General features: G+C 42.2%; 3 protein-coding genes across 4 annotated transcripts; 1 reads left to right on the plus strand and 2 right to left on the minus strand.

The window, feature by feature from the left end:
* Positions 1–789: 789 nt before the first annotated feature.
* LOC124149292 (cilia- and flagella-associated protein 74-like) lies at positions 790–63,421 on the minus strand. 2 transcript variants are annotated; one of them, XM_046520782.2, is made up of 44 exons: positions 63,334–63,421; positions 61,605–61,741; positions 61,000–61,134; positions 59,308–59,406; positions 58,750–58,854; positions 57,374–57,547; positions 56,582–56,692; positions 54,475–54,577; positions 53,740–53,897; positions 52,639–52,771; positions 52,365–52,478; positions 51,714–51,834; positions 49,957–50,081; positions 49,229–49,348; positions 47,463–47,581; positions 44,226–44,292; positions 42,544–42,633; positions 41,776–41,899; positions 41,592–41,641; positions 40,722–40,839; positions 39,397–39,546; positions 38,960–39,153; positions 37,562–37,683; positions 36,304–36,432; positions 35,954–36,041; positions 26,465–26,638; positions 25,705–25,838; positions 24,123–24,298; positions 23,184–23,284; positions 21,398–21,553; positions 20,066–20,223; positions 18,266–18,391; positions 17,251–17,416; positions 16,211–16,330; positions 15,044–15,199; positions 14,774–14,903; positions 13,293–13,358; positions 12,161–12,249; positions 10,784–10,916; positions 10,275–10,402; positions 5,579–5,590; positions 3,175–3,243; positions 2,919–2,984; positions 790–1,666 (listed from the first exon to the last, which is right to left on the minus strand). In XM_046520782.2, the coding sequence occupies exons 2-44, from the start codon at positions 61,739–61,741 to the stop codon at positions 1,568–1,570; spliced, it is 5,145 nt and encodes a 1,714-aa protein (XP_046376738.2). In that variant the 5' UTR covers positions 63,334–63,421; the 3' UTR covers positions 790–1,567. The 2 variants fall into 2 exon arrangements, with proteins under 2 accessions (XP_046376738.2, XP_048250092.1); XM_048394135.1 differs by lacking the exon at positions 5,579–5,590.
* A 2,530-nt stretch (positions 63,422–65,951) lies between these two features.
* On the plus strand, positions 65,952–72,395 carry LOC124149291. The gene is made up of 3 exons (XM_046520780.2): positions 65,952–66,017; positions 67,980–68,056; positions 70,459–72,395. Exons 2-3 carry the CDS (start codon positions 68,006–68,008, stop codon positions 71,527–71,529), a joined length of 1,122 nt encoding a protein of 373 aa, XP_046376736.2. The 5' UTR covers positions 65,952–66,017; positions 67,980–68,005; the 3' UTR covers positions 71,530–72,395.
* Positions 72,396–88,546: 16,151 nt separating this feature from the next.
* On the minus strand, positions 88,547–107,352 carry LOC124149267 (A disintegrin and metalloproteinase with thrombospondin motifs 9-like). Its single transcript, XM_046520729.2, has 5 exons — positions 106,766–107,352; positions 105,213–105,499; positions 103,761–103,931; positions 93,802–93,946; positions 88,547–89,044 (listed from the first exon to the last, which is right to left on the minus strand). The coding sequence occupies exons 1-5, from the start codon at positions 107,088–107,090 to the stop codon at positions 89,010–89,012; spliced, it is 963 nt and encodes a 320-aa protein (XP_046376685.1). The 5' UTR covers positions 107,091–107,352; the 3' UTR covers positions 88,547–89,009.
* Positions 107,353–140,357: the final 33,005 nt, after the last annotated feature.

Consider the following 140,357-nt stretch of genomic DNA (forward strand, 5'->3'; position numbering starts at 1 on the left):
TTTGTTGTTGTTGGTGCACTGAAATGAGTAAAAAAGATATAATAGGATAAGAAAAGACACCAACAAGTGGATGTTTGTAAACATTAATTGAAAAGCTGGTCTCTGCCAACTGTAGCTATGAACTGATCCAGATGATAGATCCCAACACCACAGAGAGCAAAATCAGGAATTGCTGGAAGCACTCGTTTGTTTAAGACAATTTACCTCCCTCCATTTGTTGGTCAAAAGAAATTTGATTTGTCCTTTTGTTTTGTCTTCATAAAGGTTTTCCAGTGGTAATTATGTTTGAATGTTTGTGTCTTTTTCTGAGGGCCATGAATGTTTTGTGAACATTGTAATGTGGCTTCATGTCAAGACATATTTTCCACGTTGGGATCATGTCTATAATTTAATGAAAAATGGAATGGGCAAAACATGTGAAATACTAATAAATAACCATGAAATATTGCCTTTGTTTTTGTTTTCAGTTAATATGAATAAAGATTAATTATTTTTTATAAGATAAAACATTACAACTTATACTTTGGACAACAGAATCACTTCCATGAGAGGCGATAGATAGTAAGACCTGAGGTCTCTTCTCAAGGGTTTACAATACCAAGAATTACCAAACAGGAGTGTTTTATCCAGCTTAGATCCCTACAAATAAATATGAAGTATGCCAGAATAAATTGAGAAATATGTCAAATATCACGTGGAAACAAATACTCCAGTTGTTGATCCTTTTGATGCGGAAGTATATAGCATGTCATTGCTTGCATCTCCAAATACAGAAAACACAAGATATTCTCATAATTATTTATTGCTTTGGAATGTCCATAAAATAACACCTGAAACATAGTCTAATATGTTGATTCACTTTAACAATAAGTAAATACAAACCATACATAGAAAAATATCACAGATATGACAATGTCAAAAGTTCACATTATTATTTCACAGTTTTGTAGTATTTTAAATATCAGTTCACTTGTGGACGGATGAACACAAATCATGTTTGAAAGAAGACGAGAGTTGATGGCATCCAGCAGTGAATCTGTCAACATATTTCTTTCTCTGCATTTTCAGTCTCAATGTTGTCACAGACATTCGCATATCTCAGGCCAAAAAAACAAGTTTCCAATTTCAGCACTCATGTTAAGCGGCTTTAGCCCATTCAAAAATAGGGTCGGAAGGTCAGAGTATTTTTAAGGTTTATTTATGTTTTTTCTTTGAAATACCTGCCTTCAAATGACAACTCAGTTACAATGCTTTGAACACTTTGAATCTGTTCAGTGAAGCATAACAAATTCAGACTTTTGGCATAAATTATTGACAATACTGGAATGGTGATAAATTGGTCCAACATGGGGAAAACAAATATCTGGAAACCGGAAACATTTGTTTTGACATATTTTCAAACAGCAATCGCTGTTTTCTGTAATAATTTGTCAATCACTTCCAAAGTCTCCCAAGCGGACTTCTCTGGTGTACAGGCACAGATCAAGACACTTCTGTTGATGACCAAATTCCTCAGAATGTTCATACATGTGCTCTCTGAGGACTTCAGTCAGTGCTATGGTGCTGGTCACTCTGTGATGACCATGGCCCTGACGATGACCTTGTACTGTTCGGTGACGTCCCCCTTCAGTGTGACGATCACTGAGCCTTCTGTGGGGACAGTGGGCTGGTGGCAGAAACATGGGTATCAACAAACCAAAGATGTGAACACATGATGTGAAAGATGGAGTCATGGAATAAGTGAGTGAGTGAGTGAGTATGGTTTTACGCCGGTTTTAGCAATATTCCAGCAATATCACAGCGGAGGACACCAGAAATGGGCTTCACATATTGTACCGATGTCGGTAATCGAACCCAGGTCTTCGGCGTGACTAGGTTACCCGACCGCCCCCATGGAATAGTGATCAGCTGGGAGGTCAATGACTTTGGAAATGAAGATTTTGTTATGTTCCCTGATATCGTAATTCAACTTACCGTATTGGACGTAATAAGCTCCCAGGGCGCTCTCAAAATTAGAAATAGGGGGCTCTTATTAGAATATTATTTTGGTGGAAAAAACAGAGTTGAAAGATAAATTTCGTGGTTTGTGCTAATGGCCTGACTGTTTATATACGACAAATATATTTTTCCAGAATTTAATTGCCCATAATTAGGGGGGTATATAACACACGAGTGCGTATTATACGCGAATAAATAAGTCTTGTGTACAGTGATCAATCGGAAGGGGTGCTAATTGGGATTGTTCACTTTCCAATATATAAGCAAATATCGCCGTAGGCGCTTATTAGAGCGGGGCGCTTATTACGTCGAATACGGTAAATCAGAAAATCAAGCTAATGGGAAACATATTTTTGTCAAAAACAAAGACACTTGCTGTTTTCTCAAAGTTGTTTTTGTGAGATTTAGTGTCACATTTAGCTATATAGTCATATCCCTCAAAATCATCCCAAGATTTTAGAAATACATTGATTAATACATCCTCGTCAATCAGTATATTATATACACAGGGGTGAGAATCTTCTGCGAATTTTAGTGACCACAAATTTGTTAAAATCTGATGGCTTCCCCATAAACACCCCAATTTATGGACCATGCTCCACTGCAAAAAAGTTTCAGCTGAAAAGGAAAATATCCAATCTTATCCATGTATACATTAATCCATGAGGATTTTGAGAAATTGTGACTGTTATTTTGATATTTGTTTAATTTTTTGTTGAACACCCCTCAACAATATTCCAGCTATAAGAGGTGGTGTAGTCCATCCTTTGACAAGAATAGGCTGCAGGGGACCTCATGTTGTTGTTTTTAACATTGATGAAGGATTGGTCACATCTCAAGACAAAAAAATAACAACTCTTCGTTCATTTTTAAACAATTATTGTGTCAAATAATCCAATCCTTCTGTCACTTCTACTCACGTCATATCCTGAAGGTGGTGTCCATGTGACAGTGATGGGCTTTCTGCTGCCAGCTTCTATCATTCCCTGTTACAACAAAACAATACACTTACACTATGAGAAACCGGTAATCAACCATGACATTTCCTCACAAAAGCTGTTGGAATAAAAGTTTACCATCAATCCAAACACAAGAGTATTAATATAGCATACTTTAGGGTAGGCTCCTTGGTAAAACAAGAAAATAAATTGATCTCAGCAATGATGTTTGACTGACCCTCTGAGGATCCATGTTGAATCCTTTAGCCTGCAACGACTGCAGGTTCTCGATCTGGAACTCCCCGTTCTGAAACACATACACACAAACAGTGATCAGCATTCTCTGCACTGAAAGCATTCAATATCCAGGGCTCGATTTAACTACAAAAAACTTGCACCAAACTATTATTGCCAAATACAACTTACTATTTATGTCTACACCAAGTGCATGTTAAAAAAAATTAAATTTGACTTACTTTTCAAGTGTCTGGTGCAACAAAGTTTTCATATTAACACGCACTTGGTGCAAGTAAATTCAAGTTTCTTAATTCGAACCCTGCTAGCAGCGATAGCTGGAATATGTTTTTATTACATACTTCAGTGTGAAAGACTGACAGAGCTATTGTCTTTCAAGAGTTACCTCCCCACAAATTATGTACCCTATATCATAAGTGTCTGACTTCCTATTGACTATGACTTTGTTTTTCTCTTCAAAGTATTTCGTTATTAACTGTAAATTTCTCATTTAATTTGTCAATCAAGACTGTTTGTTTTGCAAAGCGACATTTTTTCTTAACCAGAAAGTATTCTTTCGCTTCTAACAACGGTCTCGTAGATGTCAAGAATATTTTTTGTTGAAGTTGATTTTGTAAATGATCACATCCAAGGTGAAAGGTCCCTGTATGTAAGGTAGGGAGAATTTATGTTTCAAGGTTTTACATTTGCAATGAATAATTTAATTTTCTGGTAGACAACATTTCCATGCGGGGAAGAAGATATTTTCACGCCTATAAATGTTATATTTGGGATGACACTTTCTTCGTAAAGTACAAACTCTCGTAACTCATTGGGTGGATTCCCACTCAGGATTTGAACCCACTCTTTGCAGAGTAAGGCACCTTAATACCTGTACTCTTCTCATAAGTGTATTCCCTGTTTCTTAACAAAGTGTTTTTTTCAAGACATCATAGTTACTTCACAAACATTTATTATATTTTGGTGTTTCAAACATGTATGTACATTCTATAACAATTGTTATTATGTAAAAAGTGTTTCGACATTCACATACACAGTATTATTGAGCATACATTTCTGTTGTTTCATTAAGCTTCAGTATTCACTGCACTCAGATGTACGGACACAATAAAAAGCTTTGATTGCATGAAATATAAACACAACAGTTCTACCATCCTCAATCAGCCAGTATATCCCAATTCTTTTGTGATGATTACCCTCGACCATTCGCCACCAGAACTTGGTTTCGGAAGTGACAGCACAGAATTTCTCTCGCTTATCAATTTGTGTGCGTTATAAATGTTTAACACCATATCAGCAATTTTGCAGCTCTCACAGCAATTATTTTTTTGATAACCAATCAAATGCACATGCAAACTCTAAATGTCACTCTAATAAGAGTACTCTTGTCAGTGAACTTTTACTAGGCAAAGATGTTTTCTGGGTATTAAGGGAGAGTGAATCCTTATGTTAACAGACATTTCCAGTGACATGTCTTTGTAGCACATGGGTCTAGAGTATTTAGCACGCTATAATGACCTGTGAAGATCGGAGTAGAAAAGGTCTTCAGCAACCCATACTTGCTATAAAAGGCGACTATGCTTGTTGTAAGAGGCCACTAAAGGGATCGGGTGGTCAGGCTCGCTGACTTGGTTGATGCATGTCATCGATCCCAATTGCGTGGATCGATGCTCATGGATCGATGTTCATGATATCAATCACTGGATTGTATAGTCTAGACTCGATTATTTACATTTAACATTACACCAACCAACCATCACGCTATAATTGAGATATAATAACCTGGCTAATTGAGGATGCAGTTATTCTTGAAGACTGGACTCTGTGACAAGAGGCAGTACAAAACCAAACATTGACTAGCGTGAGACAATATGGTAGTGTTGTGTGGCTGAGTGTAGGTATGGCAACCATATCTCTGTGCTGCTCCCAATAAACAAACTGGATATGGACCTGTGGCTACCGTATCAAAATCGCATAGTGATACAGCAGCTAGACTGTACGTGTCTGTGATTTCATTTGGTCCAACTGCTAAAGTCCTGCAATACTCTATGAAGAATTCTGTCACTTACAAATACCAGGATCCGCTGATTATGGGTTTGAATCCCTGGTCACCTATATCACAATCCTTGATCCATCAGCACAATACAAATGGCTTTCACAAAAGTGAGAGATTACCACCAACATCACTTTGGGCCTTCTCAAATGTTAAACTGAAATGTTGCGACAATTTAGTTTACCGGGTACAATTAAACTTGCAACTGAAATATGAAAATGCATTTTGTTTTGTTAGGGATAGCATATTACTATGTGGTCATGCATGCAAGTGTGCTAGTTAAATGTGCTTTTTAGTGGGTTGTGTGCATGTCATGCAGAGTTATGTCCCCTACCTTCTTTCCTTCCTGGATGCCGAAGATGGTGAAGAAATAACACAATACATTGGGACGAGCGCACGCCATGCAATCAGATGTTGGTTGAAGCGTTAGGTAGGGGGAGACAATCATGGTTGACACACATTAATATGAGGCAAAATATTCATCACATTACAGGGGTTAAAAAGTTTTATAAGTCACCGACTCGTGAAAGCAATTGCACTTGCTCTTGTTAATATATACTGCACTTTTAAACTGTCACGAACAGAACTACCATATGTGCAATCAGTTTGCCGACAGTAATGGATGTCAGCATTACATAACTTTTCAATGACTCACCAAATTTTGGTATAGTTTATATATAAACCATTTTAACTTTTCTTGTAAGGTTGTCAAGACTCAGTGACTCATATATTTTAATCCCTGTATAATCAAGTGCAACAACATCATTAATCATGCATCATGGTGATCAGATAGACAGATATAGTACACTGAAAGATCTCTTTGTTGTGAAATACTGTTATTTACTACATTAAATTAACTGTTCCTCTTATTCATTTTCCTTTACCGTAGTCAACGCAATTAGCGCCCCACTCTAATAAGCGCCCACGACGATATTTGCTGATATATTGGCTAGTGAACAATCATAATTAGCACCCCTTCCATTTGATCAATGTACACAAAGACTTATTTATTGGCATATAAACGACACTCGTGTGTTATATGCACATTTAAGTACGGCAATTAAATTCTGGAAAAATATATCTGTTGTATATAAACATTTCAGGCTGTCAGCCTTAACCACGAAATTTACAATCTTTTAACTGTTTTTTTTCCACCAAAATTATATTCCAATAAGAGCCCCCTATTTCTAAGTTTGAGAGCGCCCTGGGCACTTATTACGTCGAATACGGTAACTGTCAGAAAATGAGAAAAATAAACATGATACACCATCAGTCCCTTCATATTTTACTGTATTCTTTTGTGACGTGTTTACCATTCACATGGGGTGTCATTGTATGTCGTGATATCGATAAATCCTTAATGTCAATACTGGATGGAAACAAATTTAATTGAACAGCTTAGTTTATATTTTATTGATTAATTGGCATAATTGCATGTGTAAATAGGTAATTTCCATCTATACATATTTAGAGTTATGAAGTTTATAATTAATTAATATATTGTGATACTTTTGAGTCGATATATAGACACTAAAATTTCATATCAATGACACCTCTTGTGTTCACCCCTTTTTCCAAAATCTGCCTCTGTGGTTGGACAATTATTTCTCAGTCAGGTCTCAACAGTGCTGTTCTATTGGTCAAGAACCTTGACCCTCTGTGTGACCATATCTGTCTATAAGTTGATTACAAACTGTGACAATATCATATGCATCATAAATATATTTGTATTAGGCATTATCATTTGGTTATGCGGGTATTTTTTCATAGATCTGTTCAGTTAGTAAACTGAAGAATTCAAGAAATGGATCATGAATATCAAAGAAAATTCAATAAAAAGAAAGGAGTTTTAAATGATGGAAATAAACGCTCACAAGAGACAGGTGACCTTTGGCTTTTCAAGTCTCATATCAACGAATATGAACTAAATATTGTAAATAAATAGTTATAAAATACTGAAGGTAACTTTCTAGGCATGTACTATTCCTACAACACCATACTGTAATCTTCAATAAAAAGTTTAACTGTAAATCTTATAATTAAATCCGAAATCAAAAGAAACATACACTAAAAGAGTCTATTCTATGATTCAAAATATATATCATGAGCATGTGTTGCTATCAAATAGGGATGATACCAGGAGCTCACAAAAAGTTTGCAAAAGTATTTTCTTTAAAATTTTTAGGTTTTTTTTCAGAAATCCAAAGAAATGCATTGAGTTATTTTGCCTATTAACATTTTGACAGATGATAAATAGTTACAACATTTTAAACTTGTGATGACAGAGAATAGTATCAGTTACCAGTGGCGGATCCCGAGGAGGGGTTCCTGGTGTGGCCACCCCCTGTTTTTACATCTGATGACATTTAAATGCTCATTTCCTACCATGGTAACATGTTGATTTGGTTGTTGAAGTAAACTTATTACAAAACGGCCCAAGTGGACCCCCCTCACCCCCCGCACTTTTGTTTAAAAACCCTGGATAGCCCCTGGATAGTACCTTGACACCCCAACACAAACTAATACCTGTAATGTACTTGGATCATCACAACAGACAGTTAGAGATGATCAACTTTCTATGATCCAACACACATGCCCTTGGTTAAGTCAATAATGCAGTATTAACCATAACCCTACCTCATGAAGTGTAAAGATATGCCGTGTGTTAGACATTAGAAAAGACATGCATCTTTCTTCCACACTTGCCAACTCTGCATGGTGACAACTGTATGTTTTACCACACGTTGCATGTTGACTCTGTTCTGTTTGTTTACAATAGGATGGAGCACAGGGGGTCAGAGGTTGAAGGTGCTGCGACCACTGTGCAGAGTTACCTCCCTTAGTAACTGCTGATCATAGGTTCAAATGACAGATTTGGCTGGATAATGATCCAAGATCTGTCAGCATAATACTCACATTTCTGGGATTTTTTGACAACTATTTTGCTAAGGCAGATCAAATAAAAATTGACAATGACTTTGTGAAGGTCTGTATTGTTTTGGTTGGGTTGGGGATGAAGCTGTTTGGGTCTTCAGGGACCGGTCATTTATGATAGGGATGGGTCCGAGGGAGTCAAGTGATATAAAAATATGACACTCTCTAGGGGAGGGTCTTAAAAAATAATACACATATTTCAGTAAGCTCATAAACAAATGGACATTATATCATAAAATATAAAGTGCATTTGCATTTTGTCTTTCAGGGAGAGTCATGAAAAAATTAACAAGGACATGGGGAGAGTCATCCAAAAATATGACCACCGCTTTTGCATTCCAGAAACCTGAAATATTGGGTTTGAACCCTGTTTGTCAACATCATTCCCACTCTTGTAGCTTTCACAAAAGTGGTAAACATCTGAGAGCTGCATCACTTCAGGCTTTCGTCAAGCATTAACTGACATGCCATGATATAACCAGAATATTGTTCAAAGTGGTGTTGACTCCAACTCCCTCACTCACTACAACAAGGCCTGGCTGTCAGGTGTTTGTGAGATTTTTTAAGCATTTCAGCTGTTGGCAAGCATGCAAGATGTTAAAGTTATTAGTCTACAAGGTTGTTAATAACTCAGCATACCAATGATGGAATGATTACATTGAAACATCATTAACTTGATGCTAACAGTGGTCATACAGGATCAAATGATGACAGCTCAAGGCATCTTCCCGAGACAAGGGAGTTAACTGACTATAAAAGTCCATTTCCATCCTTGCCGAACTAGACTAGAATTATGGAGTTATATATTTTGGCTGGACTAACAAATCTATGCATAGTCCAATCAACGTAACAAAATTGACATCCGATCATAAACTGCCATGCAGATATCGGTCGACTGCCAGATTTGCAAAGCATATGTACTGCCAACTCGACGTCAACTGATATTTTCCAAATCTTTTCATGTTTGTAATCAAGGTGCTCACATGATTTGATGCCCTTTGCAAAGTAAGACACGTTTTGTTACAATATATATCTTGATTATCTATCAGATCAGCATGACTGGGCAATGCCAATATCGCTGAAGCAAATACAAGTAAAATGAGAAGAGGAATCTGATTGGTCAAAGAAGGGACATAACTCGTAATAGCCACTGGTGGCGCTACGATTGAGCCCAGAAATTACAGCCTAGTTTGGCAAGGGTGGAAACTGGACAGTCAATTAACTCCCTTGCCTCAAGAAGATGAGGCATACATCACGTTACAAATTCAGATGAAGACAGTTCAAGGGATACGTCACACTACAATTTCAAGTTATGCGGTTTCACTGTATGTTCCTTCATTCCTCAAACCATGCAGTGTAGTTCATTGTGAGGCATACATGTCTTCAAATAGGACATGAACATGACATGTCACAGACACAGTGCACACCCGATCGGACAAAAATCAGGTACAAAAACATGTACACTTACTTTTACAATTTAGATACATATATCACAAGGGATACAAATTAAACCTATTAGGCAATTAAAACTAATTATTACATTTCCACCCTATCCATCTCAGCTTGTTTTAATTTCTTTTTTTCAAAATGTGCTTGCTGCCTTATTTTTATGAAATACTGCGATGAAAATGTTATAGTATTCAATTTTTTTGGCCTGAAAATAAATGGTTTGGGTGTCTGAAAAATGTTTTCAACATTTATTAATTAAATGGCTTTGGATGATAAATCTCATCTGCAAACTTTGTTGAGAAAACACATAGAATAGTCATGGGCAGAAGTACTTCTGAAAGTGTTATTCACTTAAGAGGCATCAAGATACATTGCAAGGAATCACTGACAACAAGCAATAGGCTACAGAGAGCCAGGGATGATTCTCAGAATAGACCAGGATCAACAGACGCCAGGGCAACAGCTAGTCTACTGGAGGAAAAGGGAATCATGTTCACAGCAACGGTTTTGTGCAATCACTACATTATCAGCTCAAGGACACTGAATGTTACAACTCTGAATGGTAGAACCTGAGTTTAAGAATTGGTCCAGGAAAAGTCAAAACATAAGCCAGAGCCCGGAGCCCGGAGCCCAGAGCCCGATCTTACCTTTTTCTGACTGACTGCCATAGTTCTGACACAGCCAACATAGATGTCCCTCGTTGCTGTCATGAACTCGTCGTCCTTGGCAACGCTAGATAATGTGATGAGCAGGGGTTTGATGGATGGCTTCAGTTCTGGAAGACATCAAGTGTGTGGGATTATCAGCATACCACCATATTGATTGGAAACAATACAGGATTAAACATTGCAGTATTCTTCATAATCTTGTACGTAACATTGGCTTTAAATGTCGTTGCCTTCTTTAGTAACTTGGCACATGAAAGCTGCTGGTTCAAATTGTTAAAAAAACATTGCATAATGTATGAGTGTGTTAGGTAGTGTAGACTATTCAAGTCTGAAAAGGAAACGGTTTTGTGCATTGTGGACTCTTAGAACTTAGATCTTAGAACAGATCGGATACTCCTAACTTAAAGTTGTTCATCAAGTGCTATGGTCAGCAGACTATGCTGTTTTGTTTTCTTCACTCAATTTATTGTGTGACCTGACTGCATTACCCTCTCCATCCTCCTCTGTGGGAAGCGGAACAAAAGACAGAGACTCGACATCTGGAGACAGATCCTCTCCGCCCTCCAGGTACATGATATGATCTTTGGCTACACCAAGTAACCGGAAAAAGTGACTCTCCTCCTGAAATGAAAATAAAGTAGAACACGGATATAACGACCACAGATAGAACGAACAAACAGACACAACAAACTGTTACAAAATCCCCAATTTATCTCCTATATATTATCATATAAACTTTACATACATAACAAACAAACAGCAAACTGACATACATAGCGAACTGATATTTGATCCCCAACAAGCCCAAATACCACTAATTAGTGATGTGTATAGTGAACTGACAAATCTCACTCAGTATCAATTGTCACTGACAACAGGCAATACGCAATCAGTGGCGAATCAACACAATCGCGGGAATCAACACAATCAGCGGTGACGATTCAACTTGTTGAACTTGCTTAACGTTAATCTTGCCCGTACATGTAATTGGACTAACCTTGACGGTAAAACAAACATTAAACCTTTGCAGTTTCATGAATGACACAAAAACCAGATGTTTCACACCACTCAGCAATATTTCCAGCTACATGATGACATCTTTAAATAATCAAGTCTACCAGACAATCCAGTGATTGGTATTGGAGAATGGATTCTGACCTTTAGCCTTACACAACACTGACACTGAATGTCAAGACAACCATTGGCTTCAGTATTACAACTTTATGAAGCAATGGTTTTAATTCCAAACTCAATAAAATTATATTTTTGTAATGTTGACAACTGACTCAATACTAACAACTACAGTTAATCTCTCCCTCTTACTGTGGCATATGTCTCCCTCATGCTCAGGTCAGGTGAGGTGAGGTGAGGTGAAATTGTGTTTAAAGTCGCGTCCAAGATTATTGCACTTATATAGCACCGTGCATGCCTGTGTGTGTGTGTGTGTGTGTGTGGCTGGTTGTACTAGTCCGGACTGATGCCGATTTATAGTGCTAGCTCACTGAGATACCATGCCGCAGTTTTAACATGAATACCCTACTCAGACACAGTATACTGACTCCGAGCCGACCAGTCCTTGTTTTAGCCCCTTAATGCTGAGCGCCAGACAGGGCAACAACAAGTACCATCTTTTAACGTCTTTTGGTATGACGCGGCCGGGGATCAAATCCCTGACCTTCCACTCTCCTGGTGGACGCTCTACCACTAGACCACGGAGGCGGTGTCATGCTCAGGAATTACATAATAATGTCACTTAAATCCACATTTCTCATAAGTCGATATCCAGCGGGACATGTTTTGTGTGTTTTGTGTTGCTATAATCCAACAAAGGATGGTATCTTTCCTCATCTTCATCTCTGACTTACTTGATTGAAGAGTTCTATTCGGACCCCATCAGAGTAGTGGTCACTGGCATGGTCAGGAGCAAAGGTGACCAGGATTTCTTTGGAAGCACCTGTCATAACGTTCAATGACAGATGCAGCTGTATACTATTTCTCACAACATATCATTGTATTAGTGAAAAACAGTTTCTTCAAATAAAGCAGTACTCGTGATCAGTCTCATTAAAATCAGACCTTAGTTCTCGCTACTGCCAAACAAAGATCTGAAGACATCCCATTAGGGGTCACGTCAGAATGACCTTTCATCCGACCAATCAGAGCGACGCTTACCAGATTATGAAAGTGACAGCCCGAATGTGATTTCTAATCATGTAACCTCCAACACTTTAACACGGGGTATTCCGATAGTTACTGGTTTAATGACTGAATCCATACAATCTAGAATGTTCCAGAATACAGAATGTTTTTCTGTTCAGGTTTCAAATTTGTAATCGAGAATTTGTCAAATGTGTTTCGAAGCGTAGTCGCCAATTTGAAATTAGTTCCATAAAGCACAAGAAAGCTGCCTTCTGATTGGTCATTCCATTGGTCGGTCAAAGTTCGCGCAAGGTTGGTCTGACGTGACCCGTAATGGGATGTCCTCAGATCTTTGTTTAGTGGTAGCAAGAACTAAGACCTGATTTTAATGAGATTGGACTAGTGACAGATATTGTGATACTATTTCATTAGTATTTCCAGTCATGGTATACTGATGTATGCGCACCTCCACTTATAACTGTATGTATCATCTGAACTCCGCTAACAATACCCTCAAGGTGGAGGAGGGAGCTTGGTTTTACACAGGCCTTAGCAATATTCCAACAATATCACAGCAGGGAACACCAAAATTACACAAGAATATGAAGTTCTGATTAAAAATAATATTTGTTTGACTATCAAACATCCATATCAAAAACATAAATCAACACAAAATACATGGGATTGGACATTTGGACGAGAAACTTCATTTTTATTCTTTTGCAATCAAGACTGCTGAGCAATCCTACCACTGTGACAATCTGTATCTTAAACGTCTGCAGAAAGCTTCAGAGGTTTGTCAGAATTAGGCTGCCATGACAATGAGGAGTACTTATTGTCAGCTCTGATTGTACCTACCAGCTTCTATTGTGCCTTCTGATGGAACTAGGTCAAACACATTTTGCCCGTTATTGTTCTGAGTTCCTGCAAAAAGGAAGAAAACAGAATGATGCAAATTTTGATTAATCCCAATTCTCATCACCTCAAAAAGGAACTTATTACAAGACTGCTGGTCGCTGTATTAACAAAAACACATTCAAGTTACGCAACACATGATGCATTGCTCCTGATAATAATCACAAGCATATACCTTCATCATTGGCAAGGGAGTGATGCTGATGTCACTCAATGAGGTCAACATGTTATTTGTTTACAAAAGTCAAATATCCTCTCTATATATATCCTCATCTTTGGCATAGGAATGATAACGATGACGTTGATGAGTGAATGGGTGAGTATGGTTTTACGCCACTTTTAGCAATATTCCAGCAATATCACGGCGGGGGACACCAGAAATGGGCTCAACACATTGTACCAATGTTGGGATTCGAACCCGGGTCTTCAGCGGGAAGAGCGAACGCTTAAACCACTGGGCTACCCGACCGCCCATGATGTTGATGATTGTTATGATTGATACAGTGAGTAATTGAAGGGCACCAAGAAACGTGTTTGTTGTTTAACACAACACTCCACCTGTGTGACAACGGACCAGATAATCCAGTAATTGATGCTACGAGTAAGGATCGATGTCATCGGGATATGGTGACGTGCCATCCATCAAGGCACTGAGCCTGATCAACCAATCCATGAAGTCGCCTGTTATGGCCAGCAAGGCTTCTGGGACCTGTTCTAACCCTGTCCCCATGGGTTACATTGCATATACCCATCAAACCCTGGTATATTATGAATAACAAGGAAACATGCTTGTGTCTCTATTGCTCTATCTGCAAATTGCTCCAGTGTTGTAAAGACTCACTCACTCACTCAACCTGAGTGGTTAAGGTGTTCGCTTGGATTCGACTCCTCACATAGAATATTACTTGTGTGAAGACCTGTGAAGATCCAGAGTGGAATAGGTCTTCAGCAACCCATGCTTGCTGTAAAAGGTGACTATGCTTGTTGTACGAGGCGACTAACAGGATCGGGTGGTCAGGCTCGCTGACGTGGTTGATGCATGTCATCGTATCCCAATTGCTTTTATCAAAATTATCATGTTTCCTTTTCTGACAACTGATTGGCTTACCCTTTTCGCGAACCCCTTGTCATCACTAATCTTCAGTGTTCCATTAATATGATTATCGGTAAAGAGAAAAGGTCCCCAGCAACCTATGCATGTTGTACGAGGCGACTAATGGGATCGGGTGGTCAGGCTCGCTGACTTGGTTGATGCACGTCATCGTATCCCAATTGTGTGGATCGATGCTCATGATATTATTCACTGGATTGTCTGGTCCAGACTCGATTATTTACAGACCGGTGTCATATAGCTGGAATATTGCCGAGTGTGGCGTTAAACAACAAACCAACCAAACAACCACTCCCTGACTCATGCGACTTACCGACAAATACTTTTCTGGATTTGTCCCTCTCCACAAAGCCTGGCACCACCTGACTCTTGGCATGGCGGAGGAGGGAGAGGCTGTCCATCTTAATCACATAGTCTATGGACAAGGAAGATGTGTTATGGATCTGAAAAGAGGAGCATAAAATAGGTCAGGTGAAATGGGGTTGACATGTCACGATCAAGATGATTGCACTGACATGCATGCATGTTTGTGTGAGGTGACGTGTACTCTCCAGTACAGGGAAAGTACCCCAGAAGTACTCACCTTGAAAGGCCTCTCCACATACTCCCCAGATAGCACAGAGCCCATGTCAAACAGCCCCGAGTCAATGGACAGGTTGACGATGGGGCTGACACCTCGTCCAGACAGTGTCAGGAACATGATAGCTGTAGGGCTGTGAATCTCCAAAACCTCATGGAACTTGAAAGAAAAAACACCTCAAATACAAAACAGTGCAACGCCTACATGATATTATTTGTGTTTAATATTAATAGTAATGTGTTCACCTCGAGACAAAAAAATCAAAACACATTGTCTGTAAGACTTAATGTGTACCCTCTTTACAGCTGTATTTTCTGAAAAAATGTGTGCATTGAACATTAGAGAATACAAGTCACATTTACCAACAATTGCTCATCTTGATGTACTTATATACTACTTTCTGAAGAGAACTCATGAAACTTGAAATAAAGACAATGTTTTTTTTTTACTTTTTAAGCAAAACAGTGTTCATTCCTGCATAAATATCAAGTAAAATATAGAAAATACACTTACAGCTTGTCATGACCCGAACATGATGATAGCTGAGATGAGGTTTAACTCCACATGATGTTTGTTTGTTTGTTTTTTGTTTAACGACGCACTCAGCAATATTCCAGCTATATGACGGCGGTCTGTAAAATAATCGACTCTGGACCAAACAATCGAGTGGTTAACATCATGAGCATTGATCCACGCAATTGGGATCAATGACATGTATCAACCAAGTCAGCAAGCCTGACCACCCGAATCCTGTTAGTCGCCTTTTACGACAAGCATAGTTGCCTTTTACGGCAAGAATGGGTTGCTGAAGACCTATTCTATTCCAAAATCTTCACGGGTCTAACTCCACATGAAAGATTATGACACTTATATAGCATCTTGCATGTACGTGTGTGTGTGGCTTCCTGTACTACTCAGTTTTACTGTGCTAGCCCACGGAGACATCATGCCACAGTATAACATGGTTACAGACAAAGTATACAGAAGTCGAGCCAACCAGTCCTTGTTTTAGTACCTTAATGCTTAGCGCCAGGCAAGGTAACAACAAGTATCATCTCTATACTTCTTTTGGTATGTCGTGTCTGGAGCTCAAAGCACTGTCCTTCTGCTCTACCATTTCCACTACGGAGACGGTCATATAATGACATGAATAACCAAAAGCATACTGACCACTCTGCCCGCTGTTGGTGTAAAGGATATGACGGCTGTGTGAGTGCCCCCTGGTGGCAGCATCCGGAGGGCATTCAGGTTCTGGAATGGTCCTGTCGTGTCCAGTAGTGATGCTTTAAGCTGGGCGTTGTTAAGGAGCATGTGATCAATATCATCAGTCTACCATGATCTCATCTTCCTGAGGCAAGGGAGTTAACTGACAATAGAAGTCCAGTTTCCACCCTTGCTGAACTAGGCTGGGATTCCGGAGTTACATTTTGGCTGGACTAATGAGTCTATGTATAGTCCAATCAAAATTGGGTAAACAAACTTGACATCCGGTTCGTAAACTACATGGATTTCGAACGAGCAGATTTTCGTCAACTGCAGGATTTGCAAAGCCTGTCTACCGTCATATGGACGTCAACAGATATTTTCCAAATATTTTCATGTTTTTTATCAAGGTGTTCAAATGATTTGATGCACTTTGGGAGGTAAGACCCATTTTATTACAAAAGAGGTCTTGACTATCGATCAGATCCTCTTGACTGGGCACTGCCATCTTGTTTTGAAGCAAAGGCAAGCGATATGAGAGGTGGAATTTGATTGGTCAATAGGAGGGACATAGAAGTGACATAACTCAGAATAGACTTTATACGAAACCAAGTTTGATACCTGAATTTGCTGAAGGGATATGATGTCATTTCTTACTGCGCATAATACTCAAAAAATGTTTTTCAAAAGACTGAATACTCATATAATATATACACAAGGATGCACGCTCCGTGTGTTTGGAAAGTGTATAACATAAAACACATTATGAAAATCGCATTTTGAAATCATCCAATATACTGAGCATTAAAAAATATTGTGATATGTATCGTGGAAAGAGTGAACCTTAATATACCAATATACAGGCAATACTGTGCACCCTAAGTATACAGCGTGTCATTATACCTTGAAGGTGTGGACTGCTGCTCATATCAAACACTGGTTTGTCATAGAAGTGGAATATTGCTTAGTGCAAACAACACACAAACAACACATGACAGTAAGGATACTTCCAGGTTTCTGTCTGAAATGTTCTGTATTGTCACAGACTTGGTCGTATGTTGACCGATAGACACTTCACCGAAGTCCAGAGTGGTCTTGCCATTGTCAGAGATGACCACGATGGGAGGTTTGACCACTGGGCAGTGCACATCCAGGTACAGTGTGTTGTGGATGCTGAATCAGAGGATGGAAAAACAGATTAAACTAACAGCTTGCTTGTTCAAGGTATCTAAAGCACTATGTGTCACAGCTTTGTCCACTTGAATCCTCAAAAGTCTTAAATAAGACTTGCCTCTGGTCAAAAATGGATGTGTATTTTGTTGTTTACTAAGAAGACTAAACTGTATGATGTACTTACTCTCATGAAATTCGCAGCATGTAAAAATCAAGTAATCTAATACCCTGGCCTTAGCCCTTCCACCTCATAGCTATCCTGTTTACAGTCAGTGCCCCTGACAGTCCATCAGACAGACCATACTCCATCACTCACTTCGCTTATACTGACTGGGCACCAGATTTGATTGTTTACAGGTAAAGTCTGGAAGGTAATTTAAGGTACCGACATTTACTACAATATCTGAAAAACTATCGGACCTACTCCAGTCAAAGTTGGTATGAGATTATTAAACAGTCATACATAACTGGATATTACATTTAAAGACAATCGGTGCATGAATAAAAAATCTGTCTCTTTAGCTATCACTATATTTCATCAACAACCAGACCTGTTCGTCACGGGTGGAACGAGCATTCATTGAAACAGCCATCTGCATAATGCTACCCCTGCATCACAGGGCCATATGACACAGTTGAACCAATCAACTCAACTCAAAAGGTTGCACGGGAATCACGCACGCACGAATATGGTGTTAGCGTTGGGCGACTCAACGTGCGTGATTCCCGTGCACCCTTTCGAGTTGAGTTGATTGGTTCAACTGCACCAGAGTATACTATAGGTTTTGACCCATGTATGTTCATGTTGAGACACAGCCTGAGCCCTCACAGCTCTGGAGTATACTCTACCTGTAGGGCAACTCTCCAGGGTTGGCGCATGTCCCCGAGGCCACATAGCAGGGCACAGTGTAAGTCTTGAAGCCTCCCCTGTATTGCCTCAGTAGAGATCCTATAGCAGCAGCATAGGCCGGGGAGCTGGACAACAACATAAACACACACAACACTTAGAGAAAAGCCTTAATATCATCACACAACTTTATTATTCTCAGGTTGCTGTTGGAAACTGGATAAAATCAAATGTTCTCCAACACCAAACAGTATCACGACCAGCTTAAAAACACACCTGTTTCAAACATCCTACTGTCATTAGAACTAATATTTATCTAGTCAAGTTCTATGAACATACTGTCCGTGTGGATCTGACGTTATATAAGTGGGGATTCCAGGTTAGGTAGGTCCAAAACAACCCTGTTTCCGGAGGGGACAAAATAGATCTGGTGGGCAGACTCGGTGACTTGGAAAGTTAGTGATGTCGGTCAGCAGCATATTTTTCTGTTTTCCGAATCTAATTTTGTTTGTCAAAACACAGCAACAGAATTACTTTGCTCAGTAGGTTTAGGAATCGGTGGGGATTCAAAGTTTGAATAATTCCCCAGCAACCTATGCTGTTCATAAAAGGCTATTAGGGGTGCCTGCTCTTAGAGATGTATATCAGGGAGTGCTATTAGGGGTGTATATCAAGAGTTCCTGCTATTAGGGGTGCATATCAAGAGTTCCTGCTATTAGGGGTACATATCAAGAGTTCCTGCTATTAGGGGTATATATCAAGAGTTCCTGCTATTAGGGGTATATATCAAGAGCTCCTGCTATTAGGGGTGTAAATCAAGAGTTCCTGCTATTAGGGGTGCATATCAAGAGTTCCTGCTATTAGGGGTATATATCAAGAGTTCCTGCAATTAGGGGTATATATCAAGAGCTCCTGCTATTAGGGGTGTAAATCAAGAGTTCCTGCTATTAGGGGTGAATATCAAGAGTTCCTGCTATTAGGGGTGTATATCAAGAGTTCCTGCTATTAGGGGTATATATCAAGAGTTCCTGCTATTAGGGGTGTATATCAAGAGTTCCTGCTATTAGGGGTGTATATCAAGAGCTCCTGCTATTAGGGGTGTATATCAAGAGCTCCTGCTATTAGGGGTATATATCAAGAGTTCCTGCTATTAGGGGTGTATATCAAGAGCTCCTGCTATTAGGGGTGTATATCAAAAGTTCCTGCTATTAGGGGTATATATCAAGAGTTCCTGCTATTAGGGGTGTATATCAAGATTTTCTTTTGTATCATTTCAGGCTGTCAGCATAAACTACGAAATTTACAATTTGTCAACTCTGTTTTTGTTCTCACCAAAATTATATCTAATAAGAGCCCTCTATTTTCAATTTTGAGAGCGCCCTGGGCGCTTAATACGTCGAATAAGGTATTCAACATGCTCTCATGCTTAAAACACCAAGCATTTCCTTGATTCCGAAGATTGCATGGGAGGCTGGGTGTCTTTCAAGGTGGCTTCATTTGACATATTTAACTGGGCTGATTTGTCTTTTCAAGACTAAGTTTGTGTGGGTGTAAGCGTTGTGAAAACAGTTTGCAAACAAGTTTATGAAGTTTGACAAACTGAGCAAGAAATTGAATTGGTCTCTTTTCTCATCAATGTTATGGCCAACATTTAAGTTTTGGCAACTCTCTTTTTGACTTGTGAATGGTTGTCGAACATACATTGGTTGATCACAACCAATAAAAAATGCTGGATCTAATTCCTGTCTGCTACAAAAAGACATGTGTCAATTAAATCGATAACTTGGCAGACAACAACTCACTCTGTGCTGATAGCATCTGGCTCCGGTGGGATCACAGTACCAGGCTTGGCAACAGATGACCCTGCCCCATGTGTTTGGGGAGATGGGCCCTTGCCCTTCCCCGCAGGCTTAGGGGAGGCCTTCCCCTTGGCTGGCTTCTTGGCCACAGCAGCTGCCTTCTGAAGAGGAAACACAAAGCCTAAGTAACTTACATGCAATAATTCCTTTTGAAAAATTGCATCTACAAGCTTTTGGGTGAGATGTTTCTCTTTCGTGACCTTGAGACACAACTATGTCTTCCTGCATAGTCAAGTCTTGTTAATCCGACACTTGTTAATCCGACAAACGGCTTTATCCGACATGAATGATGGGAACCAATTAAATCAGTGCTATTTAGACCCGTTAATCTGACAGTCTCACACTCCGACTCTGACACATCTAATTTGCAACGAATTACCAAAATTTCTCATTAATAAGTCTCGTTAATCTGACACAGTGATCAGCGTACTCCGTGGTCATCTGCCCGCGAGTACACAGCCAATTTTTGATGTGAGAAGAGTCAGCTGGTAGCTGCATATTACAACGGCTGCAGAGATAAACTTGCTTAATAATAAACAATTAATTAACAATTAGTGTTTGTATCGTTATCTATCATGTAGTTGTCCGATTTTCAATCACAAACGTTGATACTACTTAATTTTGTTTATCCGACATACTCGTTAATCCGACATAATCATATGCAACCAATCATGTCGGATTAATGGGACTCATCTTCAAGAGGCAAGAGTGTTAACTGACTTTACAAGTCCAGTTTCCACCCTTGCCGAACTAGGCTGGAATTCCTGGGCTCGATCGTAGCGCCACCAGTGCCAAATACGAGTTATGTCCATTCTATGCCTCTCCCATATGTACCAATCCGATTCCACCTCTCGTATCACATGCATTTGTTTCAAACAAAATGGTGGCACCCAGTCAAGACGATCTGATCGACCATCAAGATCTATTTTGTCATAAAACGGTTCTTACTTCGCGAAGTGCATCAAATCACGTGAGCACCTTGATTAAAAACATGAAAAGATTTGGAAAATATCTGTTGACACACGAGTTGGCGATGCACATGCTTTGCAAATCCTGCAATCGACCGAACTCTGCATGACAGTTTACGAACCGGATTTCGATTTCGGTGCGCGATTTTGATTGGACTATGCATAGACTCGTTAGTCCAGCCAAAATGTAACTCCATAATCCCAGCCTAGTTCGGCAAGGGTGGAAACTGGACTTTTATAGTCAGTTAACTCTCTTGCCTCGGGAAGATGAACGGGACTAGACTGTATCTGAAGGCCCCCATGTTACCTGAGCCTGCTCCTGCTGTTCCTTCTCCTTCTTCAAGGCCTCACGGTACTCCCTGTCTGCCTGGGCCTCCATGATCCGAGTGGCCATCCGCACCGCCTCCTTACGTATGTCACACTCCTTCAGCTTGGGGGAGAATCGCAAATGGATGCGACATTTCTGGGGAGACAATCACAAACACAATGACAAGAGATCTGACAAAGCAGAGGCAGATCTAACAGTGCAAAGTCATGAACAACACACTAGGTGTCTGATGAAGAGGGAGTGTGCATACTTGACCCCAATCTGGATCCATCAGTGCATAATTGAAGCTAACCTAATTCTTTTACTGGATCACTGAAAGGCCCCATGTGTTTTTATTTGCAACACTTATTGAGAAATTCAATTGGCATTTTCAGTGAGTGAGTGAGTGAGTGAGTGAGTATATTTTTACGCCGCTTTTAGCAATATTACAGCAATATCACGGCAGGGGACACCAGAAATGGGCTTCACACATTGTACCCATGTTTGGAATCGAACCCGGGTTTTCGGCGTGACGAGCAAACCACTAATCACATGCCAACAATCATTTATTTGGTGACAATTTCTATACATGTGTCAGTGTCAGTGGAAATAGCAGTGTCAGGGAAAGTATCACGTAGCCATGTAGGATTTGTTTATTTGTAAGTTGTTTAGTTCATCACTCAGCAGTATTCCAGCTATATATTGGTAACCTGTTCATAAATGAGTCTGGACCAGACAAACCAGTGATTGATGCTGTGAGCAGTATACCATGTTGTCAGGCTACAAGGTCACTGATCCTGACCAATTGATCCATGGGACAAGCAAAGGTTTCTGGGAACCTTTTCTAAACCTCAGGGGGCAGAGGTGACTCAGTCATCTAAGGCGCCACAATTCGCTGTGCAGAGTTGAAACCCTTAAGCATGGCAGATTGTGGGTTCAAATCCCAATTTACCCTGATTATGTTTCAAGGTTTGTCAAAACCATTCCTATGTCCGTGGGTTTCACCAAAGTAGTAAACGTCCAAGACCTGCATAATTTCGGACATTCCTCCTACATTAAGCTGAGATGCTGTGATATATCTAATCTGGATTACAGTTCAAAACCTAACTCAGGGCCCAGGGCAGCTTGTGGTACAATGTTTGTTTGTTTGTTTGATTTGTTTCTTTGTTATTTAACGCCACACTCAACAATATTCCAGCTATATGACGGTGGTCTGTAAATACATCTAGTTTGGACTAGACAATCCAGTGATTGACACCATGAGCATTGATCCACGCAACTGGGATACAATGACATGCATCAACCAAGTCAGCGAGCCTGACCACCCGATTCCATTAGTCGCCTCTTACAACAAGCAGTCGCCTATAACGACAAGCATGGGTTGCTGAAGACCTATTCTACCCCGGCTCTTCAAGTGTCTGTGGTACAATGTATTAGTATGAGACTCTCTGGAACATGATCAATCACTAATTGTGCCATCTGTTTCAAAGGCAACATATGGGTTGTATATTGCTGAACATTCTGAAACATCCAACCTGCTAATGCAGTGGCAGATTCAAGGGGTGGCCACCTCCTTTTTTAATGTTACCTTCTATGATAACATTAAATTTAAATAACGGTTTACATATCGAGTTTGTTATTTGTTAGATGGACTGATTGAAACCCCCCCCCCCACAACTGAAGGCCAAAGTAGGACCCCCCTCTCCCTTTCCACCCCAGAAATTTATATGGACTGTGCAGAATTAAGAAAAAGATTTCCTGAAATATGACACAAAAATTAACAGACCTTTCCTGGCTCAATGGTGCCGACAGTAGGAGAGACGGTCAGTGGGCAGTCCTCCGGAAGGACAAACTCGAAGGATGTCGGCCCAACAGGAGCAATCTCACCTGCAACATAACATTATTTCGTCTTAGACGTTTACCACTTTGGTAAATTTTACCAGCAGAGTACTGACTAATCAAAATGAATCATGCAAATCTGGAATTCAAACCCATGTTTACAGGTTTCTGAGGGATGCAAATCTGCACTGCATATTGCAACAATAAGGTGCCGACCCGGTGTCCCTCTCAAAATAGTGAGTATGGTTTCAAGGCGGCTTTGGTGCGACAAGTGAACGCTTTAACCACTTGGCTACACCACTACCCCCTCTCCAAGAAGAAGAAATTATTGTTAATTTTACTATCTTATCACTTTGTCACACTTTGTAAATTGATGAATGCTTCCATTACTGTTATTATGAAATATATATTGCCGTCTATAAAACGACCCCACATATAAGACGACCCCTTGTACAAGCCTTCAAAATCGATGCTAATTTATATACCCTGTCTTGATTGCTGTAAATGATGTTGAGTTGTGCGATCTTCCAATCACTTCACATACGACCTTGCCGAAATGAATGAAACAATATTGAATGCAATTTTGAATAAATATTATAAAATATGGTACAAAGATATACAATGATTATTTTTAGAACCAGACAGTGTAATTACATGATTAATTTGCGTACTTCAGTACAGATTTGTTGACATAGTATTTCTGATATCACGTGCTAACAGTAATATCTTTGTGTTGGGGGTTAAAAAAACATCAAAGCTCTTCAACCCTGTGTTTAAGACGACCCCCCTTGAAAGCCCCCTAATTCAAGGTACGAAAAACTCGCCGTATACACAGCGATATACGGTATGTCCAGGTTGTTCCCAAATGTAGCATCCTGAAACTGACCTTTGCCAATCCTTGGAACAGGATGAGTGAACTCATTGCTGCTGGTGTGAGAGTTGACGACATGGAGCGAGGCAGTGGAGACGTCGTACAGCGATGTAGCAGCGAAGTGGATGACTTGGTGGGACAACTCCAGGGGGGGGTGGACGCCGACCCCCTTACACTGAATCTTGAACATCCTGCCATAAAGTGAGTCAGTGTTGTTTTACGGCACAGTATCACCGATTTGATATTTTTGTCAAAGTTTTTTTTGTTAATAAACAAATAATTGGTATGTGAAGTTATTATTGTTGATTTATTTATTTATCAGAATTTACTTCTGTAACTGTTGTTGTTGTAATGGAGGTGTAAACAAAAAAAATTGTGTGTGTGTGTGTGTGTGTGTGTGTGTGTGTGTGTGTGTGTGTGTGTGTGTGTGTGTGTGTGTGTGTGTGTGTGTGTGTGTGTGTGTGTGTGTGCTTCTACTAGTCTGCACTGATGCCGATTTATAGAGCTAGTCCGCTGAGATACCATGCCTAACAAGTACCATCTTTTAACGTCTTTTGGTATAACATGGCTGGGGATCAAACCCCGGACCTTCCACTCTCCAGGCAGAAGCTCTAACACTAGACCACGGAGATGGTCTTATTGTCAAGGCTCATAAATGCTTGGTATGAGTAAGCTTTCAGTATCCTGAATAGGAAGATAATCCAGGATTCCCTTTTACAAATAGAGTAAAGACACACTATAATGAGTGAGTGAGTATGGATTTATGCCGCATTTAGCGATATTCCAGCAATATCACGGTGCGGGACACCAGAAACGGGCTTCACACATTGTACCCATGTCGGGAATCGAACTCGGGTCTTCGGCGTGACGAGCGAACGCTTTAACCAGTAGGCTCTTCGACCGTCCCCGCGCTTTAATGATGTTGTAGATATTATATGCATGCCCTGTTGACAGGCTCAAGAACCAATGCTTCATTCATTTTTATTATGCGGTCAAAGTTCCTTCTATGGAGGTGTCCTTATGTAGAAATGGTATCATATCTGAGAAAACTATGTGATTCTAATGAAAATGGCCTTAAATATATATCTCGCTTCACTTGAACTTGCTTCAAACAAAATGGCGGCGCCCAAGGCAGGACGATCTGGTTGATAATCAAGATCTGTATTGTGATAAAACGGGTCTTACATCATGAATTGCATCAAATCACATGACCCCTTGATTAAAAACATGAAAAGATTTGGAAAACATCTGTTCACAACGAGTTGGCAGTGCACATGCTTTGCAAATCCTGCAATTGACCGAAATCTGCGAACAGTTTACGAACCGGATTTCAATTTCATTGAAATGACGTCCAGTCAAAACTCCATTATACCAGCCTAGTTTGGCAAGGGTGGAAACTGGACTTTTACAGTCAGTTAACACCCTTGTCTCAGGAAGATGGAGTAAAACCAACTGTCTTTACACTGTTAACTGTAGATTCAATAACACTAACCTAAATTTGAACCCAAACACATCAATTTCGTCTTGTATCATTTGATATTTTCATAGTCCACAATCAAAACTATGTTCCTATTAACCAACTGTAAAAACATCTCACCTGTTGATAAGAGATTTACAGCAGAGGTCAAACTTGTAGTCCCTGGCTTTGGGAGGGCTGAAGATGACGTGTAGTTCAATAGTCTCGAGTGGCAGCAGAGTCCCGAAGCCATCGTTGGGCTGGATCTCCACGTACTGAAGTCACAACATGATCAGATTAAAAACCAATACACCTCAGTACACCTTATACAATGTCCAACTATAGTTTCATGACACATCATCCTACTATTGCACTTGTTCAATGTACCCGTGAAGATCTGGGTTATGATAGGTCTTCAGCAACCCATGCTTGTCGTAAGAGGCGATTAACGGGATCAAGTGGTCAGGCTCGCTGACATGGTTGATGCATGTCATCATATCCCAATTGCGTGGATCAATGCTCATGATGTCGATCACTGGATTTTCTGGTCCAGACTCAATTATTTACAGACCGCGGTCATATAGCTGGAATATTGCTGAGTCCCACGTTAAACAACAAACAAACAAAATAAGGCATCAATATGTATGAGCAACGTCTGACGCCATCAAGGTACAAAGACACGAAATTAACCAAGTACCTGAGTCTGACCCCAATACATTTTGTCGCCTTGTACGACAAGCATAGGTTGATGAGGAGCTATTCTAAACCCAAATCCCCATGGTTTGCTTTGGTTTGGTTTGTTGTTTAATGCCGCACTCAGCAAATATTCAAGCTATATGACGGCGGTCTGTGAATACCATGGGGTTGTAATTATGCAATATGCTCTCTACGATCATCTTACATCTGGATGCCCAACAAAGCCAAATGGCTGGGGTAGGATGGACTTGTTGGTCAGTTGGATGGACGTCTTGACTGACTCGTAGATGGTGCAGCAGCCGAAGTCAATGTTGGTGATATCAAACTCCATGTCTGAGTTAGTGACTACTGCTGTCACGGTGAAGGGCACAGGCTGTGTCTGCAACATAAACATGCATGGGTCAAAAACTGCCCCTGCAATGCCACCACCACACGGCCATCATATCCTTCACACCACCAGGGGGCACTCACACAGCCATCATATCGTTCACACCACCAGGGAGCACTCACACAGCCGTCATATCCTTCACACCACCAGGGGGCACTCACACAGCCGTCATATCCTTCACACCACCAGGGAGCACTCACACAGCCATCATATCCTTCACACCACCAGGGAGCACTCACACAGCCATCATATCCTTCACACCACCAGGGGGCACTCACACAGCCATCATATCGTTCACACCACCAGGGAGCACTCACACAGCCGTCATATCGTTCACGCCACCAGGGGGCACTCACACAGCCTCCATATCCTTCACACCACCAGGGGGCACTCACACACCCTCCATATCCTTCACACCACCAGGGGGCACTCACACAGCCTTCATATCCCTCACACCACCAGGGGGCACTCACACAGCTGTCATATCGTTCACGCCACCAGGGAGCACTCACACAGCCGTCATATCGTTCACGCCACCAGGGAGCACTCACATAGCCGTCATATCCTTCACACCACCAGGGGGCACTCACACAGCCGTCATATCGTTCACACCACCAGGGGGCACTCACACAGCCGTCATATCCTTCACACCACCAGGGGGCACTCACACAGCCGTCATATCCTTCACACAACCAGGGGGCACTCACACAGATGTCATATCCTTCACACCAACAGCAGGCACTCACACAGCCGTCAAATCCTTCACACCACCAGGGGGCACTCACACAGCCGTCATATCCTTCACACCACCAGGGGGCACTCACACAGCCGTCATATCCTTCACACCAACAGCAGGCACTCACACAGCCGTCATATCCTTCACACCACCAGGGGGCACTCACACAGCCGTCATATCCTTCACACCACCAGGGGGCAGTTACACAGCCGTCATATCCTTCACACCACCAGGGGGCATTAACAGCCGTCATATCCTTCACACAACCAGGGGGCACTCACACAGATGTCATATCGTTCACATCACCAGGGGGCACTCACACAGCCGTCATATCCTTCAAACCAACAGCAGGCACTCACACAAATGTCATATCCTTCACACCACCAGGGGGCACTCACACAGCTGTCATATCCTTCACACCAACAGCAGGCACTCACACAGATGTCATATCCTTCACACCACCAGGGGGCACTTACACAGCCATCATATCCTTCACACCACCAGGGGGCACTCACACAGCCATCATATCCTTCACACAACCAGGGGGCACTCACACAGATGTCATATCTTTCACACCAACAGCAGGCACTCACACAGCCGTCATATCCTGCACACCACCAGGGGGCAGTCACACAGCCGTCATATCCTTCACACCACCAGGGGGCACTCACACAGCCATCATATCCTTCACACCACCAGGGGGCACTCACACAGCCGTCATATCCTTCACACAACCAGGGGGCACTCACACAGATGTCATATCCTTCACACCACCAGGGGGCACTCACACAGCCGTCATATCCTTCAAACCAACAGCAGGCACTCACACAGATGTCATATCCTTCACACCAACAGCAGGCACTCACACAGCCATCATATCCTTCACACCACCAGGGGGCAGTCACACAGCCGTCATATCCTTCACACCACCAGGGGGCACTCACACAGCCATCATATCCTTCACACCACCAGGGGGCACTCACACAACCGTCATATCCTTCACACAACCAGGGGGCACTCACACAGATGTCATATCCTTCACACCACCAGGGGGCACTCACACAGCCGTCATATCCTTCAAACCAACAGCAGGCACTCACACAGCCGTCATATCCTTCACACCACCAGGGGGCACTCACACAGAAGTCATATCCTTCACACCACCAGGGGGCACTTACACAGCCGTCATATCCTTCACACCAACAGCAGGCACTCACACAGCCGTCATATCCTTCACACCACCAGGGGGCACTTACACAGCCGTCATATCCTTCACACGACCGGGGGCACTCACACAGCCGTCATATCCTTCACACCAACAGCAGGCACTCACACAGAAGTCATATCCTTCACACCACCAGGGGGCACTTACACAGCCGTCATATCCTTCACACCAACAGCAGGCACTCACACAGCCGTCATATCCTATACACCACCAGGGGGCACTCACACAGCCATCATATCCTTCACACCACCAGGGGGCACTCACACAGCCGTCATATCCTTCACACAACCAGGGGGCACTCACACAGATGTCATATCGTTCACACCACCAGGGGGCACTCACACAGCCGTCATATCCTTCACACAACCAGGGGGCACTCACACAGCCGTCATATCCTTCACACAACCAGGGGGCACTCACACAGATGTCATATCCTTCACACCAACAGCAGGCACTCACACAGCCGTCATATCGTTCACACCACCAGGGGGCACTCACACAGCCGTCATATCGTTCACACCACCAGGGGGCACTCACACAGCCATCATATCCTTCACACCAACAGCAGGCACTCACACAGCCGTCATATCCTTCACACCACCAGGGGGCACTCACACAGCCGTCATATCCTTCACACCACCAGGGGGCACTCACACAGCCGTCATATCCTTCAAACCAACAGCAGGCACTCACACAAATGTCATATCCTTCACACCACCAGGGGGCACTCACACAGCCGTCATATCCTTCACACCAACAGCAGGCACTCACACAGATGTCATATCCTTCACACCACCAGGGGGCACTTACACAGCCATCATATCCTTCACACCACCAGGGGGCACTCACACAGCCATCATATCCTTCACACAACCAGGGGGCACTCACACAGATGTCATATCCTTCACACCAACAGCAGGCACTCACACAGCCGTCATATCCTGCACACCACCAGGGGGCAGTCACACAGCCGTCATATCCTTCACACAACCAGGGGGCACTCACACAGATGTCATATCCTTCACACCACCAGGGGGCACTCACACAGCCGTCATATCCTTCAAACCAACAGCAGGCACTCACACAGATGTCATATCCTTCACACCAACAGCAGGCACTCACACAGCCGTCATATCCTTCACACCACCAGGGGGCAGTCACACAGCCGTCATATCCTTCACACCACCAGGGGGCACTCACACAGCCATCATATCCTTCACACCACCAGGGGGCACTCACACAGCCGTCATATCCTTCACACAACCAGGGGGCACTCACACAGATGTCATATCCTTCACACCACCAGGGGGCACTCACACAGCCATCATATCCTTCAAACCAACAGCAGGCACTCACACAGCCGTCATATCCTTCACACCACCAGGGGGCACTCACACAGAAGTCATATCCTTCACACCACCAGGGGGCACTTACACAGCCGTCATATCCTTCACACCAACAGCAGGCACTCACACAGCCGTCATATCCTTCACACCACCAGGGGGCACTTACACAGCCGTCATATCCTTCACACGACCGGGGGCACTCACACAGCCGTCATATCCTTCACACCAACAGCAGGCACTCACACAGAAGTCATATCCTTCACACCACCAGGGGGCACTTACACAGCCGTCATATCCTTCACACCAACAGCAGGCACTCACACAGCCGTCATATCCTATACACCACTAGGGGGCACTCACACAGCCATCATATCCTTCACACCACCAGGGGGCACTCACACAGCCGTCATATCCTTCACACAACCAGGGGGCACTCACACAGCCGTCATATCCTTCACACAACCAGGGGGCACTCACACAGATGTCATATCCTTCACACCACCAGGGGGCACTCACACAGCCGTCATATCCTTCAAACCAACAGCAGGCACTCACACAGATGTCATATCCTTCACACCAACAGCAGGCACTCACACAGCCGTCATATCCTTCACACCACCAGGGGGCAGTCACACAGCCGTCATATCCTTCACACCACCAGGGGGCACTCACACAGCCATCATATCCTTCACACCACCAGGGGGCACTCACACAGCCGTCATATCCTTCACACAACCAGGGGGCACTCACACAGATGTCATATCCTTCACACCACCAGGGGGCACTCACACAGCCATCATATCCTTCAAACCAACAGCAGGCACTCACACAGCCGTCATATCCTTCACACCACCAGGGGGCACTCACACAGAAGTCATATCCTTCACACCACCAGGGGGCACTTACACAGCCGTCATATCCTTCACACCAACAGCAGGCACTCACACAGCCGTCATATCCTTCACACCACCAGGGGGCACTTACACAGCCGTCATATCCTTCACACGACCGGGGGCACTCACACAGCCGTCATATCCTTCACACCAACAGCAGGCACTCACACAGAAGTCATATCCTTCACACCACCAGGGGGCACTTACACAGCCGTCATATCCTTCACACCAACAGCAGGCACTCACACAGCCGTCATATCCTATACACCACTAGGGGGCACTCACACAGCCATCATATCCTTCACACCACCAGGGGGCACTCACACAGCCGTTATATCCTTCACACAACCAGGGGGCACTCACACAGATGTCATATCGTTCACACCACCAGGGGGCACTCACACAGCCGTCATATCCTTCACACAACCAGGGGGCACTCACACAGCCGTCATATCCTTCACACAACCAGGGGGCACTCACACAGATGTCATATCCTTCACACCAACAGCAGGCACTCACACAGCCGTCATATCGTTCACACCACCAGGGGGCACTCACACAGCCGTCATATCGTTCACACCACCAGGGGGCACTCACACAGCCATCATATCCTTCACACCAACAGCAGGCACTCACACAGCCGTCATATCCTTCACACCACCAGGGGGCACTCACACAGCCGTCATATCGTTCACACCACCAGGGGGCACTCACACAGCCATCATATCCTTCACACCAACAGCAGGCACTCACACAGCCGTCATATCCTTCACACCACCAGGGGGCACTCACACAGCCGTCATATCCTTCACACCACCAGGGGGCACTCACACAGCCGTCATATCCTTCACACAACCAGGGGGCACTCACACAGATGTCATATCCTTCACACCACCAGGGGGCACTCACACTGCCGTCATATCCTTCAAACCAACAGTAGGCACTCACACAGCCGTCATATCCTTCACACCACCAGGGGGCACTCACACAGAAGTCATATCCTTCACACCACCAGGGGGCACTTACACAGCAGTCATATCCTTCACACCAACAGCAGGCACTCACACAGCCGTTATATCCTTCACACCACCAGGGGGCACTTACACAGCCGTCATATCCTTCACACGACCGGGGGCACTCACACAGCCGTCATATCCTTCACACCAACAGCAGGCACTCACACAGAAGTCATATCCTTCACACCACCAGGGGGCACTTACACAGCCGTCATATCCTTCACACCAACAGCAGGCACTCACACAGCCGTCATATCCTTCACACCACCAGGGGGCACTCACACAGCCATCATATCCTTCACACCACCAGGGGGCACTCACACAGCCGTCATATCCTTCACACCACCAGGGGGCACTCACACAGCCGTCATATCCTTCACACAACCAGGGGGCACTCACACAGATGTCATATCCTTCACACCACCAGGGGGCACTCACACTGCCGTCATATCCTTCAAACCAACAGTAGGCACTCACACAGCCGTCATATCCTTCACACCACCAGGGGGCACTCACACAGCCGTCATATCCTTCACACAACCAGGGGGCACTCACACAGATGTCATATCCTTCACACCACCAGGGGGCACTCACACTGCCGTCATATCCTTCAAACCAACAGTAGGCACTCACACAGCCGTCATATCCTTCACACCACCAGGGGGCACTCACACAGAAGTCATATCCTTCACACCACCAGGGGGCACTTACACAGCAGTCATATCCTTCACACCAACAGCAGGCACTCACACAGCCGTTATATCCTTCACACCACCAGGGGGCACTTACACAGCAGTCATATCCTTCACACCACCAGGGGGCACTTACACAGCCGTCATATCCTTCACACCAACAGCAGGCACTCACACAGCCGTCATATCCTTCACACCACCAGGGGGCACTTACACAGCCGTCATATCCTTCACACGACCGGGGGCACTCACACAGCCGTCATATCCTTCACACCAACAGCAGGCACTCACACAGAAGTCATATCCTTCACACCACCAGGGGGCACTTACACAGCCGTCATATCCTTCACACCAACAGCAGGCACTCACACAGCCGTCATATCCTATACACCACTAGGGGGCACTCACACAGCCATCATATCCTTCACACCACCAGGGGGCACTCACACAGCCGTTATATCCTTCACACAACCAGGGGGCACTCACACAGATGTCATATCGTTCACACCACCAGGGGGCACTCACACAGCCGTCATATCCTTCACACAACCAGGGGGCACTCACACAGCCGTCATATCCTTCACACAACCAGGGGGCACTCACACAGATGTCATATCCTTCACACCAACAGCAGGCACTCACACAGCCGTCATATCGTTCACACCACCAGGGGGCACTCACACAGCCGTCATATCGTTCACACCACCAGGGGGCACTCACACAGCCATCATATCCTTCACACCAACAGCAGGCACTCACACAGCCGTCATATCCTTCACACCACCAGGGGGCACTCACACAGCCGTCATATCGTTCACACCACCAGGGGGCACTCACACAGCCATCATATCCTTCACACCAACAGCAGGCACTCACACAGCCGTCATATCCTTCACACCACCAGGGGGCACTCACACAGCCGTCATATCCTTCACACCACCAGGGGGCACTCACACAGCCGTCATATCCTTCACACAACCAGGGGGCACTCACACAGATGTCATATCCTTCACACCACCAGGGGGCACTCACACTGCCGTCATATCCTTCAAACCAACAGTAGGCACTCACACAGCCGTCATATCCTTCACACCACCAGGGGGCACTCACACAGAAGTCATATCCTTCACACCACCAGGGGGCACTTACACAGCAGTCATATCCTTCACACCAACAGCAGGCACTCACACAGCCGTTATATCCTTCACACCACCAGGGGGCACTTACACAGCCGTCATATCCTTCACACGACCGGGGGCACTCACACAGCCGTCATATCCTTCACACCAACAGCAGGCACTCACACAGAAGTCATATCCTTCACACCACCAGGGGGCACTTACACAGCCGTCATATCCTTCACACCAACAGCAGGCACTCACACAGCCGTCATATCCTTCACACCACCAGGGGGCACTCACACAGCCATCATATCCTTCACACCACCAGGGGGCACTCACACAGCCGTCATATCCTTCACACCACCAGGGGGCACTCACACAGCCGTCATATCCTTCACACAACCAGGGGGCACTCACACAGATGTCATATCCTTCACACCACCAGGGGGCACTCACACTGCCGTCATATCCTTCAAACCAACAGTAGGCACTCACACAGCCGTCATATCCTTCACACCACCAGGGGGCACTCACACAGCCGTCATATCCTTCACACAACCAGGGGGCACTCACACAGATGTCATATCCTTCACACCACCAGGGGGCACTCACACTGCCGTCATATCCTTCAAACCAACAGTAGGCACTCACACAGCCGTCATATCCTTCACACCACCAGGGGGCACTCACACAGAAGTCATATCCTTCACACCACCAGGGGGCACTTACACAGCAGTCATATCCTTCACACCAACAGCAGGCACTCACACAGCCGTTATATCCTTCACACCACCAGGGGGCACTTACACAGCCGTCATATCCTTCACACCAACAGCAGGCACTCACACAGCCGTTATATCCTTCACACCACCAGGGGGCACTTACACAGCCGTCATATCCTTCACACCACCAGGGGGCACTCACACAGCCGTCATATCCTTCACACCAACAGCAGGCACTCACACAGAAGTCATATCCTTCACACCACCAGGGGGCACTTACACAGCCGTCATATCCTTCACACCAACAGCAGGCACTCACACAGCCATCATATCCTTCACACCACCAGGGAGCACTCACACAGCCGTCATATCGTTCACGCCACCAGGGGGCACTCACACAGCCTCCATATCCTTCACACAACCAGGGGGCACTCACACAGATGTCATATCGTTCACACCACCAGGGGGCACTCACACAGCCGTCATATCCTTCACACAACCAGGGGGCACTCACACAGCCATCATATCCTTCACACAACCAGGCGGCACTCACACAGATGTCATATCGTTCACACCACCAGGGGGCACTCACACAGCCGTCATATCCTTCAAACCAACAGCAGGCACTCACACAGCCGTCATATCCTTCACACCAACAGCAGGCACTCACACAGCCGTCATATCCTTCACACAACCAGGGGGCACTCACACAGATGTCATATCGTTCACACCACCAGGGGGCACTCACACAGCCGTCATATCCTTCACACAACCAGGGGGCACTCACACAGCCGTCATATCCTTCACACAACCAGGCGGCACTCACACAGATGTCATATCGTTCACACCACCAGGGGGCACTCACACAGCCGTCATATCCTTCAAACCCACAGCAGGCACTCACACAGCCGTCATATCCTTCACACCAACAGCAGGCACTCACACAGCCGTCATATCCTTCACACCACCAGGGGGCACTTACACAGCCGTCATATCCTTCACACCACCAGGGGGCACTCACACAGCCGTCAAATCCTTCACACCAACAGCAGGCACTCACACAGCCGTCATATCCTTCACATCTGTCCGGAAAGAGAAAGGTGGGGGCTTCGATTCGGGGACAAGTCATACAAAAAGATGTAAAAAGATGGAACTTGATGTTTCCCCGGTGGTGTCTCAGTGGGCCAGCACCATAAAACCAGCATTAGTCCAGATGAGGACAAGAAGCCACAAATATGCATGCATGCACAAGAGTGAGTGTGTACTAAATTTAAATACTACGATGATGTAAACTGTAAAAAATCCATAGAAGACAAAAACAAATCTGATCTCGAACCTTGAGGACATTACTAAACTGTTTTCTAAGCATCACCTCACAGCAGTAATGAAATTTCTGTGAGTTTCATAAATGAGAGTATTGCAAAGTTTGAAAGAAAATGTCCCACACGGTTATAACCAATGCAATGACATATAATATAACCTTTTTATTTTAAATCCCCTGTGTATACGTTGAATATATTACAACAATGAATACAAAATACAAGTTGTCACGAACCTGATCCGCCACCCGTATGAGCAGGGGAGCTTCCAACACTCCGGTCTCCTTGTCAAAGTACTTCCCTGCTTCCTCAAACAGGCTCTTTCTGGCCACGAAGAAACAGTAAATTATAATATTATTACAGTATATTGTTTTCAAAAACTGTTCATGGCATCTGTGTATATTCACTGACAACAGATTCATGTGATTCACACGAAGCATGAATATTTGGTACACATTGAAAAATACACATTATTTCCAGATTTCAAATCTTTGGCTACACAGTTGCAATAATTCTGATACAAAGTTTAATCTTAATTCCATTGAAGCATCAGGGCACCCAGTGACATCAGTCCTACAGTGATTACCTGGGCAGGAACTTGAGCTGAGCAGAGAACTGGGACTGTGCCTGGATATATCCAGTTTTAGGCAGCAGCTCCAGGTGGTTACGCAACTCCTTACACACCTCAAACCTCAGCCGCAGGGCCGTGGTCGCTCTAAAACAAAGATCACCTTATTATTAGACTCGGGGTAGAATAGGTTTTCAGCAACCCATGCTTGTCGTAAAAGGCGACTATGCTTGTTGTAAGAGGCGACTAATGGGTGGTCAGGCTCACTGACTTGGTTGATGCATGTCACCGATCCCAATTGCGTGGCTCGATGCTCATGATATCAATCACTGGATTGTCTGGTCCAGACTTGATTGTTTACAGACCGACGTCATTTCGCTGGAATATTGCTGAGTGCGGCGTTAAACAACAAACCAACCAACCAACCTAGAGACATATTTTGCTTTGGAACACAATCTACATATAACACCTTTACAATCCAAACTGAAGAAAATCGGGGAATGATGTATAATCAAACAACAAATGTTAATTAAATTTCAGCGTGTTTGAACATCGTACTTGTAGACTTGTAATTAACTCCCATTTTCCGGGTACAGATTGCCTTGGTGGTGCCAGGATTTTGAAAAGGTCGGGTGCACACTGTACACAACCCAAGTCATGAACAGGACTCATGTTTGTGGGACTGACACAGGTTCTACACGAGGAGCCTGACAAAAAGGGGAGACAATTGTTGGTGGGGTAGCCAAGTGGGTAAAGCAATGGCTCATCACACAGAAGACCAAGGTCATTCTAGAAATAAAGCTAAATGTGACATACCGTATTCAACATTATAAGCTCCCAGGGGGCTCTCAAAATTAGTAATAGGGGGCTCTTTAGAATACTATTTTGGTGAAAAAAAAACAGTTGAAAGATTGTAAATTTTGTGGTTTATGCTGACAGCCTGAAATGTTTATACGACAGATAATTTTTTAATTGCCCTTAACTAAGGGTGCATATAACACATGAGTGCGTATTATACATGAATAAATAAGTCTTGTGCACATTGATCAATTGGAAGGGGTGCTAATTAGGACTGTTCACCAGCCACAATATTAGCAATTATCGCCTAGGGCGCTTATAAGAGAGGGGCGCTTATTACGTCGACTACGGTACCCACATTTAATCCCAGTAACCATCAAATAGTAACAGGGGAGACTGTATGTAGATTTCTCCAACCCATTATGATGAACTGGAGTCTCCATCATGTTACAGGAAGACAGCAGGAAGCCACACCCACCTGTTGTTTACGATAACAGTGTCCTGGAAGAGTCGGTCCAGCATGCAGATCCTCAGGTCCACGGTCTGTCTCTCCACCCACACAGGGACGTCCATTGCCGTCCCCAACGCACTGACAGAAAGCTGCAACATTATCACCATTTTCAGATGTCCATTAATCCATTTGTCATTATTCCTCAAAATATGTCTTAATTAAGAAATAAATGATGAGTTGGAATTGTTTATCGTACCATAAAACAATGCAGAGAAACTAAACCATGAAGGTCGCAGCCCCTAGTGGTTTATTCTCCCTGCAGCATTTTATTGTACGATAAACAACGACCACGATTCATTTATCTCTCATATGAGATATCAACATTATGTTCAGCCTCTTTAAGGATGTTGACAAAATAGGCCTTTATCCAAAGAATTATCATCTAAGAAGGCTTTTCAAGGGTCTGGTTATGTGATCGGCCTATTTCCTTGGCATATCATTTATGAAGTCTTCTCAACGGTCGAACTTGCAGGTCAACCTATAACTGATGTTAACCCCTATTTAAATAATGATGACTCCCTCATTAGAATCCGACCTCAGCAATGTCAGACAAGTCGATTTTATGCACAGGATGGTATTTCCCGCATATTCTCACAATCCTCATGTCGATAACCTGTACCTTTTCTCCCAATATCGACTGACAAATCTCTCCCTGTTGGATGCAATAGTTCAGCCATCATGTTTATATGCGTTGCCCTGCTACCTCTATGGAGAACAACTCACAAGACACTCCCCTCTCAAAAATAACGTCGTCATCAAGTTGCAAGCACACGGTCAAATCTCCAGAAATGACATCATGATAGAACAATGTCTTTTCATGAAATAAACCACACTTCGTTCTTCATTGTTCTTTGCGATATATTACGCAGCTATCTTATATATGACAAGAAACGAAGGTCTTTCAGCTCTAGATTTCTTCAATCATGGCTATATATATCTAATATAATACATAATGGTACAGCGGGGTGAGTCAGTGTGTTTATGCTTATTCAGCGATATGTAACCTGCTAATAACTTTTGTGCATGTGATCCTCATTTCAGTCAACACCTTTGAGTGAATGTTGTCAAATGACGCAGTCAGCAATAATCCAGCTATGTCACAGCAACCCTGGAAATAATCATGTCTGTACCCCACAAACCAGTGACTGAAAGCATGAGCAACAATCTAAACCATCAGCCAAATGCAAGTCACCAACCTGACCATGTGATCGATATGAGTCGCTTCTTGCAACAAGCATAGGTTACTGGGGACCAATTCTTTATGAATGTTTTTTTATGACATCATGGGGTACTGGGCATCAATTCTGCCCCAGAATTCTCTGGGGTTTCTATTACAAGTCCTACAGAGGCAGCAGCACCACCTACCACATCAGACAGGGGGTCTGAGAAAGTAACGAGGAACTCGGTGTCCACTTTCCCTGGTATTGTTGGTTGCCAGATGATCTCAAGTTTGATTGAAGAGAAAGGACCAATCTCCCCTGTGACCACCTGACCGACTCGCATTCCATCCAGTGTCCCATAATCGTCCATTTCACTGATTGCAAAGTCAGGGGAGGCAACTACAAAAAGTTGAATTTTTTAATATAGGATTTTCTAATGAAGGTGTCATTTTAGAACAAAATATATTTGAAACACAATCTCATCTTTCATTTAGAACAGAAATATTTCGCTTGAGCTTATTAAGAAAAAATGACAACCATAATAAAATCATGATCAGTCTTCGGAGTTGGTATTTCAATCTGCATGTTCCAGGGTTCTGTGTGAAACAATTGATGCAAGGGAGATAACTCTCAACTATCTACCTTCTCCATCCAGCTCCCCTGGCTTCAGCTCACTGCCTGGCAGAACATCTCCTCTCCCACCAGAACCCTCTGGCAGAACAGCTCCGTCGGGTAATGCCTGACTATATGAAGGAGTCAACTCAGGGCTTTGTTCTGGGATCTTCTCCAAATCTGAGACAAAACAGAAACTTCAAGTACTGTAAATCGTGAAATTAATGCGTCTCCAAAAGAATGCAACCGCTGGCCCCTCGCCAAAAATGCAACACAATATGAATGCGACACCCCCATCCTCTCAAGCATCAGTGGATTTATACAAGTATCTAAAGAAAACGTCCTCTGTCAGGTTTACAGGAGAATCCTCACCTTAATCCAACCTTACATTAATCCAATCACAAACCAAATAGCACCTCTTATTAGTGCTGAGTAGAGTACTTCCCCTAAAACAATACATGCGGCTGGCTCGTGTCGGACTTTGACGCAGTCGTAAAGAACAAAGACACAGTGTTGCATGGGTGACGTCTGTCTGGACTTGCAGGTGTGATCAGTGATGACATGAGTGAGTAGAACGCTTGTCTTCACCCATGCAGTAACAATTCACAGGATGTAATTATTGTTTGAATGACATTGTTTATATACTTGTTACAAGTGCTGCTCAATAAACAGTGATGTGGAATACATAGTTGTTTGTTTTCAGCGTATGTCTAAGTTGGTATTTCTGCTACCCAAAATGTTGGTTGGTTGGTTGGTTTATTGTTTAACGCCGCACTCAGCAATATTCCAGCTATATGACGGTGGTCTGTAAATAATCGAGTCACGACCAGACAATCCAGTGATTAATATCATGAGCATCAATCCATGCAATCGGGATCGATGACATGCATCAACCAAGTCAGCGAGTCTGACCACCCGACCCCGTTAGTCGTCTTTTACGACAAGCATAGTCACCATTTACGGCAAGCATGGGTTGCTGAAGACATATCTTATTGTTGATAAGACCACTTGCATTTTTCGCATTTAATTCATACTCGCGTTGATTTCATGATTTACAGTATACCCTGATCTAGAAGGGAGGTGCAAGAGTGCTTACCCACTGTTTTGAAGTATCCTACTCATGTTCACATATAAGAAACAACTAACTAAATTGTTTGGTGACATAAAATTAATGGACTAATTTGGGGCAAGCAAGCTCAAATTATTTCTCAAATTTTGTGCCTGCATTTTTGTATGTAAACTCCACTCCCCCTTTATCAAGAAGCTGTATATGTGTTTGTGTAAATCTGTAAAGTGTTGATACAGGGTGTAGCACAAAAATGACTTGAATTCGCTTTTCTTAATGGAATCCTCACCATCCATAGACATCTTTTTTCTGCTCTCTTGCCCTCTGTCTGTGAGACTGATGGACTTTGCCTTGTCTGTGAATTCCACCGAGTCTGGGCTCACAGCTCTCAGTGTGTCCGCAGTTGTCTGGAAGGATATGAGGGCTTTTCTATGGAACATCATTTATGAAGGCTCTTCAAGGATCAGATTTGGGGATCAGCCTATATCCGAGACAAATCATTTATGCAGTCTTCTCTATTTGTGGGTCAACCTATAACCGATTTTGACTTATACATTGACGTAGCTGTGCCAGGCTGCATTATTCGACACAATGACATTTGAGTCAAATCCTCGATTTATTTCCTTTTGGGGGGGGCAAAAATAATCACAGGCACCTCTGTTAGTTAATCTCCAAACAACTCTCTATCTATAGCTGCTGACAGTATTTGTTTAATTTTACACATAACTATTTTATGAATAGTGTAGCATGGCATCGATGTCAATTATTCTCAATGTATTGCTTTTGGGCCAAGGCCCATGGATAATTAAGAGTTGGATCAATTGTTGCATCCCCATATTTTAACATACTGAAATGCTTTCACATTTTGTATTTTTGAGTGAGTGAGTTGTGTTTAATTCTGCTTTAAACAGTATTTAAGTATTATCACAGCATGTCAGCTTCATGTGGGAGGAACGCAAGTCTTAGATGTTTAACCCTCTGGTGATAACCTGGGTGATATAAGCACAGGTGCTGACAAACTGAGAAACATAAACAGGATTCCAACTAACGATCAAAGAATTATGGCATGCCTAAGTGATTCATCTCTGCACAGCAATATATCTTTGACAACTGGGCCACCCATACACTGTGTGTTGTACAATAAACATCATTGCCTTACCAGCCTTCCTAGTGAAGTCTCAGCTGTTGTGCAGGTTCTCTGCTTCATCCCTGCAACACACATTCAACACTGTAGCCATGGTTACACAATGGAAACTTCATCAGCAACATAATTTTTTGTTTCATAAGTTAACCCTCATACAGTGCTTTGATTTGAAGAAAATTTAGCATTTTGTCCAGCTAACCTGTGACCTTGAAGAACTCAAACTTGGTTCCAAGCGCTCCCTTGTTGCTGAGAGTCACAGTGCGTTTGAGTGTCTCTCCAATCACGGTGGTACCGAACTCCACGATCTTGGAGTCAACGTGGAGCTGGAACAAATAAACTTCCGTCACTAGATCTTGGTTTTAGTGTCACCTTGTGTATGCACACTTAAAATAACAACTGAATACAATTTCTCTAATCATCCAGAATCTGTATCAGCTCCCGCCACAATGTTTTTTCCCAACATTCAGAAACCAGGAACATAGACAAAAATGGTTCCGTACAAATGAGCTTGAAAAAGTAGGATCATATCTATCTGTAGCTATTCTACCACAGAATGTCAACATCAGCTGACTGACCGACTGACTGACTGAGTATGGTTTTACACCGCTTTTAGCAATATCCCAGCAATATCACGGCGGGGGACACCAGAAATGGGCCTCACACAGTGTACCCATGTCGGGAATTGAACCCGGGTCTTCGGTGTGACGAGAGAACGCTTTAACCACTAGGCTACCAGTCATATTACAGCAGGTGATGAACCTGTGGTTAATAGTGTGAGCATCGATTTGAGAGTCTTTTCTGGTGGTCATACTATCCTCCATTTTTGGCACTTGGTACACATTCTAGTTACCTGTCACAGCATGTCCTGGAGTCCACATGTCCATGTGAGCTAATAATCGGGGTATCGGTATTTGATTCATTCATTCCTTGATCTGGTGATGGAATACAACTACTGGTTCTAACTTACATCACATTTCTTGGTTGTACATCGCAGCGGGATTGCAAAAGGCCCCGTCTGGGACAGGAAGCTGACCTCACCAATCAGGTCCTCGTTGATCTGTGGATTAATTGGTTCAAAGAAAATAAACAGAATTTGTTCCAGTCAGGTGATAATGTATTATTATATGTTCATTGGATTCTGAAAATGTATGCACAAAATTATGGACAATATTTATATAGTTGTACACTGGTTGAAAATGGCTACACCACAAAAACAACTTCAGTAATCCACTGGAATCTCAGATATCTTTGTCACTTCTATTGTATTAGTGACTGGTTACATGGTTTTATGGTGCTCTCAGCAATAATTCTTCAACATCATGACAGGGGACATAAAGAATCCATCTCACACAGTGAACCCAAGTGTGTACGTCTGTTGATGCGTAACACCTCACTTAGAAATACCCCAGTTATATGTTGGCAGCCGGTAAATAATTGAATCTGGACCAGACAATCCAGTGATTGATATTATGAACAACAATCCACGTCATCTGGGCAGGTAGACATGCCCTAAACCAATCCACTACGTCGCCTCTTACGACCAGCTAGGGTACAAGGGACCAATTCTAGCCTGGAAACGCACTTTGGCATAATGACTTTGGCATAATAATAATAATAACAGGCCATTTATATTGCTCATATTTCCACATCACTAATGGACATGCTCAAAGTGTGATTATTACCCTGGTCACTGGATCAGTATGCACCCAAGAATCATTCTCAGCTCCCTAGGGAGTATACAACCCAAGCTGTCTGTTAGGCGCTAGAAGGTTAACAACCATATTGCCACCTCATCCTACCGGGTACCCATTCACTGCTGGGTGAGCAAGACCTTTAACCACTATGCTACCCCACCATACATTTAATGGGATAGCACCACATGTCATTGATATGTATGTAGGGTGCAGACTTTTACCATGTTCTTTGTGTTCTTACTAGAATACATGCAATTCAGACAATAAGAGGATACATTATGACACTTTTAATCATGCCCATATTATCAAATCTTTTACCTCAAAAGGATCTGACAAACTCTCCAAATGAAGTCACGTCAGATGAACCCTGAGCGAACTTTGGCTAATCAATTGTAACATTTCCAATGAGATTTGGCTTAACTATTTTCTTTATTTTGTTAACATGTTATGTTGGTGAGCTCAGAAAAAAGATGGGGTGTTACTCTTTTAATTATTGTTCTCCATTCAGAACTGACCATTAAATTCATTTTCGAATTGTAGAAATCGTATGTCCTGCTCCATATGCTTTCACACTTGTGAAATTTTTGGGGGGGGTACAGGTGGCTTAGTCATCCAAGGCGCATAGAAATGTACGCCACCTGACCAAAGTAGTGACCAGTACACTTGATAGAAGTGCGTAACTCTCATGCTTCATGAAACTTGTACATTTCCGCATGACAGGCTTAAACAACAAACACTTGGCTGCACAAACCATACAGTCAAAAATTGTGCAATCTGCTTCAAATGTGAATGGAGGAGTTTGTGAGATCTGTTGCGAATATTTCATGGAACCTGGGTATTTGCCTGTTTATATGCCAATAAGGTACTGGCACTCATCCTCTATGTCTGACATAATGAGATACATTATTAACCAAGGGTTTCCATTTCAGGATCTTATTATAATATATTAACTTACCATAGGCTTGAATGTGACCATCATCTCACAGGTCAAACCAGCTGACATCTGGCCAGGGGGATCAAAGCTGAAAGAAGAATCAGGGGAGGTAACTTTGCAGCTGTTCCCATTTACATTACGAGGGAGTGTGTGAACGTTATATGCTGCAGGCAGAATTAATCCAACTGTATCGCATCGGGGTACACATCGGGGTACACATCGGGGTACACATTAGGGTACACATCAGGGTATACATCGGGGTACACTTCCGGGTACACATCGGGGTGTCAGGGTACACATCAGGGTACACATCGGGGTACACATCGGGGTACACATCTGGGTATACATCGGGGTACACGTCAGGGTACACATCGGGGTGTCTGGGTACACATCAGGGTACACATCGGGGTACACATCTGGGTATACATTGGGGTACACTTCAGGGTACACATCAGGGTACACATTGGGGTACACTTCAGGGTACACATCAGGGTATATACATGAGGGTACACATGAGGGTACACTTCAGGGTACACATCGGGGTACACATCAGGGTACACTTCAGGGTACACATCGGGGTACACATCGGGGTACACATCGGGGTACATATCGGGGTACACCAGGGGTCCGGAAAATTTAAAATCCCAGTCGGACATTTGCATTTAGGCCACGCCCCCTTCAAATAGCGTATTTTAGTACGACTTTTCACACACATTACAAGTTTACGTATTCATAATATGATGAATTATGAATTGTTTCAATTTAAATTGTTTAATTCACCGGACAATTAATAACAAATAATACCATATTAGATTTACATGGAAAACATACGTTTGTTTCTGTTATAATAACGACCTGTTAACGTAGTGAACGGTCTAATTAATATTCATGAGTTATATTCATGAGTCTGCTCAAGTGTACGTTGTAACATTTGGATCGAGACTATTATCCCATAGTTGGTTATCACGTGACCTCATGGGAAAAGGTTTTTTTTAAACTAAAGGTTTTTTTAAAAACAAGACAGATAATTTAATCACAAATACTAAAATATCGTTGATAGCAATAGTTATTTGAATACTTTTTTCATCTGTACTTAATTATTGACCATAAAAAAATTGGATATCGATCGACCGAGAAAGCAAAATGGCGCTCAATCAAGATTCAATATACGACTAGCTACTGAAAACAATATCCACGACTTACAAAATGATCGTCAAGACTTTGAGGGTTTGACAGATCCGCTCGATTGATCTGCATCGGTCAACTGGCTGTCGTCACGCTTTCGCTTCTTGTCTGAGGTTACGTATCGTAGCATTGTGAGGATAATGAGGTACATCAATGATGCAAGGTATTAATGTACAGTTGTAAACACCTTTCACTCAAATTAACAAGATGTTCTCAGTAAATAATCCTCGATTAATCAGTGTCAACTCAGTTTATTGCCTATTACAGTGATTGACCGATTGGACTATCATGTAGGTACGATGTATTTTCAGCAATCAAAACAAACAAAGCTTGTCAGTGTAGTTAATCTTCATTGTGTTGCAACTGCAGACAGAAACTGCTCAGTCCTAACTGTTTATCATGTCCGGTCAAAATTTAAGAATGTCCGGACAATACTTTTTAAAATGTCCGGTAAGCAATATTTTAAAACGGACATTTGAGATTCCCAGTCGGACATGTCCGGCGCATATGACGGTTTCCGGACCCGTGGGGTACACATCAGGGTACACATCGGGTTACACATCAGGGTATACACATCGGGGTACACATCAGGGTACACATCAGGGTACACATCAGGGTACACTTCAGGGTACACATCGGGTTACTCATCAGGGTACACTTCAGGGTATATACATCGGGGTACACATCGGGGTACACATCGGGGTACACTTCAGGCTACACTTCAGGGTATATACATTGGGGTACACTTCAGGGTATATACTTCAGGGTATATACATTGGGGTACACATCAGGGTACACATCAGGGTACACTTCAGGGTACACATCAGGTTACACATCAGGGTACACTTCAGGGTATATACATCGGGGTACACATCGGGGTACACTTCAGGCTACACTTCAGGGTATATACATTGGGGTACACATCAGGGTATACACATCAGGGTACACATCGGGGTACACAACAGGGTACACATCGGGGTACACCTCAGGGTACACATAAGGGTATGCTTCAGGGTACACATCAGGGTACACATAAGGGTACACTTCAGGATACACATCAGGGTATACACATCAGGGTACACATAAGGGTACACTTCAGGATACACATCAGGGTACACATCAGGGTACACATCGGGGTACACATCAGGGTATACACATCAGGGTACACATCGGGGTACACCTCAGGGTACACATAAGGGTACACTTCAGGGTACACATCAGGGTACACTTCAGGATACACATCGAGGTACACTTCAGGGTACACTTCGGGGTACACATCGGGGTACACTTCAGGCTACACTTCAGGGTATATACATTGGGGTACACATCAGGGTACACATAAGGGTACACTTCAGGGTACACATCAGGGTACACATAAGGGTACACTTCAGGACACACATCGAGGTACACTTCAGGGTACACTTCGGGGTACACATCGGGGTACACTTCAGGCTACACTTCAGGGTATATACATCGGGGTACACATCAGGGTACACATCGGGGTACACCTCAGGGTACACATCAGGGTAGACATCATGGGAACACATCAGGTACATTTACACAAATGTCAGCCACATCTCCCATTGTGACCACCCTATCTTCATCATAGTTGGATGAGACCTGCTCTCTGCAGGGTAACTACAGCGTGGAAAAGATACCAAACACGCTGACAGTGACTCAGACTACCTTTTCATCTTAGCCATGGGATAAGTTCTCAAATTTGAAGCTCTGTCATAATGTTCAATAAAAAAATGATGTTTGTAATTTTTCCCCCCCCCAAACTCTTGATTGGTCTTTATAAAAGCATGCATAAATAATTTGTCTGGATCAGTCCCTGACATGTATTGAACACAATGTTAACAGGTATCCAATCTGTCGATTACTGGAATTTCTGTAAATGACAGGATAAATAGTGTTCAAATTTAATGGGGGTCAATGATCCTTGCATTGATGGTTTCTGGTACAGTATCTTAATCTGGGGGCCCCCTTAATCTTTTCCTTCCTTCCTTCCTTCCTTCATTCATTCATTCCAGTTCTTCAACTGGACACCAGGTGGTGTTCTGTGTGACTCACTCAATATGGATGAAGTCCTTGAGCCTCTCTGTGATACCCACAAACTTGCAATAGTTGACTGTGTACGAGACATTGGTCAGCGTCACCTTCTTCTTGTAGCAGTGGCCGACATTGAAGTCCTAGGAGAAACAACTTGTCATGAGACACAGCAACAAAGTTAGGACTCAAATCAAACAGTAACAAAGAGTTCCCAGAGTCTTTGGCATACACAGAAATTGAATTTTAGTATCTAAACTCCCATTTGAGTTGTTCATCACATAAACATGATAAAGCCAGTTATAAATGTACACACAAGTCAGCTGGACAAACACACATGGAATGATGAGAATATGAACAATATGAACTGTATGATTCACAAAATAAACTTAGAGATTCAGAAATGAAAATTGTATTAACAACTTTCAATGAACTGGACGGGGGTAAACTTCCTAACTCACAACTGTGTTTTGTCTTGCTTATTGTGAAATTCAGTGAGTTCATTAATGTTTTAAAGTATACTTGTTCATGATCAGACACTTTATTTCCAAATGGCACACATATACAGTAAGTTAAATACATTGATATTCCTCGATAATATGGGTGATCAACTTCATTATTACCTTTTTTAAAAGAAAAAAAGAAAAAAAAGCTTTTGTAAAAGAAGTTGATCAACCACAGAATCTTGTCATCAGTAACAGATATGGTACTTCTGAATGCCACTCAAAGGTCACATGAGTAGTTACTGCAGGTACAGAGAGATGTCAATGACAGGGACACAAATGTGGAACATGAACATTAATACAGTGGCATGAAGTTTCATAAAAAATAACTCAAAATTCTATCTGAATGAAAAAGTCTTTTTTTTTAGAAATGCCATCAAAGAACTTTGGGACACAGGAAATAAGGATGGAAATTCTGCTTGTGAATGTCTGAAGGACTGTTTAAATAATGCCGCAGAAAACATGAACAATCAACCTTTCTTTACAAACCACCAAAGATATCAAAATTCTATTCTGTTTGCTATTGATTCTTTTTTATTTACATAACGGTTAGTAGATTGGAAAAAAACCCAACATATTTACATGACAAAAATAAAGTTACTTACAATATATTAGTTATTTATAAAGTACATGTCATTTAATGTGAAGGTAAGGTTGTGTTTGGTGTACCAAAAACATGGTGCCATATTTGCCTCAAGAGCATGAATGTTGGCGGATTCTCGGAGATATGAGTGAGCAATGCAATCTCATTAAAATCAGATCTGAGTTCTCGGTTCCGCTAAACAAAGATCTGAGAACACCCCATTATGGGTCACATCAGACCGACCTCTTGCGAACTTTGACCGACCAATGGAATGACTGGCAAGAAGTCGACATTAGCCAATCAGAAGGCAGCCTTCTCGTGCTTTCAATTTTCAAATTGGCGACTACGCTTAGAAACATATTTTGACAAATTCTCAATTAAAAATTTGGAAACCTGAACAAAAGAACATTCTGAAATGGCTAATAGATGGTCTAGATTGTATGGATTCAGTCGCTAAGCCCGTAACTAACATTACCAATACCCATGTTAAAGTTTTAGAGGTTGCATGATTAGAAATCACAATCCGACTGTCACTTTCATGATCTGGTAAGTGACGCCCTGATTGGTCAGATGAAAGGTCGTTTTGACATGACCCCTAGTGGGATGTCCTCAGATCTTTGTTGAGCGGTAGCGAGAACTAAGATCTGATTTTAATGAGATTGGTGAGCAATGAGGCCTACAAGAAGGGGAGACAACTGGCTTACCTTGAAGTGAATGATGTCCGGTTTGCTGTAGAAGGGACATCCTGTGAACTCCTTCCCTGCAGCCACTTGTTTAACAATGATTCCCTCACGGTGTTTGTCCAAAACCTTCGCCAGGATTTCCTGGTTTAACATGACAAGTTATCTCTGTTAAACATGACCTTCTAACACCACATAATGCATCCTTGGTAGAAACTAACATTATTAGTCCACTAGTTCTTATAATGATGACATACAGCAAAACTCTTACAAATGGCAAATTTCTACTGGTCCTTATGGATCATAACTACTGGGCAGTTTGGAAAGGACAACAGGACTATTGCCAATTTCTAACGATGATGATGATGATGATGATGATGATGATGATGATGATGATGATTACGATAGTTAAAGAACAAACATATTTTTGGAAGTCTAACATCTTTCAACAGTTCAGAGTATACCGTACGTGAATGAGTGAGTCCAATAGATTTAATGCTGCTTTGAGTTGTATTTCCATCTTGTTATGGCCTGCCATCTTAATGTGGGAGAAGAGATCAAAGTATCATAGGTCATAAGACTTTCTCACTTTTGCTAAACTCCTGAGCAAGGATTAACACGCAGACCATCATACTCAGGACTACTCCTGAATTCAAACCCACTGACCAGAAGATCTGGACATGCTTGGGGTTGAACTCTACACAGAGAATTGTGGCAGCTCACACCACTGGGCCATGTGTGCCTGTCCTCACCTGGTCCATCTTGCTGGCTCCAGGCAGCTTGACAAGGCCGTCCATATCTTTTGGCACCTTGTACGGCTTGTGCTGGTCCCACAACCCTTCAAACTCTGGCTTGGCCAAGTTAACATGCTGCTCATCTGGAATCACAAAGCAAACATGACATTAGGAAAGTGGCTTCCACAAAAAATTTATCTGAGCGAATAGGCTCTTCTGCAATTTTTACTAGAATATGAAACAACCTGTGTTTGAAACCAAGTAAAACAATACCCGTGGCCTTGAGGTCTCTTCTTATAGTATTTCAATCTTGGGTCTTCCTGTCCACAAGTATTCAGGGTATTATGTCTCTTTTCAATTATCATGATTATGATAAATACCCTGGACCTAGCCACCATCACAGCTTGAGCTTGATTTGTATGGCACTATGCTAAGTTAAGCCTTCCAATCAAATTACTCAGCTAAGCTGCCTGTCAATAACCAAATCCGGACCAGACAAACACTGAGACAATGACTGAGAGCACGACAGTATGAACAACAATCTACACCATCAGGGCACACAAACAACCAAGCCAATGATCCTGATGTATCTTCAACAACCATCGGGACGTCACAATCTGATACTGATTCTCCTCGTCTCTTCACTGTCAAGCATGGACTCCCCACAGGGAGACAGTACAGAAGACAACACAGCATAGACTCCCCACAGGGACACAGTACAGAAGACAACACAGCATAGACTCCCCACAGGGAGACAGTACAGAAGGCAACACAGCATGGACTCCCCACAGGGAGACAGTACAGAAGACAGCACAGCATAGACTCCCCACAGGGAGACAGTACAGAAGGCAGCACAGCATAGACTCCCCACAGGGAGACAGTACAGAAGACAACACAGCATAGACTCCCCACAGGGAGACAGTACAGAAGGCAACACACCATGGACTCCCCACAGGGAGACAGTACAGAAGACAGCACAGCATAGACTCCCCACAGGGAGACAGTACAGAAGACAGCACAGCATAGACTCCCCACAGGGACACAGTACAGAAGACATCACAGCATAGACTCCCCACAGGGACACAGTACAGAAGACAACACAGCATGGACTCCCCACAGGGACACAGTACAGAAGACAACACAGCATAGACTCCCCACAGGGAGACAGTACAGAAGACAGCACAGCATAGACTCCCCACAGGGAGACAGTACAGAAGGCAACACAGCATGGACTCCCCACAGAGAGACAGTACAGAATGCAGCACAGCATAGACTCCCCACAGGGAGACAGTACAGAAGGCAACACAGCATAGACTCCCCACAGGGACACAGTACAGAAGACAACACAGCATGGACTCCCCACAGGGAGACAGTACAGAAGACAGCACAGCATAGACTCCCCACAGGGAGACAGTACAGAAGACAGCACAGCATAGACTCCCCACAGGGAGACAGTACAGAAGACAGCACACAGAGAGACAGTACAGAAGACAACACAGCATAGACTCCCCACAGGGAGACAGTACAGAAGACAGCACAGCATAGACTCCCCACAGGGAGACAGTACAGAAGACAGCACAGCATAGACTCCCCACAGGGAGACAGTACAGAAGACAGCACAGCATAGACTCCCCACAGGGAGACAGTACAGAAGACAACACAGCATAGACTCCCCACAGGGAGACAGTACAGAAGGCAACACAGCATAGACTCCCCACAGGGAGACAGTACAGAAGACAGCACAGCATAGACTCCCCACAGGCAGCACATCTTACCTTCACTGTCTCCGGCATTGGAGTCACTAGAGTCGAGCAGTTTATGGGTAGTGTCCATCTCCCGGAACTGGTCCTGTCTCTCATCCTCATCCTCTGTGTCATCCTTCACCCCATCCTGCTTCTGATCACAAAGTTTTTAAAACAATTCAGAAAAAATTCAACAATAACAGAGAATTGAAATGAGAAGTAGCAGGAAAACCATAACATAGATTATTGTAATGAGTTTATTTTTTGTTATTTTTTTCCAATACTGACAAGTCAGTTCAACAGGCCAGTGGTTGTTATGATGTGTTTATTTCCCACAGAGGACAACCCCTCACAGGGAATTCCTGCCCCACTGGAGTGAGAGAGTAGAAGTCAGCAGTATACAGCCATATTATGACGAGAATAAGTTGCCCAACTGGAAGAAACATAGCTGCTGTCTATTCATGAATTCATCTTCTCAAGCAATGTCCATCTATTTGAATACAAACATTTTTATCTAACCAGCCTGAAATCTTTTCAGTTTAAAACAAGGGTTGAAAAGCATATTTGACTTTCATGCTTAATTTCAATCATGACTGTCACACAGCTACTTCAACACTGACTTATGCTTGTCAGAGCACAAAGATCGTCTTATGGTAAAGGACCTGGACTGAGATAGCGTCCCACCTCTGGTTGTAGATCAGGAGATCGACTGAATGTTTCCTCTGACGTGAGACCCTCAGACATCTTGGTATATTCCTCAAACACTTTCAAAGTCTTCTTCTTATGGGGGGCAACCATCTTCAAAAATAAAACAATGAGGCAATTTCAGAGGAAAGTTACATAAGAGGTGCAACAACCCCCTTTTCAAAAAAGCTGTTAATCCCAGAGTGTTAATCAGACAAAAATACCAGGCTACAAGTTCAAATATTCAACGTTGTATGCACACCTTGCTACATACCTTTGCCTTTTGTCTCTTCTGGTCCTCCCACAACAGGGGCTGTTGTTTCTTCCTCCGGCGCATCCTCTCTTCCTCCAACAAAACCCGCCCCAGGATTTCACTCTTGTTTTGGACCTGCTGCTCCTCAAACTGACTGTAAATAGATGTTCGTCATGGTTGCTTGTTCGTAAGTGACATCATGGCTCATATCTCTGAGCACAGAATTTGACTGGACAGCTATTTTGAGCATTTTAGCATTGCGTTATTTGAATTGGTCTCAAAACAAAGTTATAGTGGCGAATGGATTCTGGGAATTTATCACACTAAAATTGAGGTATAATACCCTGAATAATGAAGCATGGGTGCTTTTAGAACAATAAAAATATACAACAAATTCAAAGTCCTCTTAAAGTTTAGTCCCCATAACAAGAAAATTAAGATGACAATATTCGATTAAATAAATATTTGATGAACATGATATTTTCCCAATGCGAAAACTCTGAGTGGGAAACTATTTTCATTGTGTGAAGGTTAACACGAAACTCAGGATCACCACATCTGTTTTCAGAGTGATTGAACACTACTTTACCAATTACCAATTGAAATTACCCTACTGTTTTGTATCATTTTTTTTAACATTTTCCCTTTCTAAGTCAAGATTACTGTTAATTTTTTTTTCAAAAGTACACTAATACAAACATTATGAATGTATGTTACTATTTGTGTCTTTCTTCATGCAAATTAATACTCTTTTGATACGAAAAAGGGGGAAAAAATGTAAAAACAGGCCAAACTGAATTTCTACACAGAGTTATGGGAATTGAATTGCCGCGCGGGGAAGAGGCCACCCTAACTGTTTACGCTGCAGTTAGTACACAACAGACAACCAGTGACTGATAGCATGAGCAACAACATATGCAACTGAGTATGATGACCCACAAATCAGTTAGATTACCCACTGCAACAACCCCAACCTCCTTTTAACTGACTCTTAAATAAAGCTAAGGACTTTTCTGAATTGAATTCCCAATAAAGTGTAACATTATCCAAAAGATAAGTACCCATGTTAAATGACATCATTTTCAAGATACATAAGCGTATTGTTAAAGGTATAATGCTCACAGTTTTTGCTTCTCAAAACTATTTAGACGTTTCTTTATGAGCAGAGCCTCATCTGGATTTCCTCCATCTTGCGATATCCTCCGTCTCTCCTCTTGCTCCATGAATGTCTCCTCTCTCTCGCGCGCCTTGTCACGAGCTCGAAGTGCTCGCAGGTTTTCCTACAATACAAGTGAGAAGAAACGTAGTACACTTTCCAAGAAGACTTGCTGTGCAATGAAATGATTTAAACAACGATCAAGTATGTTCAGACACATGATATAAAAACTTAACAGGAATTTCGCCAGTAATATGGACTCAAAACTGCACTTGACCTTGACCTTGACCTACATCCATCATCAATTAATAAAGGACAGTTTGTCTTGATTCGACATACGCCGGTTCAGAGATACATGTAACAGAACTTGATGTTCACGTGACTCCACCATGTGACCCTGACCTCCACATGCTCAAATCACGATTGTTAATATCGCATTGATATATATGATTAGAATAAACCAAAATGGATACTTATATTACAGCTATGTTAATTGTCTTCAGCAGATAATCTAATGATTTTAGTTTTCATGTGAAGTTCACACATATTTGGCTTCCCTATTGAATGAGAGGCCAATCAGATGACCACAATACTGATCTGATATTCATACATTTTATGGGACACTGTATTCTAGACTTACAAACTATAAAGGTTCATACTCAAACATACTTAATACACAAACAGTCAATTCTTTTAGTTACCCTGTTGGCTGCAATATCATTCTTGAGTTTCACCAACATCTCTATTTTCTTCTGCATGTCGGACTGGTAGCGGTTCTCTACCTCCTTTTCTCGGGTGCGCAGTCTGCAGAAATTCAAACATATTTGGAAACCCAAAATGTGAATTCGGCTAAATTATCCTTATATTTAGTGCAAGTGTTATCATTTATGTTTCAAGGTCTCAGTAATAGTGTTTGCAGTGTTCTTTACTTCCTCGATTATCCAGCGTATTAAATCTCCATTCGATTATGATAGATACCCCGTACATCCATTTGACACATAAAGATTCATTTTGAGCCCAGTTTGAATGACACGATGCCAAAAGTTCCCATCCAATCCAACCACACTGTTCTTTCTGTACTCTACTCTACTTTTGCATACCGTCTTATATGCAGCTAGAGTGTCTTGTGGCATAAGGAATTCCCTCCCCCTTGTGTAAGGACTCAGGAACATCGTTTCTTCCGAAAAGTTTATTTATAACTGTGTTCCGATTTAATTAAATATAGCGAGGGCATGCTTGGATGAGGTCCCAATTTTAAAATGTCAAGCTCATGAGCAAGAGAAATTCTTTGCTGAATTTGTGATTGGAGAGATGGAGCTGGTGACATCACTTCCAAAACAAAGGTGTGGTGTTGAATAGATCCAGGGTACATTCTGACATAGCAAAATGATACACTGGATAATCGAAGTGTAAGCCTGACAGTCAAGGGTAACATACATATCCAGATCTATTTGAACTTGGTAGTGACACAGCTGGATCCATTTAGGAGATCAATTCCCAAAACTGATAGAGTCGTCCTCAAGAGTGGTGTTATCATTACATGTGTTTTCACATCACTTTGTCAGGGTTAGAAATTAACACTAGCCCACCGGCCCGGGGCTAGTACAAATTCCTGCAGGCTAGTACACATTTCAGAATTTCCCCATTTAAACAATTTAAATTTAAATTTAAACAAGTGCATTTATCTTTACCCGGGCTTGTAAAGGTCTTGAGTTTAGTTCTAACCCCGACTTTGTTTCCCCCTCTCTTCTTACATGATCACAAAAACAAATATGTTCTTATCAATTTGGGGCGGTCGGGTAGCCTAGTGGTTAAAGCATTCGCTCATCACGCCGAAGACCCGGGTTCGATTCCCGACATGGGTACAATGTGTGAAGCCCATTTCTGGTGTCCCCCGCCGTGATATTGCTGGAATATTGCTAAAAGCGGCGTAAAACCATACTCACTCACTCACTCACTCTTATCAATTTCGAATTATTGTTATTTTCAAGAGTGACCCAATGGTTTTGAAACAAAAAGTATTAAGTAACAATCACTTAACCCTTAAATAAACTGTACCAGTTCCTACTTCCAATATGAAATCGGTATTTTGGTAATGAACAGAAAACCTCTGGAATCAGAATCTCAAATTTCAGTTTTTTTCAACAATATTACAAATAAAATAATTTTGTTGGTACACTGTTGTTTGTGTGCTTGCAATCTCATTGAAATCAGATCTCAGTTCTCTCTGCCGCAAAACAAAGATCTGAGGACATCCCATTACGGGTCACGTCAGACCGACCTTTCGCGAACTCTGACCGACCAATGGAGTTACTGACAAGAAGTCGACATTAGCCAATCAGAAGACAGTTTTGTGATGCTTTACGGCATTAACTGCAAATTGGCGACTACGCTTCAAAACATATCTTGACAAATTCTCGCTCAAAAATTTAAAAACCTGAACAAAAGAGCATTCTCGAACGGCTAACATATGGTCTAGATTGTATAGATTCAGTTGTTAAGCCAGTAACTATCGTTTGGAATACCCCGTTTTAAAGTTTTCGAGGCTACATGATTAGAAATCACATTCCAACTGTCACTTTCATGATCTGGTAAGCGACGCTCTGATTGGTCAGATGAAAGGTCGTTCTGACGTGACCCCTAATGGGATGTCCTCAGATCTTTGTTTTGCGGTAGCGAGAACTAAGATCTGATTTTTATGAGATTGGTGTGCTTGAGTCAGGTTATGCGATTCATGATGTACTTTCAAAATGATGACACAGAGATCACTCCAGGGTTCGCTACAAACATATCCATAAGTTGTCTCACTTGTCAAGTGTGATGTTGAGGTACTTATTGGCCCTTTCCTGGCTTCTCTTAGCTTCCTCCATGGCATGTCGGTGTCGATCTTCTCGTGCCCGGATAGCCTCTCTCTGGTCTCTGGCAATATGGAGAACATGAAGTGGTAATCTCAGATCACTGTGTTATCAGACTGTCACAATTCAAATGTCTCACATGCAAGGATGGCATCTGAACCTGTCTATGTTTCAATGACACAAAGGTATTACTTCATTCATTGGTGACCATATGGGATTTTCTTTAAAACAAAGGGATCAGGGGTTGGGTTGAACCCAAAACAAAAAACCAATGCTTATTTACAGTCAGCAGTCTTATAGCTGTAATACTGCTGAGTGCAGAGGTAATCAACAGCTTTTTTTTAAGTGTGGATAATAAAAAATGTTTTATATTTGCTTGTATTGTATTGTATTGTATTGTATTGTATTGTATTGTATTGTATTGTATTCACATTTCATAAAATTGCAACAGTTAAAAGTGTTAGTAAAATCAGTATAAGATAGCTACGCAATAAATCACAAAGAACAATGAAGAGCAATGTGTAGGACACTGCAGAACACAAGGCTGACATGAACAGACATACAACACAGGACTAAATATAATGAAACTAAGATCTAAGTTGGCACAGGACACTACAGAACACAGGGCTGACGTGAACACAGACATACAACACAGGACTAAATATAATGAAACTAAGATCTCAGTTGGCACAGGACACTACAGAACACAAGGCTGACGTGAACAGACATACACCACAGGGCTCACCTCTCCCGTCTACGTTGTGCGTGTCCAGCCTGATCTGCGTACTTCTGTTCCTTCTTCAACCTCACCATCGCCTGTGTTGTCTTGTCAGCTGCCAGCTGCTCCTCTCTCTCTAACAGGTCAGCCTCGATGAGGATATACTTGCCATGTTCAACCTCCGTTTTTGCAAGCTCATATCTATCAGTGACAATTGAAAAACATTAAGCAGCAGTTCAAATAGTCAACATAGAATATAAAAAAACAATTAATTCTAGGGCTGGCTATCGATATAGATTAAAGGGATTGATAATTTCTAACTCTACTTTATTCCTTAGGTTTGACATAAATCCCTGTCCACCAAAAACCCTTAATTCCTTGAGCTGCACGGTAAGATGCACCGTGAGCTGCACAGTAAAATGCACTGTGAGCTGCACAGTAAGATGCACTGTGAGCTGCACAGTGAGATGCACCGTGAGCTGTACAGTAAGATGCACTGTGAGCTGCACAGTAAGATGCACCTCAAGCTACACAGTAAGATGCACCATGAGCTACACAGTAAGATGCATCTCGAGCTGCACAGTAAGATGAAATATGAGCTGCACAGTAAGATGCACCTCAAGCTGCACAGTAAGATGCACTATGAGCTGCACAGTAAGATGCACCGTGAGCTGCACAGTAAGATACACTATGAGCTGCACAGTAAGTTGCACAGTAAGATGCACCTCAAGCTGCACAGTAAGATGCACTATGAGCTGCACAGTAAGATGCACTATCAGCTGCACAGTAAGATACACTATCAGCTGCACAGTAAGATGCACTATCAGCTGCACAGTAAGATGCCCTATCAGCTGCACAGTAAGATGCACCCTGAGCTGCACAGTAAGATACACTATGAGCTGCACAGTAAGTTGCACCGTGAGCTGCACAGTAAGATACACTATGAGCTGCACAGTAAGATGCACCGTGAGCTGCACAGTAAGATGCACCGTGAGCTGCACAACTGAGCCAGCCATGCCATCCCAATGCATGAGAATAACCCGCACCAGAACAAAATATTTTGCAGGAATAAACAACATATTTACAAACAAATTACCCAATATTAAGAAAAATAAATTGAATTGTTTTAATTATTGACTTGGAAATATCACAGCGGCCATATTCAATCCATGAAAAATTACCTTAATACTGAGTGAGTATGGTTTTACACTGCTTTAGCAATATTACAGCAATATCGCAGCGGGGGACACCAAAAATGGCCTTCACACACAAACATCTCAGACCTTAATACTGAAACGTGTGACCATGGAAACAAAATATATCAAGAAAGTGAATGTTTCACCAGGAACAACTGAAAGGAAAATCAAAGACACGATTCTTCCCATAGCAGCTAATACACTTACTCTGCTTCCTCGAGTCGCTCAGCAATCACCTTCTCCAAGTCCCCCTCAGCCTGGATCTCCCTGCACACTCTCTCATGTGCCGACCGTAGTCTGTACAGCGCAGCTCTGTCAACCAACATGGAGGTCAGTAATAGGGCCAATTTGTCTTCTGATTGGATGGATATACAATGTATCAGGTAGGATATCATTCATTTAAATAAAGCAAAAAAATACATTTGAAAACTGACTGTAAAGGTACTTAACGCAATTACACAAAAGATGAACATTTTGAATTACTTACCGGTAAATGTAGAACTTGTCAGATGTAAACACAGAAGTGAAAAACTGAACAAAAATGGGTTTCTGATGTCAGCATTTCCAAAAAATGTTTTTATTCCCTCCTCCGACTTCTGACTGACCAAAAGAATGTGTGATCCAACAAATTAAAATACAATGACCTAACATGTTATTACCTAAAATGCTTGTTTTTCTGATTATCATAAACAAACTTACATTCATGAATGAGACATTAAAATCTTACTTAAGTAACTTAAGTCCATAAGGATATCCATAACTTACGTGTTGTTATCAGTTTCATTTTGTTCTATCTCCATGAACAGCCTGTCTCTCTCTGAAGTCAGCTCCTGTATATGACCCTGACACTTCTTCTGTTCCTCCCTGGACATGAGAGTGAGATAAATGGGAGAGTGAGTGAGTGAGTTTGGTTTAACGCCGCTTTTAACAGTTTTCCAGTCATATCACGGTGTGTCAGCTTAATGTGGGAGGAAAGCCCGAAGTGATGCAGATCTCAAACGTTTACCACTTCGGTGAAACCCACGAGCATGGGTATGGTGCTGACAAACCTAGAAACATAATTGGCGAGAACCGGGATTTGAACCCACAATCATAGGTTTCTGGCGTGCCCAAGGGACGCAACTCTGCACAGCGAATCGCGGCGCTTTAGACGACTGGGCCACCTATGCCCCCGATAAATGGAAGAAAATGAGAGAGAGGACAATAGAATGAGAAAATGAGAGCATGAAAAGCATGAGAGAGAGAGAGAGAGAGAGAGAGAGAGAGAGAGAGAGAGAGAGAGAGGGAAATGAGATGATGCAGTTCTTTTGTATTTTGATTTGACTTACAGATATGGTGTATAGACTAACAAATCAGTGGGAGCCAAGTTTTTTTAAAAAAGGGAGTGTTCCACTCAGGCCATCTGTATCTTCAGGGGTGGGTGAATGGAAGTCCATCCAAAAGCCTACCCCCAAAGTCACAGACGCTTTATGTAAGCCATTATTAATTTTACTTTTACAACCAAATCAAGATGTTATCATTGAAGACAAAGTCAGTGTTGGAAATTGGCACTAGTCCTGTGGCCTTTAAGGGGTCTGCTATATGTTATCATTATAAGGACAAGTGGTCTAAAAATGTTAGTTTCTATCAATCCTTACAAAATGTCATCAGATGTAAAAAAAGAGGGTTGTCCGCCCCCTGAACACCCCCCACCCCGGATCCGCCACTGCAAATAAGGACAATCAATCTGTCACAAAGTGTAAATGACTCAATGATGAATTCATAGTTACTTGTCCCTACTGCATATATCGAGATCAGTCAAGGATCATCTTCCCGAGGCAAGAGAGTTAACTGACTATAAAAGTCCAGTTTCCACCCTTGCCAAACTAGGCTGGGATTATGGAGTTTTGGCTGGACTAACGAGTCTATACATAGTCCAATCAAAATCGCGGGCCGAAATCGAAATCCGGTTCGTAAACTGTCATGCATAGTTTGGTCGATTGCAGGATTTGCAAAGCATGTGCATCGCCAACTCGTTGTCAACAGATATTTTCCAAATCTTTTCATGTTTTTAATCAAGGCGCTCACGTGATTTGATGTACTTCGCGAAGTAAGAACCATTTTATGACAAAATAGATCTTGATGGTCGATCAGATCGTCTTGACTGGGCGCCACCATTTTGTTTGAAGCAAATGCATGTGATACGAGAGGTGGAATCTGATTGGTCCATATGGGAGAGGCATAGAATGGACATAACTCGTAATAGCCACTGGTGGCGCTTGTTCGGCAAGGGTGGAAACCTGACTTTAATTGTCAGTTAACGCTCTTGCCTCGGGAAGATGGTCAAAGATGTGACATACAGGGTTGATAATGACAAATGTTTGTTTCAAGTAATGCAAAACCAGCAGATCCTCTCAAATCTAAGGCACACAACTTTGCACAGAGACAATCAGTGTCATGAATATGAAGCTGACTGACCTTGTTTTCTCGGCTGTGTACTGGTGAGCCTCCACCTTCTCCACCATCTGGTTGATGTGGCTCCTCAGGTGGATCATTCGAATCTGCTCCTGGTATGTCACCTTCTCCCCGGCCGTCGCAGGGTACTGGTGCTCGCTGAAATATTGTCATGAGACAATGTGGGTTTTTTTGTTTCAGATTGAAAAACTTGAACCTTAAAATAATCAAACTGAAATAATTCATTCTCTTATTTGCCTGTCATTGTGATGAGATTTCTTTTTTTGTAAATTTCAATTTGCAGATCAATCGCCTGGAGACTAAAAAAGCATGTCAAATAAAATTGAAATAATTCAAAATTGTTTCTTTATTATGCACTGCAATAAAACTTTACACAACAATATGATCAAAGATGAAGTAACAATATGTACTGTGTAGTCTCTTGCTTCTCGAAACACCTCCTCCAGAGATTTAAGAATCCTCTGAAGTATGTACTTTTGCTGTAATCAGCCAATCGCACAGGATACTGACACCGTCTGTTTGCAAATCGGTCTTTAGCTGGGTCACAAACATCCTGCAACTAATTGTCTATTTTCATTTTGCACGGAATGACAAACATTTAAACTTACTCAATGACAGTGTCAACATCCAAGTCATCATCATCATCAAGGTCAAGGTCCCCTTCATAATCCAGGATTCCATCCTCATCCTCCAGGATCCCCATCACATCAGGGCCTTCTATGTTCGCTGATGCTGACAGGTCCATCTACAATTATAAAATTATTGTCATGACAGTGTGTGCTGGAATCTGATTGGTTGAAGAATGTTGTTAAAAGGATTAGGTCTCAGATATATTTCCCTGTGTAAGAATACTTTCCTTTTTGTTTGAACAATATCAATTTAGATATTTTTTCCTGCTAAGGAAAGAGCCATTTCATTTTCGAAAGGGGGAGACAGGATTTTTGTTTGAGATCAGCTTTTTTTAATGTTATGGTGCTGAATTGTTTTTTTCCAAAATAAACAGGTGCTCATTTACTATTTTTGAAAATTGAGTAAATAACTAAAAATAACAAACAATATTCTTTGAACTCTTGTCTGCAAGAAACATATTTAAAACAAATTGGGAAAAGAGCACCCAAGCCCCACATCCACCCACCCCTAAATAATAAATGGTAGCTTCCTGGGTTGAATTATTATGTCAACATCACTTTCGCATTTTAAAGGTCAATTAACTTCTAGGTACAAGTTCCAAATGAAATATCCATGCATTGAATACTGAAGAGAGAATCAGAAAACATATAATGTTTATCACTTAATCACATCAGGGCTCCAGTTATTTTTTTACCCATTGAGTATTTACTTACATGTAATCAATCTTATTGGGTATTAATAAATTTGTTTGGGCATTAAAAGTATTTTTATTGTAGCACACATTGTTATCATGTAACTGGATGATTTTTGAAAAACAAAAAAATTGTACAAATAATCAAGGATAGTATTTCTTAGGTAGATGAATTCAAAAGTGATTGTATTCAACCATTTAACCATAATGTGAAAGATCTGTCTTTAAAAACATATTAATAAATGAAACAACACATTCATAGGTGCACCAACACTGTGCCTCCTGACATGTTTTATGGACAATCTTTCTTTTGTTGTTGAGTAGCACATATTCCAATATTGCTGTATAACATGGTATAAGTGATTGAGTGAGTATGGTTTTACGCCGCTTTTAGCAATATTCCAGCAATATCACGGCGGGGGACACCAGAAATGGGCTTCACACATTGTACCCATGTCGAGAATCGAACCCGGGTCTTCGGCATGACGAGCGAACGCTTTAACCACCAGGCTACCCGACCGCCCCTTAACATGGTATAAAGCATGATCATGATGATAACTTATTACAACATGATGTTACTTATTATGCAATGAAATTATCAAGTCACACCTCAGTACATGTACTATAACATGTACTTTCAAGCTGTCGCCTGTCTTACTATTATTAAAAATGGTAATGTTATGATGGAAATTGAATTCTTCCCAACAATCTGAAAAACTAAACAAAGATTTAAGCATTGATTTTCATTTCTTTTGCGAATTTATAGAAGAATAACAGTCACAAATTGTACAAAATCAGGTAAACATGTTCAGCTGTTATATTTTAAGATTGTCACAAGAGTGAAAACGTTGAAAATATCTGACTGACAGACCAAGGGCAGTGCTTGAATATCTGCAGAAAGAAAGAGCGATGTACAACCGATGGGAAGAGGTGACAACGACTATGGTTTACTCATTTTGTCAAAGAATCTTATGCTCAAAGAACAACTGACAATTAGAAAAACAATGAGATCTTACTTCAAATATTAAGAATGCAAAATCACAATGTATCCAATCCTTCAAGTCCAAACACAAGTTTCGTCCGCCATTGATGTTGTAGCAACGAAATCTCGAAATTACTCGCGAGATTTACTTCACGAAGCGGATTACGGATCCGTCCTATAATTAGATCTAACAATATCATTTTAACAGTCAAGCATAAAATGTGAATGGTAATGTTCACTGTTTACTATGTATATTTTATCGCGACACAACACAGTGCATTTTTTACCCACAAATGAGAAAAGTAGCAGTCAAAAACGACAGAATCGAAAAATGACAACTGACATTTTCCGGAAACGGCTTCCAGTATATTCATGCAGACGTTTGTGTAGACGCCTCATTTAAATTGGTCTCCAACTATATGACGGCGTTCTGTAGATGGGCTATAACAAATGAGCCGTAACCAGAAATGTACACATTTATATTTTTTGTAATTTGAAGAAACAGAACTGTGTCATATGTTCATATCCGCGCAACCCCCTCTCCTTTTATAGTTGTATGTTTTAGCGACCCCCTCTATTTCGCTTTGTCATGTTTTCATAACACCGGCCCTGAATCTCACCGGCAAAATAAATAGCATGAGCATTGATCAGGCGCCAGGGTACGATTGAACACATTGTGACAAGTGTAAGCCTCCTTTTACCGTACTTCCTCGATTAAACGCCTGGCAGGTTTTTTATGCACGGAATTCTCCCTATTATTGCACGGTTCCAGGCGTGCTTTATTTGTTTTGGGTTTGAGAAAGTTACACGGGGCTGGGAAATAGTTGGAAAGATGTAACCAAACTTTTAAAAGAAACTTTATCTCACATATGTATAATGATATGCGTACATACGAAATTCATACACTTATGACGATCATTTTTAGAACATTCCTAACTGTAAACAGAGATGATAAAATAAATTTACTTAATGGTCCCTGCTGTACATTATTACACTAAATACGTTTCTGCTATGCGGTCTCAATCATAAGAGGGAGGCACGCTGTTTCCTAGACTGGTTTACCTTCCCACGAGCGCTTGCGCCGCTATAGGAGGTGAAGGGCAGGGTACCAGTCTAGCTTTACCGCAGTAGAGATATCAATGTCAACAGTAACATGTATACCACTATGATTGTGTCAAATTAGAACCTCTTGTTCCTTGAAAACAGTAACACATGTTTCCAGGAGTAGAAACTAAGATATTTAGTCCACTTGTCCTTGTAGTGATAACATATAGCAAAACCCTTAAAAATAGCAAATTTCTCCTAGTGCTTTAGATGCCTTAACTATTGGGCAGTTTGGCAAGGACTACAGGACTAGTGCCACTTTCTAACGCTGGTTTCAGGAAGTCTTTGTTGTGAATGTTTGTTTTCTACTATCATAATACATAACTATTTTTCCTGAAGCGTGTCATAATCTCATTCCTGATTCTGAAGGTACCACATGCAAATTAAACTTTGTTTTACCTTCTTGGCTTCCCATGTACGGTTAACGACAGTATATATAGGTGCTTGCATCGATAGGTAGGTATGCGAAAAAAGTTCTTTGCACCTTGTTGATCCTCTGGATTCAAGGGCGGTTGGGTAGCCTAGTGGTTAAAGCGTTCGCTCGTCACGCCGAAGACCCGGGTTCGATTCCCGACATGGGTACAATGTGTGAAGCCCATTTCTGGTGTCCCCCGCAGTGATATTGGTAGAATATCGCTAAAAACGGCGTAAAACCAAACTCACTCACTCTGGATTCAAAGTTATCTTTGCATGACGATCGATCGATCCCTACACCGGAACCTGCTGAAAATCCTTGTCAAAATGATGTATTTGGGGATAAAATAGAAATGTAATGTTGTGTGGAGGTAGGTTAGAAGTGGGGAAGTGAGTGATTATTAATTAAATTGACGGTTTGGACGTTAAAGACAAATGAATGAAATAGCGCGAGTTTTATAACGCATACGGTATTGTATTTCAACTATAGTGAGGTGAAATTGGGTTTAACGTCGCGTCCAAGATTATTGCACTTATATAGCGACGTGCATGCACGTGTATGTGTGTGTGTGGCTGCTTGTACTAGTCCGGACTGATGCCGATATATAGTGCTAGCTCACTGAGATACCATGCCGCAGTTTAACATGAATACCCCACTCAGACACAGTATACTGACTCCGAGCCGACCAGTCCTTGTTTTAGCCCCTTAATGCCGAGCGCCAGACAGGGTAACAACAAGTACAATCTTTTAACGTCTTTTTGTATGACGCGGCCGGGATCGAACCCTGGACCTTCCGCTCTCCGGGCGGACGCTCTACCACAAGACCACGGAGGCGGTCTATTTCAACTATAGCATGCCCCAGCTAAACATAAGCATTTTAGAGAACTACGATGGGTCTGAGCGAATCATTAGTCGGAAATTGAAATTATAAACGCCGGGCCTCGATTAACACCTGGGGAAAAGAGTGTCTGAAAAGAAAAATACGCCCTGGCGATTAAGTGTGAATTCAGTGTACGCATTAAGTATAATGAATTATCTCCCCTAGACCGAAGCCAGCGGGCTCGTAAAAGTTAACGTTCTTGTGTGTTACCTCCCTTGACATAGTGTCATGCGCACTCGCAGTCAGTAGCAGACGCAACATGGCGCAGCTCGCAGCAGGATTTATGCCGAAAAATACCCGTTTTCATGCTCCCAACCCAGTACTTTTATTGAGTGCTTGTATTTCACTTGTTCTTTCAAAGCTTGTTCTTTTAGTATTAAAGTTTGATCCCAGGTTCCAGGATGTGGGTTTTGTTTAGGCCAAGATATTAGTAAATTTATTAAATACGGTAGTGAGCTCAAAACAAGGATTGCGATTGACCCAGAATGTGAACATGGGCCTATTTGCGATGGCTAATATCTAAGTGAAATATAGATATAACACAAAACATGTTTTTATTGCAGAATTTGTCAACGAAGGCGAATAATGTTTGATTTTACAACGTATGTATCATTTCATTGCTCAGTGAATTAACACTAAACACGCCAACCTCATTTTATTGACGAACGCATATTTTCCTGCACGTGACTGTTTTGTGCACGCGCCGTTTCTCAACACAGCTTCCTGTTATCCTTCAACTACGGTACACGCAAACAAACATTGTTAAATATACCGATGGCACATTACGATGCATAGTTCCGACGGACGTCGAGAAGCCACGCCCACAATTGATACCGTTGGAGAATGATTTCTTCTCTCATAAATACAAATTATTCATTTCATTGATAACTAAGAGATACAGAGATTTGGTGAAATCTAAAGCCATGATATAATTGGACTAATGTTTGCGGTGTTAAAGAACATTCACTGGGTAAAGTATTTCACAGACACCTCACCCTGAAAATGTACTTTACCCACTGAATGATGTTTAACACCACAAACAACAGTAGTCCAATTATATGATGGCTTAAGGTTTTTGCCAAATCTCTGTCTGTCCTGATTTGAAATACAGCTAAGATGTGCCTTCCTCTCTCGTCCATCTATTTTCCTAATCTGTATATTTTATCAAATGAGTCTTTGTCTATAATGCAAGGTGTTTTCAATAACCTGTCAATCTTTGAGATCGGCTTTCTCATCTTCTTCAGCAAATCCAGTGAACAATAAATTTCTTTCCATTGATCTACATCATTTACTTTTTCTTCCATGTTGGCCACCCTCTCTTTTGTGCCATGTGGAGTTTAATTTGGACTGGACTGGTTAAATCAGTGTCCATTGTTTTCACTCTCCTCTATTTTGATAATTGTCTCCGTTCTCTGGCCCCGTTCTATTCTGAAATGAAACCTGTGAAAAAAACAGCCTGGGTCCGGAATTAATATTGCTTGCTTTCAGTTTCAAAACTCTTGATGACCAAGGAGAAGCCGTGTTGACCAAGGTATATTACCCGGTATTTACGATTTACTTGACAATTTCCCGCGTCGTAGGCTCTTTTTGATGTGTGTTCTTATCATACGTCAACGATTGTTGCATCCAATGTCGGGTTTTGTTTGAAGAGTTACAGGAAGTGATGACGGAGCATGTTTTTCCAAAGTCACTGAAATCGGATCTCTTACATCGAAAGTTAACCTGAATCCCTTGTTTGATTTCAATTGAGGACAAATAAAACATTGCGCTCTTCGTTGCTTTTGTTCTCAATGAAACATAAGAGTGAGTCTTTAAAATTTAATATCAAGCAAAACCGCGGTAACCGTATGTTGAGAATATATAAAAACTTTCCTCGTCCAAAAAATATAATTCTTTCAAATACAAATTGAAGCCAATTGCAATTATACGAAGTATAACGAGCTTGGGGGACTGATGACACGTGAATTCAAATAATTAATTCTGTGTTGTTCTGTGACGTTACTATGCCACCAGAAAGAAAAAAAATGAGAACCTGTTAAAAATCCAATATTCTCTTGCGAGCTCAGCAATAATCACCCTCCGGAGCGGTTGACTATGCGACGCCCTAGTCGAGCATTATATCATTAAGTTAGAGTGATACATCATCATACTTGAACAACTGAAGTCGGTGTAGGTAGTGTAGTGTATTCTATAATCGATGTGAGCTTCAAACGTATTTACGTCGATATTGTCTATATAGCTTTTGCCTTTGATGGTGGACGATTCCATTTTACACTTGCAGTAACAGTCTACGCATTTACACTTTGGATGAAGTATACCCACTGCTCTGCGATGGTGCTCCACTCCAGTAGATGCAAGGTACCGTTGGTTGACACTAATTTAAATTCTTTATTAGTCGCGAATTACATGTATGTTAAACTCGGCTTGCCGATGATGTTTAAGCCTTTTAGACGAGTGTTAAGTCACAAGCGTACAATTTATAGTGGTCGATACTGTGTCTGAGTAGGATACCCATGTTAAAGTGCGACATCTCAGTGGGTTAACATGCGCGCACGCACACACACTCACACACACACACGTCGCACCATGTACGAGTAGCTATCATTACGATTAATTTCTCAGGTATCAATTTCGGCGGTGTTTCCCCACGACCCTGTTAAAGGGTTTCCCCAATATGATTATGAGTGTTGTTTCTCCACATTCCTGATGATAAGGGTCGGTGTTGTTTCCCCACATTCCTGATGGTAAAGGTCGGTGTTATTTCCCCACATTCCTGATGGTAAGGGTCGGTGTTGTTTCCCCATATTCCTGATGGTAAGGGTCGGTGTTATTTCCCCACATTCCTGATGGTAAGGGTCGGTGTTGTTTCCCCACATTCCTGATGGTAAAGGTCGGTGTTGTTTCCCCACATTCCTGATGGTAAAGGTCGGTGTTATTTCCCCACATTCCTGATGGTAAGGGTCGGTGTTGTTTCCCCACATTCCTGATGGTAAGGGTCGGTGTTATTTCCCCACATTCCTGATGGTAAGGGTCGGTGTTGTTTCCCCACATTCCTGATGGTAAAGGTCGGTGTTGTTTCCCCACATTCCTGATGGTAAGGGTCGGTGTTGTTTCCCCACATTCCTGATGGTAAGGGTCGGTGTTGTTTCCCCACATTCCTGATGGTAAGGGTCGGTGTTGTTTCCCCACATTCCTGATGGTAAAGGTCGGTGTTGTTTCCCCACATTCCTGATGGTAAAGGTCGGTGTTGTTTCCCCACATTCCTGATGGTAAGGGTCGGTGTTGTTTCCCCACATTCCTGATGGTAAGGGTCGGTGTTGTTTCCCCACATTCCTGATGGTAAAGGTCGGTGTTGTTTCCCCACATTCCTGATGGTAAGGGTCGGTGTTGTTTCCCCACATTCCTGATGGTAAGGGTCGGTGTTGTTTCCCCACATTCCTGATGGTAAAGGTCGGTGTTGTTTCCCCACATTCCTGATGGTAAGGGTCGGTGTTGTTTCCCCACATTCCTGATGGTAAGGGTCGGTGTTATTTCCCCACATTCCTGATGGTAAGGGTCAGTGTTATTTACCCACATTCCTGATGGTAAAGGTCGGTGTTATTTCCCCACATTCCTGATGGTAAAGGTCGGTGTTGTTTCCCCATATTCCTGATGGTAAGGGTCGGTGTTGTTTCCCCATATTCCTGGTGATAAGGGTCGGTGTTGTTTCCCCACATTCCTGGTGATAAGGGTCGGTGTTGTTTCCCCATATTCCTGATGGTAAGGGTCGGTGTTGTGTCCCCACATTCCTGATGATAATCTGTACTGATCCATTGCAACAAAAGTTAAGCAGCACAGCCCTTTCTTGTTGACCAGTCTGACAACTGGGGTGTCTGGCATTGCGCTGACGTCACAATTGTCCGTAAAAGGCGACCATGCTTGTCGTAAAAGGCGACTAACGGGATCGGGTGGTCAGGCTCGCTGACTTGGTTGATGCATGTCATCGATCCCAATTACGTGGGTCGATGCTCATGATGTCTGGTCCAGATTCGATTATTTCCAGACCACCGTCATATAGCTGGAATATTGCTGAGTGCGGCGTTAAACAACAAACAAACTAACACAATTGTCAATTTTTCAAGTCACCATGATCTTAGCTTGGTTTATTTGTTCACCATTATGTTTATATTGTACCGTTGTAATTCCTGGTGGATGTGCTACGCAAGTGCCTGTGTATTTGATTTGCATATCTAACTTTAATACTATACATTATACATCTTATCCATATTTGACGTAATGCTCAATAATATGCACTTTCTTCAAACATGGTCAGATTATGTGGATAAAACACAATGAAATGTTTTTTTATATCGTAAATGTATAGATTATAAGGATTTTGTGTTCAGCTGTGTTCTGGCTGAGACGATAGCTCATTTCACGTATTTCGACCCTAAACGTGTTTGATAGAGCACACTAAATGTCAGTAAACATTGAACTTGTGGTGTTTTATCTTGTTCCTTTTCCAGTGTTATATTTGACACCGGGTTTGAAGTGTATGATCAGAGTGAAATTGTATTATTTAAATACATTTATTGTTGTGGTTTTAATTTAAGTGGGAAACGAAGTCTGATATGATATATCGTGTGCCATATATATAACACGATGTCTTTCTCCGTGACATGAATTGGTGCTTTGTTCTTGTTGCCATAAATATTGCAAATGCATCCCCTGAATCAGTCGTATTGAATCATTTATGAATATATCTCACATTTCTATTTCAGATGAAAGTTGTCAAGTTGTTGATGTTCCTACCCATAGCATTATCGCTGTACCTACTGACCAGGGTTATCGACATCGATTCTGCCACTGAAGTCAAGACGACGTCGTTGACGTCAAAACACCCACGCAGTCGCTACATCATCTACAACTGTGGTGGCAGATTTGGACTTTGCGGCGGCTGGTCAGACCGTATTATGGGAATATTGATGACGTATTTTATATCACTCGCGACAAATCGGAAATTCGGAATCGAAATGACGTCACCACCATGTAATCTGACGTCATACATCGTACCAAACATGGTAGACTGGTATTCGAGCATAGACGAAGTGGCCCAGCTTGGGCATAAAACATCGAAAGGCTTCCACAATCAATACAACAACCGCAACCTTGTGTTTCGTGCAAAATCAGTTGACTTCGACAAATGGTTAAGACATGATGTAACATATTTCATAACAAACCTTGATTATGTAGATTCGCTTAAGATGAACCCACGCTACATGGACGGCCCTCTGTCCTGGATGAATGACATGACGAGAGACCAAGTGGTTGCAAAAGCTTACAAAGAATTATTTCAACTTTCTCCGAGTCTGAATAGGAAATTAACAGATTTCATTTCCAAAGCGAGGCCAACTTCTGATTATCAGCTAATATGTGCCCAAATAAGGGTATCGGAATTAGGCCACCGGTCAACCACATTAAATGACGTTGACTTAATATGGGACTTTCTCAGACAATATGATGACATAATGAAGTACAAGGTGTACGTTACATCCGATTCGGAATATGTCCGAAATAAGGCTAAAACATTATTCCCCCGTCAAATCATAGATAACGGAGGGTCCGTATACCATGTAGGTGATAATCCAAACGTACTTGGTTGCCAAGGGCTTGAGAAGGTGATTTACGATCAGCACGCTCTAATGACGTGTGACGTGCTGGTGTTGACTTACAGCGGTGTTGGACGGCTGGCTGCATACATCAGAGGAATGTCCGAGGGACTCTACTGCATGGTGGACCACCGCTTGATAAAATGTTCTCCCAGCGAGCTTAAAACATTATATAATGTGTAGGAGTGACATATTATTAGAAACCCCATAGTATTGCGATAACCAACTGTTAAATAATGTCCATTCATGGAGTGGGTGTATTGGTTGGCTGCACACGTTAGTGTAGTGAGTGAGTTGGGTTTAACGTCGCTTTGAACATTATTCCAGTAACATCACGGCGTGTCAGATTGATGTGGGAGGAAGCCCAAACGGATGCAGGCCTCAGACGTGTGACACTTTGGTGAAACCCCACAAGCACGGGTAAGGTGCTGACAAATCAAGAAACCTGGATTCGAACCACAACCATAGGTTTCTGGCATACCCAAGTGACGCACTGCACAGTACTGAAAAAAAACTGTCTGGTATTTAATACTGTAAACGCGAAATAGTTCTACCTGTATGCCGTTATATCACTTTGTTTTATGTAATACATCAATGGTATGTAAAATATGCTCTTGTTCCATGAAGGTTGAAAGCTTGTAAAAAGATCAGTTGACAAGGTTACAAAGAAGAAAGACCCCATCATACAGGCTTGGGGATCAACTTGTTGAAACAAACTGACGCGGAACTTGGCGAGAAGAATTAATCAATCGCCCACTTACAGTGTTTGGTGGACAGAGCGTCTGCCCCATAGTTAATGCTTTCCCAAGATACGGTCGGTACACTCCGATCGGTCGAATACCTACTGAAATGAAACGTTCGATCGAAAAACGCTTGGCTGCATTTTTTCCCTATCCGTCGAATCGGCGCTTTAGCCAGCCATGCATGGTAACCTGTTTCATATCAACAGACGTAGAAAGATTGTGACTGTTGTGACTGACGCCAGGCATAAAGGTGCTGAAACAAGAACTGGTCGGCTCGGAGTCAGTACCGTGTCTGAGTGGGGTATCCATCATGCTAAATTGCGGCTCGGAGTCAGTGTACCGTGTCTGAGTGGGGTTTCCATGTTAAATTGCGGCTCGGAGTCAATGTACCGTGTCTGAGTTGGGTTTCCATGTTAAATTGCGGCTCGGAGTCAGTGTACCGTGTCTGAGTGGGGTATTCATCTTGTTAAACTGCGGCTCGGAGTCAGTGTGCCGTGTCTGAGTGGGGTATCCATCATGCTAAACTGCGGCTCGGAGTCAGTGTGCCGTGTCTTTGTGGGTATCCATCATGCCAAACTGCGGCTCGGAATCAGTGTACCGTGTCTTATTGGGTATCCATCATGTTAAATTGCGGCTCGGAGTCAGTGTGCCGTGTCTTTGTGGGTATCCATCATGCCAAACTGCGGCTCGGAATCAGTGTACCGTGTCTTATTGGATATCCATCATGTTAAATTGCGGCTCGGAGTCAGTGTGCCGTGTCTTTGTGGGTATCCATCATGTTAAATTGCGGCTCGGAGTCAGTGTACCGTGTCTGAGTGGGGAATCCATGTTAAATTGCGGCTCGGAGTCAGTGTACCGTGTCTGAGTTGGGAATCCATGTTAAATTGCGGCTCGGAGTCAGTGTACCGTGTCTGAGTGGGGTATCCATCATGTTAAATTGCGGCTCGGAGTCAGTGTACCGTGTCTGAGTGGGGTATCCATCATGTTAAACTGCGGCTCGGAATCAGTGTACCTTGTCTTATTGGGTATCCATCATGTTAAATTGCGGCTCGGAGTCAGAGTACCTTGTCTTAGTCGGTATCCATCTTGTTAAACTGCGACTCGGAGTCAGTGTACCGTGTCTGAGTGGGGTATCCATCATGTTAAACTGCGGCATGGTATAACTGCGGTATGTCTTCTAACGGTCAGCTCGCTGGCTATCTTTGACCAATGTAAAGATCTTATTACCTCTGCTGAAATTGATGATTCAGTGGGTGTGTTAACGAATCTCTCATGTCTTGTTATGCAGTTATGCAGTACGAAAAACGTACTTAAATTAATTATATAAAAGCAAAAAACCAATACACAGCTGTTATTCATGAGAGAAAGGTGTGTTAGCAAGAAAGAATCGCAAGGCCATTATGGATAATATTGATGATGGTTAATTATTTTGGTAATCACTGTTAAGTGTTGCTCATTTGTTTAAGTATTTTAAAGAAATGTATAGTTCTTCCAGTTATGAGGCTGAGGATGCAGATATAGTTAATCACATTTCTGATGAGTTGTCTCAATCTATTGATGCTCCTATCCTCCAACAAGAGATAATCAATTCCTATTGTGGTCTAAAATTGGGTAAATCGGCTGGCAGACTATATAACTTCTGGAATGTTTAAAGGTGTTCGGGATATCCTGGTTCCATTCATGACATTATTGTTCAATGTTATGTTCGATTCGGCGTATTTTCCCTCTGGTTGGTCTCGTGGAGTAATTGTCCCATTGCATAAGAAAGGGTGACATCAACACACCAGAAAACTACAGAGGAATTATGATTTTTAGTGAGATATATATTTCAATTTTCAATACAAGATTTTAGTTTTGGAGTGAAGCATAATTATGATAAACTATTGGCATCACAGTCAGGTTTTAATAGTGGCTGCTCAACAACGGATAACATTTTCATTCTCCAATCAGTAATTCAGCGTTAAATGTCCAAGAGAAGGGGTACAATATATACTCTCTTTGCGGACTTCACTAAAGCTTTAGATTCTGTCGATGGGACTAAGTTATGGATGATTTTGAATTATAATGGATTTCTTCAAAGATGTATAATACCGTTAAATGTATCTATAAATATGTATAATTCTTGTATGAAATATAACCTTCACTTTTCAGAGAGTTTCGAATGCTACCAGGTGTTCGGCAGGGATGCATCTTGAGTCCGATTTTATTTAATATCTTCATAAATGATTTAGCAAAGGCGATCGAAACTGGTTATTCTCCAGAAATCCAATTCCACCCAGGGCTGATAGAGCTTTCTGTTATTGTTTGCAGACGACATAACCCTTATTGCTGACACTGTAATTGGTCTCCAAAAACGTATTAACTTTCTTAGGAGTTATTGTAGTAGGCCCTCACTTAGTCTCAATCTTGATAAAACAAACAATGTTGTATTCAAAGGGGGCGGGAATTTGTCAAAACATGCAAAATAATATTATTGTGACTGGCCCTTGGAATGTGTGTCATATTTGTGTCAAGTTAAATTGGAGCAAACATGTATCAAATGTATCACTATCTCTGTTTTAAAGTCCCTGAGAAATTTGAAGCCTTATGATTATGATGTGTATTTTAAGACTTTTGATACTAAAGTTGTCCCAATTTTTGTATATGGAGCTGAAATTTGGGGTTAGATATTCACAAGGAACTTGAATCTGTCCATCTATTTGCATGTAAGCAGTTTTGGGGGTAAAGCCATCCACGTCAAACCACTGTGTCGGGGGTGAATGTGCCATATACCCTTTGTATATCTCAGTATTTAAGCCATGTATTTCATATTGGCGGGCACGGGTGGCCAAGTCGTCTAAGGCGCCGCGATTTGCGGTGCAGAGTTGCGTCCCTTGGACACGCATGAAACCTATGATTGTGGGTTCGAACCCCGGCTCGCCCCGATTATGTTTCTAGGTTTGTCAGCAGCATACCCGTGCTCGTGGGTTTCACCGAAGTTATAAACGTCTGTGACCTGCATCACTTCGGGCTTTCCTCCCACATTAAGCTGACACGCCGTGATATAACTGGAATACTATTAAAAGCGGCGTTAAACCCAACTCACTCATTCATCCACTCACTCACTATTTCATATTGATGCAAGATTGTAAATATGCCTCAATCTTGTTACCATAAAAGGTCATATGCTGTATCTTGAAGCTGCCAATGGTAAATGTTTTTGGGCATATATTGAAACACGTTTGTAATCGGCTTATGAACAGGACTGGCACTCAATTGTTGGAAGCTCAAAGATGCTCCATTATGCTCTTTTTAAATCAACCTTCACTGTGGAATATAAATTTAGATCGACAATGGCTCGATTCCGCTGTAGCTCACATTCTTAACATATGGAATAATATGGATACGATATTCCTCCCAGAGAACAGAGGTTTTGAAAGACAGGTAACGGGCTATGTGGAGGATGAATATCATGCGTTATATAAGTCAAATATTCCAATAAGAAACACACACACACACACACACACACACACACACACACGTACATGCACGTTGTCATCTGTCTGCAATAATCTTGAACGCGACGTTAAACCTCATTTTACCTCATCCATTATGTTTTGGGTATCTTTGTTATAAATCATTGTTTCCGAAATGTGAAGTGAACTTCACGCGAGAGTAATTAAACTGCAATATGTCCAGATAAAAGTGCGTCTCTCACAATGCATAACTCGAAGACAAAGCAACATTTTCAAGCTTGGAACGAACTTGGAATGGGTGTTCCTTCCAGCATTTCCAAGAGCGGAAAGTCTGATCTTTCAAGAAACTTTCAAAAAAATAAAGGTCTTTAAAGGTGTTTTCGATTTGTTTCCAATACCGACCTCTTTAAACTTTTTAACCACCTGATAATGTCACATTTTTCACTTCGTCATCTGTACCGTCGTCGATACACATGTTTTGTCCATAGATGCTCATAAAGTGTGTTGCTTGCATCAGCTAAGACTGTACAAAGCAGCTGGTGTGTTACTGTCATCGCACTCCTCATCACACATTAAGCTAGCGCTGTCCAGGTGTTACTGGTAGATTCACAAGTACTACTAGTTGGTATATTGTATTTGGTACATCCCCGACCGCGTCACACCAAAAGACGTTAAAAGATGGTACTTGTTGTTACCCTAACTGGCGCTCGGCATTAAGGGGCTAAAACATGGACTGGTCGGCTCGGAGTCAGTATACTGTGTCTGAGTGGGGTATTCGTGTTAAACTGCGGCATGGTATCTGAGTGAGCTAGCACTATAAAACGGCATCAGTCCGGACTAGTACAAGCAGCCACACACGCTATATAAGTGCAATAATCTTGGACGCGACGTTAAACCCCATTTCACCTCACCTCGCCTTGTATTTGGTACACATGGAAACTAGTTCTCGATGCAACCTATCAATCTCTTGGCTTGATGCCCAACAAGGTGCTTAAGTAAAGTGCTATAAGTAAACAGCTCGCACTGCAAGACTGCTGTCATATTCGTAGAGACCCGACTTCCATCGCGCGGGCGTTTCTATTGATTGCATCATGTTACGACTCAAAGCATTGTTGTCTTAACGCTCAACGCACTTGCGCTAATAGCGTTGTGCTGTATGTTCGGTGCATCACAATACCTTTCTCTGTTGACGTGCAATGCTTGAATGATAAAAGCAAGTCTTGAAAGACAACACGGCGACGTTTCAGTAATCAGGTGCATGTTTATACACGCCTCTTAACCGTTGATCACTGTTTGATGGCCATATGTTCATATGCAGTATATACATAAAATCCTTTCTTATTGTATCGGAATATAATAATATTTGAGTGCATTGATTTTTCTCTCTAAATACAGAACCATCAAAGGCGGGAATATTCGCAGTCTTAGTAAATTTGAATCAAGTCGTACAGGCAGCACTTTGTCCGATAACTCAGGTTGTACAGTGTATATCTTCAGATTGCCCTGCTCTCCTGCTCATAAACACGCGCTGATTCGGTTTCACGCTAGTCATAACAGGCGACTTAATGGATGGGTTTGGCAGGCTTGGTTGAGGGCGTGTCATTTGATCCGGATGGCGTAGGACGTTGCTTACAATGTCAATCATTGTTTTGTCTGTACCAGACTCAATTATCTGCAGGCTGCTTTCGCACAGCTCGACTCATTGTGGCATTGAACAACGAACATTCGATACCATTTTTCACAAGCAAGTTATATATATATGTATCCAACTTTAACACAAGCGGGACTGTGGCCAAGTGAAGTCAGCCTCTGACCGGAGAACGAAGGTCGGTGGTTCGATCCGCGACCGCGATATACCAAAAGACTTTGAAATATGATAATTGTTGTTACCCTATCTTGAGCTCGGCTTTAAGTTGAGGGGAATGTGTGAAGTCCATTTCTGGTGTCCCCCGCCGTGATATTGCTGGAATATTGCTAAAAGCGGCGTTCAACCATACTCACTCAATCACTACAAGTTGCAGGTGATAGTGTGGGTTGGTGACGTCAGAGACAGTGCAGCGCAGGTGCAGCCAGACATTTCATACGCTGTGTTTCAGACCGTATTTGTTTAATGATCCCAGCCTCTGTAGATGCGTTCAGGTGGAAAATGGACCAAAATAGATACAGAATGGAGAATCACACAAAGGTGGTGTGCAAAGTATGCATATTTCATATGAGAAACATTAGAGTCGGTTCGAGCCCCATCAAGAGACTGATTAGAATGAACTTCAGCCGCCGATAGGGGGATCGGGGGAACGGGGGATCACTTTGTCGATGCATGTCATCGTATCGATTATAGGCCGGGAACGCCATATCTGAATTTCAGATAGACCCGGGAGTGCCGAACTCATGAATCGAGAGATTCTGCTGTTGTGGCAGGGATGCCAAATCGGCGGATTACAAGTCAGTGCGGCGAACCGTGAATGCGTACCGTTTTATGATATAAACGAGGCATACCGAAATACATTACCGTATTCGACGTAATAAGCGCCCCGCTCTTATAAGCGCCCACTAGTGAACAATCCCTTTGCACCCCTTCCAATTGATCAATGTACACAAGACATATTTATTCGTGTATAATACGCACTCGTGTGTTATATTCACCCTTAATTATTGGCAATTAAATTCTGGAAAATTATATCTGTCGTATATAAACATTTCAGGCTGTCAGCATAAACCACGAAATTTACGATCTTTCAACTCTGTTTTTTTCTTCACCAAAATAATATTCTAATATTCTATTCTAATTTTGAGTGCGCCCTGGGCGCTTATTACGTCGAATACGGTAGTAGAAATACACTTTACGATATAAGCGAGTTATTCAGTGTTATTGACTATGTTTACAGTTGCAGCTTGTGAGTCAACTCACGAAGTGGATGTGTTTGCAGACAAAGCGCTTAAGAAGATCAAAACTGTTAAAAATATGACACTGAGTAAAAATGCATGATATAAATGTTATTTTCCGATAATAATACTTCGTCTTCAGCAACCCATGCTTGCCGTAATTGCCATGGCGACTGTGCTTGTCGTAAGAGGCGACTGACGGGTTTGGGTGGTCAGGCTCGCTGACTTGGTTGAAGCATGTCATCGATCCCAGTTGCGTGGATCGATGCTCATTATATCAATCACTGGATTGTCTGCTCGAGACTCGATTATTTACAGACCGCCGTCATATAGCTGGAATATTGCTGGGTGCGGCGTTAAACAAACAAACAAACCTAAACTCGCAATAGATACACACACATAAGTCCCAGAAGAGGGACAGGTCAACCGAAATTACGAAGGCAGAGGGAGACCTATTAAACACTTAAAGCAACAACAACAATAATACCACCAAAATGACAAATGCGCAAGTGAGAGTGACTTTAATAAAGAGTGTGAGAGGCGGACAGCAACTGAACTATGGCGCCTACAGATTTCGTTGCAAAAGCGTACATAATGAAACAAGATACACATGTATTGGAGATATGCTGTTGTCGGGTGTACTGCACGCCTGGGTTGCTGAAGACCTATTCTACCCCGGATCTTCACGGGTCATAAAGCGGCGTTAAACAACATATCTACAAACCTGTGGACACCAAATGGAATGTCTCTGTTCAGGCCGTCTACTTCAGCCATAGTTTCCACAGCTAGATTACTGTTTATATGTATAATAAAATATATAGAGAGTGTTCATGCCTGTATTATTGATGGATTCAATCTATCACCTGCCCTTCTCGATACCCTGACTATTGCTCAGCAATAACTAAGCGACAAACGGTCGTGATCTGTAGTGCGTGGGAGGCGGTTTCATCAACATCCCCGATCAGGGACGACACATTACAAAAGGGCAAGCTCTACTGATCTTGAATTATGATCGTTATAGTTCCCAGATGAATACTTGCTTCACTACAGTTGTGACGTGTACTGCAGATGTTACATTGTTATGAACAGATTAAGTACAGGTGTACCCGTTTACTCCAACGGCCAGTGGCCAAACAAATAAAGTATTAATGTTTTATTTCATAATCATGCATAGGGTGTCTCTTACACATTCTGTCCCAGTCAGCAGTCATCCAAAGTCTGGGGCGGTAGGATAGGGTAGCGTTCATAAACATGCTCATCTTCAAACATGAAAAACCCCGTGAAGATCCGGGATAGAATAGGTCTTCAGCAACCCATGCTTGCCGAAAATGGCGACTATGCTTGTTGTAAAAGGCGACTAACGGGATCGGGTGGTCAGGCTCACTGACTTGGTTGATGCATGTCATCGATCTCAATTTCGTGGATCTATGCTCATGATGTCAATCACTGGATTGTCTGGTCCAGACTCGATTATTTTACAGACAGCCGTCATATAGATGGAATATTGCTGAGTGCGGCGTTAAACCACAAACAAACAAACAAACATCAAACATAAAAAAACGCTTCCCAAAAGTTAAATGTTTTTTTACCTAAACATTTAGTCTTATTATCAGTAAAAAAAACATGCCAGTATTGAAATGAAGAAAGTCAAATTCTCATTCACGGAAATACATCTGATAACTTTCATAATGATGTCTAAAGTGTTTTTAATTTCTTATATAATGCAGAGCCTTTGGGACAAAAACGGTGACCGTCCTTATCATAGACTGTATCTTGTTCTTTGTTTCCGTCAATATTAATTTGAACGCAACGTGGATAAACTCTGTTTAAGTGTATTGCACATGAACTGCCGGGGAAATGAAAGTACACACCTGTTTGATGGTTGCTGAAAATGAAACAAAGGAGAAATGGGTAATCGATGGTGATGTATTTCATTTATCATAGTTGTGTTTTGCACCTTCAGTGTGCAGTGCTTCGGCGACTGTTTCGAGCCTAGTAACATTGATATATTGTTTGTATTCCTGGGGGACAAATCCGGTTTGCAAGTGTATACTTTCATTTATCCGGCAGTTTAGTTATCAAGAGATAGATATCTGCCTGACATTTTCTGAATAGAATAATAAAACCATGTTTTTCCCCGGTTGATATTGAACATCTGGAAACTAATTGATAACTCATCCAAATTTGTGTGTCACTTTTATGGCCACAAGGAAGTATTTTCCCTGGAGGTAATTTGGTATCCTAAAATCGGGTGCTGAGCTCACCATAATCTTACCCTCCAAAAACAAACAAAGTTAAGAGACATTGGTATCGTCAATTTCGACAAATATATCATTTTGATATGTTAGATGTTTGTTATGCCGCTTCAATGAATATGGAGCGCGTTCAATGAGCGTGCAATTATTTGAAGTGTCGTAAAATATCATGTTGTGCACTGTAGCTTCGATTAACATCCGTGGGTTGATCTGACAATGAGTGACACACTTTCAAATTACCGTGCAGGTGAACACTTGATTTGCCTTTGCATGTGTTTGTGACGGGTAGCTCCGGTGGGACAGGATACGCTCACCTTTTCGCAAACACCTGGCATCATCACTATTTATTGTGATTCATAAACACATTCAGGTCTCATCTCGTGACCTGAAACAGTTAATGCTTAAAAACAAAATCAATGTTATCAGGTCACCCAAGGATTTATAATATGGTATTTAAACAAAAGCCAATTATTATCTATGCCGTTACCAAGATTCGTGGGATTAGAAGGTTTTAGAGCTGTTTTGTGGTTTAGGTTTGTTTTTTTTCTTAAATAGGTAGTGACGTATACGATGATATCCCGCGCGGGGATTCCGGGGTTAGAATATTAATATGTTCCCAGCAACCTACGCTAGTCATAACAGGCGACTTAATGGATGGGTTTGGCAGGCTTGGTTGAGGGCGTGTCATTTGATCCGGATGGCGTAGGACGTTGCTTACAATGTCAATCATTGTTTTGTCTGTTCCAGACTCAATTATCTGCAGGCTGCCTTCGCACAGCTCGACTCATTGTGGCATTGAACAATGATCATTCGATACCATTTTTCACAAGCAAGTCATATATATGTATCGAACTTTAACACTAGCGGTACTGTGAATACAACCTCAGACCGGAGAGCGGAAGGTAGGTGGTTGGATCCGCGACCGCGCTAAACCAAAAGACTTTGAAATATGGTAATTGTTGTTACCCTGTCTGGAGCTCGGCTATAAGTAGACGGGAAGTGTGAAGCCCATATCTGGTGTCCCCTGCCGTTATATTGCTGGAATACTGCTAAAAGCAGCGTAAAACCACACTCACTCACTCATTTTAAGTAGAGGGGAATGTCCGAGCTATTCCCCTACTTAAAATATACTTTATGTGACTTGGTATAACGCGTCTTGATAATTTCCTACACCCTAATGCAGAAATGTGATGACATTACTTCAAATTTATTGCGAAAACACGCAAACAATGTAAAGATAATAACCGGTAAGAAGCCATCCCTCGTCAAGCGACTTAAAACAACCAGCGTCCCGCTGTTGGCCAAACCCGCTTAACACGTGCACTGAAACAGCTACCACTACTTGGGATAATCTATTATCATCAGGTGAGTAGTGGACAGATTATTACAATTACATGAAGACTTGTTGACTAATAATATTTGTGTGACAAAGTGTTATTTTTATTATTGCTGAATTTATTGGGAGAATGTTTAATTTCAAGAAATATAGATTTGAAGCTGTTGATTAGTTCTTTACTTTCCTCTGGCTGTAATCGTATCGTCTGTACCCGTGCATATATATTAAATTTTGCTTTTCGCGCTGAATTCTGCCTATTCCGGTCTGCAAGTTTATGTTGAAATGTCAGACGAAGAGGATCTCTTTATCACACAGAGTCGGACCTCTGTCTCCCAAAATGACAGTGGTAGTTCAGACAACTGTGGGGTTTTGACTTCTTGTAGAAGTAGTAGTTGGATACTAGTAGTAGACAATGAACTCGTATCAACTTGTGAAAAGGAAGATCGAATTTGTGAACAACCAACTTTCGAGTTTTCTGACATTTTATAAATGAGGGTGAGCTGACGGCCACCTTGGAAGCTGATGTGACGCCTGCGGACATGTGTGCCGTCTGCTGCGTTGTCAAGGTTTGGGGTGCCTAAATCGGATGAAGAAGTCATGTCCTTTGGACATAGAACGTACGTTATTCAGTACCCTAGTATATTTTAAATATTAGGCGATGACGTCGTCGTAATAGAATGTGTACAATGCTCTATTAATATGGACATTATTTAGGTAGAATTGTGCGCTTATAGCAAATATGCAACGTCAAATCGTCAGCAAACACGTGGTGCATTTCGTTCATTTTTATCATTAATATGGCTTGTTAAAGAAGTTAGGTTAATTTGCTAGAATGATGTACATTTATATTCCACTTTTTCACATTTCAAATTGAAGCGGTATGGTAGCCCGAACGTTATTGTTGAAGTATATTCAACTGTACTCGGATACGCTTGACAAGTGCTACAAACTACTTACTGATGACTCGTTTTCCCAGATTCTGGACAGGAACAGAAAAACTTGCGCAGCGGACCATTTTCACAATCTGAGATCTGATACCGTACGAATCACTCACTGCGCGCCTCAGCAGCAAGCCGACTTTGAGGCGGGAGAAGACGAACAATTAATATGTAATGTGACTCGGCTGTGTGTCACTACAGGCTTTCGACGGATCTCGGAACAAGGCTGTGAGCAGTGTCATTCAAGTTCGACTGAGACGGCTACCAGCGGCGTTCGCAGTGTCGGAGTCGCTCTTGACAACGAGAAATTGAACATTACCATAAATGTGAATGTGCATTAAAATGTAATCAGGTGTAAATGTGCCTAATTTAAAAAAACATTTTAGTTATTAAAGGTTGTTATTTTCCTAATCGCTTGTTCAGCTGGTTTCTCGTTTGAAGGATTTTGTATTCGAATCCCATTCTAATAATCCAAGAGTAGTAGAATCGAGATACTGATAGCTTCAGTAAATGAAATCTTTAATTACCAAAGTAGATACAAAATACTTTATCAGTAGCGTCAAACAGACATGGTGGATTGGTGTCCGGTATAATGCATGTGTACCTCACACCCAAACATATCAACAATTCGCAAATTTTCCTTGATGGTGGAACAACTTCACGAAAAACCAGTGTGACCAGCGGGATTCAAACCCGTGACGTCCGCACCGAAGGCTAACGAAGTCTCCTGCCACGGCCTCAGAGACGACTTTTTATGAAACGAACCACTAAGTATTTACTTACATCAGTACTTATAGTTTATCCGTTTATGACATGTGGGTTTTAGGCATTACGTTTTATTCTGAACTGTGCGAGCCATGAACAAAATACTCTCACCTTGATCAGAGCTTTGTTTGCTCAGAATAGACCCATCAACATGGGCAAGTAAAATTTAGGTGATTGATATATATGCTCGAGTTGGTCCTATACTAATTGTATATTTGCCCCGGGACATGCAATTCATAACCCAAGTCGCCAAAGAAAGTGCACGTGCGAAAGGCTTAGACGACGCATTTCACGTGCATCACGCAGGGGCGACTCGCAGTTAAACATTTCAGTTGGAGGTTTTTTTTTAATTTCTTTTAAAATATTGGTTATTAAACGAATGTTTTTAAAACATTTTATGTGCTAGAGTTGGCCAATGTTGGCCATGGTTTAGATAGGATAGCGTTTTCGTACCCTGGCGTCTCCCCGTTGAAATGGTAAGTTGGGCCTCGGACTCGCAACTAACCATTTCAGCGATAAGACACCAGGTTCGTAGTGGCTAATATATACTTATTAAACAAACTACACACAGACCTCTGGATCCGCCAATGTAAATAGCAACGGGCCGCATAAAATCCAACGTCAGTGCTTCACGGAGTTGTGTACACTTCGTTTCTCCCATCACCCGTTTTGTTTCTTTGTTTTACGCCGCACTCAGCAATATTCCAGCCATATAACGGCGGTCTTTAGATAATCGAGTATGGACAGGACACTCCAGTGATCAACATCATGAGCGTCGATCCACGCAATTCGGATACGATGACCCCGTCACCCGTGAAAACATGGGGACGATGACGCCTGCTAACGTTAAGTCAAGCAATCACATGAGTCCGTGTATACTCATAGAAGTGAAATGAGAGGAACACCATGCATTAATTTTGTGCGAATCCAAAGGTTGCCTGATATTGAAGCAATGTGTGGAGGAGTAGGCCGCCGCCAGGTTGAGGCATATGTTGCAAGAGAAAAATTATCGTTTGTACAATGTCCCTGTCGCTGGAACCAGGCTGTGGTTGTTATCAAAAGCGACTTCACCATAAAGCGAACGTATGTATTCACGGTTGGTGAAGGTACGTTGTCGGGTCGTTTTGCGTGACGAGCTCACAAAACCATAACAAGGTTCATTCGCGCCACAGCAGACATAGTAATAGTTTAATGAGCTCAACCCTATGTCTTCACACTGTTTGTATTTTATGAAGCTAGCACGAGACGAAGGCAGGGCCGCTTTCCTCAATTATGACAAACTTGTAATTGACGGGAAAGTTTTTGTCTATGATGAAGAAAATCATAATATTAAACAAATAGGTCAAAGACGTGGATGGGTCTCCCGAGATATACACCGACTTTCTGAATCGTCTCATGTGGCGTCTGATTCGACTCAATAGGATTCCGGCCATGACTTCAGTACTTACAGGAATTCCTCTATTCAATCTGACTTTAATGTGATTACTTGAGATGCCACAATATTACCTCCTACACATCCTCGGATTCCTTACCAGTGGTAAATGCATATCCACCTGACACAACAACAAACAGTGACAGTATATCTAAAACTTATCCCAGTATATCAAATGAGCTGACAAACACATCGGCTACTGATAATGTGACCCTGGAGAATCCTAACCGCAGTACTGTTTTTTTGTATTTGGAACATCCATGGCTTGAAATCAAAAGTTAACTATTCTGAGTTCATAACATTCTGCGAACAGTGTAATATCTTCTGTTTCTTAGAAACAATGTGTACTGATGCATTAGATATCTTGCGAAACATATTTAATGAGTATGATGTATTTGTCTGTAATGCCAAAAGATCTGCAACTAAAGGTCGGTTTTCAGGTGGCATAGCTGTATGCATAAAGAAATATCTATCGTCACAGTAAAAACAAGTTTACTGCCAGTGGGATAATACCCCTTTTTTTAGATTGACAAACCCAACCTCTTCTCTGCAATTATTCCTGATATTCATCTATATTCACCCTGAACATTCTCCTGTCTATGATAATGAAGATGGAACTGGAATTGACAAGTTGGAAGAGCAGCTCTGTCAAATAATCCATGACTATGGGGAGGGGAGTACATTCATCGTATGTGGTGATTTCAATGCTAGAACAGGAAGTGAAGAGGACTTTATCATGAATGATGAGACTGACTATTTACCTATAAATAAAGACTATAAATCTGATAATTTCTCTTTACCCCGTGCGTCATGTGATACACAAATCAATAATTTTGGTAGATCATTGCTAGACCTATGTAAAATATTAGGTATCCATGTTGTAAATGGAAGATCTACATCTGATAGAAATTGAGATTTTACTTTTGTTTCCCATACTGGGTGTAGTACTGTTGACTACTTTATTGTATCATCTGAGGTTTTCTCTAGGGTTATTGATTTGGTGGTTCTTAACAGAACCGAGTCTGACCACTTGCCGGTTCTATGTAGTATGGAACATGTCTTCACGTCAGAGTTACACAGTAAGCAAGCTACAGAGGACACTGTTGATATTACCCTCACTCCTGTTCCTAAATATAGGCTTCCTATAGACAGAATACCAGCATATCAAGAATAGGTTTTTAGCAGAGAAAGTAGCCGAAAGTTTGACGATTTTATTTCTGTTTTGCAAACTGACATAAACGCCGCAGTTAGGAAATTAGCTGATATACTTATCTACTGTGGGGAAAAGGCGGGGGCAGTCTGTAGATGGTCTAGAAATAAAACCTCTGAAGAGCAACCGTTATGGTTTGATGCAGAGTAGTGTCAACTTAAATCTAAGAAATACATGCTACTAAATCGTTTCAGATCACTCAAGAGTGACTCAAACCTAAAAGACTATTTATGTGCAAAAACTGAATTAATACAATTCAGAAAGAAGTGTAAAACTAAACAAAATGAGTATAAAATACATATGAGTCAGAAATTAACCGAGGCTTCAAATATGAGTGATTGTAAAGAGTTCTGGAATACTATAAAGCAATATTTGAGAAGTAACGCACGACAAGGTGATATAACTCCTGACACTTGGTTTAGATATTTTAAGAATTTATTAAATCCAGATTTTAACAGAGATGTAAATGAATTTGATAAATCAGTTCAGGAATTTTTGGATTCCCATTCATATCAACATTGTAATTATATGCCTTTTACTGACCAGGTCTTATCAGGTGAAATTACTGAAAATGAAATAAAACAAGCTTTAAATGTGTTAAAAGTGGGTAAAGCAGCCGGTGAGGATGGTATACCCCCTGAATATCTGAAAAGTATAACAAATTCCATAAACCCTTATCTTAGGCAGCTTTTTAATAAAATTCTAGATACTGGTGTTTTTCCAGATTCCTGGAATATAGGAATGATTATTTCTCTACATAAATCTGGAAACATATCTGATCCAAACTATCGAGGTATTTCTCTCTTAAATGTGACTGGCAAATTGTTTTCTGTTGTGATTGAAAAACGTATTAGAACATGGTTAGATGTGAATGACCTGTTATCAGAATCCCAAGCTGGATTTAGACCCAACTATTCTCCATCAGACAATATATTTATTCTTCAATCTTTGTGTACAAAATATCTTATTAAACCCAAGGGCCGTTTTTATTGTGCCTTTATCGATTTCAAAAAGGCTTTTGACTATGTGGATAGAAAGAAAATGATGTTTTTATTAATTACTAAAGGATTAACAGGCAAATTGTCAAACGTTCTACATAGCATGTACTCATCAGTTAAGGCATGTATCAAGGCAGATAAAGGAATCACTGAATGTTTCAGAACTTCAGCTGGTGTAAGACAGGGCTGTGTAGTCAGCCCTGTCCTATTTATATTTTTCATAAATGAACTTGTAACTGAAATGTATCATGAATGTGATTACCGAGTCTTTGTGTCACAAGATATAATTGATATAATGCTGTTACTAATTGCTGATGATATTGCTTTATGATCATTTTCAGTTAGTGGCCTCCAGAAACAGTTAAATGTTCTCCAGCTATATTGTGAGAAATGGGGCCTTGAAGTAAATTTGAAAAAGACAAATGTTATTGCTTTCAGAAAAGGTGGTATTTTAAATAAATTTGAAAAATGGACTTATTGTAATAAGACAGTCAATATTGTTTCATATTATAAATATTTAGGATTGACTGTATCTTCTCGATTAGCATGGTCAACAGCATGCAAGCATCTAAAGCCTTAATTCCTGTCTATAGAGTTTTTAAAGAAAACAAATTTATATCTTTCCGAGTTGTTTCGGACATTTTTTACAGAAAAATAGCACCAATTCTTCTGTATGGTTCAGAAATATGGGGATGTCATTATAATGATTCCATAGAAAAAATTCATGCCATTTACTTTAAACGTTTTTTAGGTGTCGGTAATTATGCTTCTAACAAAGCTATTCTAGGAGAAACTGGTCGTACCAGTCTTTTTGTTTCATCCCAGCTACGGGCAGTTAAATATTGGATAAAGCTACTTCTATGAATTAAAATAGATTTCCTCTTCATTGTTATCAACTGCTAAAAGCCTTGGATGAAAAGGGTAAATATTGTTTATGGGTGTCTGATATCAGGAATATTCTTTGTATGTCTGGTTTTTCTCTTGCATGGATATCTCAAGATGTTGGAAATGATAAATTATTTATCTTCATGCTTAAGGAAAGATTATTTTTTCACAAGATTGGCACTGTCAAATATCATCCTCAAGGTTTTTATGCCATTATACGAATATAAAATCATTACTTGTTCCTGAAAAATATGTATCTGTACTTCAGGATAGAACTTTGAGAGGATCTTTGTGTAAATTACGTATATCATTACATAATTTTAATGTTAATAATCTCAGAAAGAAAAATGTACAAGATAAAGAAAGTAGTTTATGCCGTTATTGTAATGAAGGCTATGTTGAGGATGAGTTTCATGTACAGTAACGTCTCATTTGTAAATATTATCAGTTTCTTAGAAATAGATACCTCCCTATGATTTCAACTATGTACAAAGATGAACAACTGATGAAAAATTTGTTGAACTCCCGCAATGCTAATACAATATCATCTCGGTCAATATTCCTGAAGAAGAATTTTGAAACTAGACGTTAATATTATATGTAAACTTATTATTACCTACACGTGACCAACCACTTCTGTACTATAGGTCATATGGCCTAAAATATTGAATAAACTACTGCTGTCTGTATTCACACGGGAAAGTTAGCAACACTTCTAGGAGTTCAAGGTCATCACAGTCAGAACGTTGTCATGGTTACGCATTCAGGTCATCCAGATTGCACTTTCAGGACTCGCATCTGAAACATTTCCGGAAACAACGTTTAATAGGTGACATGAAACGAACAAGATTAACAGTTGGGAAACGCCATAAAATCTAGTGAATAGATTCACATCTCGCCATTGAGGACTCGCAAATTGAGTCTTAGCTTGTTGGCAACATAGGCCTAATCAACACTTACACCCAGGAGGTACGGAGTTACATGTCACACATTGTGACCATCCGATTCTCATTTGTTTCGGCTCTCTCCTCAGGATAAGTGTCCCTTCACTCACTGTGTCAAGATCTGATGCTACCTCCATATAAGGCCGCATCACGTGAACCATGAGTGACCAGCCTAATCTAAATGACGGAAGCGTGAGTTCTAGGATCAATCAGATGGCCGCTTTCTAAAACGATTTGGCTTGAGCTTTTTTACCACCTGATTCTGAAATTTCGATTTTAACAACAAAAACTTCACGTCAGAGACCAAAGGTTCGGCCATCTTACCTGTGCGCGAACCTTTCAGCGCTACGGCTTGTACTGCGCAGCCGATCCCGAAGCTAGCGGAAACGCGTTCACTGCATTTATATAGTCATCGTTGTCGCCTTATTTTCCATGCATAGATGTACGTCAAAATATATAGACGAATACAAACACGATTAATAGTTGGTCTCTGCTCACACAGACTATAAATATTCCTTCGATGCAGAGACCATGCACCGATATCGGCATGTGGTCTCTGTTCGATGGACCGACTCCGTGGTCTAGTGGTAGAGCGCCCGCCCGGAGAGCGGACGGTCCGGGGCTCGATCCCCGACCGCGTCATACCAAAAGACGTGTTACCCTGTCTGGCGTTCGGCATTAAGGGGCTAAAACAAGGACTGGTCGGCTCGGAGTCAGTATACTGTGTCTGAGTGGGGTATTCATATTAAACTGCGGCATGGTATCTCAGTGAGCTAGCACTATAAATCGGCATCAGTCCGGACTAGTACAAGCAGCCACACAAACACACACACGTACATGCACGTCGCTATATAAGTGCAATAATCTTGGACGCGACGTTAAACCCCATTTCACCTCTGTTCGATGATACTCCATTTTGGATGTATAGCTGCCATCATGACGGCGCTCAGAAACGACAGCGTGTGTTACTATTCACAACAAGATAATGGCGCGGCATTATCAGTTGCATTCTGAACAGGCTGATTAATTTTATTTTCACAGATATTGTACCGGAGTGAAAGATTGCCGTTAACAATTCTAGATGTGTCATGCTTGAAACATTGTCTTTGTGTTATTTGGCCAATCATCAACTGCTAGACTGAAAAAACAACATTATACAATTTGAACGGTTTAATCGCAGGGCGGTGACCAGCTTAGTTTTCTCTAATTCTCTACAGGGACGTCATGCAAATGTTTCTCGAAACAGTCAGGCAGGTGTCTTGCTTAATCCGGATTAAGATGGGGTCGTCTCCAAAGAAATGAGTAAATAATTCAGGATTCACCAATTAAGACGTGCGAATGAGTGAGTATGGTTTTACACCGCTTTTAGCAATATCTCAGCAATATCATGACGGCGGACACCAGAAATGGGCTTCACAAATTGTACCCATGTCGGGAATCGAACCCGGGTCTTTCGCGTTACGAGCTAACGCTTTAACCACGAGACTACCCAACCGCCCCAGACGTGTGTATTACATGGCCTACATGAGCGTCTACATGCATGTACATCACAGTTCAGTTTCAAAACACACCAAAAAAACAACTAAACTAAAACACCAAATACTTAAAATCTCAAACCAACTCAGCAAACTAGATAAACAAATAGAATTCAGCTTGATCCCTGTCGACGTCGGAGTGTTTGGAAACGAACACGTTCACAAAGAAGCCAAAACAGCCCTTAAGCTTTAACAAATAATCCTTAAATTACCAATATCCAAAAAAAAAACGAAATAAAGAGCATCGCAAAGGGAACTTATCTAAAAGTGGCAAAATATTTACCAAAACTCAAATGTAAACTAAAACATATGCTTCAGAAAAACAAAAACCCATCAAAAATCCAAAAATATTGACAGGAAAATAACCAAACTACAAACAGGTCACACAAAATTAAACTCCCATCTAAATAAATAAATAAATAAATAAATACACACTGAAACCAACTGGGAACTCGAACTTACTACACTGCACCCGAGAACATATGATCTATATGGTCTCTGACTGCACGCACTGCAAACAACACGGAACAACACTCCAAACCAAACTAGACTGCAACACTCAACTAACAGTAGCAACACTTCTAAATCCGCTAAACGATGCACACACATCTTCAAAGCATTAGGCTTCTACATAATTAACACTGGCCTTCTTGGCCGCATATAATGACCTACAAAATTAAAATCACCATAAATCTAAAAACCTAAATACACAAACCCAATACCACACAACCACACCCTCCCTTAGGTCCCAAACCTCTGGCAAAACTTCCAACTTTCTCAATTAAATTAATCACCCCTCACTGTTTCGGACATACCCGTCTTGGCAAACCCAATAAATGGCATGGCGGGCCCCTGTGCGAAATACGCATAATGTCGGAAAGCGCACGTAAAATCTCCAATTACTTACTTCAGTTTCATTATTTCATCACAGTATCCATATACAAATAAAAACAAACCCAATGTTAATGTTTCACAGTCCCTAACCATAGTATTTTCCCTTTCGCCCACCCCTTACGGTAGCCCTAAATCAAACAAATCTAGATTTTCCATGGGTTCTGAATCTTCCATCTCATCTCGTTAGCCTTAATTCAAACTGGCAAGACGTATACATTTTGCTAGTCCGTCATGACAGACTTACTGAGTAAATTTAAATGTCAGTACACATGTATTTCTGTATGCTCGCAGAGTTCAGGTTTTTCGATGTGCGTTCTTACTGTAAGGTGGATTATATGCCTACAATAAACTTGAGGGGTTATTCACAAAGGACGAACCATTTCAAGGGTAATTGAAAAGACATGACAAATACACATACAAATCGTATTTCCATCATGACAACTCTGCCTTTTGAAACGCAGAAGGTATTGCGATCGCGAGCTGATAGGTAATGAGTATTTAATCAAGTTCTATATTTGTCAGCTTTCTGCAAAGCGTCAATGTTTGTGACATTTCAGATATCTCTGGTTTGGTTTATTGTTTTACGCCGCACTCACCAATATTCCAGCTATTTGACGGCGGTCTGGAAAAAAATCGAGTCTGGACCAGACAATCCAGTGATTGACATCATGAACATCGATCCAAGCAATTGGGATACGATGACATGCATCACCCAAGTCAGCGAGCCTGACCACCCGATCCCGTTAGTCGCCTTTTGCGACAAGCATTGGTTGCTGAAGACCTATTCTACCCCGGATCTTCACGGGTCTTGTCATTCCTAAATCGGACGTATCGGCGTCAAGTCCAACTCTGCAAGATGGCCGGCAAAATAAGTCTTTGGACAATGCACACAATACAAAGAGTGGCTGATAATACTGACAATTATTTGTCAATGTGTGATCTATATGTAATTCATTATTTGTTCCTGTTCAACGTATCTTTTAAAGTTTCAGTTTTAAGACTGAAGGAAGGATGGGGTAGTATTATGAATAAAATCTGAAATAATATGAATAGCCAAAAACATTCACAAGTATCCTTGGCCATGTTTAAACATGGAGAGGGGCGGTGGGGTAGCCTAGTTGTTTAAGCGTTGGCTCGTCACGCCGAAAACCCGGGTTCGATTCCCGACATGGGTACAATGTGTGCAGCTCATTTCTGGTACCCCCCGTCGCGATATTGCTGGAATATTGCTAAAAGCGGCGTAAAACCATACTCACTCACTTAAACATGGAGAGATATAAACGCCGGGGAGAGAGGGGGTTTGTGGTGGTGTATGTTCGTGTTAGGCATAAAACTAGTTAAAGAGGCCAAAAATCGCGGACTTTTTGTGGCCTTTTTGCGAAATTAAGTAAAAGTAAAAGACTTTCTGTTGTAGTGTTTGTGAATCTTGCTAATTTACTACAGTACAAGAAAGCTAACACATGCGTGCATGCAAACGAAACGAGAAAGCATTCTGTATTTAACAAATTTATCTGCAACAAGACCGCCTCCCTGGTCTACTGGTAAAGCGTCCGCACGGAGAGAGGAAGGTCCGGGGTTTCGATTCCCGGCCGCGTCATTGTATCGTTTTCTCGCCGCCCCTATCAGACGCTTTCTTGCTTTTTCGTAGCATTGTATCGTTTTCTCGCCCCGTTCTGACGCTTTCTTGCTTTTGCGTAGCATTGTATGTCTTTCTCGCCTCCCCTGTCGCTTTCTTGCTTTTTCGTAGCATTGTTTCGTTTTCTCGCCCCGTTCTCTCGCTTTCTTGCTTTTTCGTAGCATTGAATCGTTTTCTCGCCCCGTTCTCTCGCTTTCTTGCATTTTCGTAGCATTGTATGGCTTTCTCGTCTCCCCTATCTGTCGCTTTCTTGCTCTTGCTTTTTTGTTTCTTGTTATCGCTTTCTCGTCTCCTGCTTTCGCTTCTCGCCTCGTGCTTTCGTTTTCCCCCTATGTTATCGCTTTCTCGCGGCCGTAACTGAAGGCGATTGTCGGAAGTCTATGTCAAAATATGGGAGTTACGATCACCAGGTACCCGGCCCTGGGTTCGGAGGCAGGTGAATAAACCTACCTCCATGAGCTCACCACCCCACCCCCTCCCCACATCGTAGAACCAAAGCATATAACCCTTTACCCGAATATAATTCTCGTGGGCGACGTTACTTACTGTTTGCTATATTGATGTGAAGTGTCATCTGGTAGAGAGGGGCACAGCTGCCTGGGTAACCGCCACAGAGGAGGTTGATGACAGCGCCACCTTGAGACTTGGTCATCACTACTTTGGCCTTGTATCCTGACTTCTTCCAGGTCAGCTGAAATATGACATGCGTTTATACTAAATATTATATGTATATAACTACAGTAAAGTACGTTCCCTCTATTCGTTACGCTGAGTTCCCTCTTTTCGCTACGCTGAGTTGTGTCACTCTATTCGCTATGCTGTGATGTGTCCCTCTATTCGCTATGCTGAGTTGTGTCCCTCTATTCGCTACGCTGAGTTGTGTCCCTCTATTCGCTATGCTGAGTTGTGTCACTTTATTCGCTATGCTGTGTTGTGTCCCTCTATTCGCTACGCTGAGTTGTGTCCCTCTATTCGCTATGCTGAGTTGCGTCCCTCAATTCGCTATGCTGAGTTGCGTCACTCTATTCGCTATGCTGTGTTGTGTCCCAATATTCGCTATGCTGAGTTGTGTCCCTCTATTCGCTATGCTGAGTTGTGTCCCTCTATTCGCTATGCTGAGTTGTGTCCCAATATTCGCTACGCTGAGTTGTGTCGCTCTATTCGCTATGCTGTGTTGTGTCCCTCTATTCGCTACGCTCAGTTGTGTCCCTCTATTAGCTATGCTGAGTTGTGTCACTCTATTCGCTATGCTGAGTTGTGTCGCTCTATTCGCTATGCTGAGTTGCGTCCCTCAATTCGCTATGCTGTGTTGCGTCCCTCTATTCGCTATGCTGAGTTGTGTCACTCTATTCGCTACGCTGAGTTGTGTCACTCTATTCGATATGCTGAGTTGTGTCCCTCTATTCGCTATGCTGAGTTGTGTCACTCTATTCGCTACGCTGAGTTGTGTCCCTCTATTCGCTATGCTGAGTTGCGTCCCTCTATTCGCTATGCTGAGTTGTGTCACTCTATTCGCTATGCTGAGTTGCGTCCCTCTATTCGCTATGCTGAGTTGTGTCCCTCTATTCGCTACGCTGAGTTGTGTCACTCTATTCGCTATGCTGAGTTGTGTCCCTCTATTCGCTATGCTGAGTTGTGTCCCAATATTCGCTACGCTGAGTTGTGTCACTCTATTCGCTATGCTGAGTTGTGTCCCTCTATTCGCTATGCTGAGTTGTGTCCCAATATTCGCTATGCTGAGTTGTGTCCCTCTATTCGCTATGCTGAGTTGCGTCCCTCTATTCGCTATGCTGAGTTGTGTCCCTCTATTCGCTACGCTGAATTGTGTCACTCTATTCGCTATGCTGTGATGTGTCCCTCTATTCGCTATGCTGAGTTGTGTCCCAATATTCGCTATGCTGAGTTGTGTCCCTCTATTCGCTATGCTGAGTTGCGTCCCTCTATTCGCTATGCTGAGTTGTGTCCCTCTATTCGCTACGCTGAGTTGTGTCACTCTATTCGCTATGCTGAGTTGTGTCCCTCTATTCGCTATGCTGAGTTGTGTCCCTCTATTCGCTACGCTGAGTTGTGTCCCTCTATTCGCTATGCTGAGTTGCGTCCCTCTATTCGCTATGCTGAGTTGTGTCCCTCTATTCGCTATGCTGAGTTGTGTCCAAATATTCGCTACGCTGAGTTGTGTCACTCTATTCTCTATGCTGAGTTGTGTCCCAATATTCGCTATGCTGAGTTGTGTCCCTCTATTCGCTATGCTGAGTTGCGTCCCTCTATTCGCTATGCTGAGTTGCGTCCCTCTATTCGCTACGCTGAGTTGTGTCACTCTATTCGCTATGCTGAGTTGCGTCACTCTATTCGCTACGCTGAGTTGTGTCACTCTATTCGCTACGCTGAGTTGTGTCCCTCTATTCGCTATGCTGAGTTGCGTCCCTCTATTCGATATGCTGAGTTGTGTCGCTCTATTCGCTATGCTGAGTTGCGTCCCTCTATTCGCTATGCTGAGTTGTGTCCCTCTATTCGCTATGCTGAGTTGTGTCGCTCTATTCGCTATGCTGAGTTGCGTCCCTCTATTCGCTATGCTGAGTTGTGTCACTCTATTCGCTATGCTGAGTTGTGTCCCTCTATTCGATATGCTGAGTTGCGTCCATCTTTTCGCTGTGCTGAGTTGCGTCCCTTAACGCAACTCAACACAGCGAATTGCGGCACTAAAGATGGCTGGCCAACCGTGAACAACGTGAAGGTGACAATAAAGTAATTATTCGATTGTCATCAAATGTTTACAATATAGGCGGCGAGTATTTTAAGTAGAATATTTTATTTTGTTGAAGGTATTCTGTGTACATGAACGTTCGAAAGACGTTAATCACCGGCGCATGTACATCATACATTTTATCGAAGCACCAAGTCAAAGATTCTCGTGTCTTGCGAAAGTACAGCATGAACTTTCCGTGCAGTATATTTGTGTTGTATTTATTTTCATTTATTTATTGATTTATTTTAGCTTTCAGGCTATATTCTATATCTTATTACGCAGTTTTTGTTACTTTGATGCTGTATGTAACCCACTCATAACTGGACATTCGTTACAAATGTCGTTTCCCAATTGAGTGGATCGATGCTCATGATGTCAATCACTAGATTGTCTGGCCGAGGCTCGATTATTGAAAGACGGCCGTCACAGTTGGAATATTGCTGAGTGCGGCGTTAAGCAACAAATAAACAAACAAACCTTATCCTTAACATTTTGCTGTTTCTGCAATCATGCAATGTTAACTGAGCACTCACTCACAGGAGTGAGTGTGTTGTCATCTATGTGTCATCTCACTGCTTGAACCTTTGAAACCAGATCGTATCTTGCTTCGTTGGTTGATAAGACATAAAGTCACTGCGTTTTTTCACGGTAAATTGAAGGAATATGGTGCATGAACTCTCAGAAGTACTGATGATGGTCAGTCATGATTTTAGCATGAACGTTGGCAAGAAAAGATGTAAAGTTAATTGAGTTAAGTGAATACAAATGACGAGTTCCTACTTGTGTAGATGCTGGTGTTTGGTGAACAGGAACGGCCCCGGTGGCAACATGATTAATTCATCAGGGGTTGTTCCTTACTGACTTTGTAAATATGCTTTTCTCAGGAGCATAATTTTATTCTTTGCTTTTCATTTCTCGCTACAGCGAGTTCCGCACAGGGCCGATTGTCTTTCATTTATGACACAAGGTTCATCAATTGCAACTGAGCACTGACAATAACAGCATCTTAGGCCAGGCGTGTTTTTTTTATAAAACTAAGACCATGAATCCGCCCTAAAATGAAAAGAAGGGGTTTCTCTATTTCCGCCGACCTGAAATAAGTCAAAAGATATAAGGAAAAAAACCCTCATTTAATGCCGCTATCAATATAAATAAATCGTTTTAAATACTATAATTAAAACCCGTTGATAATTTATCTTAAAAGCTGATGAACATATAAAAATAATAAAAATAAATGCCATTGGAATTTCCGTGTTTGTTCAGACGAACGCTTGCTTTTGTATGTGTTTGTGACGAGTGCCACCGGTCGGGCAGGATACGCTTATACCTTGGTTGGTTGGTTGATTGTTTTACGCCGCACTCAGCAATATTCCAGCTATATGACGGCGGTCAGCAAATAATCGAGTCTGGACCAGACAATCCAGTGACTGATATCACGAGCATCGATCCATGCCATTAGGATCAATGACATGCTTCAACCAAGTCAGCGAGGCTGACCACCCGATCCCGTTAGTCGCCTCCTACGAGAAGTATAGTCGCCTTTTACGGTAAGCATTGGTTGCTGAAGACCTATTGTACCCCGGATCTTCACGGGTCGCTTACACCTTGTATAACCACTAACTGATAGTAACCACATGCTTATGACATAATCGGAATCGTACAACGGTCTCTGCTTTAAGCAAATATTATGGAAAATCGTTTTGTCGCATTTATTTACAAAGAACTTTAGCCAAGCAGGAAACAAAGGGCTTTTTTGTTGTGGTGCCACTTGAACAATTCAGCAATCCATGCTGAATTGTAAAGGGCGTCTATGTTTGTCGTACGTGGCGACTAACGGGATCGGGTGGTCAGTCTCGCTGACTTGTTGATGCATGTCATCGAATCCAAATTGCGTATATCGATACTCATATCAATCACTGGATTTTCTGGTCCAGTCTCAATTATTTAAAGACCGCCGTCACAGCTAGAATATTGTTGAGTGCAGCGTTAGACAACAAACAGACAAAACCATATGAACAAACTACGTTCCAGTGTCGATTCCTCTTTGTGCACCAACTTGCACTCGCGGCATTTCTGCGCAAGCTGAATGCAGGGTACGGAAAGGCGCGAGTGGTGACGAATAAAGCTGAATGCATGGTACGGAAAGACGCGAGTGGTGACGAGTAAAGCTGAATGCAGGGTACGGAAAGGCGCGAGTGGTGACGAATAAAGCTGAATGTAGGTAACGGGTTGCGTTTGTGGTGACGAAAGTTGAGGTAAAGAGAAGTGTGGATGAAAGTCGCGTTCAAGCTCATTTCAATCACTGAGCGACGTGTATGCACGTGTGTGAGTGCTTGTACTTAACTATCGGCCAATAGAAAGTATACCCTTGAAAGTTTGATTAAAAAACTACAAAAGTTATCAAAACATTACTTGGCTGAAAACAGTCCCCGAAATACAACCCTATGGTTTGAAAATAAATAAACGCCTTTTTCAGATTTCCGAGGGGTGTTCGTGTAGCCTGAAGACACGGGTTCGATTCCCGACATGGCTACAATGTGTGAAACCCATTTCTGGTGTAACCCGCTATGATTTTGCTGGAATATTGTTTAAAGTGGCGTAAAAAGTACACACTCACTCACTCACTGAGATATCCGTGGACATGCAGGTGCAGAAATGGTGAAAAATGCAATGGGTCTTTGCCAAAACATCACAGGTATTGAAAAGGCACAACAGATATATGCTACGTTCTACCGCACAACAGTGGCCGCAGGAAGGATAGAAATGGGTGCAAACCACAGCCAGACTGTAAGGAACTTCAGTTGTACACCTGCAACCATCGTCAGACTATTTGAACTTCACAGACGGACGGCGCCACACAAGGCAGGGCAGGATCAAGCAGATCACGTGTGACGACGCGAGCGATTGGCATTCGAGAAGTGCATCCATGTGGTTGCGGTGCGGTGAAGGTTTGGGGAGGTATTTGTGGCAACCAACGGTCGGGACTTGTCATCATCCGCGGCGACCTCAGCGGCCGGGATGACGTTCTTCAACCCGTGGGGTTAATATACTGAACCAAATTAAAAACTTCACAATCCTAAAAGTTTAACATTTTGACCAGTTATCATCGTGGGCCCTTATTGTGTATTTAAACAGTAATGGCTACGTATTGTCTTCAGATAACACCCGTTTTTGTGCAGGTGAATCGATCAAAATCAAGGGCAAAGCACTATAGTGGCAAAAGTGTTTTTTCACGTGCAACTGGTCACGTGGCCATAATACCGCACGTGTTTTCAGCCATACTTGTTTTGTCATTAACAAAAAAAAAAGAAAAACACAAGAAAACAAAAGTCTTTACGGCCATTTGTCATGCCACGCCTTTCAAACGTGCAACGTGAATGTGCCATCGGCATGTTGCAGACGGGAACGTCCGTAGCTGAAGCCGCAAGAACGATTGGTTGTAGTCGACGGACTGTTGTGATTTACAGACGCGTCTACAGCAAACGGGTACCACCGCTGATCGCCCTCGGCCAGGTCGACCACGTGTGACGTCACATGCAGAGGATCGTCAGATTGTCTTACGTCACCTCCGTAACCGATTTTTGACGGCTACATCAACCAGAAATGAACTGTTTAGGGGTAGACTGAGTGCGCAAACTGTTGGAAACCGTCTGAGAACTGCTCACCTTCAAGCACGACGGCCATACTGCGGGCCGATTCTGACTCAATTACACAGACGTCAACGTCAATTGTGGACACAGCGCCCCTTCGTTGGACTCAGAGGAATTGGAATCAAGTCATCTTCAGTCATGAATCCAGATTTAAGCTTCGATTTGCTGATGGTAGGGCGAGGGTGTGGAGGCGCCGTCATGAACGCTACGCCCAGTGTTGTGTACAGGAAGTTGACAGATTTCGAGGCAGAAGTGTCATGGTGTGGGATGCTTTCTGTGGCAATGCACGTTCCAGGCTTTTTGTCACCCATGGCAACCTCAACGCTGCTGCTTACCGCGACAAGGTACTGGCACCAGAACTTCTGCCTTTTATGGCAGCACATGGACCCGCGATGATCTTCCAACACGACAATGCCAGATCCCGCACAGCAATTTTGTCAAGGAATTTCCTTCAGAATGCGGGAGTCAACGTCATGGACTGGCCGTCAAGGTCTCCCGACCTCAATCTCATCGAACACGTCTGGGATGCTATTGGCAGAAGTCTGCGCACTCTCCCGAACCAACCACAGAATTTGCAAGATCTTGGCACCATTTTGCAGCAACAATGGTGTCGTCTTCCCAATCATGTGTTAACAAGCATCACAAGGTCCATGCGGAGGCGTTGTGTGGCAATTGTCAACGCACATGGTGGCCATACACGCTACTAAACTTGTGTGCCATTGGATTCTCGTGCTTTGGACTTATGATTTAAACTGTTGATGTTATTACCGAATACCGTAGATGCTTGGAACAAATAATGGTTACCACCGTTAATTAAAATCCTTCTTTGGACATAAATGATTAAAAATTACCTTCTCTGATACATGTGTCCATTGTATATCATATATGGGATTACTTTTAAAAATGTGAAGTTTTAAATTTGACTCAGTATATTTTGTGTTTCATTTTTAGCCACCATCAACAATGGGTGTATACTTTCTGTTGCGCCGTAGTTTAGTCAGTAATGGCGGTTTTATAGTGCCAGCATGGATACCCGATTCACACACAATATACTGTTCAAACTTTGTTTTATCCCCTAAACGCCGAGCGCCAGCAATGCATGAAATAGCGGAATTTATTTCATGTGTCATGGCACAACTTCTAGTTGTCTAGACCGCAGATTGTTTTTGTTCCGATGTTTACTCCGACGTACTAACATAACCTCAAGATACTTACAACAAAAATTCACGTGCTCAAAAAATTTGTAACATAATTAGTCTCGGGCCAAGGGATATTAGGTTTGAAATTAATGGAAATACAACCGACTGTACTTCAAGTGTTTCTATTCGGGTTTGATTCATGCAATATGAAATTAAATGAAACGTGAAGTAATGGTAGTGGGAATGTTTGTCCGTCACACAACATATTATGTCTTGAGTTCCAGACGTTTGAACTGTGTTGGACATACGTCGGTTTTTTCGATAGTATATGATTGTAGACCTCCTCCAAGGTCTGCCCGGGAGAGCGGTAGGTCGGGGGTTCTTCACGAGTCGCCGAGACACGTTCTGAACCGAACAGATGAATGTATTTGGATCAATGTTCCTTGACTTGCAAATGCATTGCATGGATTGTTTTTGTTATTAATTCATGAGTTGGTTACATCCCATTAGTAAGACATCTCATTAGTGAGACACCCATTGTAAGACAGTGGAGTAGGTGGGATTAGTTAAACAAACACAGCCAGTCTACCCACTTAACAATGGTCACAGCCCATGATTAGTTGATTAATTAATAAGAGTAGGCCAGTAATTCTGTTTGAATATTCTCAGGAAATAAATGAGTTAGGAGCTTGTAAGAGCTTACTCAAAAAGTTGAGATGCATGTTTTGTTAAAACTTACTTATTACACATATAAATTCCCCCTAGTCTGTGAACATTTCATGCACAATCATGGCAGGTTTGCAGCAGGTTGAGTTCATTACCAGTCAAAGAGGTACTCTCCAGGTCCTCTTTCAGGGATATCTCCACTACAAGAACAAAGTAAGCCAAACTGGTACTCATTGGCGATGTACCGTTAAGACCTGCATTGGCAAATGTACAACAGTTTGAAATTTTGTTAGAAATTTCACTGTACACAACCACCCACCAGAAGACACCAGCAGAATCCAGTTCCTTGGCAGCTGAAGGAAGAGAGCAAGAGAAGAACCATCCACTCCTATGTCAGCCCTCTACAACGACGAGATCTTGAGACATGATCCGGAGGCTGCAGCTATATTTTCCTCCTTCAGCTCAGTCGGCAGCGCCATGTACAGACACCGCAGTCACACCATCCCGAAACTACCTAAAACCAGAGCTGAAGTCGACATTGCAGAACCCTGGAGAGAGACCCATGATGGTGAGCGGTTTCTGCTTTTTGCCGACGGTGAAGAAGACAAGATGCTGGTATTTGCAACTGATGATCAGCTTAGAGTCCTCCAGTCAGCTTCCATTGTCTACAATGTCTACATGAAGCTAGATTCCCTCTTTCGCTGTGGAACCATCACCAGACATTCGGCCCAAGGACTAACAACAACCTAGAGGGTTTCCACAGTTGCCTCAATGCATCACTGAATCATCGTCATCCTAATCTCTACAGGTTCATCGAGATCATCAAGAAGATTGAGAAATCTGAGAAGACCAAGCTATCTCAGATTGACAATCGCCTTTCCAGACTGAAGGATCAGCTATGCCAGGGTGTCAAGACACAACTCCAGTTCTTGGATGCTGTTCGCAAACTTCTGAAGATGGATTAAGGTTGTGTCAGTGTGACAACCTCGATGTGAACTGTGATGTGAACTGTGATATTAACTTTAACTGAACTCTAAGTGGCGAATATGTTAAAACAATGGATTTAAGGGATGGATGAATTAAAATGTTGAATGAAATAAAGTAAAAGAGGGTATCAAGCATCTTGAGTCAATCCTTTTGTCTATAATAAGACAAGTCATTTTCATGATAGGGGTTAAATACCTGATTAACATGTGCAACCAGGTATGACATTGTTGTTTTAAGGTGTCTCACAACTGGGTTGTCTTACTAATGGGAGGAGACCCATGAGACCCAAGGCCTGCAGATTGTTTTTCTACTGTTTACTCCGAAGTACTGACATAAATTCAACATACTTACCACAATAATTAGTCTAGGGCCAAGGGATATTAGTTCAGTCGTTACAGAGACGGTACCCTGTTGATGCGGCAGTTTGGTATCGATTCCGTCGATGCACATGTTACTGTAGGGTTACTAACTGTCTTTTACACGCAAGGTGCAAGTTACTCTACACTGCACTGAAATTGTTCGTGTATACCGGCATTTAACGCACAATGTTTCTGTCGTAATAGTTTTTCGTCAAATGGTCCACAGTGATAATGTTACAAACAAGCTTAGGTGTAATCCTCCCAATGAGGGGGCACGTGTGGCCAGTCGTCTGAGGCGCCGCGATTCGCTGTGCAGAGTTGCGTCCCTTGGGCACGCCAGAAATCTATGATTGTGGGTTCGAATCCCGGCTCGCTTTGATTATGTTTCTATATTTGCCATCACCATACCCTTACTCGTGGGTTTCACTGAAGTGGCAAACATCTGAGACCTGCATCACTTCGGGCTTTCCTCCCACATTAAGCTGACACGCCGCGATATAACTGGAATACTGTTAAAAGCGACGTTGAACCCAACTCACTCACTCTTCCCAATGACCACATGAAATACAATATCCCTCGCTAACGTACCGAGCATCCTTTGTCCAACTTAACGAGTGTGTACAAACACTGCGGGGGTACCGAGCGCATGCAGAGATCACATTAGTTATACAGCCAAGTCCCGTTAATCCGACATCGATGGTTGCGTGTGATTATGTCGGATTAACGAGTATGTCGGATAAACGAAATTAAGTAGTATCAACGTTCGTGATCGAAAATCGGACAACTACACGTCATCATATTTCCAATGTATTTCACGAGGCTTGTTTGAGCCTGAATATGGTCATGAAAGGAAATAAAATAGCACACATCTCATTGGTTGGGTTTGTATTTCTCTAAGTAGTGTTAATGTTTTATCCGGGTTGTCTTTTCGACTTTGAGATAGTATTTCTACGCTTACCGCGGGATCGACAATAAGACCTGTGCCGTCGGTGTTGATTGTGAAACTTCCTTTAGGGCCGCACGTGTAAGTGTTGTCCAGCTCCGTGTAACAATCTCCAACCCATGCGTAGTCTCGTGGTTTCCCGGACACTGTCATGAAGGTCCTGGTAGCCCTGTCCACATGCATAGTCTGCAGATAAGAATAAGAGTGAGTGTGAGTGAGTGAGTTGGGTTTAACGCCGCTTTTAACAGTATTCCAGTTATATCACGGCGTGTCAGCTAAATGTGGGAGGGAAGCCTGAAGTGATGCAGGTCTCCGACGTTTACCACTTAGGTGAAACCAAAGAGCACGGGTATGGTGCTGACAAACCTAGAAACATAATCGGGGTGAACCGGGATTCGAACCCACAACCATAGGTTTCTGGCGTGCCCCAAGGGACGCAAGTCTGCACAGCGAATCGCGGCGCCTTAGACGACTGGGCCACCCGTGCCCCTTGTATAAGAACAATATGAGAATAATAGCACAGACGTCCTCCCTCCTTATAATGCCGTGTTGCTTTTTTTCTCATCACGGGTTTCTGCAGACCAAACGTCCCTGGTCATAATGTCCTCCTGGTTTTAATGCCAATGTCATTGTTTTCAGAACATTCCAATTCCCTTGTCGTTAGCCAGGATAAGCTGTATAAGTCATAGGCTTATCACGAAGGAATGAGGTTTGATTTACCTTCGTGGTCACGGCCGGCCACACAGTCGGAACATCAAATCGTATTTCCCGAGGGATATACCTGTGACTTATTACAGCTTATACACCTAAGCTTATACACCGAAATGCCTACGTGGGGACAAACATGGTTTACAGGTGATCTCCTCTGTCGCGAAATCTCTTCGGGAAGAAAATCATGGGATATTGGGTAGCACAACGCCGCACCAAGCAATACTACTGTCATACGAGAGCAGCCTTTAAACAATTGAGTCTGGGCCAGAGTGAGTGAGTGAGTTGGGGTTAACGCCGCTTTTAACAGTATTCCAGTTATATCAGTTATATCTGAGTCTGGGCCAGACAATCCGGGTAGCCACAAGACGCCACTCTGTCAACCAAGCCCGATCACCTTATCCCGTAAAGTAGTTGGTTGGTTTGTTGTTTTACGCCGCACTCAGCAATATTCCAGCTATACGACGGCGGTCTGTAAATAATCGAGTCTGGACCAGACAATCCAGTGATTGATGTCATGAGCATCGATCCACGCAATTGGGATCGATGACCTGCATCAACTAAGTCAGCGAGCCTGACCACCCGATTCCGTTAGTCGCCTTTTACGACAAGCATAGTCGCCTTTTACGGCAAGCATGGGTTGCGGAAGACCTATTCTACCCTGGAATCTTCAGGGGTCTCCCGTAAAGTGAGAAAGGAGGTGTGCAAACTCCACGCAAAGGTAATATAAGCATCACACAACACCACGATGTGACTTACACTTGGGTCGATCTTTATTTTGCTGTAGGTATAGACGCCCTGTTTTCCAGGGCAACCCGTCAGGGTGAAGACATGAGTGACGCATTTTTGGTAGGTTTCGTTAGGATATTCCCCTGTGTTTAGCGTGGGCAGACTAATATACTCTTGCGGGTTGCTGGTCCCCATACCGTAACAGTACACCTTGACAATATTGTAGTGGACATGACTTGCTGCAGGATACAACCAGTAATCAGAATCCGTTGCATTTGAGTTGGCCAGTTGAAGTTCTTTGCAAGTAGAGTATCCACCTAAACAGAGTGTTAAAAGAATAAATTTCGGGAGAGTGAACGGCATTCCAATGGTATCAAGGTCCGTCAGCTTAATGTCAGTGAGTGAATAAATGAGTTTTCTTCAATGCCGTTTCAAACAGTATACATTTAAGACTTGTGAGTGAGTATGGTTCTACGCCGCTTTTAGCAATACTCAAGCAATATCACGGCGGGGGACACCAGAAATGGGCTTCACACATTGTCGGGAATCAAACCCGGGTCTTAACCACTAGGCTACCCGACCGCCCCCATTTATCACCCAGCGCGATGGCCACAGACAATCTTGCATCTCTATATTCAAAGGTTCGGAACAATTTGAGACCGCCTCCGTGGTCTAGTGGTAGAGCATCCGCCCAGAGAGCGGAGGGTCCGGGGTTCGATCCCTGACCGCGTCATACCAAAAGACGTTAAAAGGCGGTACTTGTTGTTACCCTGTCTGGCGCTCGGCATTAAGGGGCTAAAACAAGGACTGGTCGGCTCGGAGTCAGTATACTGTGTCTGAGTAGGGTATTCATGTTAAACTGCGGCAAGGTATCTCAGTGAGCTAGCACTATAAATCGGCATCAGTCCGGACTACTAGTACAAGCAGCCACACACACACACACACACACACACACACGTGCTATATAAGTGCAATAACTTGGACGCGACGTTAAACCCCATTTCACCTCACCTCGGAACAATTTGTAAAAATGAAAGGAAATGTCATCTCAAATTTACTGAGAAAACAAAATGTGAATGCAGTACTTCCTCATATATATCATCCATGTGACATTTGAGGACAGGACATGTGCATTTGGCGAGGAAGTTTGGAATTCTAACGGGTCTAAGAATGACTGACAAAAGTATGTCCGATGGACTCTCGGTCCAATGAAGACACACCAAAATAGACTTCTTATCAGAACCTTTCAAAACAAATAATACCGTCATTATAAAAGCAAATTCTGCCTCTATATCCTCACTATAAGTGACAGAAATGCGGAAAACAAATTCTGGCTTAACGGATATCGATATTGGGCACAGTGCAAAAAGAACAGAGACAATGTTAAAATCCCCTTGACAGTTGTAATATACATGACCCTTTACAGTTGCTCATTTGAATGGTGGTTCAGTTCACCTTCACATTCAGACAGATGAAATCTAGAAATATTGTTTCAGGAATGAACAAATAATTATGGACTGTTCAAATATTTTTTCTCTGGACTATCCGATTTGTTCGAAACCGCGAAATATAAGATTCGTTACCTGGCTTTCTGTAAAGATCAAAGTAGTTCTGAGCGGTATCTGAGTAGGACGTATCTGGAACAACGGTCTGGTATCTGGAGGCGAGGAAACACGCCTGGTCAGTGGGATTATGATAGAATGACCAGCACTGCTCTCTCCCCCAGCACCGAGAAGCACAGTCCACTGTATTGCCCGGACTGGTCAGGAGGAAGCCGCCATTACTCGTAGGATGAAGTATTTTCCCTTTTTTCTCAAAACTGCCTCCGCATCCACTTCCAAAAACTTCTTTAACCAAAAAAATGAGTGTCGTAATAACATTCAATGAAATTTCCATCCCTCCTATCATGGTGATCCTCGAGAGTCTTCTGATTTTGGATGTTCAAAGTATCCCTTGGATTAAGGACGTATTACCAATGTCAGATAATATCCCTCTTCCTGATACAGTGGTAGTCGCCACATCTATTCCTGAAGGTACAACATCGCCGTGTAGTCAAACCAAGGTTTGACAATTGACGTAGAATTCACGGCAATCAATATTTAAGAACTTATGCACACAGTAGATGTACACGGTAGATGTCGCACGGAGACAAGTGACGACATGGCTTGATTGTTTCTATAGGAACATTGTAACTTCTAAGTGCAACATACAATCTCGGTATCAATACACGTGCTGTTTCGGGTATTATTCAAACGCAGTGTGTATTTGAATTTGCTGAAAGGAACACCAGTGTTAAACAATGAAGTTGTTCGCGCGTATGATCTATTATCAGAGCATCCAGAGACACAAAGACCTGGCAATTTGTAATTCCCCCTTGCGTCCCCAATCTGCGTGAATCTTTACCATGCGTCTAACGACTTAATAATTTAAATTCATTTTTATTTCATAGTGGCATTTGGACGCACTAGTATCATTGACGACATGTCTCTGGTTGCAGCGTTAAAGGACATACACCAACTCAAGCATTTCCTTTGAGACAATAATTATTTAATTATTTTCTCTGACAGGGTGAGCCTATACTGAAACAACGTTTTTTAACAACGGCACTTTATTCTTTTCTCGATTATCCAATCATGACAAGTAAATAATTACTTTTCTATATAAACCCCCGGGCAAGATAAAGTATACATTTGGAAAAAGGGTTTGACCTAAACGTTACAAATGTATTCAAAAGATAACTAGGCTGAAAAGAGTCCCCCGAACACTGCAAACATAGGATCCAAAACACAACTATGATTCCCGTATCAAATACGTCACCATCGAATAACTATTGTGATGAACCGAACAATAGGGTCATACTTTACCTATTGATGTCGGATGATTCTGACGTGTGAGAACACCCAGTGGGTATAACAAGTGATTTGTATTGACAAAGGTTTATAAATTAGAAAGCAGCGTTCGTTATTGACCATAAGGAAACTGGTGGGGTGCTCTTTCGGGAATATTTGACCGAAATACATAACGAATGAGATTGACGATTTCTGTAACATATTGGCAGCCTAAATAAGCCCAAAGCTTAAATGACATACTGGACCCACTAGTACACGCTGGGTACGCTGGATACACGCACATGCACACGCACACGCACACGCACACGCACACGCACACGCACACAGAGCCCGGAATGCAAATTGGACTTTTTCCAGGAAGAATGTTTCAGGAAATATGGACTCCTCAACACGACAGCCTTCTGCATTTCCAAAATTGACAGAAGGGCTCAGAAACATTTACTAAGTTTATCAATACAAACAACTGCGCAGCAATTACAATGGCTGTACAATAGGGTGCTAGCACAATATTCTGAGAAATGTTTACAGAATGCAAATCATGTTTGCAGTCAGAATTGATCACGTTCAAGTCGAGATAATGCATCAGAAATAATGTTGCCTTTGCCTTGATATGCTTGATGTCAAAATCCAATTCCTGCAAAGACAGTCTCCAGTGCATGAGCCGTTGGTGTTTGTTCTTTATTTTAAGAAGGAAAGTCAGTGGATTGTGATAAGTGTACACTTGAATAGGAAACAAAGTAGTTCCCAAGAGTGAGTGAGTGAGTTGGGTTGAACCCCGCTTTTAACAGTATTCCAGTTATATCACGGCGTGTCAGTTTAATGAGGGAGGAAAGCCCGAAGTGACGCAGGTCTCAGACGTTTACTACTTCGGTGAAACTCACGAGCACGGGTATGGTGCGGATAAATATAGAAACATAATCAAAGCGAACCGGGATTCGAACCCACAATCATAGGTTTCTGGCGTGCCCAAGGGACGCAACTCTGCACACAATAGAGTGTGCACAGCGAATCGCGGCGCCTTAGACGACTGGGACAGGACTATCTAAGAATGATGCATCTTCCTGCAACAGGACAGCCCCGGCATCAATGTCACTAGCATCTCCTGCCAATTTGAAAGATGTTTCAAAGTTTCGTGCTTGGAGAAAGGAAAATTTATGAGAATGGCTTTTATATTCTCAAAAGTAGCCTGACAATTTCTGTTTCAAACGAATGCCACCTTTTTGCCCAGCAAATTAGTGAGAGGGGCAACCACATGTTAGAAAGTTTGGCAAAATTTACGGTAGTAACCAGGTATACCCCAACATCTCATAAGTTCTTTTTTGTTTGGTGGAACTTGGAATTTTGAACTAGCTTCTACCTTTGCTTGTACGCGCTGTACCTGACCATGGCATATGACATGACCAAAAAATTGAACATGTGCCTGTGCAAATTCACTTCTCACTAAATTATAGTCAACTTGGCTTCAGTGAGTCTATCGAAGAAGGCACAGATCCTCTTCCGGTGCTCGTCCCACTCCATGGAATGAATGCTGACATCTTCAACGTAAACTTTGACACCCCCAAGATTGGCTGTAATGTCTTTGTCCAGCATGTATTAAAGTTCCTTCTTCAGAGATTCGCGTTCAATTGGATTCATACGGTGGGGATGTTGTTTCACAGACACAGCGTGACCTACATCTTCATCATGACGCACTAAATCAGAATTGTTTAGCTTAGGGCTAGCATAATCAGCAATGCCATCGGACTTGAACAAATCACGATTCTCATGAGTATCACACTCTGGTACAATATCCACCGGGATTGGCAAAAACACAAAGACTTAATCGCCAAGACTGAAATTTCTCTCTTGAGACTGACACAGGTTTATAAATAAATTAGCAGCGTGAACCCTTTCCATGTTATGATCCAGGATCAAAGTTTCCAGAGGCAAGGCTGGACCAAGGTTGGAACCCAGGACCAATCCTATTGGCATAAATGTATTATTCTCTTCATAACAAGCAATATATTAACTCGTGTTAATATAATATAATATAATATAATATATTATAATACAATATAGATATTATATTTTCTCTCTCTGCCATGTTGAATCTCACTAACAGTTTTCCTACACGTAGCAGGCATGGTGAGGGGCAAGTACTTCCAGTGACCTGCTTCACCCCATGTTTATATCTGTCACTCTGACCCTGGGTCAATAAGTCTGACCAATCAACACAGTATTAAAGTATCTTTTGAAAGATCCGGGGAAAACGTGGAACTGGTAACGAGAGAAAGACTGTTATTCCTATAGAAATTGTTGCTATTCATGGGTCAGAGATACTGATGCAGATGCGGTCTTGACCAAGCGGGAGGATGATGACAAGACTTTACATAATCCTTCACACAATACTGCAGGAAGCTTCGATGACGAACACCTTGCAGCGATAACAAATAGACTTGACTCAAAATGGTTCAATTACCAGGAATGAAGTTAAACTTGCTGTGTACAAATCTCTGATTGGGAGGGCAACAGGACTCGTGTTAGAAAAAGATGTATGTAAGGAATTAATATAAAGAATTCAATCACACATGTTGGACACAGGGTGGAAGCCAAGCGTCTGGAATCGAGGCAAGATGAAACCAGATTAGGAAAATGATATTAACCCACCCGACCCCTTGAGGTACAGACCACTCACCATCTTGTCCATCCCCTCCAAGATATACGCATGTGTCATAAACCAGAGGCGATGCCGATATCTTGAGGCGAGGTGAAATGGGGTTTAATGTCGCGTCCAAGATTATTGCACTTACATAGCGACGTGCATGCTCGTGTGTGTTTGTGTGGCTGCTTGTACTAGTCCGGACTGATGCCAATTTATAGTGCTAGCACACTGAGATACCATGCCGCAGTTTAACATGAATACCCCACTCAGACACAGTATACTGATTCCGAGCCGAACAGTCCTTGTATTAGCCCCTTCATGCCGAGCGCCAGTCAGGGTAGCAACAAGTACCATCATTCAACGTCTTTTGGTATGACGTGGCTGGGGATCGAAACCCGGACCTTCCGCTCTCTGGGCGGACGCTCTACCATTAGACCACGGAGGCGGTCCCGATATCTTGAAGCCCAATATATCCTTGTAAACGAACAGAACTGATTCAGAATACGATCTTGTTTAGACTATGTGTAAAGTATTCATAGTATTGTTAATAACACCAAAAAACATGAAACAAAACACGTTTACATGTTTCATAAACATTTAAACGGCCTTTGATTCTGTAAACAGGGTATTATTATGTTTCACACGCTTGGAATATGGCAGCTTGGAGAATCTTCTACAAGCCATCAGATCAATGAATGACAATCTATTGTGCTCGGTGCAAGTTAACAAGCATGAAACGGGTATTTTCCACGCACAGTCGAGTGTAAAGCAAGGATGCGCCTGATCGCCTTCATTGTGTGCAATATGTATCAACGATCGTGCTGCGGAGTTGATAAACATCCTCTATGCATGGAGGCGAAAGTGGAGATTGAACATCAAAAAGACAATCAATGTACATAACGGGATTTACAGCTGTGGTCACGTGACAATCGAGTTTGCTGACAGCTACCATTACCTCGGACTTTGATTGCATGCTCATCGTGATATGCGCTGCACGGTCAAGGAACTGGTCACGTGCACTTGGATTGTATGCTAGTATTGTATGACCTGTGTTATGTTGTCCAGGCATGCGTGATGCATGTAAATATAAAGAAGTATATTCAATAAAAAACAGCGTATGCCGTATATTTCTTGGTTGAATAGTGCCATCGTACCTCGACCACGTGGATTGTTGCTTACAATATCAATCACTGGTTTGCCTGTTGATGTCTCGATTATAGACCAGCAGCCGTCATACAGGTGGAATATTTCCTAGTGCGGCGTTAAACAACAAACAAGCTTTAATATTCAAAGCTCGTTCAGATTTAAGGGGGGCACGTGTGGCCCAGTCGTCTAAGGTGCCGCGATTCGCTGTGCAGAGTTACGTCCCTTGGACACGCCAGAAACCTATGATTGTGGGTTCGAATCCCTGTTCGCCCCGATTATGTGTCTAGGTTTGTCAGTACCATACCCGTGCTCGTGGGTTTCACCGAAGTGTTAAAGAGAGATGACTTGGAAGATGAAGTCACAAATTGAACTTCACACCTGCTTATCCAGGCTTGGTGTGGCATATGCACGTAATGCATTATAGACGGGTTTCACAGTTGTGGTCGGTTTATATCTCCTCGAAATACTCGTATCTCGATATCCTAAACAGATTAACTCTATTTTGCATTCTTGTCTGGAGAGTGTTAGTTTTAGAAGAAGACATGACCCTTTAGTCTGCAGCGTTTTGGCGACTGTTTCAGCCTAGTAACGTTTTGATAACGAATGTAATGTTTCGGTTAAATACAATGTTCAAGTGGTTTACCAATGTCACTCAGATTCGATTGTAAAAAGATGCATTTAATCACGAAGGAAGCAACTTCATTGATCATGCGACGTTTGCAACATGCTGAACGTTTATGTCCCATGGGCATGTTGCAGGTGGGCAGGTGGGCACACGTGAGAGTATTGTTGCCAAAACGCTGAAAGTTTCTCAATCTGTCAGCAGCAGATTGTGGATACCAACAAACAAATATGATGATGGACTCCAAGGGCAACAACTCCAGCGGTGGCTAACTGTAACAGGCAACAGGTGTTAGAGAGTTCATTGCCCAGGCGGTGCGAAATATTCTGCACAGATAATGCAAGTGCCCATCGTGCCAGGATTGTGACCTCATTCCTCCACGTCATGCCATGGCTAGCACTCAGTCCTGACCTTTTCCCGATGAACACGTCTTGGACGCCACTGGCAGCCACGAACGTCAACGTCAAAATCCAGCCACCACTCTCAGTGACTTCGGTGTTGCTCAAACAGATGAGTGGAATATAATGATGGACGCCGCGCTGGACGCCCAAGGGCAACAACTCCAGCGGTGGCAAACTGTAACAGGCAACAGGTGTAAGAGAGTTTATGCCCAGGCGGTGCGAAATATTCTGCACAGATGTCAAATGCGTGCATGACATCCACATGTCATCCCACTACCCACAGCACGTCGTTTGAATCAGGGACGCCAGGGGTGTAGAAAACGTCAGCACTGGGATAATCGACGAAGGGCTAATGTCAATGACATGTTTCCTTAGAATCGAGTTTGGAGACGTCCTAAGGAACGTTTTATTGACGTTAACGTCGTACAGCACGATCGTTGGGGTGGGGTGGGGGTGGGGGGTAGCATGATTGCCCCACTCGTGGAGCGATTTGCACAACGTATTGGGCTACGTTTTATCTTTAAAGATGATAATGCAAGTGCCTATCGTGCCAGGATTGTGAACTCATGCCTCCATGTCATGCCATGGCTAGCACTCAGTCCTGACCTTTTCACGATTGAACACGTCTTGGACGCCACTGGCAGCCACGTACGTCAACGTCAAAATCCAGCCACCGCTCTCAGTGAATTCGGTGTTGATCAAACAGATGAGTGAAACAGCCTGACTCATCAGAAACATGCCTCGAAGAAATCGTCCATGTCTGGCCAACAGTTGGTTGGTTTGTTGTTTAACGCTGCACTCAGCAATATTCCTGCTATATGACGGCAGTCTGTAAATAATCAAGTCTGGACCAGCCATTCCAGTGATTGATGTCATGAGCATCGATCCACGCAATCAGGATAGATGTCATGCATCAACATAGTCAGCGAGCCTGACCACCCGATCCCGTTAGTCGCCACTGCCACTTGTGACGTGAGCACAGGCGCCTTGTCCCGAAGCTGCAGCACACCAGACCCGAGCTTTCCTCCAAGTATTTTCCTTCATCCTTTTTCTCAACTGACGTAGTTCTCTGGCATTGATTGTCTGGCCTCGTGGGGGTTAGTGAAGCGTGATTATCACCTTACTGTCGCAGCAAACCAAAATCATGACTTTGCCAACTGACACCACTCGGCCAAATAATACCATTGCTTTTCTAACTCTGGTTCAATGTGATATCAGGGTTCTGCTGACAACTGGTCCAAATGTCCCTGAATATGTCCAGTCACGTCAGCCAATCTTGAGAAGCGCATGCTCATGTTGCGTGTTCGAGTAGGGATGGATTGTACTGACCGACAAATGATCCCATTAGTGTCGTCTGTAAGCTGAATTGTAACAAGTCGGTCAGCAATAACCATGCCTCCACGTGAGTTTCAGACGTGGCATCTTAAGACGGCGAAACCATCTTCCGTGCTACTACTGCAGCCCATCTCTTAATGGCTAATATGTGAGGTAAGGTAAAATTGGGTTAAACATCGCGTCCAAGATTATTGCACTTATATAGCGACGTGCATGCACGTGTGTGTGTGTGTGGCTGCTTGTACTAGTCCGGACTGATGCCGATTTTTTAGTGCTAGCCCACTGAGATACCATACCGCAGTGTAACATGAATACCCCACTCAGACACAGTATACTGACTCCGAGCCGACCAGTCCTTGTTTTTGCCCCTTAATACCGAGCGCCAGACAGGGTAACAACAAGTACCATCTTTCAACGTATTTTACGGACGCTCTACCACTAGACCACGGAGGCGGTCGGCTAAAATGTAAGTCTGTCATCCCAAAGCGTGTTTTCCTCTGATGACATTAGAGAGTTCTTTTCGTGGTGTGGTGGTGGTGTTTATTCAGCATGGCTACGTAAACCATGTTACAACAGTTGTAATTAGAATTTACATCAGTAGTTTTGTCCTTATTTGCATAGACTTATAAATATACACAGCCAAATTTCTTAGGATATTAAATTCATCACTTGACATAAAAAAATTGAACTCAATCGAAGCGGGTATTCATATTCTGACATTTTGTTTTGAATCTGCCTTTTGAGGGGACTTGAAAAGACGTTTGATTTTTGTTTCCGTACTGAGGAGGCCACATGCCTATAGTTCATTTATAATCAGTACACTCAGAGCAGAAGAGTCTATACCATAATACGTTTCCTGTGTCTCATTGCATGATAAATGTACATAGATTCATTTTGTAAAAGCAGAGACTATATAATAGACTGTTATGGTCTCTGGTAAAAGTAAGCACTTAGAGTTGTTTAACAGAAGGAAAAGGAAGTCATTCAGGGCGCAGAATTGACAAATCAGTACTTCTCTTTAATACCCATGTAACGCCCAGTTTCACAAATAGGTCATGTGAACAACATCGAAATCTTGCTAAGGAAACCCGATTTTTTTTAACATTTAAAAAGATAAATATACATGCTTTCGTGTAAGTATATCATTTCGCGTGAATCGAGAGCAGTTTATTCCAATTTGATTGCTTTGTTTGACCAAGTAGTCTACCCAAAGTCACAAAATTCTTCTTCTGTACACAAGCCTACTTTAGCATTACATACAGTGAATAATTCACAACCATGTTGAACTGTTTCGAAAACATCGTGACCGCAACTGCACCAGCTATCACGAGAAAAATCTCTATTGGATGAGATTGCTTTGGTACACTGTTGATGTATTTCTACAAGCGTCCTTTCAAACTGTGAACGGAACTGAAGACCGATCTTTAGTGTGGATCAGCCACTAATAACCTGATTGCAATGTAAACAAACATAAGATATTCACTCGTATTTCATACAGTTTCTAATTCACTGGGCATTGTGCTTCTATCCGTGGCTTAGCATCAAGTGTTAATATAGTTTAATGATAGTTTCGTGGACAATGCCAATATATGTACTGGTTGGAGGTTAAAAGAACAATAGCTGACAAGGGCATAAGGACAAGCAATACCGAAAACAAACTGAACATGAAATAGAATAAGACAATGTGGCTCTTAGTGCTAATGCGTTCGTAATATAAGGGGCAAATATATCCTTGTTTTAGACAGGAGTGATTGTCACTGGCATCCGACACGTATTCTAATGAAGGCATAATGCATGATTTCAGTTTGAAGTTTTGCAGATTCTTTTGGGCCCCATATCCGCACGTTGTTAGTTCGAGGTGAGGTGAAATGGGGTTTAACGTCGCGTTCGCGAGTGCGTGTGTGCGCGTGTGCGTGTGCGTGTGTGTGCGTGTGAGTGTGTGTGCGTGTGAGTGAGTGTGCGTGTGTGTGTGTGTGTGTGTGTGTGTGTTAGTTTTCTGAACGAACTGATGTCGGTGTTATAGTGCTAGACCACTGAGATAACAAGCCATAGTTTAACATGGATACTTCACTCAGACACAGTATACTGACTCCGTGCCGACCAGTCCTTTTTTCATCCGCTGAATGCCAAGCGCCAGGCAGGGTAACAACAAGTACCTTGTTACTTAATTTTGTATGACGCGGCCGGGCATCGAACCACCGACCCCCTGCTCTCCGGGCAGACGCTCTGTCCACAAGAGGCGGTGTAATAGGTTCGAATATCATATTATAGCTAATATTAATAGAATTTTTTTATCATTAAACCGCCCTGATAGTATCAGAAATGAGCGGGCCACTGTAACTTGACAATGTGATCATATTGATAGACTACGGGCCATTATCACGCCCGTTGTTAGGTGACGTCTTTGGGAAAGGTGACGTCACGTTCAATAGTGACGTCATCTGGTTTGTTCTATGACGTTTCCATATTTGTAAAAGTGGGTCAGTGACACTCTCCTACCCAGAGTTCCATACGGCCATTATGCTAAACCACTACTGCGCCGGAGTGTTGGTCAGTGACATTCGTGTTGATTGCAGCATTTTTTTCAAAACCGAGATTGTTGTTTCTTTTTATTTGATTACAAATTCTATCCATTTTAGCTATGATAACGATTACGCTATTTTTCAGGGCATTATCATTTGCAGAAGCCCTCGGGCCTGTTAACTGTTCTCCTTTGTAGGGCAGTTAATTAAAGACCTAGGGCTTTTGCAAATGATAAGGCGGGGTGAAAAGGGGTTGAACGTGGTGTCCAAGATTATTGCACTTATATAGCGACGTGCATGTACGTGTGTGTGTGTTTGTGTGGCTGCTTGTACTAGTCCGGACTGATGCCGATTTATAGTGCTAGCTCACTGAGATACCATGCCACAGTTTAACATGAATACCCCACTCAGACACAGCATACTGACTACGAGCCGACCAGTCCTTGTTTTAGCCCCTCAATGCCGAGCGCCAGACAGGGTAACAACAAGTACCATCTTTTAACGTCTTTTGGTATGACCCGGACCTTTCGCTCTCCGGGCGGACGCTCTATCACCAGACCACGGAGGCGGTTGCCTAAATGATTAGGCTTTGACAAATAGCCTTACCCTTATGTCAGCATTGGCTATCATCCTTTGTTTGTGGGCACAATACCATCGTTGGTTCTACCAAAATGATAATGTACATACGGCATGCGTTACTTTCGGCTTCCCGCCAACTCTAAGCTGCCATGCTGTGTAATTAATAAAGGAAATTTTCCATGAAGATCCGGGTTATAATTGTTCTTCAGCAACCCGTGCTTGTGGTAACAGGCGACGAAAGGGGTCGAGTGGTTAGGCCCACAGACTTGGTTGATTCATGCTGTATGACAAACAATACGTTACAAAGTGACGAAGATTGTCTTGACAACAAATAACAACAACTTCGGAGGAATGCAAGATAAAAAAAGAAGAAGAAAACATATTTTATTAATGTGTCACATGTTGTATGACAAACAATACATAAAAAATAAACATCCTGACTTTGGCTCTTTGAGAGACACTGAGATCACATGGACCAGAGGGATTAAAATATATATCAAAGTCAATGAATACAAATTTACAAGGAATTCCGGCTGGGGTTATGGAGGCGAAAGTCTAAAACGATTTTTCTAGATTTGGTTTGGTTTGGTTTGTTGTTTAACGCCGCACTCAGCAACATCCCAGCTATATGACGGCGGTCTGTAAATAATCGAGTCTGGACCAGACAATCCAGTGATTGACAACATGAGCATCGATCCACGCAGTTGAGCATGCATCAACCAAGTCAGCGAGCCTGACCACCCGATCCCGTTAGTCGCCTTTTAATTACGACAAGCGTAGTCGCCTTTTACGGCAAGAATGGGTTGCTGAAGACCTATTCTACCCCTGATCTTCACGGGCCGATTTTTCTAGAGGTCTCATTGTCAATTTGACTTGAGCAATGTCTGGCACTGATTCGGGTAAAGTTATGTTTTGTTCGCCCTGATTTTAAGTATGTCAAAACAAAATCATGATATACCGTATTCGACGTAATAAGCGCACAGGGCGCTCTCAAAATTAGAAATAGGGGGCTCTTATTAGAATATTATTTTGGTGAAAAAAAAACAGAGTTGAAAGATCGTAAATTTCGTGGTTTATGCTGACAGCCTGAAATGTTTATATACGCCAGATATATTTTTCAGGATTTAATTGCCCATAATTAAGGGTGCATAGAACATACGAGTGCGTATTATACACGAATCAATAAGTTTTGTGTACATTGATCAATCGGAAAGGGTGCTAATTGAGATTGTTCACTAGCCAATGTATCAGTAAATATCGCCGTGGGCGCTTATTAGAGCAGGACGCTTATTACGTCGAATACGGTAATATGATAAGCTTGTCTCAAATAGTCTCATTACAATATGTCACGGCATCTCCTTGTCAATCGACCCAAAGAACTTTAACTCATCACTCTCAAATCCATGCAGTGTAGAGTTGGAAATAATAACGTGCAAGTGACGATGAGAACATTCTCCGAACTTACTTCTTTTTTAGCAAATGTGTCAACATAATTATCGTTAATCGTCCCTTTCCTGTTATCTTCTTGTAAATGAAATTATCGATCGACAATTCTCTTAATACGCTTCCAAACACTGAATATTATAGCAAATCTAATAAGGTAACACGAATGCAAAGTAAATATCAGTCTCCATGACAACCTTATGTTGTTCACAAACATTTCCTCCCAAATAATGGCTACATTCTGCATGTTGATCTTTCCTGTCGATCATCACACAATTTGACACCAACATATGTTATGTTTACTCACATAATGAAACCGTTCAACTGTCTATTATAAATAATTCCATTCAATGAAATCTAGAATGGTCCAAAGAAGTCAATGCCAACACGAGTAAAGGGTGGCTCTTCGGGAGAAAGTCGGTCGTCGTAGATTTGCCATCTTTTGGTTTCCTTCTTGTGCTCTATACCTTCTTGTGCTTCTACAAATCACACATTTAGATAACAGTCTCTTAATGATGGATCCAGCACCAGGAATCCTGGACCCGTGTGTATCAAAGCCTCATTAACTAATGCTACATTAAACCCTAATGATACATTAAATTCTTAATGCACCATTAGTTAATGGCATCATTAAAACCGATTGTATCAAACGGTTATTAGCATATCGTTATCTAATGATGCCTTAATGTGAGTGTTTGTATTAACCTGTCATTAAATTCGGGGTTTCTCCTAAATATTTCCCACATTTACCTGACGTAAATATCTGTCAAAATAGCATCGTATCCACCTAAACCAAGGTAAAGAAACAAAAATTTCGACAGCTCCGAAATTCAGCTATTAGCCGAGTTGGTGGAGGGAGAAGCAAGCTCCATACCAAACAGTAAGTTGTGCATCACAGTTACCCACGAAAGAAAAAAGGCTATTTGTCACACACTGCTTGAACGTTGATTCAGCAATATTCCAGCTATATGACGGTGGTCTGTAAATAATCGAGTCTGGACCAGACAATCCAGTGATTGACATCATGAGCAATGATCCACGCAATAGGGACACGATGACATGCATCAACCAAGTCAGCGAGCCTGACCACCCGAACCCGTTAGTCGCCTCTTACGACAAGCATAGTCGTCTTTTACGGCAAGCATTGGTTTTTGAAGACCTATTACCGGATCTTCACGGGTCGAATAGTATCTAGAATGTCATCAGAGGAAAACTCGAAGATATTATAAAATATAAGCGACAAAACCCTTTTCATAATAATAAGAAATATGTATGTCCCGAGTATATCATATTGAGCATATAACTATCAAACAGTGATGATAACGCCGGGTATTCGCGAAAAGGTGACCCAATCCTGCCCACTGGTGACTTCCGTCACAAACACATGCAAAGTCAAGTCAAATTGTTAAAATTGACAACAAAAAATGGGAACACGTGGTACCAGTCAAAATAGGAAATTGCATCGGACATCACTGATGCAGGTTTGGAAATGCCCTTCACATGCCTTCCAAAAAACCTTTTGAAAACTTTACTGAAGTCTTGAATGTTGTTACCTTGATCAGATTATATATTTCAGCTTCCGACATACTGTGTCCATGGTTTAGTGACTCAATAAATCCCAAACGACCATATATAGTTCAGGGTGTTAAAGACATCAACATTTACTTGTAATCCACATGACTCGGTGTGTACATTGATTTATGTCTATAGAGTTAAATGATCATACATAATGCATTTGATAAATTAGCTTCGATAGATACTATTCATTAAGGTTGCATCCTTCACTTAGCTATATTGTTTCTGCATTGATGGCTCTGAATAGCATTTGCTTATTCGAATCGATTTTTAGTTGGGATATTGCTAAAAGTGTCGTAAAACCATACTCACTTACTTTAGTAGTTCCCTGAAAAACAGGGTCTAGGGCGCCGCGATTCGCTGTGCAGAGTTGCGTCCCTTGGGCACGCCAAAACCTGAGATTGTGAGTTCGAATCCCAGTTCGCCCCGATTATGTTTCTAGGTTTGTCAGCACCATACCCGTGCTCGTGGGTTTCACCGAAGTGGTAAACGTCTGAGACCTGCATCACTTCGAGCTTTCCTCCCACATTAAGCTGACACGCCGCGATATAACTTGAATACTGTTAAAAGCGGCGTTAAACCCCACTCACTCAATCTCTGAAAAGCCGATGGACTTGTTGACCAGTTGAATAGAAGGTAAATGCATTTCTAGGTTTCTTGCTGTTGGTTATAACATGTCATATTTTGTCCACTTAGTTGTTCAATTTTAGTTATGAAAATGCGTGACATTTGTAAAAGAGGGATGGGAAAGAGTGAGTGGGTTTTATTTTACGCCGCTTTTAGCAATATTCCCGCAATATCACGGCGGGGGAAACCAGAAATTGTATCCATTCGGGGAATCGAACCCGGGTCTTTGGCGTGACGAGTGAACGCTTTAACCACAAGGCAACCCCATCGCCCCGGATGGCAGAGACAGAACCAACGCACCGGTTCACCGCAACTGTTCCGTCCACGATCCCTTGGCCTGAATAGTGCACTCCACTCATTTACCATGGAAGGGCCGTGTTTATCATGATATAAGGGATGTAATCGCATTGTAGTAAAAACACGCTGTAAGATATAAAATAGGGAAGGCTTTGAAACCAATGTTCTTCGTGGTGTTTACTACGTGCCTCTGTTGATAAAACACTTGGGGGAATTCGTTACTGTAAATTTAATTTGTTTGCCATTTTAATATACATGATAGTGTTGAGCCGCTGTGTTTGTTTTGTTATCGTCACTGGGTCATTGAAACAAGACATACTTCAGTTTACTGTTAGATTTCAAAGAGCGGTTGTGCGGAGGAGGAAGAAGAAAAGGCAAAGGATGATTTGTGTCGGCTTTGTATGAAAACTGGATGATGGGACAGTCATTGTAATGAGGGATGTGTTGAATCACTTTGTTGTTGGATAAAGGATACAACACACCGCCGAGCTTTTGATAAAAAATGGAAATATAAAACGTCAAGGCCAGAAAACAATCAGTCTTATCTAAAAAATATAAATCAAAGCCTCCATAGCCCAACGATGGCAAGTGTAGATGGACGCAAGTGAGATCGGCAGATGGCTATACAAAATTCAACTCAAGATCATCTAAAAGCTATACTCAAATGAAATGAAAGTTGAAATTGCGATCTCACGCCTGAGACTCGGTCACAAAAAGCACTATGACAAGGTATTATATATATGTCCATCTTGCAATCAACCTGAATCCATTGCTCACTTGTTACTGGAATGGCAAGACCACGCCCCACCCCGGGCTCGGTTAAAACAAGAATTGCAGTTAGATCCGCTATCTGTCGTAGATCTCCTGAAGCCAAGAGATGCAATAGCAACTCGAACGTATATAAACAGAGCAGCCAAAGATAAAAATGAAATTATATCAATATACGAAAATAGAAATCATATCAATACAAAAACAGAAACTCTGTGAATACAAAACTCGCAATAGATATGTTTACCCTACACACACACACATGAGTCCCAAAGAGGGACAGGTCAGCCGAAATTGCAAAGGCAGAAGGCTACCCCTTAAACAATAAGAGCAACAACAACAACAACAACAACAACAATCAATCTCGATTTTCTGCCACAGGCCAGGGATCTTTTCCTCACCCCGGGTATTTATTTTTTTGCTCAAAAACCAATAAACCGTATAAATGAAAAAAAAAATGGTTATGTGTAAATGCCAGAAAGAATTAAAAACATTTGAATACGTTAGAGTAACAATAGCGGGGTCGCGATATAAGAGGAAAATGTGTGTCTCATGACCGCTAGTGAGTGAAGTGCACGTGCAGCATGTGAACGACAGAAAGTCATGATCGGCGGTGACGCGTTCGTTTGAGGGGAGGTTAGAATGGTGTGGGATAAAGTGTGTTTTTGACTCAGTCAATATTTTCAAACGAAGAGTTGTGTCACGAGAATGATATTGTACAGAAAAAGCAGCAGAAAAGCATTTCAAGGAGGACCAAGGTGAGATGTTGATTCATCGACACAGTATTGTACCTAACTGGTTACTTTTATATGATATGCTGCTCACACAAAGTTAGGGATCATGAAATTTTGAAAAGTTGGGAGCGACTGTATTCACCGATACTTGATCTGTCTTAAACATAGTGAGTGAGTGAGTGAGGTTTTACGCCGCTTTTAGCAATATTCCAGCAATATCACGGCGGGGGACACCAGAAATGGACTTCACACATTGTACCCATGTCGGGAATCGAACCCGGGTCTTCGGCGTGACGAGCTAACGCTTTAACCACCGCAGGCTACCCGACCGCCCCTCTTAAACATAGAAAGGATTAATCCTTCCAAGTGTATTGAACCCCCTGTCCTTGTTTGGTTCTGGGGGTACGGGTGGCCAATTCGTCTAAGGCGCCGCGATTCGCTGTGCAGATTTGCGTCCCTTGGGCACGCCAGAAAACTATGATTATGGGTTCGAATCCCGGTTCGCCACGATTATGTTTCTAGGTTTGTCTGCACCATACCCGTGCCCGTGGGTTTCACCGAAGTGGTAAACGTCTGAGACCTGCATCAATTTAGGCTTTCCTCACACATTAAGCTGACACGCCGTGATATAACTGGAATACTGTTTAAAGCTGCGTTAAACCCAAAATCACTCACTCACTCAGTCATCCTGTGAATCCCGAATATCATCTAATTCTCATTTGCTCACCCCTGAAACCAGACTCCTATTCAACACTAATCTCAAAACCATTGAGAAAAGGGTGCAATTTCAAGTAAAATTACCGAATGCATGTCGAAAAAAGTAAATATATAAAGGAAACTTGTGCGTACCTCATTAATTTTTTTTATAAATGTTGAATCTCCATTCCAAACACGATTTTATATGAGTACCGCGTACATCATAGCTGAGTACTGAACACCCCCTAAATAGACTCCTAAATCCCGCGTTCCTCATCGCTGAGTACTGATCACCCGCTAAATAGACCCGTAAATCCCGCGTACCACATCGTTGAGTACTGAACACCCCCTAAATAGACCCCTAAATCCCTCGTACCACAAAACTGAGTACTGAACACCCCCTAAATAGACCCCTAAATCCCTCGTACCACATCGCTGACTACTGAGCACCCGCCATATTGACCCCTAAATCCCGCGTACCACATCGCTGAGCACTGAACACCCGCCAAATAGCCCCCTAAATCCCTCGTACCACATTGCTGAGCACTGAACACCCGCCAAATAGACCCCTAAATCCCTCGTACCACATCGCTGAGTACTGAACACCCGCCAAATAGCCCCCTAAATCCCTCGTACCACATCGCTGAGTACTGAACACCCGCCAAATAGCCCCCTTAATCCCTCGTACCACATCGCTGAGCACTGAACACCCGCCAAATAGACCCCTAAATCCCGCGTACCACATTGCTGACTACTGAACACCCGCCAAATTAACCCCTAAATCCCTCGTACCACATCGCTGAGTACTGAACACCCTCCAAATAAACCCCTAAATCCCGCGTTCCACATCGCTGAGTACTGAACACCCTCCAAATTAACCCCTAAATCCCTCGTACCACATCGCTGAGTACTGAACACCCTCCAAATAAACCCCTAAATCCCGCGTTCCACATCGCTGAGTACTGAACACCCTCCAAATAAACCCCTAAATCCCGCGTACCACATCGCTGAGCACTGAAAACCCGCCAAATAAACCCCTAAATCCCTCGTACCACTTCGCTGAGTACTAAACACCCTCCAAATAAACCCCTAAATCCCGCGTTCCACATTGCTGAGTACTGAACACCCTCCACATAGACCCCTAAATCCCTCGTACCACATCTCTGAGTACTGCAATCCTCTAAATAGACCCCTCAATCCCGCGTAGCAAAGGGTGTTGGCAGCCTCATTTTGGGGACGTCTTTTATGAACTGGAATTGAAGTTGAGAAACTTCGGTTTGCACAGTGTCTGTAAGCCCTGAGTCTTAATTGAGTCCTCATTTTAAAACAGAATATAAAACACGTTAATACTCACCACTACGAACATTATATACACCTTTTATTTATCAACAGGATAGATGATATAAAGGAAGATGTCTTCGTCATGAAAAATATGTTTTTATCCAGTTCATGTATTTGCCCCGGGAATGATGGTTCGGGGTTGTTTAACACCCTGAATCCCGGCTCTGGATCCACTACCGATGATTATTTCAGTCATTTTCTGTCTAAATCTTGGATAAGTTATTGTTTGACAAAATATTGTTTAAGGTTACAAAAGTGTGAAGTGTGTACATTTTGACAGAAATTATAACGTGACGTAATTTTAGTTTGATATTGTCAGTTTTAGTTCATTTATGTGTTGTTAAACACACTTATGTCATTCATTCATCATTTAGAATGTTTTCCTTCAAGTTACTTGCTATTAATAATCGTCGAGGACGACGTTATCTCCGCTATGTTGGGGAAAGCTTTATCTACGATACGTCGAGGACGACGTTATCTCCGCTATGTTGAAGACGACGTTATCTCCGCTATGTTGAAGACGACGTTATCTCCGCTATGTCGAAGACAACGCTATCTCCGCTATGTTGAAGACGACGTTATCTCCGATATGTTGAGGACGACGTTATCTCCGCTATGTTGAAGCCGACGTTATCTCCGCTATGTTGAGGCGACGTTATCTCCCCTATGTTGAGGACGATCTTATCACCGCTATGTTGAGGACGACGTTGTCTCCGATACGTCGAGGTTGGTGTTATCTCCGCTCTGGTGAAGGCGACGTTATCTCCCCTCTGTTGCGTACGACGTTATCTCCCTATGTAGGGAACAACGCGATTCTAGAATCGACGTAACATCTTGTCTTGTGAGCGATCTTAGAGAAAGCTGCGCACTTTTTAGAAAGGTTGCACCCTGAGATAAGTCTCTGGCCGAATCATCAGCTATGAATGTTGTATTCACGTGTCATTCTTATACCAACAACGTCTGTTTTCAACGTTAACTTTAGATCATGTGCAAAATTTAAGTGAGTAATTGATAAATGACTGCACTAGTCCCCGTTAGATACCGTTTTTATTACAACTCGTGTATTTCAAAAGAATTTATCTTGTTTTCGCGCGTTGAATACGTTTTGAAATGTTCATTGTAATAAAACTGGTATCTAACAGGGACTCGTTTAGTAACCTACATATCTCCGCTATGTTGAGGCTTACATGTACGTTATCTCCGCTATGTTGAGGATGACGTTATCTCCGCCATGTCGTGGAGGACGTAAGTTCCGCCATGTGGAGGATGACGTTATCTCCGCCATGTCGTGGAGGACGTAAGTTCCGCCATGTGGAGGACGACGTTTTATCATCACGTCACTGGTTACCATGACGTCACAATCAAATGAGATCACCAATGGCTCTGCTACTAAAGCTGCTAGCAGTACTTTTTACACTGAAGACACTGCTAATTACTGTCTATAAATTGAAAAAGTTGGAAGAATGATGTTGGATGATAAATAAAATCTCGTGTTGATATATTTGATATCAAAAGACACTCGGGTGAGATTCTCTATATCTCCACCATGTCGAGGTCGACGTTATCTCCGCTATGTCGAAGACGACATTATCTCCGCTATGTTGAGGGGATAGAACATTGGACAAATTAGGCCAAAAGAAGTTCGAGTCTATGAAAACAGGACATCCCAACGAGATGCTACTTCCTCATCTTTCAGAAATATAAATGGCTGTGATGAAAATACATTGATATTATTCCCTTCCTCTAAACATTACTGTATAAAAAAAACCGTTGCCTTTTGTAAAGTCTTCTCTTGATGTTACACTTGATTGCCAAGCTGTTTTTTGTGTGTTTTCTTTATGAAAGTGGTGTTTTTTCAATCCATGTACCATGGAAGAGAACTTGAAAGATGCATTTTGATGAACCCCATTGAGGATGCCCCTTCCATGTCAATGGTGTCACAGTATTCTCGTCGGTCATATCACATTAACAAGAACTAGTGAGTGAGTATGGTTTTACACGACGTTTTGCAATATTCCAATGGGCTTCACAAATTGTAGCCATGTGGGAACCGAACCCGGGTCTTCGGGTCTTCGGCGTGACGCGCGAACGCTTGAACCACAAGGCTACCCCCACCGTTCCTAAACTAGTTGCGAGTAAACAGTTAAAGAAATGGACTGGTTGTATTGTTTGTATTTGGTCCTTTATTACGACGTGAAAGATTAAATAGGTGTAGCCGAGATGTAAAACTATCAATGTTTTCAAACAGAAACTTAAATCCTCAAAACTGAAGTCAATTTGAATGTTTAATTCACGCAATCCGTTAAGATTATCGAAAATCATGTATTGGTGTTGTAACAATGCATTACTTGTATATCCGAAAATTGTGGTCAAATGATATATTGCTTTGTTAACTAAAGGTTACAGTGATGCGTTGCGCATCTGTAAGAGAACAAACGATGAACAAAAGAAGCCAGTTTCCGACCTTCTGAAGACCCGGGCAACTGACAAAAGCACCACTGCCAACTGCTCCAGCTTCGCCGGCAACAACACTGCCGACTGATACCACTTCGATCGCAGAACATTAGACTATGTCCACAATTGTAAAGAGGGGCCGTGGATTTCATTTTCACTGAATATTTGGAAAAATAAAATATTGTTGGGCTTCTTTTTGTTCTTTACAGGATGGTGAATATAGCGTCGGGGCACAGGGATTACAAAGACCGTTATAAATCCTGATACGGGGGTTTACAATGTGTTTATTAGATTTGCTACAGTCTGATTTATGATATTGGATTTGTTTGTTGTTTCACGGCAAGCATGGGTTGCTGAAGGCCTATTCTACCCCGGATCTTCACGGGAAATTATAAATAGTGTATGTCGATCCAAGCGTTTTTCATACTGGGCCTGGTACCTGTGATTTTATCGAACAATATATATTGTCCCCGAGAATTCTTGAAAAAAGAAATTACTTGCCACAATAATTACGTTGATGCAAGGTATTTTTCTTGTTAAAACATCACGTTCATGGTTTTAAATAAAAGAATATCTAATGGTCGGCCCCGAACCGAGACACTGGTTAAAATGGCGTAAGACAAAACCCAATCAATCATTCACTTAAAAAAAAAACAAGTCAGTATACTGTGTCTGAGTGAGGTATTCATGTTAAACTGCGGCATGGTATCTCAGTGGGCTAGCACTATAAATCGGCATCAGTCCGGTCTAGTACAAGCAGCCACACAAACACACACACGTACATGCACGTCGCTATATAAGTGCAATAATCTTGGACGCGACGTTAAACTCAATTTCACCTCACCTCACCTATTCAGGTGAACAGTTGACTTGCCTTTGTTTGTGATAGTGACGGGTGCCACCGGTGGGGCAGGATACGGTCATCGTTTCGCGAACACATGGTGTCATCACCATTTGATTCATAAACACATGCTCATCATATGGTCGGAATCGTACAATTTCAGCAGAGTTTGTAATGAATATGGAAAGGGTTTTGTCGCTTTTATTTGATTGAATTATTACCAATTTTGGAAACTGAATCATAAAGAAGGCACAATTAATGTTATTCTATCACGTGTCTGCTTTTGTTGCTATTTTTGGCCTTGAAAGTGAATTTAATAATAATTCACCATGGCCCTCATCTTCCCGAGGCAAGCGTTTCCACTAGCCCAGGTGGAAAGATAAAAGAAGGCTAGTGGACGCTCTTGCCTCGGGATGATGCATGGCCCTTTGTTATAACGTTTATAACAAATTCTTTTTCATTAGGATTGCTTTATTACCATTGGATTTTTTATAGTTTTCAGACAGGTCAACACACAGATGAGGCATATGTCCTCACTGGTTTTCAGTGGTCCATTCATATAATTTTCACAGCTAGTTTGCCCTTTTCGCCAAACGGAATCTGTTTCGACGGATAATCAAGACCGGTTGCAAGAACGTTTCTATGATGTTGTGTCAAAACATAATACATTTTTATTCAATTTACCCCTGAAAATCCGGGTTAGAATATGTCTTCAACAACCCCTGCTTGTCGTAAGAGGCGGCTAACGGTATCAGGTAGTCGCTGACTTGGTTGGTGCATGTCATCGTATCCCAATTGCGTAGATCGATGCTCATAACGTCAATCACTGGATTGTCTGGTCCAGACTCAATTATTTACAGACCGCCGTCATATAGCTGGAATATTGCTGAGCGCGGCGTTGAGCAACAAACAAACAAATATAATTGAGACTGGTTGTTCTTTGACGATTTATATTTAGTGGTAAGTGATACATTTCTGGCAACACGTGTCAGTCTACTATATGACCTCTTACATTACAAAGTATTTATTACTGTCGTATCGTGTTCATAAAAGTATTTTGTGTTTTCATTAAATTTACATATTAATAGCTCAAGAGCTCCAAAGCATACACATACAGCTATGTAATACCATCAGAAACAGTTTGCAGTTTGCTTTCATGAAGTTTTATGGTAGCTTTGTGGAGGAAATTTCAAAAATGGTACAAAAACTACCTTCGATGCAATTCCCTATTTTGACTTGCACCATGCATACACTCACGGGACTTTCTCGGGTTAACAAGTGACTTTCCGTTGCCTGTGTTTGTGACGGGTAGCACCGGTGGGGAAGGATTCATTTACCTTTTCACGAACACCTGGTATCATCACTATGTGATGTGATTCATAAACACGTGTTCACGACCGAGTCGGAATCATACAATAGATTCTAGGGTTGGGACGGGTAACTCGGGTACCCGCGTCGGGTGGGTACTGAGTAGGACCCGGTTACCCACAGGACTACCCGGACTCGTGGTTAGTCACGTGATATATTGTTTAATGACAAACATTATCTGGAACGACACTAATGTTCACATTTCTTTCTGACAATGCAGCCATTCCTTCTGATTTTTCATATGGTTGAATAAAGATATAACTTAATTCAACTTCAGTGTATGAATGACCAGATACGTGTATCTAAATACGTTTTGCCAGGGCTATGCTCAAAATGTTCCCAATCGGACATTTTAGACATCTGAGACCTACAGTGGGTACCCGGGTAGGGTCGGGTAATAGGGGTGGGTGGGTAGTAGATTTGGACTCGTCCCAGCCCTAATATATTCTACTCTTTTTGGTGAAGATTTCTTATTATTATGGAAATGTCTTGTCGAATCAATTATCAGTGATATTGCTTTTTTTTTGTTTCAGAGGAAAGCTTCATCAATATTGTGTCCAGAAATTTGCACTTTGAAGATGACTACATTATGACAACATTACAACGATTACCTGTTTACAACTGTGCATAATTGCGTCCATTTCAAGTATAGACAACTTGGACGGAATTTAAATACCAGAAAATATCTTTCGAAATAACGTGTATACAGTTAATATACATCCAATGGATAAGTGGATAAGAATGTTCTTTTTGACTTACAAAGTTATTGTTATCGTGCCGATGTCATATTATAATTCTATGCATTTACATTCATAATAAACATTTTGTTTTAATGTACAGATGCTAGCAACAGCATAACAGAGAGACTATTTTCAAAACCTACTTCCCCGCAGTTCAGATCACCTTCATGTTGCAGTGGGTTGGGCGTTCTGAGAATGTTTAAAAAAATAACTTCTGTTTTAACATGGATTAATTTACAGATTCCTTTCACAATAGAATATTGATAGATGAGGCCTGTAAAAGAGGTAGTTGTTTGACGTTACCCCCAACGTCGGCAAAGGTCACCTCCGTGGTCTACACTGTAAAAAATGTGTTTAGAATGTAAACACAGACAAGACATGTTTAGATCTGACCACGATTAGGAGTGTGTTTAAATCCTAAACGGAATACCCATATGGTGTGTTCTATCTAAACAATTAAATTATTTAAATTATATCTGATTACTAAGATCCAACCCTTAACTCTGGCCTAGAATAGTTTCTGGCTGAGGTAATGTGACGGGTTGTTACACAGCAGACCAGAAAACAGCAACTTCTTTGTGTCGATGGAGGATTCGACAGAGTTAAACCCCATCAGGGCTTTGCAAATATCTGTGCGAGTCAGCAAAGGGGAATACCCTTTTCTTGTCTGCTTTGGCATTACTGACAATCATAACACAGCTTTTGACAGCTGAAAACACAAGGCGCCATTTGGCGCTGTATTTCCCACACACTTGAACCATCTCTTGAGATGTAAGGTGAGGTGAGGTGAAATTGGACTTTTTAGGGTGATGTGGGGCGGTCGGGTAGCCTTGTGGTTAAAGCGTTCGCTTGTCACGCCGAAGACCCGGGTTCGATTCCCGACATGGGGACAATGTGTGAAGCCCATTTCTGGTGTCCCGACGTGATATTGTTGGAACATTGCTAAACGCGGCGTAAAACCATACTCACTCACTAACTCACTATTAGCATGATGTTGGCCTACGTTGGGGCGGCTAATTGGAGATCCATGACTACTGCACCTTTTTGTGAAGAAGATTTCGCTGAGAAGGGGATTGATATACACCAGATAGAGCTTCGCAGATAATGCATTGCCTTGTCTGACGCAGATAATACATTGCCTTGTCTGACGCCCATGTCCAAATCGAACCAGCAGGACTTGATGTTGTTTATGAGTACACAGCTCTTCAGGCTAGTGTACATGCTGCTGAAGTGATCCCATATAACTTTTGTTAGACCCATGTTGTGTCCGGAGTGCCATACTGTATCGAAAGCTTTCGAACTGTCTAAGAATACCACTTTAGTTTCATCTCCCCTTTCTTGATAATGGTGTACTTTCTCTTTAGCCAAGGACGAGGTGTGACAGGAGAATAAACTCCTCTGAAATCCAGACTGTTGGGTCTGGAAAGGACTTCGAGTCATATGTCTCTGGTAACCTTTCACTCATGACTGTTTCAAAAACCTTAAAGATGACCGGCAGTAATGTCACTCCTCTGCAGGACTCTGGTGATGTACTGGGTATTCCAGCACCTTTGTGTATAGGGACTTCACTTCCAACTTTCCATGGTCGTGGAATATATCCAGAAGCTACTATCCTATTGAAGAGCACTGACAAACAGGAACATAGCTGATTACCGCTGTATTTCCAGGTGTTCATATTGCAGGTATTGCTCCTTTGTTGTTTTTCAATGATCGGCACAGGTTATGGATCTTACAGGTTATGTTATAAGGCTAGAAACTTCTGTTTTGACATTGTGTACTTCTTGCTTGAGAGTATTAACTTCCTTTTCTGGGGTATCTTTAAATCCAGTCTCGAAATGGCGCTCTTTTTGATTGCTGTGGACTTTACTGACATGGTCAGCAAGTGCATTGCATATTTGCTTCGACTCCGGTACGACAGTATCTCCTTTTTTTTACGGCTGAGATCTGATTCATGTTCTTGTTTTTCTAATCAGAGACCAGAGGACTTTTTGGTCAGTATCACATAATAATGTGTCAATGTTGCTGATGTTCAGATTCCTCAGCTGCATTTCGCATTGCACACTGACCGCCTCCGTGGTCTTATGGTAGAACGTCCGCCCGGAGAGCGGACGTCCGGGGTTCGATCCCCGACCGCGTCATACCAAAAGACGTTAAAAGATGGTACTTGTTGTTACCCTGTCTGGTGCTCGGCATTAACGGGCTAAAACAAGGACTGGTCGGCTCGGAGTCAGTATACTGTGTCTGAGTGGGGTATTAATGTTAAACTGCGGCATGGTATCTCAGTGAGCTAGCACTATAAATCGGCATCAGTCCGGACTAGTACAAGCACATGCACGTCGCTAAACGTTAAACCTAATTTCACCTCACCTCGCATTGCACTTCTGAATAAGTCCTTCCATTCCTTGTACCATCTGAAGGTGTCATACTGCATGCCTCAAGCCTTCCATTTTCGATCCAGGTCGTTCTTGCTGTAAGAACGGGTGGCCCAGTCGTCTAAGGCGCCGCAATTCGCTGTGCAGAGTTGCGTCCCTTGGGCACGCCAGAAACCTTTGATTGTGGGTTCGAATCCCGGTTCGCCCCGATTATGTTTCTAGGTTTGTCAGCACCATACCCGTGCTCGTGGGTTTCACCGAAGTGGTAAACGTCTGAGACCTACATCACTTCGGGCTTTCCTCCCACATTAAGCTGACACGCCGTGATATAACTGGAATACTCACTCACTCTTGTTGTAAGCATCTTGTCATGATGGGATTTCACCTCAAGCGTCTAATAGGGTTTCAGGTGCGGTCTATATTTCTGTACTGGGAAACACTCCTTGGTCGCCTTTGTAAGTGCTGTCACAACAGTTTCATAGAATATTTATATCTCTTCATTGCAGCATTGGTACTCCAATCCCCAACAGACTGTGGGATACAGCATAAGTAATCAACGACCTGGTTGTTTGGCAAGGGTTTATCCCAGGCGGGCCTGCAATAGCCGTCATTGCTTGGTGGAATCTTTGAGCTGCAGATGACTGGATGGTGGTCTGAGATATTTAGAGGGTTATCCATCTTCACTGTTGATTTTAACACCAAATTGGCTAGTTCTTCTTGTATGCGGATCTAGCCAACATGGTACGTCAGTGGGCTACACTAAAAAAAACATTAGTCCGGACTCGTCAAACTCGCTCACTCGCTCACTCACTCACTCACTCACTCACTCACTTGAGACCGCCTCCGTGGTCTAGTGGTAGAGCGTCCGCCCGGAGAGCGGAAGGTCCGGGGTTCGATCCCCGGCCGCATCATACCATCATACCAAAAGACGTTAAAAGATGCATGGTACTTGTTGTTACCCTGTCTGGCGCTCGGCATTAAGGGGCTAAAACAAGGACTGGTCGGCTCGGAGTCAGTATACTGTGTCTGACTGGAGTATTCGTGTTATACTGCGGCATGGTATCTCAGTGAGCTAGCACTATAAATCGGCATCAGTCCGGACTAGTGCAAGCAGCCACACAAACACATACACGTACATGCACGTCGCTATATAAGTACAATAATCTTAGACGCGACGTTAAACCCAATTACACTCACTCACTCACTCACTGGATCGGGTGACTTGGTTCATTGTATTTTATCGTATCCAGTTGCGTAGATCGATGCTCATGATATCAGTCACTGAATTTCAGGTCCAGACTCGATTATTAACAGACCGCCGTCATAGTTAATAGTGCAGAGTGGGGCGTTAAACAAGAAACTAACAAACCCACTCGTGACACGAGTTTTTGTGCACAATATTGAAGCTAGCGTAAAATATGCAATAAAAGTCTTGTCTCGTTTTCTTTTACGTAAGCCGGGGATAGAAAAGGCCTTGTTTGTCATGAGAAGATCAAAATTAGATCGGGGGGCCAGACTCGCTGACATGATTGATTGGAGTACCCCAACGGCGTGAAACGTTGCTCATGATATCAATCGCTGGTCCAGACTCGATTTTTTTACAGCTGTCGTCATATAACGAGAGTATTTCTGAGTGCGGCGTTAAACGAGAAACAAACAAGCACAATATGGACAGATTGGTCGTTCAACCGGCCAGGGAATTTCAGTGTAAACAATCCGGTGATGGATCGCCACTCAGTGGCGGCAAGTGATGAGCCGACCAAGACACATATCATATTCCCTTGCTGTCACTGATCGTGTGCATTACATTTATATCGATGACAAAAATGTTGATTATGTTTTAGCGTTAGAAATTATTCATGATTTATTCGTTTGGTATTGTCACCTCGTGACTGTGTATGGTTGCGATCGTAAGTATGGAATCATACAAGGGGCATTGTCGCGTTGTCGCCGTTACAAAATCAAGCAAAAGGTGTCAAACTTAATCAAAGTGCGGCATTTTGGCCATTTGTCGCGTTGTCGCGATTTGAATAATCTTTTTTATTTTACCAAAGGGTGACTTTGAAAAATGTCGCGTTTTTGGATAGTCGCAATTTGGTAAAACTATTCAAATCGCGACAATGCCACCGTGGCCAAAATGTCGCGTTGTCGCGCTCTGGTTAATTATGGCACTTTTTGCTTCTTTTTGTAATGGCGACAATGCGACAACGCGATAATGTCCCTTCCAGTATTCCATACATATGACATGGTGTTGGGGATAATGGATTTATGCGAGTCATTCGTCACCGCTCGCCCCTTTCCGTAACCTGCAAGAAGACTTGTCCCCCTATCGATGAATGTTATGTGCGAAAATACGACAAACCAATCAGAATTCGCGTATGATTTCAAGTTCTTCGTCAAAAAATCCCTCAGAAATAAAAAAATTTTTTACGTATGTCTTGCATCTAAAAATATACCCAAGACACAGTTAAATGTGTTCAATCATACTGTATAATTCCGCACGTCCCAATGTGCTTTCAATTGCATCTGAAATATATATAATACATGGGGGAAAATATGTGAACCATTACGCGACGAGTTGACAATTGTATTAGGTATGCCCGTTTGCGCTAAGACGGAACCCGGTCACAAAAATGGCCATGAGAGGGGCACGAGTCGCTTTTCGGCTTGTCCCGGAATAACACGAGTTGGACACCAATGTATGCGAGTTAGATCAGTTGACTTCCGGTGAAGAGGTTGACCGCCAGGCTCAACTGTAACTTCGCATCGGTTTCGTTTATTTACCAGGCACAATCTCTACACGGATTTACGATGGTGGTCTGATAACGACGAATCAATAAGCTGTGTCACTGATAAGTGTAAATGAATAAATAATGTTCCGATACAATGAATCATAGGAATGTACAGAGTTACGTGCCAGAAACGAATGGTCGTTGGTTCGAAAACCATATTCATCCTGCCGATGACCCTCAGTTTCCTAACACGGTACCCATGCTCGTGGGTTTCACCAAAGCGGTGCGATTACGTCTTTGACCTGTGTCACTTCGGGACCGACAATTTTGGGGAAACCCCAAAGTGTCCTCGACAAAATATAGAGGCAGGTATATTAATAAATGTACGTATATGGGATAGAGTATGTAAAGTCAGTGACTGGGATTGAAATATAACTTGTAACCGAAAATTCGTTTGGGACAAGTTTTGGACAAGAATCACACATGCATGAAAATAATATACACACATCTTACTCTGCAGAAGACACGTGAAGTTCCGGGGTAGAATAGGTCTTCAGCAATCCATGCTTGTCGTAAAAGGCGACTATGCTTGTCGTAAAAGGCGACTAATGGAATCGGGTGGTCAGGCTCGCTGACTTGGTTGACGCATGTCATCGTACCCAAATTGCGTGAATGATGCTCATAACGTCAATCAATGGATTGTCTGGTCCAGACCCGATTATTTACAGACCGCCGTCATATAGCTGGAATATTGCTGAGTGCGGCTTTGAGCAACAAAAAAAACAAATATAATTGAGACTGGTTGTTCTTTGACGATTTGTATTTAGTGGTCAGTGATACATTTCTGGCAACACGCGTCAGTCTATTATATGACTGATTTCAGTTGGTAACGTATCTAATTTTAGGGCCAAATCCAGTTTTCAGGTCAGTTTGGAAAAGTACACAATGTCCTGAAGGTAGATTGTGGCTGCTAAACATATTACCGGTACAATTGACCGGCGGATCACGTTCATCCTGAAGACAGATTGAACTCTACAGAGGCTCAGCAAGAGACAGAAAACCTAAATCTAAAACCAATAATACCCAATCACTGACATTCCATCAGTTGATGAGATGTCTCCATCTGGTGTGAGAAAAATAACCAAATCTTTCTATCTTCGGAACAACTTATGTTCCCACTGTAGGCAACTACAACGCAATCCGCGATCCTTTAAAAATACACAAATAGTTAATTTGGTTTAGTCTGTATGGATATAGTAATATACAAAAGGGAGAGGTTGGTGTATAAATAGCTATACTGAACAACAAAAGTTCCTGTGACATTGAATAAGATTTAATGCAAATTTACGTTTTTTACCAAATCTGAAACAATTTCGGTTTGCAACAGATAAGACTCCTGTAAGTGTTGATGGTTTAATTTGCCATACTGACTTCAGAAAATGCGTGATTTCATAAAAAACAAACATGAACATGCCAAAATGTCAATTTACAAAATTAATCAATAGCGCGTGTGTCCACCTCTGGTTGCGATGCAAGCAACACATCTTCGTTTCATGGAATGGACCAGGTGTCGCAAAAAGTCCTGTGGGATATCTGTATGTATGTTTCGAAGTTCCTGGAGTGTCTGTGGAACACTTGGTTGACGTTAAAGGCTCCGATCCATCTCATCCCACATGTGCTCGATTGGTGAGAGATCAGGGGAGCGAGCCGGCCAGGGGATGACATTCACGTTGTTGTGTTGAAGAGAATCCTGAACAAGTCGAGCAATAGGAGGCCGGGCGTTGTCATGTTGAAAGGTAATGCCTGAGCCATGACTACGCAAAAACGGCAGAACAACAGGACCGATGATCTCGTCGCGGTAGCGCTGTCCAGTGAGATTTCCCTCTACCATTATCAAACGGGTCCTCTGTCTTGCTGTAATCCCATCCCACACCATAACGCTGCCGCCCCCGAACCTATCTTCTTCCATGTCCACAATGATTGACGTAACGTTCACCTCGACTTCGGTACACTCGAATCCGCCCATCGCTGTGGCTGAATAGAACTTGTCCCCACTGCATGGCCGTCCAGCTTAGACGCTGTCTGCACCACTGTAGACGTGCTTGACGGTGGTTTCCTGTCAAAATGGGACGTCTGGTGGATCTTCTGGCGACAATCCCTGCACATCTGAGGCGGCGACGTACGGTTTGTGAAGATATTCGTCGAAGGCCAGGAATGCTTCTTGCAGTCACTGTTGCTGGCTGGAATCGATTTCGTAGGTGTGTTGTTCGAATCCAGTTGTCTTGTCGATTATTGGTTACGCGTGGCCTGCCACTCCGAGGATGGTCTCTGACTGCATTCGTCTGTTGCCAACGTTGCCATAAACACCAAATGGTGTTTCTGTGGACGTTAAGTTATCTTGCAACATCACATTGACTCGATCCTGCTTCAAGCTTACCAATGGCTCGCAGACGCTCATTTTCGGACAGGCGTGGCATTTCGTAATGTTGAACAATTGCGTAAATTTGTTGTTTTTCTGAGTGGTTGTTTTGGGGTTTTTTTAAATCTTTTTTTTTATTATTCCATTTCATGTATATTGTTACAAGTGTAGGTAATAACATGTGTATATATGACAGTATTAACACAAGTTATAATTTTCATAGGTGAGGACAGGCAGAGTGTGTAGGATATGTCGTTATTGAGGTTCTTCTCAAACTGAGAGAGAGATTATAAATAATTGTTTACAAGAAATAGATGATTACTAATTAACAGGTAATATGTTTCAACTGCTTCATTAGATTATGAGATGTGAGTTTTGCCATTTCTGAGCATATTGGTTAAATTGATTTTTTTTTTTTAGCGATATACCTTTCCAAACAAATTGTGTCTTTCAGTAGTGAAAGAAATTGTTCGAAAGATAAATCTTGTTGTTTTATGTTTGATATGTAGATGCATCTCTTTGCTAGTATAATAATATGATTTGCTTCATGGTTTTGAGTGGAAATTCCAAAAAAGATATTAAGTTTCGAAAGAATGAAATTTGTTTGCAGGTTGTTATTTAGGAAGTTTTCAACTTTAAACCAAAATTGTTGAACAGATTGGCAATCGAAATATAAATGAGACATATCTTTAGAAGCAGTTTTACTGAGGTTTTTCTGAGTGGTTGTTGTCAGCACAATGCTAAACAATGGATATGGAATCCCGTTAACGCACATGTTTTTATACCCATTCTTGGTAGCGAAATGCATGGGTCTTGCATAAAAGTCAACTTTTGCACGGAATGCATGCTTTTCTGTAGCAGTTGCGTTTTTGCGACGTGATTCCATACATGTACTACAATATTGAAAACCAAACTTTACTTGTTTGAAAAATACACTAAAATATTGGTGTTACATAAACTTTTGTTGAGCATATACATCAATATATTGATGGTATACCTTTTGTTCTCGCTCTAATCGCCCCATCCGTAATGTAGTGGAGAGAGCGTCTGCCGGATGAACGGAAGGTCGGTGGTTCTATACTTGGCGTCGCCATACCAAAAGACGTTGAAAGATGATACTTGCTGTTACCCTGTCTGGCGCTCGGAATTAAGGGATGGGACTGGTGGGCACGGAGTCAGTGTAATGTGCAATGTTAAACTGCGGCATGGTATCTCGGCTAGAACAATGAAACCGGCACAAAGGACAAGCAGGCACAAAATCACAACACATGCATGCACTTCGCTGTATGAGACCAATAATCATGAACGCGACGTTAAACCCCATTTCACTTCACCGCTCATTGGCATCAATATGACTTTAAATTGACTTGTTATATTTACGGTCAGGCGCCCACTTCCGGTCAAGGTCTAGACGGCATTATTAGTCGTGCGTGAAACAAACGATCTCTGTTTAGTTCCGGTCACAATTAACTGTTGATTTGACATAAATAATATACAAATTGACGTTTGAGTGAACGGAAGAAGACTTGCGAGTATGCCCATTGTCTCGAGCCCAGTTAACTCCGAGTCGTCACGGGACAGGAACCGTCTCTAACTTAGATTGATTTTCTCAGACGCAATTCTAAATTTTCTTTCAAATTAAACACATTTTAGAAATGTAATTGAAAGTTGATTTTCTTATGTCAACAGAGACGACGCACTGGTTTGGTTGAAGTCGAAATCAATAGATTGGATTTAATTTACGACCAAGTCATGTAACTTTAATTTGATTTGCAATTTCCTGGTAACGATTGTGGTAGGTGGGGAAGGAATGTCATTATACTTGACTATCGGTATCTAAAAATATGGTCCTTGTTTAAAATTGCGATATAACTGGTGTTTAGCATATTCAGAATATTGTGCTTTTTTCGAGTACACGGGGGGCATAGGTGGCCCGGTCGTCTAAGGCGCTACAATTCGCTGTGCAGAGTTGCGTCCCTTGGACACGCCAGACACCTATGATTGTGGGCTCGAATCCGGTTCGCCCCGATTATGTTTCTAGGTTTGTCTGCACCATACCCGTGATCGTGGGCTTTTTTTGAAGTGATGAACGTCTAAGACCTGCATCACTTCGAGCTTTCCTCCCACATTAAGTTGTCACGCCGTGATATCAATGGAATACTGTTAAAAGCGGCGTTAAACACAACTCATGTACGCACTCACTCACTATCCATGTACACTACAGCATGGTATCTCAGTGAGCTAGCACTATGAAATCGTCCGCATTGGTCCGGACAAGTACAAGCAGCCACACACACACGTACATGCCCGTCAACATATAAGTGCAATAATTATGAACGACGTTAAACTCCATGTAAACACACCTCACCTTTCTCCACTCCTCCCGGACCGCCTCCGTGGTCTAGTGGTAGAGCGTCCGCCAGGAGAGCGGAAGGTCCGGGGTTCAATCCCCGGCCGTTTCATACCAAAAGATGGTACTTGTTGTTACCCTGTCTGGCGCTCGGCATTAAGGGGCTAAAACATGGACTAGTCGGCTCGGAGTCAGTACACTGTGTCTGAGTGGGGTATTCATGTTAAACTGCGGCATGGTATCTCAGTGTGCTAGCACTATAAATCGGCATCAGTCCGGACTAGCACAAGCAGCCACACACACACACACACACACACACACTC

The sequence above is a fragment of the Haliotis rufescens genome, unplaced genomic scaffold (genome assembly GCF_023055435.1).
Source record: "Haliotis rufescens isolate VD_foot unplaced genomic scaffold, xgHalRufe1.0.p SCAF_13, whole genome shotgun sequence".
Lineage (NCBI taxonomy): Eukaryota > Metazoa > Mollusca > Gastropoda > Lepetellida > Haliotidae > Haliotis > Haliotis rufescens.

Excerpts from the sequence above, each read along its gene's own strand:
- LOC124149267 (XM_046520729.2), bottom strand. The coding sequence starts at position 107,090 with ATGATAGGAGGGATGGAAATTTCATTGAATGTTATTACGACACTCATT. Across the intron at positions 103,932-105,212 it reads AAATAAAGATCGACCCAAGT|ACTATGCATGTGGACAGGGC; the intron begins GTAAGTCACATC and ends TCTTATCTGCAG. Across the intron at positions 89,045-93,801 it reads TCACATCAATATAGCAAACA|ATGCGAGTCCTGAAAGTGCA; the intron begins GTAAGTAACGTC and ends GAAATGTTTCAG.
- LOC124149291 (XM_046520780.2), top strand. The coding sequence starts at position 68,006 with ATGAAGTATACCCACTGCTCTGCGATGGTGCTCCACTCCAGTAGATGC. Across the intron at positions 68,057-70,458 it reads TCCACTCCAGTAGATGCAAG|ATGAAAGTTGTCAAGTTGTT; the intron begins GTACCGTTGGTT and ends TTTCTATTTCAG.
- LOC124149292 (XM_046520782.2), bottom strand. The coding sequence starts at position 61,741 with ATGGACCTGTCAGCATCAGCGAACATAGAAGGCCCTGATGTGATGGGG. Across the intron at positions 53,898-54,474 it reads ATGATATTGCAGCCAACAGG|GAAAACCTGCGAGCACTTCG; the intron begins GTAACTAAAAGA and ends CTTGTATTGTAG. Across the intron at positions 2,985-3,174 it reads TCAACATGGATCCTCAGAGG|GGAATGATAGAAGCTGGCAG; the intron begins GTCAGTCAAACA and ends TTGTTGTAACAG.